Source organism: Urocampus carinirostris, chromosome 3 (genome assembly GCF_059441175.1).
Source record: "Urocampus carinirostris isolate Australia breed hairy pipefish chromosome 3, RoL_Ucar_1.0, whole genome shotgun sequence".
In the NCBI taxonomy this organism is placed as follows: Eukaryota; Metazoa; Chordata; class Actinopteri; order Syngnathiformes; family Syngnathidae; genus Urocampus; species Urocampus carinirostris.
The window spans coordinates 57483413-57627591 of record NC_142351.1 but is presented as its reverse complement, the minus strand read 5'-3'; the positions used below and the strand labels follow the sequence as shown (position 1 = coordinate 57627591).

At 39.6% G+C, this 144179-nt stretch overlaps 7 protein-coding genes and 1 pseudogene across 32 annotated transcripts in view; all 8 read right to left on the bottom strand.

Moving 5' to 3' along the window:
* The window catches only part of LOC148370244 (plakophilin-4-like), a 65086-nt gene extending 46051 nt beyond the window's left edge, over nt 1–19035 (bottom strand). Inside the window, exons 1-5 of one of the 3 annotated variants that reach the window (XM_088332701.1) lie at nt 18695–19035; nt 15709–15854; nt 4380–4492; nt 2972–3006; nt 1544–1654 (exon numbers count right to left, since the gene is read on the bottom strand). In XM_088332701.1, the coding sequence (XP_088188827.1) occupies nt 1544–1654; nt 2972–3006; nt 4380–4492; nt 15709–15816 (367 nt within the window). In that variant the 5' untranslated portion in view covers nt 15817–15854; nt 18695–19035. The remainder of the gene's footprint in view (nt 1–1543; nt 1655–2971; nt 3007–4379; nt 4493–15708; nt 15855–18694) is intronic. The other 2 variants (XM_088332699.1, XM_088332700.1) reach the window with 2 other exon arrangements.
* Nucleotides 19036–23424: 4389 nt separating this feature from the next.
* Nucleotides 23425–30911, bottom strand: c3h7orf57 (chromosome 3 C7orf57 homolog). 2 transcript variants are annotated; one of them, XM_088332696.1, is made up of 8 exons: nt 30791–30911; nt 29656–29710; nt 28844–29017; nt 28674–28761; nt 27640–27769; nt 27325–27389; nt 27151–27251; nt 23425–24406 (listed from the first exon to the last, which is right to left on the bottom strand). In XM_088332696.1, the coding sequence occupies exons 2-8, from the start codon at nt 29696–29698 to the stop codon at nt 24348–24350; spliced, it is 660 nt and encodes a 219-aa protein (XP_088188822.1). In that variant the 5' UTR covers nt 29699–29710; nt 30791–30911; the 3' UTR covers nt 23425–24347. The 2 variants fall into 2 exon arrangements, with proteins under 2 accessions (XP_088188822.1, XP_088188824.1); XM_088332698.1 differs by lacking the exon at nt 30791–30911 and adding an exon at nt 30670–30690.
* A 5561-nt stretch (nt 30912–36472) lies between these two features.
* Nucleotides 36473–39856, bottom strand: LOC148370242 (four and a half LIM domains protein 2-like). Its single transcript, XM_088330086.1, has 6 exons — nt 39798–39856; nt 39562–39717; nt 37663–37837; nt 37421–37590; nt 36842–37028; nt 36473–36661 (listed from the first exon to the last, which is right to left on the bottom strand). The coding sequence occupies exons 2-6, from the start codon at nt 39715–39717 to the stop codon at nt 36510–36512; spliced, it is 840 nt and encodes a 279-aa protein (XP_088186212.1). The 5' UTR covers nt 39798–39856; the 3' UTR covers nt 36473–36509.
* Nucleotides 39857–42082: 2226 nt separating this feature from the next.
* Nucleotides 42083–96531, bottom strand: LOC148370240 (collagen alpha-1(XVIII) chain-like). Of its 5 annotated transcripts, none has more exons than XM_088332677.1 (41): nt 96290–96531; nt 66597–67138; nt 64202–64282; nt 64079–64138; nt 63910–63985; nt 62465–62586; nt 62367–62384; nt 62107–62286; nt 62009–62035; nt 61871–61933; nt 61719–61802; nt 61608–61658; nt 61353–61493; nt 61198–61251; nt 61080–61124; nt 59451–59573; nt 59269–59316; nt 59161–59187; nt 58172–58270; nt 58053–58088; nt 57905–57988; nt 57760–57789; nt 57636–57671; nt 57509–57568; nt 57318–57395; nt 57200–57235; nt 57060–57113; nt 56385–56459; nt 56260–56313; nt 56108–56138; nt 55711–55764; nt 55609–55643; nt 55415–55540; nt 55043–55193; nt 53690–53754; nt 53049–53177; nt 52935–52967; nt 50828–51187; nt 50561–50758; nt 48434–48543; nt 42083–44760 (listed from the first exon to the last, which is right to left on the bottom strand). In XM_088332677.1, the coding sequence occupies exons 1-41, from the start codon at nt 96387–96389 to the stop codon at nt 44547–44549; spliced, it is 3990 nt and encodes a 1329-aa protein (XP_088188803.1). In that variant the 5' UTR covers nt 96390–96531; the 3' UTR covers nt 42083–44546. The 5 variants fall into 5 exon arrangements, with proteins under 5 accessions (XP_088188803.1, XP_088188799.1, XP_088188800.1 ...); XM_088332673.1 differs by lacking the exon at nt 96290–96531 and adding an exon at nt 78758–79634; XM_088332674.1 differs by lacking the exon at nt 96290–96531 and adding an exon at nt 78758–79634 and having other exon boundaries at nt 56260–56310.
* LOC148370241 (U6 spliceosomal RNA) lies at nt 70098–70214 on the bottom strand (annotated as a pseudogene).
* Nucleotides 96532–99262: 2731 nt separating the features above from the next.
* On the bottom strand, nt 99263–121596 carry abi2b (abl interactor 2b). Of its 17 annotated transcripts, none has more exons than XM_088332678.1 (12): nt 121408–121596; nt 114320–114487; nt 113886–114062; nt 113582–113599; nt 112931–113040; nt 112008–112154; nt 110175–110311; nt 108039–108230; nt 107487–107651; nt 105779–105862; nt 103749–103934; nt 99263–100853 (listed from the first exon to the last, which is right to left on the bottom strand). In XM_088332678.1, the coding sequence occupies exons 1-12, from the start codon at nt 121522–121524 to the stop codon at nt 100678–100680; spliced, it is 1677 nt and encodes a 558-aa protein (XP_088188804.1). In that variant the 5' UTR covers nt 121525–121596; the 3' UTR covers nt 99263–100677. The 17 variants fall into 17 exon arrangements, with proteins under 17 accessions (XP_088188804.1, XP_088188805.1, XP_088188810.1 ...); XM_088332679.1 differs by having other exon boundaries at nt 110175–110308; XM_088332684.1 differs by lacking the exon at nt 112008–112154.
* Nucleotides 121597–124245: 2649 nt separating this feature from the next.
* On the bottom strand, nt 124246–135897 carry cyp20a1 (cytochrome P450, family 20, subfamily A, polypeptide 1). The gene is made up of 13 exons (XM_088330085.1): nt 135712–135897; nt 133139–133188; nt 130934–131100; nt 130712–130851; nt 130475–130642; nt 130329–130407; nt 128476–128588; nt 128336–128390; nt 128140–128260; nt 127937–128048; nt 126163–126227; nt 124807–124896; nt 124246–124727 (listed from the first exon to the last, which is right to left on the bottom strand). Exons 1-13 carry the CDS (start codon nt 135781–135783, stop codon nt 124571–124573), a joined length of 1389 nt encoding a protein of 462 aa, XP_088186211.1. The 5' UTR covers nt 135784–135897; the 3' UTR covers nt 124246–124570.
* A 1912-nt stretch (nt 135898–137809) lies between these two features.
* Nucleotides 137810–144179, bottom strand: part of LOC148370237 (transmembrane protein 237B-like) — a 16010-nt gene continuing 9640 nt past the window's right edge. For 2 of the 3 annotated variants that reach the window (XM_088332670.1, XM_088332671.1), the window contains 6 exons: nt 141158–141290; nt 139434–139625; nt 139278–139351; nt 139100–139187; nt 138021–138142; nt 137810–137956 (listed from right to left, as the gene is read on the bottom strand). In XM_088332670.1, coding sequence (XP_088188796.1) covers nt 137892–137956; nt 138021–138142; nt 139100–139187; nt 139278–139351; nt 139434–139625; nt 141158–141290 — 674 coding nt within the window. In that variant the 3' untranslated portion in view covers nt 137810–137891. Of the gene's footprint in view, nt 137957–138020; nt 138143–139099; nt 139192–139277; nt 139352–139433; nt 139626–141157; nt 141291–144179 lie in introns of those variants that run through there. The other variant, XM_088332672.1, reaches the window with a different exon arrangement.

Genomic DNA, 144179 nt, shown 5'->3' with positions numbered 1-144179 from the left:
CCGCTCTTTCTTCTACTTAACATTTAGCAATGGTACAATGTTTAGTAAATGAAAAGAGATCCAATAAAATATCAATTGTTTTTAACATCAACACAACATAACATATAGGTCAGGGTGGGGGTAACCAATGGGTCGCAAGCCTAATATATATTTTTTCATGAGTATTCATGAGACCAAATTAAGAACATGCAACGTTGTAAAACTTGTGAAGCCGTAACAACAGTCTTCCTCATCGGTACGGTTTAGGACATTTAGAGCACATTTTTTACTTCAGTTTACAGTCAAAGTGTCACACAAACAGACCCAGTTTTGGCTGTACGTCACTAAGGAATCCTTTAATATGGAAGCTCATTGAATAATTTTTGTTCAGTGTTGAGACACTTTATGGCCAAAACCCATACAAAAAACTGTAATCACCGAAAAACACAATCAAAGGACCCAGAGCAATTAAATTGGGTGAGTGGTAGGGGTGGGCAGAGCTATGCACAGAGCGCAATTACTCCTTTCTCCAACCCAGTGCTGTCTGCACCGAAGGTAAACATCCTAATATGCAGAATTTTGTAAAAAAATTTACAAAACAACGTTGCTAGCACCATGTAACCATTATTTCTAACAAAAATGACAGCCAAAAGGAACCATAACTGCGGGAGCGAGACAAATTTCAAGAGGTTTATATGGGACACAGGCTCTGTTATTATTAGCCAATTATTTCATAGAGTTTATCAAATCATCAATAGTCACACAAAGAAATAAAATGTGCTGAAGAGTAAGCTTTATCAGTTTTGTTAAATCTTGTCTTAAAATACTTTAAGAGGTGTGGCTAACCCCCCAAAAAATAGATCAAAATATTTTGTTTTTACGCTAAAAAGTTTCCCAAACCCTGATTTAGGTAAGAGTTTTACTGCAAAGTTGTCTTAAAATATTGCTCATTTAAGGTATTATTTAAAAATGTATTTTTAAGTAAAAGAAGTATGTTAGACTTAAAATGAGTAAGATTATGACTAAAATGTTTTTTATTACTGGATAAAGGTTTGTTTTACCACTAGGAGGCGCTGAATATTACATATTGTTTCTTTAATTCGATTTTTACGTATCACTCTACTGAGCATCAGCAGATGCAAAGTGAGGCAAGCAAGTTGAGGTTGGCAGAGTGCAAGTTGATTGCCTCATGGCAGAGGGCGATGAAGAGAATCAAAACATTCAGTATTTTTTATTTTTTTTATCAGTGCACCAAATTTTTTTCATGGAGGATATTTTATCTATTAATGCTTTACTTTGAAAGAAGCAAATTGTAAGATATTAATGTGCTAAATGTCTGTAAATTGAAATCATAGTAAAACATATTATTAAAATAAGTGTGTCATGTCAACAATGTTAAGCTCTTTAGCTAGTATGTCTCTGAAAACTTACTCGAGTTCAAAATAACCTAAGATTCTTCACTCCTAACTCAAGTTATTGATCAATTTTTGTGAGTAACAAAATCCTTCAGATGCCTGGGTTGTGGTTTCACTACTAGCGTGATGGTATGGGGAGAGCGACAGACCCTCACTGTCATGCAGGGACGCTCGATCAGCTTCAGGCGGGAAGAGGCCTTGCTCTGCTTCCGTGACACGACCTTGACACGCCGATGCCGCTAAGCCCTGCGAGTCTCCTCCTGCAGAAGCGTGCAACAGATACTTTGTACAGGAACATCTCGGTGTGAAAATGTCATGTGTTGCCTGTATCTTTATCAAATACGTACTTATGAAACATCAACATTAAAACGATTGGATTGTGTTTTATGGAAGCTACTTTGCACTTCTTACTTTGCAACATTACTGCATCACAGGTTGAAAAATATTCCGCCATCCAATATCCCCAATTGCATATTGCTGCGAGCGGAGACCAGCATTGCACACGTTTGTCAGGCGTGGAAGCTGTCTTTTTACCTTTATTTCCACCTCATTGCATTCCTACAGCTGCAATCCATTTTCCCCAATTTCATATTGCTACGAGCAGGGAGCAGCAGTAGGCACTTTTGTCGGAAAGCATGCCATATGGCCCGTCAAAAATTAAATGCACGGTTGTGGATAACTTCCGTTATCCCCAGTGGACTATTGCTGAAAGCAGGTGTTGAAAGAGCGAAAAAAAAAAAAATCATTTGGGCAATGGCCAGTCTAACACGAATTACACAGCTGTGGCTGCATTCCTTTATCCTCAGTGGACTAATGATGAGAGCAGGAGCCAAGAGAGAAAATTTGTGTCATGCGCAGCAAGTTTTTTTTCTGTTTTGTCCACCCAAAAGTAAACTTTGCTCATGCGGACACTATCCATTATCCCTAACCTATACTGCAGCGAGCAGAGGACAAGCCGAAGGCAATTGTATCAGGAGCTGTGCCACTCTGGCCTGCTTAAAATAAAATCCACAGTTCTGGATGCAACCCATTATCCCCAGTTTACTTTTGCTGAGAGCAAGAGAAAACAGAGCACATTTTTATCAGGGCGGGCTGCTGAAGGATGCCATCATGGCTGCATTGTTTTGGCCACAATCCCAAGTTGACTATTACTGAGAGCGAGAGGCGAGAGCAAATTGGTTTCATGCGTTGCAGCAGCTTTTTACCCGTTCTTTCTGCTTAAAATATAAAGCACTCGTGCGGCAGCGAACCGTTTTCCCCTGGTCGACTATTTCTGAGAGCAGGGGCTACAGGCTAATGAAGCATGCCAAAGTGGCTCTTTTAAATTGAACTGCATTGTTTTGCCCCTGATCTACTATCCCCGGTTCACTATTACTGAGTCCAGAGGACAAAAGAGCAAATGTGTGTCAACTATTGCTCAGAGCTGGGGTTGGCAGAGTGCAGGTAAGAAATGCGGGTGGGGCAGGCTACTTCACAAATTTTTGCATTTCGCGGGGGTTTTGGACCTAATTATTTGCGATGAATAATAAATTGAAGTACAACAATAAATATGTAACACAGAAAGAAAGAATTCATACCGGCAGATCTCCAAGCAAACGACTTCTCAGATGAGCTACAGAAAAAAGACGGAAAGTTTTTAGTTTATATCAAAGCACATAATTCAGTTTAAATTTTAATTTGTATAATGAAGATAAAAAATGTAATGTTTGGGAAAAACTGGACTTCAAAGACTTCCAATATTGTAAAAATTCCAATTAGGAAAGGGTGGTAAAATAAGTCTTATTAATTTAATGTTCTCATTATGAAAATTAAGAAAAATGATAAAATATAAACACGATACTTATCCTTCCCATTTTACTGTAAAAATATGTATCTAGTACACAAAAAATTATGAGGGTTAAGTTTATCTGCCGACAGAAATACATTTCTGAACTATTAGTTTACCAGTTTACAGTAATACTGGAACCGTTTTTTGGCCTGCTGTTGTTTTTATGTGACGTGAACAGAAAAGCAAAGAAAAGCACTGTGATTAAAATATTCCAAAATAACACACACACCATAGATACATAGATACAGTATATCAGAATTATAAATAAATGCAATTCTATAGAAATATAAAAAAAATCCCTCAAGAGAAACCCAAGTTCCCAAATTGTAATATATAAAATGATTAATAATACCAAAATAAAGATGTCATAAATTAAATACATATTTATTAATTAAACACTGATTTAAGTAGTTACATAATATATTGTACTATAATATAATATAAAAATGAACCATTAAATTGCCTAACTATATAATTTTCTATTAAACAAAAAGAAAATGGGTTACTTAAAATTTATTTCTATATATACAAAAAGTAAGGTAATTACTGGTACATATTATCATACATTTTATCTAATGGTAAAAAAATATAGTCAAGCCTGAGAGTTTCAATTCAATTATTCTTATCATCCGGGAGCAAAGCCAGGGTTGCCTTTCGCTTTTGTGTGTCTGTATACCCATGAACAGGGGAAAAGAGATTAGATATGATCACCGTCTTTGACAGGCACTCAGGTCGGTTACTCTAGATGTGAAAAAGGCCAGAAAAGCTGGCCCAGGCAATTTTGGTTTTGTTGACTCGCAATTTTTCATCATAAAAGAGTAAGAGGATGACTGAACAGCTGCTTTTCAAATTCCAGTCTCGTTTTCTTTTCTGTTCTCCTTGAATTCTATGTATCTTGAAGTTAATCTTTCCGAAAATATATTTATGTAGACAATTACATATTTGGGCTGTTCGTACCCCCATTTCAGGTTTTTATTCGCCATCTGGGTTCAGTTTTACTCTTTGGGTTTTCTATTTTCATGTGCCATCGACACTGCCAAAAATGGAAAATGCCCGCCAAAATTGTTTTTGTGTCTCAACACGGGTGATGCTCTAATGGTACACAACCATTTTAGGTTATATTTTTTGGGATTTGGCAAAAGGAACTGAGGATTTACCTGCTGCTGTCTGCCACTGGCGACTCGGCTCCCAGCATGCACCTCTCCAGCTGGCTGGCCACAATCTGGCGCTCCTCCTCCAACTCACGCGTCAGACGCTCAAACTGCAACTCCTGTGGGCAAACCGCCACAGCTGTGACATGCACCTGCAGCTATTTATTCTGAAGAAAAAAATAAACTTTTCTTGTTTTTTTCGGCGTCTTGGGGGGGAAGCGGTGTGCCATTGACACTGTGTATAGAGGCGATGGGGCGCTGCTGACCTGGACCCGGGACGTTGTGAATCGGTGGGCAGAATACTTTGAAGACCTCCTCAATCCCACCGATACGTCTTGTTCTGGGGAAGTAGAGCCGGAGGACTCTGAGTTGGGCTCTCGTATTTCTGGCGATGAAGTCACCGAGGTGGTCAAAAAGGTCCTCGGTGGCAGGGCCCTGGGGGTCGATAAGTTCCGCCCGGAGTTCATTAAGGCTCTGGATGTTGTGGGCGTGTCATGGTTGACACACCTCTGCAACATCGCATGGACATCGGGGTCAGTGCCTTTGGACTGGCAGACTGGGGTGGTGGTTCCCCCTCTTTAAGAAGGGGGACCCGAGAGTGTCTTCCAACGACAGGGGAATCATACTTCTCAGCCTCCCTGGTAACGTCTATTCAGGGGTACTGGAGAGGATGGTCCACCAGGAGATCGAATCTCGGATTCAGGAGGAACAGTGTGGTTTTCGTCCTCGCCGTGGAACACTGGACCAGCTCTACACACTTTGCAGGGTCCTTCAGGGTGCATGGGAGTTTGCCTGTCTGGTCTACATGTGTTTTGTGGACTTGGAGAAGGCATTCGACCGTGTTCCTCGGGTGGCCCTGTGGGGGGTGCTTCGGGAGTATGGGGTACCGCACAGTCTTATCCGGGCTGTGCGGTCTCTGTATGCACGGTGCCAGAGTCTGGTCCGCATTGCCGGCTGTAAGTCTGATTCGTTCCCGGTGAGGGTTGGACTCCGCCAGGGCTGACCTTTGTCACCGATTCTGTTCATAACCTTTATGGACAGAATTTCTAGGTGCAGCATTGTTGGGGATGGAGTCCGGTTTGGGGGCCTCAGCATTGGGTCATTACTTTTTGCCGATTACATGGTGCTGTTGGCCTCAGCCCGTGATCTTCAGCTCTCGCTGGAGCAATTCGCAGCCGAGTGTGAAGCGGCCGGGATGAGGATCAGCACCTCTAAGTCCGAGACCATGGTACTCAGCCGGAAAAGGGTGGCATGCTCCCTCCGGGTTGGGGATGAGATCTGGCCCCAAGTGGAGGCGTTCAAGTATTTTGGGGTCTTGTTCACGAGTGTGGGTAGGTTGGTGCAGCGTCTGCTGGCATTCAGACCCTGTACCGGTCCGTCGTGGTGAAGAGGGAGCTGAGCCGAAAGACAAAGCTCTCGATCTACCGGTCGATCTACGTTCTTACCCTCACCTATGGTCATGAACTTTGGGTTATGACCGAAAGAACACGCTCCCGGATACAAGTGGCCGAAATGAGTTTCCTACGCAGGGTGTCTGGGCTTTCCCTTAGAGATAAGGTGAGGAGCTCGGTCATCCGGGAGCGACTCTGTGTAGAGCGACTACTCCTCCACATTGCGACTACTCCTCCACATTAAGAGGAACCAGTTGAGGTGGCCCGGGCATCTGATAAGGATGCCTTCTGGACGTCTCCCTCGGGAGGTATTCTGGGCATGTCCCACCGGCAGGAGGCCCAGGGGCGACCCAGGACACGCTGGAGAGACTATGTCTCTCGGCTGGCTTGGGAATGCCTCGGGATCCCATCGGATGAGCTGGAGGAGGTGGCTGGGGATAGGGACGTCTGGGCTTCCCTTTTAAGGCTGCTGCCCCCGCGACCCGACCCTGGATAAGCGGAAGATAATGGATGGATGAATGGATGGATGTTTTTTTTATTATAAACATATTAATAACAAATGCAAAATAATCTGCCAAAATTGTGTTCACAAAAAGAAATCATGATTTTAAGATTATTTTTAAGTAACATAAGAAGAATAAAACAACATAACAGAAATAAATGAAATAACAATGCAAATTTCCGCTTTTTTTTATGATATACAAATAAACATGACTTGACATGAACTACATTTTAACCTGCTTTGTCTTTCAAGTAAAGGAATCTTAGATATTTTAAAATTGTTTTTCTTATTTTACTATTTTATTCGCTATTTTGGTAAAAAAATAGAAAATTAATACTTTAACTAAGCAAAACCATATTTATTTTACTCAATTTACATTAGCTTTACTGTGTTTTGAACATTTATTGTGAAATAAGTAAAACAGTACTTCAATTGGGCAAAATTCCATGACTGGAAATGAAAAAGTCATGTTTATTTGTTGAGCCCTTAATCACAAAAAGTGAAAAAATCATTTTAGTAAAAACCTTTTACTTTACTCATTTTAGGTGACCAGTTATATTTTCATCATTTTAAGATAAGATTTCTTGAAATATATTTTTAATATAGGATAAAATAATGTTTACAATAAGCCAAATTATCTGCCAGTGTGATAAATTTATGGTGTAATAGACACTCAAAATAAAGAAAGAAAACCTTAATGAATTTTGAGATTACAGGAGAGGACCTGACAAAACCCCCAAGATTTAAAATTACAACTTGTTCTAAAGGTCCTCCACAGAGCCTTGTTTTTGTTAAGATCGCCAAGGTTACAAAAACCAGATCAACCCTATAGGGAGTGGAAATCAAATAACCGAAACATGATTGGAAAACAGTCACAACTATACAATAAGAAAATCAATAAAACTCAAAATAATCCTGCCCTGGCATCATAAGCAATATTCTTTGCAAGTGTCCAATAGTCAAAATGGAAAACAACAATGCACAAGCACTCAATAATAGTCAAACTAACCCAACCCTGCCATTATAAGCAATCTTCTTTGCAAGTCTTCAATAGTCAAAATAGAAAACAACAATGCACAAGTGCTCAATAATAGTCAAACTAACCCAACCCTGGCAATATAACCAATCTTCTATGCAAATGTTCAAGAGTCAAAATTATGAAACAACAATGCACAAGCGTTAAATAATAGTCAAACTAACCCAAACCTGGCATTACAAGCAATCTTCTTTGCAAGTCTTCAATAGTTAAAATTAGGAAACAACAATGCACAAGCGCTCAATAATAGTCAAACTAACCCAACCCTGGCATTCTAAACAAACCTTTTTGCAAGTGTTCAATAGTCAAAGTAGAAAACTAAAATGCACATGCACTCAATAATAGTCAAACAAACCTAACCCTGGCACTACAAGCCATATTATTTGCAAGTGTTCAATAGTGCAAATAGAACTCTTCATTGCAACACTTATTATGAATAAACATTAAATCTCTTTCTTATCATAAGAATATTTTGCTTGAAAAAAGACACTTAATTTACTTCATACAATGAAATAAAAAATAATTAATCCTTTGGGTGATTTCTCTTTTGAGTACTTTTACTTAATAATCAAGCCAGTCATTTTTTTTCCTTGCATTTAATATTGTACCCCACTAAAAAAGGAGTAATGTTTGAGGTCATAGGTTTTTAACCCTTTAATGTTCCTGTAAAATTCGCCTAAAATCCCAATCCAAGACGTACCCAAAGTAAATTGAATGCTGTTCTTGAACCAATTGAAGGATATGGTCTCTTTTGAAATCTAATACCCTTAGGTTTATGTAGGGTCAATTAAACTATAAATGTTTGTCTTTTTATATTATCAATTCAGATTTGCTGAGGGTGATGTGATCTTACATTCAACCCATAAGAACAATGTATGGTCTCACTGCACTTCTGCTGATAAAACCCAAATATATCTTGCAATCTTTAATTGATATTGATATTGATTTGATTGATATTCTTGTTAAGTTTCCTCAAGATAGCAAAACAGCATCCGGCCATCTGTGCTTGAATTTAAATGAGCTGGGTTATCCTGATGATGAAATTGTCTGAGAGAAGCTGGTTTCCTTTCAAGTCATATCCTGTTTCTCAATCTGTGTGAAGGTCACCATTGTTCATTGTGTTGCTCACGATTCAGCTGTCTTCAATGATTGATTTTTTAGTTAAAGTTTCAAGTCATATTCTGTTTTGCACTCTCACAACTGGAACTGCATAAAAAGGCGGAACAAGCGGTGACTAGGACACACTCGGTCGGTTTCCTTTTGCAAGAAGCTAAATAAGTGTTACTCTGATCCGAACTCAGACTTTTGTCTTTTTATTTCACATTTGGGCGGACTGAACCAATCTAATAGAGGTTTGGATCCCACAGTTTTGTCCCAGACTGAAACAATCACTGCAAGTGCTCCTAACATTGAGTAATCAGGGTTGGAACACAGAGAAATGCAAGGTTTTTATTCTCGCCTAAATGTTTTTTTTTTTTTAATTTTTTTTTTTGCATTCAAATACCTGCAGATGAGTGTAGAATGGGCACTTTTGCTAGGGAACAGGCGAGACAATAGCTTCAATCCCCACCTGGTAACCTGTCAAATTTGATCATGATCTGAAAAAACTAAACATGGTATTTTACACATTTTTCTAAGGGTGGGTTTAGGCATTTCCAAAAGTAACCATTCGGAGACGACAACACTAAAACCTTTGCAAATGTGTATTTAACTTTAGCCATTTTTTTTTTTACATTTTGAATGAGTTGTATATGTTTGACTTCTCATTCAAGAAGTCAATCAACAATTTTGCACACTTGCACGTAATAATGGTCCGTAAAAATGGATCCCGAATTTCATTTGCGCACCTTTGTTTTCGTCTCTGGTACACAAAAATTGTATATATGCATGTTGAGAAATTAATTGGCTAACCAATGTGTCCATCATCATTCCGGTTACTACTGGCTAAAGATGGCATTTTTTTTAATCAATACAAAGGCTAATGCAGGCTGTGGACTGTGAAAAAAGCCAAGTATTGGCTAAAAGTGGTGTCAATCAAAAGCACAGACGCTGAAGGCCATATTGGGAATGATTTTAGGAGTCTGTTTATTTGTAAACGGAAATTATGTGGCGAAAGTAAGGAATCACGACAAGGAATGTCCCGACAAAGCAGAAATGCTTTTAGGCTGATTTTTTTTAATCCGTTGGAATTATGGAGTGTTTCGGAGCAAATATTTTACACAGTGGTATTCACTGGACAGTTCTGGATGTGACCACTCCATGATTGTAGAATAGCAACTCATCAGCTGACTACCCAAGGGACTTATTGGTCAGCTATGCCGGCTTTGTAGTAGGTATTATCTCATCTCATCTCATCAGCTGCACCGCTTATCCTCAGTAGGGTCGCGGGGATGCTGGAGCCCATCCCAGCAATCATCGGGCAGTGGGCAGGGGACACCCTGGACTGGTTGCCAGCCAATCGCAGGGCACACGGGGACAGACAACTCACTCGCTCAGTCACACCTAGGGACAATTTGGACCGGCCAATTCACCTGAAATGCATGTTTTTGGAATGTGGGAGGAAACCGGAGTGCCCGGAGGAAACCCACGCAAGCACGGGGAGAACATACAAACTCCGCACAGTAAGGCCGGGAGCTGGATTTGAACCCACTCAGGAGGTTCCCACGACCTCAGAACTGTGCCGCACACGCGCTAACCACTGCGCCGCCGTGCTGCCCAGTAGGTATTATTAGGTATTTTATTTCAGGCTAATGGTGATATTTCTGTCATGAGTATATTTTGACGTATTTCAGTGACTGGTGACATCGTACTGACACATTTGTTTATATCAATAATCTGGGGTTAAGGCTTAAAGCCTGGACCCAAAAAACCTTTTGTAGTTCTTGGGGATGTGTTCGTCATAAAAAAATAACAAAGCAGCCCACATTTTCCTTGATGGAGACAAATACACACTGTGGTCTGTGCAGCCCTTTAAGACTCTTTGTGTTTAAGGGCTGTACAAATAAAGATGACTTGACTCGACTTGACTTCCGATTTGCCGACTATTCCCTCGTAATACAAAACAACAGGTACTCATCTCCACATGTTCAAGTAGAGATGGGACGAGTTGACGAAAACATTTTCATGTCCCAGAGAAATGTTTATGACTCAACAGTTTAACTTTCCTTGAGCTAAAGAAACCCCGTTACATTTTATTTCCAGATAAGAAAGAGTAAGAATTAGAATTAAAATTGTCATTGATAACAATGTAGTAAAACATTGTTTATGGCAGTCCAGAATAAGCATGTATTAAAGATTTAAAGGGACAGTGTGTATTAGTGTCAAAAACTTCATGCATTAAAAAAAATTACTGATTGAATACTGAGTAAAAATACATTAACTATCATACCAATGTTAATTTTTAATTAAAAAAAAATCAGAGGTCAAGAAAATTGTATTTATTTTACATATTAGAACCCCTACTTAAATGTTGCCGCCATGTTTGTCTGGCATCTTTCTGCAACGCTGTGTTCTTGGCACTGGTTTTTCAGTGCCATCCAGAGGTCAAATATTACACAAGGGGCCTTTAAAGATTTGCAAGTGTATCAGAACAATTATACAATGACAAGTAGTGCAATGACATTAAGCAGCAATAGATATTCAAAATGAGTCAAAAAATAAGGTATGAAGTCAATTTTCTATTTATAGGCAAGACATATATTTTTTTCACTTTTTCCGTGTGTGCTTGTTTAGGTTAGTGATGGCTTGGGGCTAGAACTGTCTCTCAGCCTCTTAGTCTATACTCACCAACACTACCACTCTGCGCGTTGGACTACCACTCTTTTTCCCTTAAACACCTACTGATTATCATTTGGGGGAAATTTTCGTTTTTTTGGGGGGTTTGTTTTTTTAAACAACAACAAAAATCTTGACTGGAGACCGGTATTTTACTTTATTTTCATGCAAGTCGTTGTACAGGAATAATCCACTCCAACGATTGCATTAGATTTTAGTTTGACAAATCCGATTTTAGGGCCCGGTCACACAGCCGTTTGCGTCTGTATCGAGGCTGAATCACGGCCAGAAATTACTGCCTGTGAAGCGGACGCTATTGAACGCTTTGAGATCGCCATATAGACGAGATACAGCAGTGCTTTACTCGCGGTCGGAAATTCACATGCAGTTGGCCGTGCGAAAAAGTTTTGCGCTGCTCAAAACTTTAGACCACGTGTTAACCGCGGGCGGCACACCTGGTACACACGAGGTAATGACGATGTACAGACGCGGAACGACGTGCTGTGGCCGCGGCAAGGGCGTGGTTACACGTGGGTAGGACGCGAAATTTCAGCGGGTAATCGTGGGTGGAGCACGGTCATAGCATGTTCTGCGCCTGTATCGCGGTGTTATTACGTGAAATTAGCATGTTACGCGTGTGACGGTCAAACGCCTTTCTCCGCGTATATACAGCGCGATTTGCCGAGCACACGTCAGTTGTGCTCGAAACGTCAAGGGGTGAACATGGATCCCTGTCACCGTAGTGACCTCGTCTTAATCCATTTTTATTTCTTGACATTTGTTTTCATTTCATAACAAGATAATAAAATAAAAATGAAAACTATTACAATAATAACATATTGGCTTCTTCTGTGCCATAGCTTGAAATCTTGATCTTCACGGGACTGTGTCTTGAGCGGTTATGATTTCTACAGCCCGGTGTTATGCCGAGAAATGCATCCCTGCCGAGATTTGCAACCCCTCGCTACTACAACCACTTTTACCTCATTTTATCTCACTTTTATATCACTTTTAGGGAATGTAATGGCGAACATATAACCAAATCCACTTCGTCTTGCATATGTTGGGAATGTAATACAACTTAAACCATTCCGCCTTTGTTTTTGTTGTGAACGTAATCGAACGGTAATGCACACCGTATATAAATCACTTTTGAGAACTGTTATGCACTCTACCGTAAAGCTTATTATGCAGAAATAAGCTTTATGGTAGAGTACATAACAGTTTCAATACGAGCGATTTGAATAGAAAAAGGCAAAATAAACATGTTACCTGCTCAAAAGTAGCAGATCAAAGGAGTGGGGGCCGGTTTGAGAGAAATCCTTTATAATGTGGCAGTATCGCAAGCTGGCAATGTTCTCTAGACTGGGCAGAGATCAGCTGATGATTTTATTGGCCTGTATAGATGACTCCTGTTAAGTTTTTCTGTCTGCAGCTGTGCTTCCAGCATACCACACCATGACACCACGTACTGTACCAGTACGGTATGCTCTGCCTTGTAGCTCTGTGAAAGGACACCAGGAGTTTCTGTTCCAGGTTGTTTTCCCTGAGCACTTTCAGGAAGTGGAATCGCTGCTGGTCCTTCTCTACCACAGCTGTGATGTTGGCAGACCAGGAGAACTCATTGAAGATTTGCACACCCAGGGGTTTGAAAGAGTGGACTCTCTCTCTACACAGTCCTCGATGTTGATGAGTGGAGCTGGGTGCACACTCTCATGTGTTTAAAATCATCGGGACATTCTCGATTTCGATTCCTACTCGTGCCGAGGCTCAGCAACTTCAACTCAGCAGCAAGCTGTCATTTGCAATCTGATGTCTGAGCCAATCGGACGTCTGAGCTAGAGCAAGGTCAAGGATCTGTCCCTGATCTATTGAACCCTCTTAAAAGGTTTTGCTGAGCCTGCATGTTGTTGTTTTGTTTTTTACATTGGAACCATGCATCATCTTCAAGATCTGGTCTTCAACTCAACCATCTGGTAAGGCTGCTTTTTGTTTTATTCCCATCACAGATTTTTGCATTTAGCTTATCCGAGCAGAGTGCAATATTGATTTTGGAGAAGATGATGGAGGCATTATGGCTTCATTATACTTCCCTGGCCGCAATCCACAAAAGTGAGATAAACATAGAAACGTCTGGTACTTAGTGGTATTAAAATACATAATATGTTCTTCTTCCTTGAAGGACAGAGGTCACAATCTAATGGATTTCCTATATAATTTGGAGGGTGAATATGTTAAAAGACAGTTCAATTGAACATCAGCAAAGTGTAAACATCAGGGTTTTTTTCTTCGGGAATTCATTTTGACATAGGAACTCAAATATCCTAAAATTTATGCCATACTCTTAAATTGTTAACATTATGACCCCAGTAGTTTGGATTTTTAGTGCACTTTTTCCCAATTATGAAGTTTTTTTAACAAAAAATAATAAGTTGGAATTGTTTCTAACAAACAATTCCCAATTTGTGTTGCATTCTTGATACAGAACCACCTGATTTGTACTTCTACGCAATATATGTTAAATTCAATGTCGTTTTAACTTACCAAGTTTTCATACATGCCAACCATTTTACATTGAAAAACAGTAGATTTTAGAGCGCATTCTATTTTTACCAAAACGTAAATCTTATCATAGAGCTGTTTGTTCACACACAAAGACTTAGTCTCCCTTCAAAATAAAGTTGCTGTGTACTAAAATAATAGTCTCACGTAAAGATTTTTTTTGTTTGAATTTTATAGATCAGTAGATTTATACTTTTCATATTGGTCAATGTTTTTATGAGGAGAAAGCAGTAAGTGATTGGTGAGTGAGTGTTGTTGTCATTATTGCTGATTCAGGGCACCTGTGACTACCCAATTGGCGCCAACAGCCCTGAGCACTGATTGGTCCAGAGACTCTTTTTAAACCCCCTGGCTTCCAAGAGGAGGCCGTCCAACCGTTTGCGAACCTATGCTCCCAGCTAGGCAAGCTCATACCTTCCGACATTTTCCTGCCCTGTTTTCTCCTGCCTGATACCTGTTTCTGGACCCGTTTCTGCACTGATCCGCCATCCCGACCACCGACCTGTTTTGCCCTGTTTCCCGCCTGATACCTGTTGCCGACCTCTTTTCTGAACTCGATACCGCCCTTGCTCTCGGCTAGTGACCAGTATCCCTGCTGCCTACGATTATCCTCGCTCGACACGACACGGAAGTGCCACTTCCGCATTCCAGCCACCTGCTACCCGTGTCTGTTGATCATCGGATTGTAGAAGCAAGCACTGCTCTCCCTCTTTATCAATAAAACTGAGTAAAACGAACGCTACTGGGTCCTGTCTCCGTTTCTGGCTTGTGACAGTTTTAGAATATGACTCTTTTTTTTGTGATGTTTTCAATAAAAAAATAATATGATGACAGAGAGAATACTTGGTCCATTCCATTCAAAATAACTCTTGCACACATTATCCAGTTTGGAATAGTCAAGTCCATTGGGTCACAAAATGGTACATAAGTGAGGCTAAGACAGACTTCTTCAGGATCATTCTGAAAAAGTTGTCACGGTTGCGTATTTGATCTTTCTGGCATCCAGTAAATAGTTCATTAAGAATGCAGTATATCACAAAAGTGAGTGCACCCCTCACTTATCTGCAGAGAGTTCATCATAATGTTTAATTGAGCGACACTGAAGAAATGACGCTTTGACAGAAAGGTGCTCTGTGTAAAGCTTATATACAAGTGTACATTTATTTTTCCCCACAAAAAAAAATCTAAATAAAGCCATTAGTAGCTAAACCCCTGGTAACAAAAGTGAGTACACCCTAAAGTAAAAGTTCCTGAAGTTCAATAATTGATTTTCCAGAATCACATTAATCCTCCAGGCCATGGATTTCACCAGAACCTCACAAATTGTCACTGGAATGCTCTGCCACGCCTCCATGACAACATGACAAAGCTAGGGGATATTTAGACCTTGTGCTTCTTCACCTTCCGATGATCTTTGAGTATGACCCAAAGATGTTGTATTGGGTTTAGATCTGAGACATGCTCTCCTTTACTCTTAGTGACTTTAGAAAGGTTTTGGTCATCTTAGAGGTGTATTTGGGATAATGTTCAGCCTGGAACATTGCTCTGTGACCCTGTTTCTGGAGGGAGGGGGTCATTCCCTGCTCCAGTACTTTACAGTACATTTTTGAGTTTGTTTAATGAAATGCAACTCCCCAGTTCCAGTTGCATGCATGCATCCCATAACCATAACATTCCCAAGACCGTGCTTGACTTGAGACATGACACAAACATGTTTGTACTACTCGCCGGGTTGCCACCACACACTCATCACACCATCAGAGCCATATATATTAATCTTTGTCTCATCAGACCAGTGGATATCTTACCAGTAAGCCATGGCCTTTATTGACATACTTCTTTTCTTTGTGTCAAAGCGATGTTTCTTCAGTGACGTTCTATTCCACATTATAATATAATCTCTACAGTGAGTGCATGTGAGGTGTGCACTCACTTTTGTTACATAGAGTATATCTCCTGGTTCTCCTTTCTAGTATACTAAGCAATTAAGATTAAGGTTCAGGCTGAACTTTTCACTCCCCAAGGGAACTTAGGAAGTCAAGCCCAACAAGGCCCGTGTCGCCATCTCACCTGTTCTTTGACAGAAGCCAGCAAGTTGGTGGTGGTGTTGGCGCCACAGGTGCCCCCGGGGTCTGTGCCCGCCATCGCCACTTTTCCCTGCGAGTCCGCTTCCTCCATGCCAGTCACCTGGTCACAGTAAGGTCCAGAAGTGGCGTCTATGACAAGAAAAATATATTTAGACTCTGGTGCACAGTATTTCTAACCTCAGTGGAACTGTTTAAATCTAGGCTTAAAACACACTCATATTCTACAGCTTATGAATGACCTATATTTGATGTTGACAAAGTCTGTGTCTTGTTTGTTGATTCCCTTGCAACACCCATTACAGCCTGGTCATCCTGGGAGGGGATTACCTCATTTGAGGCCCATTCTCAAGGTTTCTTAATTTTCATCATGCTGAAGTCTTGTACGTAGGTTTTGGATAGTAGTAGTCTGTAGTTTGTAATAGTCTGTGCTCTGTGCAGCCATTTGAGACGTCTTGAGATTAAGTGCTATACAAATAAACATGACTTGACTTTACTGTTTGCTACGGATCATTTTGTGATTGCAAGACTGGAGCAAATATTTCGGACCACATTGGTGGCCGAAAATGTGTTGAATGATTGACAGTGTTGGGACTGGCATGTTACAAAAGAACATGATCCTGGAACACAATTACTTTTCTCAATAACAAGTACTATAATGCATTATTAATACAATTTTGTAACTCAATTGTTACAACCTAGTGTGTTTCCCGGCTACTTATCATAAGCAGACCACGGATCACAATGTCCTCTAAGTACTCTCTTTTCCTACTTTGCTCACCATATAAAAACTGACATTTATCCCGCTATGGTTAAACAGTTACAGTAGCACTGTCTCAAGCACAGTGTACGAGGCCGCTTAATTTCTCTTCTTGACGATATTCTCCCTAGCATGTATGTACTATACCTGCATCCATGGCGTTTTTACAACTATAAAATAAAATACTGAAATTGGGGTCAGTTATTCTGCTCATATTTGGTTGTATGTCACCATGTGGCGAATGGTAGGCTAGGGTAGGGATAGAGGGGGAGTGTGGTTTATATGGGAGCAACAAAATCAATGGGGCAAATGTGAGCAATGAATTTAAAGTAAAAGTGAGCTAAATTGTGGTCTTTTTGATTTGAAAAATGCTTCACACCATGCCTGGACAGTACCTGGAAATGGAGAAGGAAATATTTGAATGTTTTTTCAAGCCAAGAGACTGAAATGAATGTGGAGTGTTTCTGCTAAGTGTACATTTACAAGCCCTCAAGATTGCACAAGCCCAACTATGAAGGGTACTGCTTTCACTGGTGAGGGTACGCGTTTTTTTATTTTTCTCTGATTATGTGGCTATTTTGAGTAGTTTCGGGGAGCACTCATTTATGCAAGTACACACGGTAATGTGTACTTGTAACTGTTACTTTTAGAGTAACTCATTATTTTTGGGTGACAGTAATCTGTCGGGAAACGGAATCACCGTATTTTCCGCACTATAAGGCGCACCGGGTTATAGGGCGCACCCTGAAAAAATAGTTTTTGGTCCTATTTTTGACATACCTAAGACGCACCGGATTATAAGGCGCTACAATGGGAACGTGGACAAAACAGTCAGATAGTTCAGTCCAACTTATTACCCCCTTAATATTCCCAAAGCTTGCAAAGACGCAAATACGTGTCGAGAACACGTGCGGATGCGGTGTCCGTACGATGTCACTCAAATGCATCGTTCCATCATTCGGAAGGTTAAAGTCTTGGGATTCAAGAAATGCCAACCATTCCTTAGTTTCTATTTTTTTTTTTCGCTCGCAACTTTACTGTGCATATGACAATAAACACTTGGAATTGAGTTTAATTTAAAAATAGACACTCCATTCCATCCATTATCTGCACCGCTTATCACAGAAACATCGAGTTCAGTCTGAAACAAGATATATAGCTGGAGTAGCTCACCAGAGTCGTTGTGTTCATAATAATGTGCAGCCGTGGTCCTCTTATATCCGTGAGTGTAGTAAATCCAGGAGAATAAAATATTTACAAATACAGTATAGTAAAAAATGCTTTCTGTATGCCGTCAGCCACGTGCTATACACATTCATCTTTTTCGGCCAATTGCAGGCTTTGTTTTGCCGTTTAAGCCAATGCCAGCCTGTAAATGATAAAAAGGATCCGCCTCTTGACCTCCAAATAACTTTAGCCAATAGTGATCGATTCAACTGATGATTGACACATCTTTTTTGGCCAATTGCAGGCTTTGTTTTGCCGTTTAAGCCAATGCCAGCCAAACTCAGTTTGGCTGTAGCGCCCAGACTTTCTGTTCTCAGACGGGCTCGATCAGTAAAATAATGTCAACTCCAAAGCCTTATCTTTGTTTTTCATTATTAGGCGTTATCATTCAGCCTGTATTAGTACCTTACCCAACATATTATAGACAAGTGTGACTATAATGACATGCATTTTTTCCAAACACAACAGTTTTTCACAAACAATAGGGGAAAGATGTTCACGTTTGGCATTCAATGTGTGAACAGGTTAATTTTAACAGTTGAGTGAATGCAGTTTTACACCTGAACCAACTCACCATCCTTTATAAATGCAACACTGCCCTCTAGTGACCAGAGGGATCATTTGGTTGGCATTTATTTACTAAATCATAACTTTTGACACAAACGACCTAGAGACTCGTTTCTTGTCTGACATACTCAGGAATTGATGTTTGACATGTCTGATATTCAGAAACCTCGGTACCACGTCAGAAAATGTTGTCTCCCCTACTACAAAAACCTGATTTTTCTTTCAATGTAGCAATGGTGTATTTTCAACCCTCCAGTACTAAGTCAACAAGCCTAAACTGACAGAATGAAAAGCCAGCGTGTGCACCAGTGCAAGCGCATTGCACAGAGGGCATTTTGCTCTCGTTGAACTCGACGCGAAGAAAGCAGCTGCAGTGCAAACGAGTCTGCAGACCAAAGGGGTTGTCGGTGCAACTCACCGGCCAGATGTTGCTGTGGGAAGCAGGCCACACCTGGCACGCTCCGTCCAGTTAGGCATCCATCCTCCCGATCATCCTCTGCAGGCGTGACGGCGATTACTTTTCCAAATCCAACAACAATCAATCAATAAAATGTCTGCAAGAAGGTAATATCCACGCGTGTGCAAGCTGCAGTGGTGCCTTCACGATGTGTTGTAGATTTGAGATGCAAAGCCCGAGTCCGTGCATGCACGGCTTTTTATAAGCAATAATGATGATGATGCACTTGAAGCTGTGGCGGGGGTCCGCGCGGAAATCTGCCGCCCGCCCACCAACCGCCGAGCCAGTGTTACCGATCAGCGGCGTGACGTCACCATGCGGCGATGGATTGCTTTCTGATCGAGCGCCGATTCACATTTCCATTAGTGAGAAATATGTTGATCATTTGCGTTAACAAATAAAAAACGAAAGATAAGTTATAAAGGGTCATGTTCAAAATATATGTACATTACCATATATTACCATCTGGTAATGTATGCATAAACTGAGAGCTACTTTTTACCACTAATTAACGCAAAGGGCACCCAATTTGATAGGAATGTCTAAAATAACAACGTATCATGATATTACTAAGTGGTTACTATGCTATTACAAAACTAGTCTTTGGAAGTGGGGTTAAATAGACTCAGTCAACCACTAAAAGTGTAATGTTACTGGAAAAAAACAATGAACCAGCACTCGTGAGCTATTTGTACAATAGGTTCACAGCCGCCTCGCTGTCCTTAGGGGGGCACCACGTTGAAGACCCCTAAAATACTGTGTGTACATATAGGACAATACATTGGGCTATCCTTGCCTATTTGATGAATCGTCTTCTCTTCCGTTTGAATTTGTCATTGATATTTAAAGGGGATTACTGTGTCACTTTAAATTCTGATACAGAAATCGATTAAGGCTAATTCTAAAATCATGTTCGTGTCACAGCGAGACAGGACACGGTAGAGTTCGTTTACTCAGTTTTATTAATAAGAGGGAGAGGAGGGCTTGCTTCCACGATCCGAGGATCGACGGACACGGGTAGCAGGTGGCGGGAAACGCGGAAGTGGCACTTCCATGTCGAGCAAGGATTGTCATAGATTTGCAGGAATACTAGTCGTTCGCCGGGACGGGAGAGCAAGGGCGGTATCAAGTTCGGAAACAAGGTCGGCAACAGGTGTCAGGCAGGTAGCGGAGCAAAACAGGTCGGATATCGGGAAGGCAGGACAGGGCAGAGTCGGGGCCAGAAACAGGTTGGCAACGGGTACCAGGCAGAGAAAAACAAGGCAGGAAAAGTGTCTGAACGTGAGAGCTTACCGAGCTGGGAGCATCGGTACGCAACGATCTGACAGGGTTCTCTTGAATGCCGGGGGTTTTAAAAGAGTCTATTAACCAATCAGCTCTCAGGGCTGTTGGCGCCAAATGGGCAGTCACAGGTGCCTTGAATCGGTAATCATGACAGTGGGTGCTCATAAAAGTAAAATTTAAACTTTTTTAACTCATAAACGAAAAAGTGGGTGTGCAAAATTATTCATCCCCTTTACTTTTTGTGCAGCAAACTGTCCAGAAGTTCAGTGAGGATCTCTGAATGATTCAATGTTGATCTAAATGACTAACAATCATAAATGCAATCCATCTGTGTGTAATAAAGTCTCTGTATAAATTCACTTGTACTGTAATAGTCTCAGAGGTCTGTTTGAAGCGCAGAGGGCATCATGAAGAACGAGGAACATAACAGACAGGTCCAAGATACTGTGGTGGAGTAGTTTTAAGCTGGAGTTGGATACGAAAAGATTTCCCAAGCTTTAAACATCCCAAGAAGCACTGTGCAAGCAATAATAGTGAAATGGAAGGAGTATCAGACCACTGCAAATCTACCAATATCGGGCCGTCCCCCTAAACTTTCAGCTCATACAAGGAGAAAACTGATCAGATGCAGCCAAGAGGCCCATGATCACTCTGGATTAACTGCAGAGGTCTACAGCTGAGGTGGGAGAATCTGTCCAGAGGACAACAATCAGTCGTATACTGCACAAATCTGGCCTTTATGGAAAAGTGGCAAGAAGGAAGCCATTTCTAAAAGGTATGCATAATAAGTGTTGTTTAAAGTTTGCCACAAGCCACCTGGGAGACACACCAAACATGCGGAAGGATGTGCTCTGGTCAGATGAGACCAAAATCAAACTTTTTTGGCAACAATGCAAGACGTTATGTTTGGCATAAAAGCAGCACAGCTCATTACCCTCAACACACCATCCCCAAAGTGAGACATGGTAGTGGCAGCATCATGGTTCTGGCCTGCTATTCTTCAGCAGGGACAGGGAAGATGGTTAAAATTGATGGGAAGATGGATGGAGCCAAATACAGGACCATTGTGGAAGAAAACTTGGAGTCCGCAAAAGACCTGAGACTGGGACGAAGATTTGTCTTCGAACAAGACAATGATCCAAAACAAAAAGCGAAAGCTACAATGGAGTGGTTCACCAAAAAACATATTGAGGTTTTTGAATGGCCAAGTCAAAGTCCAGACCTCAATCCAATTGGGAATTTGTGGAATGAACTGAAAACAGCTGTATCGGTTTCTTGATGTGCAAAACTGATACATACCCCAAGCGACTTGCAGCTGTAATCGCAGCAAAAGGTGACGCTACAAAGTATTACCTCAATGGGGATGAATACATTTGCACATCCACTTTTTCGTTTTTTATTTGTTAAAAGTTTAAAATTTCCAATAAAGTTAAGTGTGTTCCACTTCATGATTGTGTCCCACTTCTTGTTGATGCTTCACAAGAGATTAAAGTTTTATATCTTTATGATATAATGTATGTATGTATTAATACACGCACACATTTTTTGACAAGGTGTATTTTGTTTTATATATATGTAACGGGTGTAATAATAACTTTTATTTTATTGAAATTCCTGCTAAAATATGTGTATAGTTTTTGGTAAATGTCCTGCAATGCTGAGTCCAACAGTGCCATCTGCTGGTATGGGGTGGGGTTTGGTTTTGGCTTCTAACATGTGACCAGGAGGCGGGGTTTTGTCAGTTTAACCAGAGTACTACAAAGGTAAGACATATCTTTTGGTGCTCCACAAAATAAGTTAATTTTAAACTTTATAACCCCAGCTGACAAATCTCTCACCATGCATAGTAATGTGATTGATATTGTCAAGCTGTTTAGGTTTATTTTCGTTTTGTTTCTGTTTTACTAAATCTTAATTCCCCTTGTAGAGATCAAAGAGATCAGACCCAGCAGAAAAAGCTAATGTTGTGACTCATCCATTTGCAGGTAAATTGTACCCATTTTTATACTCATTATTGTTTTTATTCCTATTTTTCATATACATTAAAAAAAAGGATGATGTTGGTTAAAATTCAGAGTAAAGAAAAACATGTTGAATTCATTGTAAACGTTAAAAATCCACTATACGATCTCTTGTTAAAAGTATCTTGTTAAAATGCAAAGATTTATAAATGTATTGTGATATTCTAAAATGTATTTTCTGTAAAGTGAAAAGACAGCTCTTTGATATGCTTTGTTGTCAGTTTAACCAGAGTACTACAAAGAGATCAAAGAGATCAGACCCAGCAGAAAAAGCTAATGTTGTGACTCATCCATTTGCAGAACTGTAATAATAAAAACCTCATCATCCAGTCCAGCGTGAATGTGGATCTTTGGTGGGACACGTATAGCGCGGTTACATATATATATATATATATATATATATATATATATATATATATATATATATATATATATATATATATATACATATATACAGGGTTGGGTAGGGTTACTTTAACTTGATTACTTTCAATTACTTTTGGATTACTGCAATACCAAATATGCTAATAAAAGACAAAAGAAACTAAATATGAATACAATTACTAAATTTTGTGCAGGCTTGGGGAGTAACAGAATACATGGAACGGCAAAAATGTTGGCAAGCTGTTTGGATTTATTTTCATTTTGTTTCTGTCGAATTTTATGTTAGTTTTGCCAGAGATCAAAGCCAGGAGAGAAAGCTTACCACGTGTTGTGAGTCATAATTGTATTCATATTTAGTTTATTTAGTCTTTTATTAGCACATTTGGTGTTGGAGTAATCAAAAAAAAAATTGAAAGTAATCAAGTTAAAGTAACTCTACCCAACCCTGTATATATACACAATACCTAAAAGTAGACATCAAAGATTAAGCCCCATGCAATAGTCTGGTGTGAAAAAAATGAAACATTTTTGGATCCAAATTACGTTCATGTTGGGTTTTTTTTTTTGTGTGAAAATAAATTAAAGAATAGAAAAAATGAAGGGCAACAAGATGTTTAGAGTGCCAGGTCTTTCTGTTATCTACAGTCGTTGATTTAGACCAGAGGTCCATTTTTAAAAATGTATTTATATGTGGCATATTGAAATGGGCTTCATGTTAGATTCAGAGATGTTTTGGTTCGTTTCCCCCCTAAAGTATTACTGTATTTCCCTCCATAGCAATATAATGCCCTCTCCACCAGGTTGCGCCCTGGGAAAAAGAGGGATTGTGTCATTTGATTTACTGTATTTTGGTTTTGCAGTTAGTGGTATTGGTATTGCAATTTGTTAATATTTCATATTAACAAAGATAATCAAATTCAGCCAACTGAATGATATACAATGTCTTAGTTAATTGTTGAAATATTTGTGTCCGATGGGCAACCACAAAAAAGACAAAAGCAGAACATGCACATGCACCATTTATTGAAATGAAAGTGTGAGTGTAATCACATTTAGACCTTGTAAACCTCCCTTTGGCCAGTATTCTGTTGACAAAAACAAATAATAGACCAGCTGCTCACAAAGCCACACAAACTTCCTGCCTCGGTCAGTGCCAATCTGTAAAAAGTTCAACCCGCAATAAACATGAACAACAAAAGTCAAACATTTGGAAGTGTTTTGGGATGCTCTATTTATGGATTCAATGAAAAGACAAATATGGGGATATGTTGAGTTTGTTATGAAATCCAAATGAACTCGGGTTCATCCACTAGGATAATGTTTTTAGAAGAGAATTTCAGGACTCAATTGTGGAAGTTCAAAGTTTAGCTTATTGGACTACAAGATAAGCCACAGAAAGTTATATTATTACATTTAATAAATAACACGTCGCCCCCCGAACACTTGGCACAGGCACATCTAAAACTGAAGTTTGGCTCATTTTTACTCCTATTACAGGCAAAAAAATGAAACCTCATAAGACAGTATCGAACAAATAATAAGCACAGATTCGGAATCGAATCACCACGTATTAAGAGCGGCTTTGCAGTCACACGTTTCATTTCACTGCACAAACGCAAATAAATTAGCACAAACACAACATGAACTGAGTTGCTCAATGAATCAAACGGGCAACATGAGCAACTTAAAAGCACACTTGAAGATGGAAAGGTTCCACAAAAAAACAAAATAATTACTATTCCCCAAGGCTTGATTGTTATTTGTCAAATCGAGAAAATGCCTTAAAAAAACAAAACATCGTCGAGGCCGAATTAATCGATTACTGCAAATTGATTCATCACTTAAAGCAAGCCTACGGAGAGGCTCTTCCATCCGCATAAATATGGGCAAGTCAGAGGATGAGTAAGTGAATGTGAGAGCAGCCACTAATTAAGGTCGTCCGCATCCTCTGTGGCGACGGTGCTGGTCTGCTCCGAGGTCACGCCTGCAGAGAAAACACATTTTTCTGAGCAAGGAGAAAACACATTTTAATCAACACTCAGCATCATTTTAAAGCCTTTTGTGCACGAAGGCTTGGGGTGTGACAACGTTGACAAAAAATAGACAAAAGAAAATGTTCAGTTTAATAAATGTTACAAATAAACCTACAAAATAGCCATTGCTATAAAGGTTGAAAGCCAGAAAAATCAGTATGTCTTCAGTATCAAGATTGAATGCTGCTTTGTAACAGGTGATGGTGTTCCCACCTATGGTAGTGCCTTGCTAGCTAGCTGTTAGGAGCTGCTTGGCTCAACAGTCACCGGTCCGGTGCTTGTTGAATAACTGCTAGCACTGGTTTGGGACTCAATTGTTTTTCCTCCAGTGTAATCTAGCAGGCGATACAGTTTTAAATGGCGGAATACGTTTGTCGTGATGCGCTCCTTGGTTAGCACATGATGTCAGCAAAGTTTGAGGTGCAGGTCACTGCGCCTTCTTTTTTTTATGCAGGGTTGGAAATAACGCCGATATGAATAACACAGTAACGTAATGCCGTTATTTTTTCAGTATCTGGGTAATGTAATTAATTATTTCCCGCGTAACAAAGCCGTTACCGTTTCAGAGTGTCCAAACCAGTGAGTTACTTTGGCAGCAGAATAGCAACGGTAGCGTGCCCCCGCAAATCTGAAACTTTTTTTTAGCGGCGCGATTTTGTTCTCCTCAGAGTTGTTTACATCACTTTTTGGATCATGTCACGATTCGAAATACCGACTACCTTGTAGTTCGATAGCAATAACAGATAGTGTTTACTAATGTGCCGAAAAAAAAAACAAAGGCAAATGAGGGCTGCGTCGCTGAAAATGTAAGACCAGATATTTAAAAGCGCCGGTGCGTCTTGTCATTCTGCCATCATAAATGCCGCCGGGAAAAGATTTGTGTCATTCTCGAACAAAATGTCTCTTGAAAACGAACAAAAGGAGACTCCCACCAATCAATAGCGGGTTCCCTGCGAAACAGCTTTTTCTCCTTGTGATTGGTTATTATGCATTTTTGGGGATTCTGCATTGTTGACTTAAAAATTGTTGAGAATAAAAAAAGAATATATAATATATAAATATGCACCACAGCGGCGCAATGGTTAGGGCGTGTGCGGCACAGAGGTCAAACCTTCCTGTGTTGAGTTTGCATGCTCTCCCCATACTCGCGTGGATTTCCTCCAGGCAGTCCCGGTTTCCTCCCACATTCCAAAAACATACATGTCAGGTTAAATGGCCGGTCCAAATTGTCCCCAAGTGTAAATGAACGAGTGAGTTGTCCGTCTCTGTCTGCCCTGCGACTGGCTGGCAACCAGTTCAGGGTGTACCCTGCCCACTGCCCGCAGATTGCTGGGATGGGCTCCCGCACTCACGTGACCCTACTGAGGATAAGCGGTGCAGATAATGGATGGATATACAGTGGAACCTCGGTTTTCGAAAACCTCTCAGTTTGAACAAATTGGTTCTCGACCAAAAATTTCGAGAAATTCTTGCTTCGCTTTTCGTTCAAAAAAATCGGAGTTCGAACGCCGGTACGCTGGGTGCGATGCTGAGCGGCGTACGGGTGTAGATTGCCCCCACCCCTCGTGAAGAACTGTTAAGATGTGCGCGAGCACTTCTTTTCACTTTTAATATCGGTGAACGGAGTGTTTTAGCCCCTAAATATGCCTCCGAAGAAGGTCGGTGCAAGCAGCAAAGTTGCTACAGGTGAAAAAAGAAGAGTAGTGCATACAACTATTGCATTTAAGAAAGAAATAATAGCAAAATGAAGAAGGTGTGCGAGTTTCTCTTCTTTCGAGGGAATAGAGCATGGCTTCTGCAGACCACCACAAAGGTAAGAAATCCTATTCATAATTCTTTTCTTTATCGTTTAACCGCTCACCACTTTTTGTGGAGACCCGGGTGCTAAATGACGTGTAAACGACCTGAATTTTTTATTTTTACACGTTGATGTTAGCGTAATCTTTCGTACGGAAGAGTACGCTAACGCGATCGTATGACTAGCCTGGGTTAGCTTCATGTTTACGTTCATGGTAAACATTCAGGGTGTTGGAACGGATTAAAACGATTTTACATTACTTTTAATGGAAAAAACGATTTTCGGTGATGGAACAAATTGGTTTTCGAACAGGGTTCTGGAACGGATTATGGTCGAGAACCGAGGTTCCACTGTATTACTTTAAGGCACTGTCCAGGCCATTACATTTTGCTACTCTCTGGTGCCATCTCCTGGCTTTAAGTTATGATCACAGCCTCAGTCAGCTCATTCCTAAAGTACTAACCAACTCTTCGTTTTGCATCTTTTTGGGGGGTTGTGACTGTATTTGAAACAGGGACTTTTTTTTACTTTTATCTTTTTCAGGTTACACTGAAAAAAGGGAGAGTGGGGGGTGGGCAGTGTCGATCATAAAATCAGTCACCCGGCCTCTCCAGCTTTCGGATGTGTCCTGAAATAATGGTGATAAAAATAAGAGTAAAGCAGATAAACGCAGTGGATTATCATTATTTTTATCAAGGCTCTTGAAATTCAGTTGGGCATTGTTAACATACTTCTTAATAGAGAAAATATTATACTTTCTACATTTTAAGGACACCTCAAACGCACCCCCACTTCCCCTTAAATATGGTCAAAAATCTCAAAGGTTTTTACGTGGTGGGTTCTGGTCCCCACTAACCGCAATAAATGAGGGATCATAGTAATTTGATAATGTCGTACTTGAGGCATCGTCATCATTGGGCGACTTCTTTTTGTCCTCCATGTAGCCGTGACTCAGCAGCATGGACATGCTGACCGGAGCCGCTTGCTTAATGTGAGACCTACGGAGACAACAGAGACCGTTAACATTCTGAAGAAGCTTCACGAAGACATCGCCAGCCATGCCGCACTCACGTTCTCTTGTATTTGTTGCTCACGACCAAGCCCTCCATCTTAGCGGCTGTCTCGTCAGGAGACATCTGAAGGAAAAAGTTGAGACGGCTTATCATGCTGTTTCACTGATGTGCGTGATTGGGAAAACAACTAAAATATAGCGTCGGACCAGGTATGATGATGAAAGAACTACAAATCATAAAATAATACACAAAATCTAGGATGAAACCATAAAAATGGAGCAGGCATTTTTAAGAGAGAAAAACGGAAGGCGAAGGGGTATGGCGGCAAACCATACAAAACACACACAAAAAGTGACTCTTTTGATGTCTTCACCTTATCTTTATTTTGAGTTATTATATCAGTCTCTCTTTCCCAGGACGAACTGTTATCAGTGCCAAACGGTGCAAGCAAGGGCTGCCTGCCGCCCTTGGCCTGGCTGTCGGGAGACGTTGCTTTGCTGCTGCTGGAAGTACAAAACCACCGTGACATGCCATCATCCGCGTTTTGCGTTCCGCCGCTTTCATATGTCAAAAACCAGAAGACCTCGTTGGATTTTCTACATGTTGAAAAGTCTTTTGTCTTTATCTTGAGCTAACTGCACCCTAAAAATAACACAAATTGGTCAAACATGGACCAACCCTATAATCCAACAGCATGTGTACTTTTTGGAAAAAAAAAAAAAAAAAACGCCAAAAAAATGTTGTAATGTTTTAGTTTTTCATGTATTAAACAATTCGGCAATAATGGATATTTTTGTTTAAAATAACCACTCCCCCCCATTAATCATCAGTTCATGTTATACTAAAGTCAGGGTTATTTTGTCTGAAACATTGGTCCTCAACTGATCCGACTTGAGGACCTACTAATCCAGCCCATTTACAAGCCACGACCCAAAAAACAAGTTCCACTCAAAATTATTGAATTAAAGGATTGTGGAATTTAAACCAGAGATAGAAGAATATATTGATCAAAAAATGACCAGCAAAACCAAAATAACTAAATAGTTATAATAGTAAACATTTCCCTTAAATACACAAATAGCTGGATTTTCAATTAGATGCAAAACGCTTGACTTTTGTGATTTTGTTTTCGAGATAATAAAATCCATCTTTTTTTCTAGCAGAAAGCGTGGGAAAAAATGAAAGAAAAACGGTGTGGTTTGGTCACTTCTTAGTTTTCATGACACAAAACAGCGTCATCTAGTGGTCACATATCAAACACTGTCACTATAAGTAGATTCAAGTAGTTATTTTTTGTGCCTGTATTATTAATTATATTTAAAGAAGGAGTACTTCCTCAACGACCACCACTTTTATCTATTATCAATCTATATTGTGTTGAAGAGACAGCTGCATGTGATCATTTACCTGTTAGAGTCATCACCTGAAAACCAGTTGTTGGGAGTGATGGCTACTTTGGGTTTGTCATCTACATCAGCGTCATGGCTCAATAGCCCTGCGGCACACAAGTAACCACATTTTAAAATATCCCCGCCACAGCAGGTAGGAATTCCCATTCACCGTTCTAATATCATTACCTTTGTGCCCCCCTTGCTTTGCAAGCTTGACATAGTCGGAATCAGACTCGAAGATGCCGACTCGCCGGCCGCTGATCCTCTCCACGCCTGTGCTTTCGTCGGCAGTCTGAGAAAGACCGGGGATTTGGGATGTCGGTCCAGTCACGCCGCTGGATCCTGCTCCTGGCTTTATGCCTGCAATCCATAGACCATTATTATTGAATCAAAGCTGAAACATGGATGTCAGCTTGAAATCCTAATTACCACCAGATCAGGAATATATGGACACCGCCCAGAATCCGCAAGACAATTCACAACGTATTTTTGCGTCGACGACACGTGTACGGAGATCTGCACTGGGAGGAGGGTGTCACAAGACCACGTGTCCTATGTGTGCATGTAGTTTACAGTGTTGATAGCTCTGGGTTAAAAGCTATAAGTCGTTGGCCTGATGGTAACGGTTCAAAAAAAGAAGTTGTTGGGGTTTTGGGAGTCCTTCAAGATGTGTTTAGCTTTGCTAAGTTAGTGAGAGTTGGCAGTGGTCTCGATGATAGGCAGGGGGAAGCTGATGATCTTTTGGTCCATTTTTACAATCCTCTGTTGGGATATACTTTCCCATTTGGGGTCTGACTTCCTGCCTGTCACGTGTGATTTATTTAGCTTCATAATAGTTTGCGTTCGGTGTCTAGAAGAAATTGAAAGCTTGCAAAAAGCTTTCGGAGGACCAGAGTAGAGCTGCAACGGACTACAGTTCACATTAAAGCGCTGATAATAATGCTTCATAATGTGTGAATTAGCTGTAAAATGGAAGTTGGTATTATTTGTATTCTTACCTCCTGGCTTGGTCCTTCGATGGTTGGGTACAACAGCACTCATTGTGAAATAAATCTGAAGAGAAAAGTGGGCATTTAGTGATTGAAATTGCTTCTAAACTTGAACTTTTAACAATACTCCTTGTCCACTAATGATGTGAATAGCTCAGACCATGAATAGTTCCCTTTTTCACTCCACTGTTATCTGAATAATTATGGCACGACTAGTCTAACACATAACAATTTAGATGAGAAGTATTTGCAATTATTTTATGTTTACAAAATGTAGATCGTATCGGCGAGTAACAATGCAAAGACAAATATTCATAGAAAGATGTTCCTGACTTACTTAGGGGAACAGTGTTTGTACTATTGGGTATTATTAAAAAAACTATATTGATTTAAATAATGTATAAAAAATACATAAACACACATATTAATGTGCACTTTAAAATACTTGTATATCGAGAACATTTTATTTCTAGTAGTCAAGTAATATATATTCCCAGTTTAAACAAAATGGAGAGCAACATAGTTACAATAGTTTCTTCTAAGAATTTATAGATTTGATTTTATTACACTTTCAATAGGTAGCCTCATAATGTTTTACCATCCCATCAAGTTTAAGATTACGCAATGTTGAAGACGCAGGCCGCTCATCCGCGGTGTACCAAACCGAACCAGGAGGGCGTCGCTCGACGATGAATCGATGAATGGATACATTTTGGAAGCGGGTTATTTGGTGGACACAAGACAAATAATAATATTAAAATAAAACAAGTATATTTTGAGCATTAGCACACTAAGGCATAATGACACCGTCATTGCTTATGGTTCATTTAATAAATACCGAAAGAAACGATCAAACGCTTCCCTGCAAAGTGCATTCGGAAAAGCACATTAAAACCAACAAAAATGCAGTGTAGACGCTGTGGCGAAAACATGAACGTGCGACAAACTTTAGTTATAAACGTATTACAGTACTACGTGTAACAATGCCTTGCTAATGCGTTTAGCCGCCTTGCAAATTGTCACAGAAGCTGGATCGTCAGCGCACAAACAACGCAGTCAGACAGTTGCAAAAAATAGGAAATCAATTGCACAATCGCTTGAGACAATCTTCCGTTTTGCAGATCTATTATTGGGAGAAATTTACCGTCTGTTTCTTGTTGCTCTGTAAATGAAAGGGACGAACGATAATCGGTTCAGCCACTTCCTGTCACTTCGGGAATCACTTCCTTTCTGAGTCAAAGATCGCTCAATGCAAGAAGATGTCTTTGGTCATTCAGGATGGTGTTCGTAAAATGCGGGTGGATTTCGACAAAGGGCGATAGGTTTTTCTTAGTGTAATGAGATAATCATATACTTTTTGCATACTTAAAAGTCTTTATATTATATTATTTCCGTTTTTTTTGCTTTGATTATTATTATTTTTTTTAAATATTATTATTAAACATTTTGGGTTGTGATGTGTTGGGTTGTGGCTGCAGTTGGTGGAATAGAGGTATTGCACAGAGTGAATCAAGGAAGCAAGGTTTTGGGTGCTCTGAGGAGAGTGGTGAACAACAAGAGTGTGAGTATGGATGTTAAGAGGGGACTGTATGAGAGTGTGATTGTGCCGACTGTGTTGTTTGGTGCAGAGACTTGGAGCCTGAACGCAGATTTAAGAAGGAAATTAAATGTTTTTGAGATGAAGTGTTTGAGGAGTGTGTTAAGAGTGACAAGATTGCATAGATTGAGAAATAAAATTGCAAGAGACAGAACTGGAGTAGTCGGGGAACTGAGCAAGCGTGTAGGAAAGAGAGTACTCGGTTGGTTTGGAGACATGGAGAGGATAGATGAGGAGCGAATGTTGAAGAGGATCTACACAGCAGAAGTAAATGGAAGGAGACCACAAGGAAGACCGCGTTTGACGTGGATGGATGGTGTTATGAGTGCACTGCAGGACAGAGGTCTAAATATAGTGGAAGCTAGAGCTCTTGTTGGGGATAGGAATGAGTGGAGAGATGTTGTGAAAAGACAGTGGGATGTTTATACATGTTCTAAGGGATGAGCAGGGCACCTGTATGATGCAGCAGGTGTACACCAGTGAAAGCTGTCGGGCCCTGCTGTTGAACATACGAGTGTGTTGTGTCACCTTGACCCGAGTGACATGGCCACTCTTGTGTCCCGTTTCATCTGGAGAGACAAAAGCATGACCAACTTAGGTGCCGAGGTGCCTAACTTGTTTGGGTGTTTGGGCATTTGGGTTGGGCATGGTCCAAAAATGTTTGTGTGTGTTTTTTTTTTGCTATTTTTTCCCTTTAATTTTCTTTGTTATTGTATGTGTTTGTCTTGCAGTCGGTCACCCCTCTTGAGGGTTATGACCAAGGTAGGTAGGTAGGTAGGTATTAAACATGTGCCATATGTCATGAGGAAACTAAGAATCCTTTCATCTTCTGCGCCGCGGAAGCTCATACCAGCCATTTTCTGGCAGTGGACACCCTAAAGTGGTTGCCAGCCAGGCACAGGGCACAGAGAAATAGACAATTCACTCACATTTAGGGACATGTTGGACCGCCCAATTAACCTGACATGCATGCTCTTGGAACGTGGAAGGAAACCAGTTTGCCCGGAGGTAACCAACACAAGCACAGGGAAAGCAGCTGGCAGTACCTGGAATTAAACCCAGGACCTCCGCACAGTGGATCTGCACTCTAACCACCCAGGCGTGCCAGCTGGAAATAACAATACAGTACACCCACATCGGACATTCAGTGGTGGTTTTAGGCACAGGCGAAGCGGGCAGCCGCCGGGTGCCATTTTTCCCATGTCCCAGTTCAAAATTGGGCTCTAAGGGGACACACAGAAACACTATTCATTAATCAAATGGGAATTTTCTCAGAGGTGGAACTCATGGCCATGTTTGACCCCATTATAAAATATCACCTTGATCATGTTGTAAGAGGAATAGCAAGTCACACGGGCAGAGCGAGCTGATTGATTTGTTGAGTGACAAAATCATATCTGCTCGAGTGGAAGACATAAAAAAGGCAAAAAAAAAAACAATAATTCTGGACTGCACCTCAGATATAAGCCACACAGAGTTGTCAGTGGTCATTAGAGTGGTCTAACTGACGGAGAAGCCCAATATCAAGGAACAATTTATGGAATTTTTGGAGACAGAGGAGTCCACGGGCCAGCACTAGTGTTGAGCAAGTTAGATACCAGGGAACTGCCGTGAGAGATGCTTTATTCGAGGTGAGAGACAACACCAAAGACCCTGTTATAAGGACTGAAGCCCAGACTTGGTCTGAGGAAGTCGGGTCGTACCGCTTTAACCTCAGCACGGTTGTTTGGTATGACACTCTACAACAATGCGAGGCACTATGCACCACACAGTCCTATGAAGCACGGTCAAATTTAGACAGTAAACAGCTTGTGTAGGGAATCAAGAGCTTCCCTGACCAACCAGCAAAATCAAGACCTTTATACAAGATATGGATCTTTCAGAAATCCACCCCAACCTTTGGACTGCCCTCAGAATTGCACTCACTCTGCCAGCTACGGTGGTTCAAGCAGAGAGGAGCTTTTCAAAATTGAAGTTGAGAAAGTCGTACCTGAGGTCAACCGTGTCTCAGAAACGGCTCACTGGCCTTGCTGATATCAGCATTAATCACGAAGTGGGGGAGCAGATTGCTTATATGATGATGTTGTTATTGATATAGCATTTAAAAGGTTTATAAAACACGGAGCTTAACGTTCTTAAGGATGGGCTGGGCACCCGTATGATGCGGCAGGGGTAAACCAGCGAAAGCTGTCAGGCCCTGCTGTTGAACAAAAGAGTGTGTTGTGTCACCCTGACCCGAGTGACATGGCCGCTTTCTGGTGTCACGTTTCATCTGGAGGCACGAAAGGATGACCAACTTAGGTGCCGAGGTGCCTAACTTGTTTGGGTGTTTGGGCAATTGGGTTGGCCGTGGTCCCAAAAATTTTTTTGTGTGGTTTTTTTTTTGCTATTTTTTTCCCCTTTTATTTTCCTTGTTATTGTATGTGTTTGTCTTGCTATCGGTCACCCCTCTTGAGGGATATGACCAAGGTAGATAGATAGATAGATGAATTTGTGTAAAATAAGATATTTAAAATACAAAACCTACATTTAATATTGTTTTAAAATAAAGAATATACAATAGTAAAATAAAATTAATATCTAATTAAAACAATACCTTTTTTATACTTTTATTAAAATATTATTTTTATAAAATCATAAAGAGTTTATAATAATTATAATATTTGTATAGAATAATACATAATTTGTAATAATTATAATTTGTTATGGACATTATATGAAATAATATAGTATGTATAATATTAAAAGTAATAAATAATCAAAATAATTAATTTCTTATTTATTTTCGTAGTAATAACAAAAATTAATAATATATTATTTTATAAAATATAAATAATTAATAATGATAAAAATAATTAACAATAATAAAAATAATAATTAAAACATGAAATAATATTGAATTTATAATAATAGAAATAAGGACTAACAAATAAGAACACAAAAGCTAAAAATTTTTGAATTTTTTTTATAAAATGATATCAAATTTATAGTACCTCATTTGCAGTCCCTTATCAAGGTTTCTTCATATTCCTCATGTTGAGGTTTTTGAGTTTTTCCTTTGCCTCATGTAGCTTTAAGATCAGGGGATGGTGTAATAATCGTCTGTGGTTTGCAATAATCTGTGCAGCCCTTTGAGACTCCTTGTGATTAAGGGTTTCACAAATAAACATGACTTGACTTGATGATTTTGCATCATAAAAGGCAGAAAGGTCCAGTTTTAGTTTGGGTTTTCTTTTCATTGTAAAACTACATTTTCTTCAGTGCGCTTTTAAATATGTGTGATCTGCTGTATAAGAATTCAAGTGTAATTCATTATTTTATACTATTGTTTTCTTTTTGATAAGCCTTTGCCATTTTCATTCATAAAGTGTATTTGTATTCATTATTTAAGCATTTTTTGATACATATTTTCCATTTTTATCCATACTGTGTATTTATATTTATTTATATAATTTGTCTTTTTTTATCATTTCTATTTTTATGTATATAGTGTATTTTTATTTAGTATTTAAGCATTTTCTTTTAATAAATACTTGCCATTTTATGTATTTATTGTGTTTATATTTTTTTTATTTAAGCGTTTCTGCAATTGACAAATATATCTACTTCTTTTATTCGTGTTAAACATGTTTATTGGCAATTTTTAGGTTGGGGGGTGGGGCTTGGGGGCGCTTGTTGGGGACATTTTATATATTTTAGAATTTAAAAAGTCCAACGAGGGATGAATGTTGCAAATTAGCAATTGCTTAGCATTGGCAACAAACCTCACGTTTGTATAATGTTTGTATCATTGCATTGTACCTGACGATTAAACAAATACATTAAATGAAATGAATTTAGGCTCTAAAATTTAGAGTCTTAAGTTTTACACATAAGAGCTTGTGAACATAACTATGCGTTGTAATTTATAGCTTTGATGTTTTATGTTAAATTCATTTTTTTCTATTACTTTGTTATCATCCCGTCAATTATGTTTGTAACATGGTGGGCAAACTAGGGCCCACCAGCAACGTGCGGCCCTCAGGCTTCTTGATCCGGCCCGTCAAATGAAAATGGTAAAAATATGACGATAAAAATAATAGTACATAGAGTACTTGTAATAATAAAGATATCTGTTTCAACTTTGTCCCCACTCTCCCTACGAAACACAACTACAATGACACAAAAATATCACAGAAACACTATAAAAATACCACAAAATTATAACAAAATTAAATATCAAATTAAAAGCTTACAAACAGGGACCTAATATATTCTTTTACTTTGGTTCTGAGAAAAAAAAATACTACAGAAATCTACAAAAATAATGCTACAGAAATACTCCAAAAATACTTCATAAATCGTGTTTTTGAAAATACAACAATAAAAATATAACGACAAAAATACCACTAGAGAAATATTACAAAATAATAACTACAATTATACGACAAAAATACTACATAAATCGCGCTACAAAAATGCAACAGAAATATGACAAAAATATTACTACAAAAATTCTACAAAAATACTGCTACATAAATACAACAAAAATATAACTACAGTTATACTACAAAAACAGTACAGCAATACTAAAACATGCTACTATGGAAATACTACAAAAATAAACCAACAACGATATAACAGAAATATTACAGAAATAGTACAAAACTGAACATCAATGTAAGTGCTTAAAACAAAGAGCTAACATATTGTTTTGCTTTAATTCTGAGTGTTTTTAAAATCAATTTAAAGAGAGTAATCTATTTAAAAACAAATACAAAAATACATATAACATTTTCATGTATCTTTGTTGTAAATACAAATGTGTAAAATTAGATTGTTCTCCAGGCCTGCGCCCCTCGTCCAAATTTTCAAAACCAATATGGTCTGCGGCCCTAAATGTTTGCCCACTTCAGCTTCAGAATTCCAATTAGAATTGTCTTTATTGTCACTGACAACGAGAATAGCCATAACACTCCAGGATAAACACATACGAAATACTTAAAAGGGAAATATAAGATAAAAGAATATACTGTTATGTTGATCTTTTAGGGTGAATATTATTGTGAATAATGAAACACGAATGTCCTTATAGTCTTTAATAATTACACAAATACAAAACAACAATGATATCATATTAGTTCATATTTGGGTTCTAATTTCAAAGCACAAATAGAAACTATTGTGTGTGCATGCGGAACAAGCAATTGAAAGCTAAATTAAAGCTGAAGCAAATGTAGGAATAGAATTGATTAGATTTGGTTTGGGTTGGCTTCCTTTTGATGCGTCAGATGCTTTTGCTGCAGTCAGGGCAGAAAACGTTATCGTTGAACATAAGGAAGTCTCTGCCCACCAGGGACCCGAAGCACTTTTTGCAATTAAAGCAGTCGTTGTGCCATTGGCGCTCCATGAACGAGATGTATTTGTTGCCCCCGAGACCTGGAATGCAAATACTCTTATAAGGGGGTACAATCGGGAAATCTCGTGAACGGAAAAATGCAATAACGCTGTAATTCTGCATAACAAATCAATCATGTGGAATGTCATTGCAAGTCAGTTAAACTTCAGTTCACATACACCGTAGATAAATGACAACAGAACAATTGAGAAATGGTTCACCGCTGATAGGGGTGGTGCAGGAAGCGCATTTCTTAGAAAAGCGGTTGGAGAAACATTCGAAGCAGAAGGCCAAATCGTTCTGAGAAGTGAAACGCTGGCCCGCAAGTTGCTGCTTGCATCCGGTGCAAACAAAGCATTCCTTGTGCCAGGGCCGGTCATGGTACCTAACCCCTCCCAAGGTGATAGGCTGAAACCGAAGCAGAAACAACGGACACGTGATCATGTGATCTTCATTCAATTAAATCCACTTTTACAATTGCTCCACCACTCACACACACACACACACACACACACACACACACACACACACACACACACACACACACACACACACACACACACGCATGCACGCACGCACGCACGCACGCACACACACACACACACACACAAAAACATAAACAATGACTGCAAAATCGATTGCACTCCGCCAGCTCCGGCACACAGCAATAGATGACCAGGGATAATAGGTTGTGGCCACACAAGTGCTGTTCATCTTAGGGCAAAAGAACAGGGAAAAAAAGGGTTGCCATGCATGACACAAATATGCTTTCAGCAATGGTCGCCAAAACTGTGTCCTACCTTCTTACATTGGACGCATTGCTGAGCAAAGAGCTCCTGAAAGCAGCCCGTACAGTAGTTGTTGGCGTCTTTCTGGAAGAAGCAACTGGTGCCGATGGGCTGCTGGCAGTTTTTGCATAGAAAGCAGCGCTCGTGCCAACTGATGCCTTTGTGCTCAATCTTCTTGGAGCCTTTAGCGACACGGGAAAAATTGAAATTTATCATATGTTTGTATTTGCTTTAAAAACAAGCATTTTTTTAACCTGGCTTTATAATCATCAGGCATTGGCCACACTTGGTGGCAAACTCAATGCTGTAGCACGCCGTGCACAGTAGCTGGTCATCCCTGGTGGCAAAAGCTTGATCCAGAAGGGAATGGCTGCACATGCTACAAAGGAAACATTCACCGTGCCAGTGGTGGCCCTTGAATGACACGTCCTGGCAGAGGGGAAAGAGGTCAGTTCCGTTGTCGAATCAAGTCAACTCAAATCGAATCAAATCAATAAAAACAAAAGTTGTAAAGCACTTTTCAGCCAATTATTGCCACTGAAAGTGCTGTAAACGTACAATGAGAAAATAAAATCCTTCCCTTGTACCCCACCCAACAACCTGGAACACCAAATACACAGACCCACATCATGGTTAAAATAAGATAAAAATATAATAATAATAATAATACAAATACATGTGATGGACAAATCACTCTAGGGCAGGGCATTGACAAACCATGTGAGGAAACGGACTTGAAGGTGGCTCATCCACACTGATAAGGATAGCAGCAAATTGCCCCAGCAAAGGATTTTCAGCCATCGAACCTCACTCTTCCAGTGTTAAGTAGTAGCTGCTAGCTGGCAATATTATTTTTGGGAAGGCCAGAGAGCAGGGCATTACAAAAAAACATGTATGCTAATCATTTGACATATAGTGGTACATTTTATCGCACACTTTATTTTTACTTGCAAAATACATTCTGGTTCCATCCATTATCTGCACCATTTAACCTCAGTAGGGTCACCGGGGTGCTGGAGCCCATCCCAGTTTTCTTTGGGCAGTGGGCAGGGGAGACCCTGAACTGGTTGCCAGCCAGTCGCAGGGCATACAAAGACAGACAACTCACTTACACATTCACACCCAGGGACAATTTGGATTGTCCAATTAACCTAAATGCATGTTTTTGGAATGCGGGAGAAAATCGCAGTGCCTGGAGCAGACACACACAAACGCAAGGAGAACATGCAAACATCTCACAGGAAAGCTGGTGGTCCAAGAACTGTGCTGCAGACGCGCTAACCACTGGCTCAAGAAGATTTTTTTTAAAGCAGTAGGCATTTTAAGGGGAAAAAAGCAGTAGCCTGACGCGTAAAGCGGTAGTGTTGACAAGTATGCAAATATTTAAACGAGCATGCATTAGCACTTCCGTGTTTGCCTGAATGAGAAATTGACTCTGGTTATATTCTTCAGATAAGTTTTATTTTTTATGTGGAATAAAATTTTTCTCAGAGCCAAAAATAACACACTATTTTAACACAATTTGTAGGTGTAAACTCTTGTAGTTTTGGTAAGAAATTCTCTCTCTGACTTTTAGGACTGATGACTAAGACATCTGTTTTGTCGCGATTGAGTTGTACAAGATCCTCTGTAATTCAAGACTTAATATCTGAAATGCAATTTAAAAGGGTATCTATAGGACTTGTGTCATCAGAGGACACTGCAATGTACAGCTGGATGTCATCTGCTTAAAAAAGGATACTAGTCCAAGGGAAAGCATATATAGATTAAAAAACACAGGGCCTCACATTGAATCTTGGGGGATCCCATTTTTAACTTGCATCCCTACCTACAAGGAAATGTTCATCTGTTAAATAGGATCAAAAACAGTACAAAAGATGCCCTGCAGGTTTCTGAGTGTATTTAATAGAATGGGGTGATCTACTGTATCAAGAGCAGCACTGAAATTCAGTAGCAGTTAAGCGGTAAGTTTATTCAAATCCATATTGTACCTGATATCAGTTAAAATCTTCAAAAAAAATATTCACTGTATTGTGGTTGTTGCTAAAACTGACTGACATTTCTCTAAATAAGAATACAGCTCAATAAAAAGCAGTTCCTTTAAAATCACGCTTAACAAAGTCATGGATGAGGCATCGCAGCCCGGGCCTCACCTTGCTGGTGCAGCTGATGAGCTGAAGACAAGCGCTGCAGTTGCTGCACCACAACATCTCATAGCATTTCAGACAGTGCGGGTTCTTTTCCTTCAGGATGAACTTTTTCCCAAAAAGGGACGCTTTACACTCGATGCAGTTGTTAAGTGTAGACATCTGCATCAAGATGGTTACAGACGTGCTTGGATGAGATCGTCGTAGTCTACCTAATTGATTATTCGTTCTTATGTCCTCACCTACTTCCTCGAAATGGAAATGGTTAGAAATGAAGAGTGGAGATGCAGATGGAGTTGAAGCGTCAACCAAAATGAGTTCTCATTTCATGTATCCATTCCTTTTAAGGCCAGTGCTTGACAAACATGCCTTAATTCAAGTCAAGTGGTTTGTCAGATGAATAAGAGAGCAGGCATTATTGTGTTATTATAATTTCTATCAAATTAGACTTAACTAAGTAATAATACCAAGAATTCTGTTTGATAGGAAGAATATTTATATCACAAATCAGCAACAAATTGGTTGTCTGCATTTTTCCGCCTGATCTAGGTTGAATCTGATATCCTGAATCTAGAAATCACAATGGTTGTGCTTATCCAGATCACATTTTTTAATAAAATGAAGTCACTTTTATTTTTACTACTCCTCTTGTGTTGTGTGTGTTTTAGGTAACACTCCCCATGTTAGCAGATTGTAGGTTGTAGTAGTCGTAACTTACATCAGCTGTGAAATACACTAAAAACGATTATTCAGTCATGTCAAACTCAGTTTGGCTCAGGGGCCGGATCCAGACATTAGGTTCTCGGGCGGGCGGGATTAATAAAGAAATGTCAACGCCAAATATTCAGCTTTGTTATTTAGAATTATGTTTTATCATTCAGCCTAGATTTGTGTGGGGGAAATTATATATTTTATTTATACAGTATGTTCATACATGTTTGATGATGTTGTCTTCTTAGTTGAAATTTAAAACATAGCACTTTTCTGTTGGTTTAGCAAAGTTTATGGTCATATAGTCATGTTTTGTAGTCAGGCACCTGGAGCAGCTGTGGGGGTCCTGAGAGTAAGGACACCTGTGCATGTGTGTGGCTTGAATGACACTGCATAGAGAGGGGGGAAGAGAGAGAGAGAGAGAGAGAGAGAGAGAGAGAGAGAGAGACAGAGAGAGAGAGTGAGAGAGAGAGAGAGCGAACGGACGAGGAGAATGGAATCAAAACGAATACGAACACGGGAAAGAATAAAAAGAGTTTAAACTAACGCACACCAGACATCAATATTGTCCACGGAATTTTGCAATATAAATATGACTATAAATAAAATCGTAATCTTGCAAAGTGATCCTATTTTTTTACAAAATATACTTGTAATTTGTACAATTGCCATTATTATTATTTTTGTATTCTTTTTACGTATCATGCAAGTGTGATTCAAAAGACATTCCACTCTTTGTCATTGCTAGTCCATATGTTTTTTCATCCTAGCCAAACAGTAACTGTCAGTCTGTTGTGCGGCACAGTTCAAGTCATGGGAACCTCCTGCGTGGGTTCAAATACAGCTCCAGACTTCCTGTGCGGAGTTTGTATGTTCTCCCCGTGCTTGCGTGGGTTTCCTCCGGGCACTCCGGTTTCCTCCCACATTCCAAAAAAACATGCCTTTCAGGTGAATCGGGCGGTCCAAATCGTCCCTATGTGTGAATGAGCGAGTGAGTTGTCTGTCCCTGTGTGCCCTGCGATTGGCTGGCAACCAGTTAAGGGTGTCCCCTGCCCACTGCCCGATGATTGCTGGGATGAGCTCCAGCACCCCCGCGACCCTACTGAGGATAAGCGGTGCAGCTAACGAGATGAGATGAGATGATGAGAATACATGTACCAAAAATTACACTTAATTTAGTATCTTTTTTCATTTTCTCATCACTCCAATCCATAGCTTGAATTTGTGAAATTCACAGGTTTGTTTTTATGTTTTTGTTTCGCAGTAAAAGGAGTTGTGTTACACTGCAAAAGATTTGTACCCCGTGGACAGAAAAATATTATTTTACGTTATTTCATACTTGTCTTTCTGGCAAGTTGAATACATGTTACCCGATTGCCAGAAATTGGGTACTGTATTTTAACTTTAATTGTCCTTTAATATTTACTTATTTTTATGGTCAAATAAGAAAAGTCAAACTTCAAATCAGCTAAATTGTCCATAAGGGCAGATAGCATGCCATTTTCCTTATTTTAGGTAGTTATTTTGCTATCCTTTGTGAGAAAAATAAACTGGGGAAAAATATGTATCCTATGTATGCCGTGTTATTTAAATTGTAATAGCATAATATGGTGATAATATCTAAAAATATTGATGAAAGAATATTTAAAACGAGTAAAAAAATTCTGCTGATGCTTTGAAAATGTCTTTTGCTGTTTAAAACTCTACGTTTGTAGTTTGTTAGTGGGGTGCTCAGTACTGAAGTAGCGAGCTAAAGCAATCAACGATGAGAATGGATGTTTCAGGAAAGAACAGTCTTCAACAAGTCAAGGACGCATAGAGTAAGTAGATTAGGTTTAATGGCCATTTTACAAACAGTCCCAGTTTGAAACACCCTATTTAACATCGATAACACTAATGAACAACAATTTCTTGTTTATATGCTGTACTTAAGATAGTCAAATCACAAATAGTTTTTAGCTTAAGTCAAGTCAAGTCATGTCTATTTGTATAGCCCTTAATCACAAAGAGTCTCAAAGGGCTGCACAGACCACAGATTATTGCAAACCACAGATTTTATTTTATGTTGACACAATCTGTTTATTATTTGTTACTGCAACATCCATTGCTGGAAGGGGGATTACCTGATGTGTGGTCCCTTCTCAAGGTTCCTTCATTTTTCTTATGGTGAGGTTTTTGAGTTTTTCCTTGCCCTTATGCAAGTTTTTGATATGGGGTGGTGTAATAATAGTCGGTGGTTTGCAATAATCTGGAGAAAGAGCTGTTCATACTGACATTTATTTTCTTTTATTGAAGAAGTTACAATGGTGTGTCTACTTGTACTTTAAAAAAGCCAGAGCGTTTTATAAATGATTTTATTTTCCTTTCCCCTTTTCAGTTTTTATGATGTGATGTTTGATGACAGCCAAGCATGAATGTGATCCTGCAATACTTCACACAGTTAGTGACAAACGCTTAAAAAAGATATATACCATACGCTAAACAACACACACAGTCCTTTATTGACATGTCTTTACATGTTTCTGTGTCATTTTTATTATCTGTGATAAGTTTATTCTTTGATTTTTGTTCATTTTTGACACATGCAAAGGATATTTTCATAGGATGTCAGTTATTAGGACTATTATTGAGCATTGACGATTATTACATCATTGTCACTGTCGGCCAATCATGTTGCTGTTCTTTGATTTTCACACCCTCTGGAGCGGATCTGCTATTGTATCCAAAATGTAATAAGCTAAAAGGGCACAGGAGAGGGGGCTTTAAGAACAGGTTGGGCTTTCTTATCTGAAGGCTTCTCTCCCTGTCCTCCAATCAACAGTCATGTCTTCTCTCCTTATTTTAAGGATCTACTTAACTTTAATCTTATCATTTAGCCAGGCTAATATTTGAAATTGGATACATTTGGGATCACTTGTCAAAAAAAGAAGTCATATTCAGCGTGTTCTCCAATTTTTTTAACTAGGACCAAAAAGAGGAATAAGACAAAGGATCCAAATTGCAGAAGAAAAATACAGAAATTGTCACACAATACATCTTTATCAACTTTCCCAATCTTCTCATTTTCACCCAATAAGACAACCAAAAGGAAGGATGTGAAGTTTGGGAATGATGTTTGTAATTTAAAATTTAAATGTTGTCAGTCTCATGATGCAAACATATTTTCCTGGAGATGTAAGTGACATTTACATATTCTTACAACCATATGAAACTACTGTTTCACATATCTTGTTTAGCACCATTACATTTACCGTATTTTCTGGACTATAGAGCACATTTAACACCCCAAATTTGCAGTGCGCCTTATATGTGGATATAATTTTGATTGCATTCGGTATTTTTAAGCGATACTACGCAAGGCTTTATGGTAAACCATCATATTTGTGCAATGATTTATCAATTGAAAAACTTTGCTGACTTAAATCATAAAACATTGGATGCAGCAGCAATTGAACCAAGGTAGCAGTGGTAAAAGCACCAAAACCTAACCAACTAGACCATGAGTGATACAGGTAATAGACATACTCACACAGCCAGAAATAAATATTGGAGAAGCCTCTTCTCAAGGTTTATTTTTTCCTCACGCTGAGGTTTTGAGTTTTTCCTTGCCCGCATGTTAGTTAAAGATCAGGGGTTGGTGTCATTGTAATCCTGTGCAGTCCTTTGAGACATTTTTGTGATTAAGGGCTATACAAATAAATGTGACTTGAAAGGGACCGTCGTCCTGAAAGACATAAGTAAACGTAAGTTCAGATTTAGCATTAGATACACTATAAAGTTATTTCCCTCGTAGTGCTTTTTTGGGTTATCCTATATCTTTCAGAGTGACTTTCTGTTTTTAACATTTCTTTCTGGCACAATGAGTAAAAATAATATGATAATGAGATTAAATATAATGCCTTGTAGCGTGATCACTGATGATCTAGTGGTTAGGTTTTGACGTTCTTACTGCCGCAACCCAAGTTCGAATCCCGTTGCATTTAAAGTTCTGCGATCTTATTCAACTGATCAATCATTGCATTAATACATACAGTTATTCACAAATAACTAGCTGTTAATGTAGTAACAATTCCATGCGCCTTATAGACCATTGAGCCTTAAATATAAAAAAAAGGTATGACACAAGTCTATTTTTTGAAGGTGCTCCTAAAAGCCCAAGTGCCCTATGATGCGGAAAACACGGTACTTACAATGAGATAAAAAAAAATCATATTTGCAAGGAAAAAAAGAAACAGCATTTAGTCCGAAGCAGGTTTGTCTTTGTAGAACGTGTATTTATCTTATCGCCTGCTATGGCCGATGTAGCTGTTCTCCACGCAAAGCACGATGTAGGAGCTGGAACAACTGCTGGAGGTTTGCTGCAGCAGACTGCCGCTCTGCAAGGGCGACGCCCTGCCGGTAAGCACGTGGCCATCCATGCGCCACGACTCGCAGAAAGTGTCCACTTGCCGCTGACCGCTGGTGGCAGAGCCGTGCCACACCATCTTCTCCGGCCTGAAGAAAACACATAGTTCACGGTCGACCTCGTTAGATTAAATGGAATTTAGGCCCCGATAAGCAACAGGCAAGTACAGTAATCCCTTGCTGTATCGTGGTTTCTCTACTTCACGGATTTGCATCGGTATTGTGTTCCGCTACCCGATTGGCTAAACAGTCCCCGTACCTCTTTTCTGTGTGTGCATCAATAACATGGCGGTCCAAGATATACACATACACAGGATTGTTACCTTAAAAATGTAATCTGATACAGTTACTAGATACCTGTTGAAAAATGTAATCAGGAACATAATCCAAGTACTATAATACTGCAAAAATGCAGTGGATTTCAAACAGCTGGCAGGCCCGCCTGGAGGGTTGCGCGTTTGAACTCGGGGAGCTTTTTTTTTTTAAACTTTCCCAGAATAAAGTGCAACCGCACCTTCATTACACCAGGGCGCAGTAGGGCTCTCAAAGTGTTTCGTTTACATTTTACCTCCAAGCAGTGCATTAAGCAAAAAGTAGAAGCATTGAGTATGAAGTGTAGACACGAAGTGTAGCAAACCTTTAAGCGACCCCATAAAAAAATATTTCCCACGGATGCGGGGACAAAGAGAGTTGGAGAAAAGAGAAAAACAAAAGTCTCCTCTCGAAAGCTAAGACGCGGAGGTTTGTCAAAACGGATGTAAGCACTTGACTGCGACCGCGGAGGGGGATGAGCAAAGACCAGTCTGCTTGCTATGTTAAAACTGTTGGCAGCGGACAGCACTAGGACAAATAAATTAGGCTGTAACTTATGACAACCCATTAACGCTGTGATGAGACACTCGAGTTCTTTTTTTTCTTTCTTTCTTTTTTCTTTTCTTGTGAAAATGTGCCGAAAGGCGTAGATTTGGCATGGACCGATGGAACGTGTTACCACAGATATTGAGCAATCGTTGTTTTGTCCTCACCAAGATCACTAAAAAGAAAAAAGAAATGTTTTTATGGATGAGGAGCGCGAGAGAATGTCTTCTTCTGAGGGAAGGTGTGACAGAGAATAATTGAGAGGCACAACAGTAATGTAACTAGATAACGTTCAATTACTTTTGGATTACTCTAATAATAAATATGCTGATAAAATACAAAATAAACTAAGTATATATTAAATTGCTTAATTTTGTGTCGGATAAATGAACAACGTAACCTCGAAAAGAACCAAGATCAGGTAGTTGTTTGTAGTCCAAAAAGGTGCTCCAGTTTTTGTATGGTGTAATTGAGAAATAATAAAATGTCCTCTTTCTCATGCCTGATTAGATTTGCTCTGTTTTAGTTTACAATAAAAGCAAACTAGAAACCCAATATTGTTGAAACAACACCAAGTATTCACTTTTTCAATTTCCAACAAACTCTGGGATGTCTTGTCACCTCTGTGTCTTTCATGACTAAGGGGGTACATATTTCAAGTGTCAATGTGGTTGATGTTGCCTTATCTTATCATTTCTGTGTCTTCTTTACACTGCCAGTAATTCCCAAACCAACAGCTCGACCTGCAGCTGTTCGGAGCAGACACATTAATGACAGCACAGGTATGCTGTTTATGGAAGGTTTGAAAACGCCTCCTGTTTTAATGTTGATGATCTGTTGAACTCATACTCTTCTTGTGTTCTAAATGTTCTGGACACCATTGCTCCTGTTAAGGTCAAAAAGGTTAGAAATAGGCAGAAGACGCCGAGGAGAAATGATGACTCGGTCAGGGCACAGAAGATGGAGTGTCAGAGAGCCGCAAGTCTAAGCTTCAGATTCATTATGAGATTTACAAAGAACAGTTGTGTGTGTTCAACCAGATTTTAGGTAGAGCAAGAGAGAGGTATTTTTCAGAAATGATTGCAAAGTGCAGTCACAACTCTCGTGTCCTCTTTGCGACAGTTAACAGGTTAACAAACCCTCTTGTTCCATTACCATCAGAACTAGTTTACACATCTAAGTGCAATGAGTTTGCAATATTCTTTAATGACAAAATTCAGGGCATTAAACATTCAATAAATCCCAAAACGCAGTTACCACGGCAGCCCTCCACACACCTAGAGCTGACACATTTCACACCTGTTGTCATGGTCGCCGTGGCGACCGGTCTGCCCCACCCCCTGGGCACCAGCTAAAGCTAATCAGCTAATAGCGTGGGTGCTATTTAAGGTTGGGTTGTGGGTATTGCGGTTGTTGGCTCATAACACCTTTTCCGTTCTGTTATGCCCTGTCCTGTTTAGTTTGAGTCAGAGGAAACCTGTACCTGACCATTCTGAGTGTAAGAATGTTTTTGTTCTGTTTTGTCCCGGAGTTTTTGGACAACTTTTATTTTGGTAAATAAAAGTTTTGATCGTCACGCAATTGAGTTCTCCCTTCCTGCCTCCGTTCTGGTCCGGTCCCACCTCGTGACACCTGTCACTAAAAAACAGTCCAAGAGAGCGTCTCCAGTCTGAGTTCAGCCACATGTTGCCTCAATGAGTTGCCCACTAAATTTCTAAAATCTGTGCTGAGCAGTTTGTTACCACAACTCACTCATTTAGTGAACATTTCACTCCAGGCTGGAACATTTCCAAGGGCCTTGAAAACTGCTGTCAATAGGCCTCCTCTAAACAAGAGTAGTCTGGATGCCACAGTACTGAATAACTATCGGCCCATATCAAATCTGGCGTTTTTAGGGAAAGTCCTTGAGAGAGTTGTTTACCAACAGCTCAGTGATTTTTTTTGTAATAAGGAACTGCTTTGATGATTTCCAGTCAGGCTTCAGGCCCCATCACAGCACTGAGACCGCTCTGATCAAGGTGACAAACTACATCCGTCTGAACACTGATGCAGATAAAGTCTCAGTCTTAGTCCTGCTGGATCTGAGTGCTGCATTTGACAGTCGATCATGTGATCTTGTTGCAGAGGTTAGAGGACTGGGTAGACATCTCTGGTCCTGCCCTCAAATGGTTCCAGTCCTACCTTAAGGATAGGAGGTATTTTGTTCAGATCGAAGACTATATGTCAGACCAATTGGCAGTGACCTGTGGAGTCCCCCAGGGGTCCATCCTGGGACCCCTCTTGTTCAATCTTTACATGCTGCCCCTGGGCCAGTTAATACGCAGTAATAACGTGTCCTACCATAACTATGCAGATGACACTCAGATTTACATCTCACTGACAGCAAGTGAACATGGGCCCGTGAACTCACTCTGTCACTGCCTCCAACAGATCACTGTGTGGATGCAAAACAATTCTCTCCAACTAAACTCAGACAAGACTGAAGTCATTGTCTTTGGCCCACAAAAATCCAGAGAAAGTGTCATCAGTCATCTGGAATCACTTAGTTTAAAAGCTAAAAATCAGGTTAGAAATCTCGGGGTAATAATGGACTCATACCTAAACTTTAACAGCCACAATAAATCCATAACATCACCGGCCCCTTATTGACATGTCGTTACATGTTTCTGTGTCATTTTTATCATCAGTGATAAGTTTATTCTTTGATTTTTGTTCAATTTTGACTCATGCAAAAGATATTTCCAGGATATCTGTCAACTTTGCAAGAAGCTTGTCATATTGTCCCTTGCACACACAAATCCCTTTTGAAATCCTGACTTTTTAGAACTGAGGTAAACCACTGTAATCCAAAACATTTGTGATCACAGTTATGATTAATAATAAGTGGCAATGTTGTTGACTGTACCATGTGTTGTCACGGAGAACATCTTTCCCGTCAAAAGAGTAGATCGGGACATTCTCCTTGACAGTTGCGCCGCTAAATATGGAATCCCAGTTGTCAAACAAAACCTCGTCCTGTTGAAACAAACATATATGTTGAGCCTTGTGGATGACTGTAAACGTTTAAAAGAGGACAAACTTAAACAATGAACACATATTGAAATACTGTAAATTCCAAATTACAGAGCGCAAATTTAAGGACGCAAGTCAACTTTGTTTTTGTACAAGCCATCTTATTTTAAGACACAGAATTAAACGCCCATGAACTCAAGGGGAAATGTCTAGTACAGAAAAGTAACAAATTTCACTGCGATTAAGAATTCTTTGTGCACACTGTGTCCGCAGCTGTCAATCTTTATCAACTAGCAGCAAGCATTATTATTTAAAATGGCATTAACGTAGACACAGGCATGCGACAAAAATAATTGCACATAAACGCCTTGAATCTTTTTAACAAGTAGTGTGGCAGCATGTGACTATCTATTGGGTATATTTTTCCTATACTGACGTCATATTGGGCTGTGATCAGTCAAATAACTGTCAGCACGATAATTTTTGTGTGCCGCTTATAAGTTGGTAACTAGTGTCAGCTTCTATAATGATTTTTAATATAGTACAGTGGAACCTCGGTTCTCGACCATAATCCGTTCCAGAACCCTGTTCGAAAACCGATTTGTTCGATCACCGAAATCATTTTTTCCCATTAAAAATAATGTAAATCGTTTTAATCCATTCCAACACCCTGAATATTTACCTTGAATGTTTAACGTAAACATGAAGCTAACCCAGGGTAATCGTACGTTTGCGTTATCGTAATCTCCCGTACGAAAGATTCCCCTAACATAAACGTGTAAAAATAAAAGAATCAGGTCGTTTACAAGTCATTTAGCACCCGGGTCTCCACAACAAGTGGTGAGCGGTTCATTGGAAAGGGGGCTCCGTTCCAACACCCTCAATGTTGGGCTCCGTTCCAACACCCTGAATGTTTAACGTAAACTTAAAGCTAACCCAGGCTAATCGTACGTTCGCGTTATCGTAATCTTATGAATAGGATTTCTTACCTTTGTGGTGGTCAGCAGAAGGCGCTCGCACAGCTACTTCATGTTTGGCTATTATTTATTTCTTAAATGCAATAGTTGTACGCACTACTTTGCTGCTTGCACTGACTTTCTTCGGAGACATAATAAGGGGCTAAAACACCCGTACGGCGCTCAGCAAAAGGTATCCCGTGATTGTGAAAATCACGGTAGATCATCATTAACTTCCTCTACATAACTATCGCCATCAAGGGCGTCTTCCTCATTATCGGTAAGTACCTTTGTTTCACAGACAATGTATGCATAAACTTAGAGGTTGCAGTCTTTCTCGGCACACATATTCTACTGGTCTTAATCTTACCTTTTATACTCCAGCGGCCGTTACAAAAATTACATAAATTGGCCACTTCCACTTATTGAAACATGAATATTTTGTTTGTTTGTACATGATTCAATTGTTTGTTTGTTTGTACATGATTCAAATTGAATCTTTTCTTCCGGCGCCGTCACGAATGGCAGCCACTCCAGCAGCTCCCGTGTTATTTTCGATTGTTCTCAGCTCAGGGATGCTGCTGGAAATGTGAATTTCCCTTCGGGGATGAACAAAGTATCTATCTATCTATCTATCTATCTATCTATCACGTTTGTTACCACTAAACTAGTTGACTGACATCAACAGCTGTGGACAGAGTTTGCTGCATAATGTGTTACTTTTCAGTAGTAAACATTTCCCTGCTGATTCTGCCAAGTTTAGGATTTTACCCAATAGAGACAGTAGATATCGCGACATTCAGAGCACTTGGCAGAAATCACATCACGTCATCACCCGCTGCATGCCCTTGCAATGTTTTGCTTTAATTAAACAGTCCACAACAGTTATAAGCGAACTGTTTCTGGCTGAGGCAATCCAATGGGCACAGCAGCTGGGGAGATTTGCAGAAAGTCCTAAGGCGCATCGTATAGTGAGCCACAGTGTTTGAAATCGAGAAAAAAAAGTAGTGGCTTGTTGTCTGGAATTTACAGCAAATGCATCAAAGTTATTGTATTTGATATACCTTCAAGTTAACAATCGGCATGTGGTCTCTGTCAGCTCTGCGGACAATGCTGTGAATGTCTTGGAGTTTTGAGGACAAGAAAGCACGGAACGTTCCCTTCATTCCGATACTTTGAGCCTGCGTAAAGCACAGGAAGTCGGCCCCCCGGATGCCACGCATAGATCCGGTCTGGGGCTGGTTCAAGGCGATAAGATGGAGCTAGAGGAAAACAAAATTGTATTATTATGCTTCCAATTTGAGCAGCCTAAAAAGCATAATTTTTCATACCGCTGGGGATGATGTGTGACGGTGGGTGGGATTCTGCGCCACAGGAGGGGCGGGCCTTCGCTGTGGGGTCACAGCATGATACGGCGGGTGTTCGTGGGCAGGGTGGACAGCGTAACGGCCATCTTGGTTATTCACACGGTCGGTGTAGCTGGGGTAGCGGGGGTCTGTCGGGGCCGGGTATCGCGGATCCGGTTGAGCTGTGTGTCGAGTGTCAGGGTGGTATCTATCATTGGGAGGGTTTTGCTCTCTGCCGTCAGTGTTTGTGTGGTAAGGATAGTGACGGGGATCATGCTGACTGTGGGAGTCGTTGCTGTGTGGGGGATTCGGGACAACTGGCTCTACCGCTGCCACCTCGTAACCCTGAAATCAATAGGGCATAAGATAAAGACCCTGAAATCAAGGGAGCAGGTTACCTCTAGGTGGTAAAAGGCAAGCAAGCTCCTTTGCAAAAAGTATACCTGCCAACACTTTCACTTTACGCATTGGACTACTGGTTTATTGACCATAAAATTGCTTATTGCTTTTTCAAATTTAAACAACAACATTCAAGACTTGTATTTTAGACTGTGGTTGCCTCATTTTGAAGCGAGGTTAAGTGTGAACATACAGCTCCAACAATCACATTTAATTTCTGTTTGAGTAAAAGTTTGCAAATCCTGTTTTAAACAAGTACATCTTTTTTGTTTCATTATATGGAGACGGATTGTGTTTCGCATGTAAAAATAGAGTGTCCGATAAAATATACCACTTTTCATTGTCAAAAGGTAAGAAAAAAAAATTCTTAGAAAAATGTAGTTAAAACATGAAAAAATACAAATAATAAATCTTTTGAAATAACATTGTTTTCTTTTCCTTTGGCTAGATCACATTGGTCATTTAAAAAACAACAACATTACTTTACTTTAAGAAGAGTAATTCCTAAAATTAGCTTCACTATCTGATTTGGCAGACAATTAGGTTCATTTTTTTAAATTATTTCTCTTTTAGCAAGGTAAGAGACATTTTTTAAATTGAGCCAAATTTTCTTATTGGGCACATCATTTTGGTTTTTAATTTAACCATCTATTTTACGTTTAGTAAGGTTAAAAAAAAGTAGTATTGTCTTTAAAGGGACTGTGAGTATCATTTGGCCACTAGATGTTGCGGTATTGTGTCATACAACCAATAACGTGTGATAAAAATTCCAAGGAAACTACAGAGACTCAAAGCGACCGATACGCACCATTTTTCTTCTCATTTCCTTGCCCAGCCTTTCCCTATGTTTTGGGGTCTTTGGGTACCCGTAGCAGCAAAATGGCGGATTATAATGTCAGCTCCATTTAGGTGAGGCTCATGTAATGTAAAATACATGCACATTTCTCAACCTAAGAGTATTTAAAAAAATGCATGTTCATAGTAAAGTTGGGGTGCCTATTTTAAGGTGTTCTTAAAAAGTTTAAAATTAAATATTTTCTCTATTATGTATGTGTTAAGCCCAACTGAGTTCAAATAGCCTTTATTTGATTTTTCCACTGCACCTATCTGCTTTTATATTACCCTGGGTTTTTACCCGGCCACTGAGCGCATTTGCTGGAGGAAAGGAGGCAGGGGGAATGGGGGGAGAGTGATTTTATGTTTCAAGTACAGTCCAAATACCAACCCAACCCACCAAAAAGATGAAAAATGAAGAATTTATTTGTTTATTCTCAGCAAGTGGAATATTTTAAAGACACAGACACCACTTTTAATGTTCACGATTTTTTGCTTTTTATTAAGTCAATGTAAAAATTTAAGAAGTATCTTTTTTACCAGTAGGAGGTGCAGCATAATACTCACTGTCCCTTTAATTAAATAAGAAATAGTGAAAAAGAACATTTTAAAAAATACATCACTAAAAAATAAACAAAAATATCTGCTACCAAAATATTTTCGTGAGCTGACATGAGACTGCCACAGTTGGCCCAAAGCAGAACTGCAGCTAATATTCAGGTTTAAGAGTCAGACCACAGATTATGCCAAATATTTGTTCAGAGTAATTCAGGAAAATCACCAAGTGACTTTATTCTATTTGTGAGGATTTTTTGCTACCTGGAAATATGTGTGACATCAAAACAAGCAGGACACTCACCTGTTCATTTGGTAATGGGATGTAGCCGCCAAGCTGAAAAAGTGAAAGGAAAAAAAAATGTTGTTAAAAGAGTTGTTCATTTGATTCTTTCTAAAAACAAGTGTGACTTCCTACTTGGACTTGCCGCACCCCGTCTCTGACCCGTAGGTACAAATCAGTCCGGTCTAAGAGGTACACCAGAGACCCCTCAGGTTGTCTTCTAGCAGTGGCTGTCATTACATCGTAGGACTGCAGAACTGTCACCTGCATGTCAACAAAATAAAAAAAATGTTCTTAAGGTCGCAATAAAAACTACATACTATTGCATGACACTGTGGGAAAAGAAAAAAAAAATGAATAAATATATCTACAATATATATATATATATATATATATATATATATATATATATATATATATATATACACCTTGTAAATTATAAATGTTATTGCACTTATCTTCAGTGCATTTTTATTATGATAAATTGGGCCAATTTTTCTAAGCACTACGTTGTAATTATCATTTTTTGGGCCTATTCACCCTGATAGTCTTTCATCTCCTTACTCTTCAAAGTCTTTATTACATGTTTTACCCTGGAGTTCCATGTCTAATCTCATTGCATGCAATGTTTCACAACGTTGATAACAATGACAACAGAGAGAGTTCTAATTCTAATTTGGGTGTAGAAAAAATAAAATGATGGAAGTTATTTGTAACTATAAAATATGGAAAAAAATATTCCATGAATAAAAACCCCAAAGATCTCATTTTCTCACCCCGGAAGAGTGTCCAGGTGTTCCAGGTGTTCCAGGTGGGCCAGGTGGACCAGGAATACTGATAGCTGTTATTTAAGAGACATAAAAATGATCATTTTGTATTAAACAAAACAAACTACAGTCAGTGACATGCAGTCAGGACAGCCTCACCTGTTGTCCTAAAAAAATTCAAATTAAAATATGTTAAATGGTTATATATATTCAGTATTAAAGTTCTTTCTCAATTTACTTCACAATTTCTGGATTTTCATTTTCAAAATAAAGGAATTTTCAGACTATATTATGAATATTATCAATAAAATTAGTATGCAACGTATTACGGTGCTGGGCGTCTGCAAATGCAGAGTGAAGCGCACTACTCAACAATAGAATTAGTAAAAGTATTAGAAACCTAAAACCAAGTCAAGTCCTCCAGTATATTTTTTCTCTTTGAATTGACTTTTTTTTTCATAATGGTGAATAAAATATTTACTGATGCTTTTATTTAAAAATATTGTGTGACGTATTATTGGTCTGAGCATCCGCAGATGCAAGGTGAGGCCCGCATTCCTCTTGCCTCATGGCAGGGCTCATAGTGAGACCAATGATTCTGATTTGGCGCACACCTCATCCCCAACCAATCTAATTAGTAATAGTATTAGCAAGATAACAGTAAGTCAAGCCATCCAGTAATCTGTTTCTTATTGCATAGATTTTTTTTTCAAAATGGTGGATTACCAACAGCATTTAATTATGTTTTATTCAAAAGAAGCAGTGCATAGACTTCATTGATAAATCAAAATAAAATAATAAAATAATAATTTTTCCATGCTACAGGTTTTAGATTGTTTTCTTGCTCTTCCAGTCCATCAATCCATAACATTTCTGCACCCCTTATCACTAGGATCGCGGGTGCTCTTCCAGTCAAATGATGAATAAGTTGTAAGTTAATTTATTTGTAAATAAGCAAAATGGCCAGGCGTTGCTGAACCGATATTAGATTGGATTGGGCTGCTTGGAGTGGTTGTTGGTCGAGAACTGTAATAGCCTATTGGGCCGCCAAAGCGCGTTAGAGACCCCACAAAAAGACCACACGAAAACAGATGTTTATCGATTTGTTGTTATATGTTGTGGGTGCTTTAAGACGAAACCTAGCTAGAGACGCTCACCAAGGCCTAAAGTACAACTGTGTGATTTTTCATGCAAATCAGTTCAGCTGTTTTGGAGCCTCTGAGTCACATTCAAACACCCCCACAACCACCCGCACACAAAATGGGATTCATAAAGTAGTTTAGCTTTAGATCTGACTCACTAGACGCGAACCTCACTCTACGTCACTGATTACAGTGCAACATTATTTGTCATCCAACTTACTGTGTGTGCCCCTGTGAGGTCCAGGGAAAGAAGGTACACCAGGTGGTCCAGGTGGCCCTGGTAGTCCAGGGCGGCCATCGTAGCCTCTTCCCGGAGGACCAGGTGGCCCTTGGGGACCCGGTGGCCCGGGAATAGACTCTCCTCTTGGACCCTGTTGGATGAAAGATTGTACCGTAAGTTTATGAACTCTTGTAAAGTTAAAAGACAAATTCTTCATAGCGTAATTCAAATGCTGTTTGATGTCTGTAGTCGTTATGATAAAACTGATGTCAAAGTCCTAATTTTAAAAAAAGGGGACATGTTTTATCGGACCTTGTCAGGAAATCCATGTACACACGTTATAAATTAAAACTTCAATCAAAATAATCTTACTGGAGGTCCAGGCACTCCCGGCACTCCGACTCCAGTTCCTCCGTATTGGGAGTCGTAATATCCTCCGCCCGGTTCTCCTTTCTCTCCTTTTAAACCTGGATTTCCTGTTTCACCCTTCAACTCATTCTAGACAAACAGTAATTGTCAAAAGTCAATTAGGGGGGATTGTTTTATTATTAACAGATGAGATTTACCTTGAAGGAGTAGATGTCAAAGTTTGACCCTCCACCTGAATTATGAGCAAAGTGTTTGTTTTACAATACAAGAACAAGTTAGGACAGTTTAAGATGTGTTACCTGGAAAACCGGGAATTCCTGGACTCCCAGGGTCACCTTTCTCTCCTTTAGTAACTACGATAGAAAAATATGAGAAAGTTTGGGGACACCTGATTATTTGAAAGATTTTCCATTATAAATCAATGGTTGTCCGGATCGGGAATTACAGTTGAATCTTTCACATAGCAGACAAACACGGTGATATGTGAGAAGTGAAATGACTTTTACATTATAGTATAGAATATAAATAATAAATTATGCAATTATTATTTTAACATAAATAGGCATGTGCATACATTCACCCACCCCAATAAAAAGATTACATGAAGCTTGTCTTCCCCTAAAGCAGAGGTGAGCAAACTACAGCCCGAACCATCTGTTTATTGCGCGTGAACGACCAGAATTGTCATGGACCCACCTTGATAATACCTGGAATAGTCGTCATATGCCTGGAATGAAAAAGAGAGAGCATTTAGAGGGGTCTGAAAATCCCACCTCATTCTATTTCTTGCACCTGATGATGACAATGAGGGTCTGAAAAAATGCTTCCACTTTTCAATCTGAACTTACTGTGGATGCTGGTCCTGGAGGTCCAGGTGGGCCGGGTGGTCCTGGAGGTCCCTGCTTCAAAACAAATGTTTTCATTTCAGTTGATAAAGCTCCTTTCTTTTCTCAACTTTTTAGGATGGACTCACATAGTAAGAGGATTGGGATCCGCCACTAGCCGGCTCTCCCTTTTGTCCTTGAACTCCGTTCAATCCCGGTCGGCCCTAAAAAATAAAACATATTCCACAGAGACAACTGGCATGAAATCACGATCTGCGGCTGAGTCGTTTTTCACATTTTTGTAAAAATCCCCTTACTTTTTTAATAATATTTGATAATAAACATTAAAATCTTTATTTTCATTAAAATATGGCATATTTTGAATTTCCAACGTCCAAACGAGCATTTACAGGTGGGACCAACAACAATGATCTAATGAGGATTAGCGGTGCAGAAAATATATGGTTGGATGGATAGATTTTCAGTCTTAAAACAATTGGACCAAAATATTTATAATATTTTTTTATAGAGGGTTTGAAATAAACCCACCAAATTTTGGGGTTTGTTTTTAACAAGTAACTTATTCTGGGGGGGGCTTTAAACCAACACAATTAAATTTTTTTCTTATAAATAAATTTTGTTTTGTCTGTCCAAGATGACTACAAACAAAGAAAGAACAAACAAACAAACCAACAAAAAATGGGTGGTTATACGTAACAACCCAAAAGTTATACGTAACAACCCAAAAGTTGAGTCCGATGTTTTTTTTTTTACCCAAACAGGTGATGAGTGAAAAATAAAAAATAAAAAAAGGGAGCACTCACTGGTCGACCTGGAAACCCAATTTCTCCTTTTTGGCCTGGTGGCCCATAAGGGCCCTGCAGAAAATAAATATACCATTATACAAATTCTGGCTACTGAGCAATCAGTGATAATAATGTGTACAAAAATAAATGTAACATACTGGAGGTCCAATTGGGCCCTGGGGTCCGATATCACCCTAGTGACAGAACGCACATTTACATTATGTAACCCTCAGTCAATGTGTTAGTAGTAATTGTAAAAGAGGATGTTCTCATTACCTGTTTTCCCGCCAGGGCCCCCAGGTACAAAGGTCGCCCATCTGGACCCATGATGACACCGGGTTCTCCTTTCTCACCCTAAACAAATCATATTGGGTGTATTATTATAGACTACATTTTCCATTTAAAAAGGTTATCTTGCCTTTTAATTTTATCCTAAATTTGTATCCAAAAGCCTGGGGTTATCTTACCTTGGGGGCATAACCTGGCGGACCCGAGTCCCCTTTGTCCCCCTTTAGCCCCCTGGGCCCCTAAAAGAAATCAAGTTATGAGACATGGATCCAACTCTTATCCTGCTCTGATTGCATGTTAACTCACAGGAAATCCAGCCTGGCCCGGGATTCCTGCTCCCGTCTGATAGAGAGACAATGAAGAAAAAGAAAAAAGAAACGCATATTAACTTTGTAATATTGTTTCCTTGACAACAGCTTTGTGCACTCACCTCTAACCCTTCACTCCAAAAGTTGTCATACTACAGCAGGACATAGTTGGGTTAGTGAGTGAACATACAAGGCGAAGGTGTGGTGGTTAGTGATGAGTTGAGGGACGGGTAGGATTAAAAAGGTTAATGATGTGCTCCAACTCACGTCACCGTTGGGGTAAATGATCCGACCCGGAGGTCCGGGAGGTCCTGGAGGTCCGGGTTGTCCACCGTCTCGCCCTGGCAGACCCTGATGTGAATCAGCATTTTATTTCTTTCTGATTTTGTTTCAAAGGATTTCTCTCATGACTTACTTGTTCACCTCTGTCCCCTCTATCTCCCTTTGGACCCTGGAAATATATAATTTTAATCACCAGGTGTACCATTACTGATGAATCCATCACAAAAACTTTGACTGTATGATTCAGCTTACCGAGAGTCCGGGAAAACCATCCAGACCTGCAATTCCAGGTGGACCCCTTGGTCCCTCCGCTCCCTTGTCACCATTGGTGCCTGGTAAACCTGGTCTTCCCTGGAAAACCAGATCGTTGAATTTTATATCGTAGAACTTACATTTTTGTAAAGCTTTTTTACTTATTAGCTGCCATTAGACGGCTATTGACGTCAACAATTTTTAGATAGGATGCCATGGAATAAAATACAATGTAGCTGTGTTTCTCGACCTTTTTTGAGCTAAAACTAATTTTTTTTTCATTAAAAATCTTAAGGCCCTGGGTTGCTGCAAAGGTGTGCAGGGAGAAGATTCACTGTATAACTTAACATAAAATAATAAGTTGGCGGGTTCTGTCTTCCAAAAACGCACATTATTCATTACTTTAAAAATACAGGCCAATTGCTGCACATTTTTTTGAACTGTGTGAAATGGATAAAAAAAATAAAACCAAGTATAAAAATAAATATACTAATTTACAAATAAAAACTATTATATTAAAACTAATAGCAAACTGATATTTCCCGTTTTAAGCACACAATTTGATCATTAGCGTTACTTCAGAAGCATTTTATTTCATGCTTGGATGACATTCATTGGACATATTACCTTCATATGACCTGCAGGTCATTGTTTGACAAGATGCGACTCACTTTTTTATGCTTCTCTCAAGATAGAATCTGTTGGTGGGCCTCATACGGCCATAATATGTTGACCCCTATTTAGAAAGATAAAATTGGGCTATTTCCCGTGGCACACTAGTGAAGGTCCAGCAGCAAACTAGTGTGCCCCCGGTTGAAAACACTAGCATAGAGTAGAATTGTCTTTATTGTCATTTATTTCAACACAGTGTACATTTTTTGCTACAAAAATAGACCAGGAAAACATGTAGTTAAATACTCAAGTCAAACATGCATTTTAATGAAGAAGTTATTGAGTTGCAAGAGAAGAAAGATTACAACATGGCTTACCGGCAGACCTGCAATACCTGGAGGACCCTGGAGAAAAAAACACAATAAATATTTTAACAAAAGGCAGTCTGAAAAAGGGGGATTGGAAGGTGGGGCATGATGCAATACCTGCGGCCCTGGTAGGCCATCATATGTCGCCAAAGAGTCCCGGTCATCCTAAATGGGTATGAAATCACTTTTTTGAGAGCACTCCAAAATATGTTATAACTTGTTTTTCAAAAATGAAATACACAAATTTCTCATCTCAATGATGTATCAACGAGAGATAGATTATAAATGTCTATACTGACAGCGCCAAATGGTTTGGACGGGCCTGGTGGGCCTGGTCTTCCTGGAGGTCCGGGTGGGCCTATGGGACCTGGAAGCCCTGCAAGCCCAGCTTGTCCTGGCAGGCCTGGCTCACCTCGGGAACCCTGGGGCAAACAGGCATTACTTACAAACAGGTAGATATCAGATATCATTGCAAACAGTTCTTATCTGGTAAGAAATTCTGCCTGAAGAAAGTGTTCACAAATTATGAAATCACAACCCCAGTTGCTATGTTTGTACAGCTTTAAGAATGCCAATTCTGATTGGAGTAGCTGTCTGATAGGTTTATGGTTTAATGGACACTCTAGGCAAGAAGAGAAGGCAACAATGACATCATAAGCTTAACAGGAGAGGACCGCACAAAACCCTTAAGATTAAAAATCCAACCTGATCTTGAAGAACTTCTCTGAAGATTTTAATTAAAATATCCTAGGTTAAAATAAGCAGATCAACCCTAAAGGTTGTGAAATCAAAGAACAGTCTAATACATTGTTGCAAACGGTGCATAGGCGCTCAATAATAGTCAAACTGAAGAAAAGTGCACAGTACTAGTCAAAATAACCCAACCCTGGCATCATAAATATTTTTCTTTCCATGGGTTCAATAGTCAGAAACGAAATGGTCAGCAAGAAAAATTAAAAACAAAAGTAACACACATTTGGAATAAAAAATAAATTAATTTCTTATCTTTGTCCAATCGTTAACAGCAAAACCAAACAGACTACTCGCCGTCCATTCAAAATCAGACCAGATGATTATTTTGTCCATTTATGTATAAAATATGTTTTGTTATTTGCCAGCCAGTTTCATAGATACTGTCAAATTAAAACAACAAACGACTACCTACTTGCAGTCAGATGCTTAGAACAAGACAATTTAAGTCCATCCGGAAAGATTTAGTGAATGGGTGTCCAAATATTTAAGATTTCTTGACCTATAAGTATTTACCAAAATGTAATTATATGATCGTTCATGTATTTTGGCTTATCATTTGGGCACATCTGTTTTTTCTTATTGAATGCAGTGTTTTCACCACTAGGGGGCTGCTAAATAATACACAACACACCATTAAGTTCATACTAGCTCAATTTTATAATTTTAATTTGTAATTATTTGAGAGAGCCTAAAACCATTTTACAATAGCTTCTTCTCTGTGTACTCTTAATAAGTAAATGGTTGTCAGGTTCATCATCAAGTCTTTTTCATCAAAAATTCAAATGTCAGAAACCTTTTTGACATCTGAAGCAAACACTTAATTTATGATGAAATGTAAAGAGGAATGCTGCTGCTATTCTAGCTGTAATTAATCTTTGTTCATAATTAATGATGGCAGTTGTCAGGTGCATAAAAAGAACTCCACCCCGTTTTTTTCATACCAAACGGGTTGCAAGCAAAGTCATTTTTAACATTTTTTCGTCAAGCCATAAATAAGCCTCTTGGCTGTCGTTTGTACACTGATATTTTAGCACATTCTTAAATTCTACCCACATCCCTCACTGTGTTATCCAGCCAGTGAGTTAGAAAATTGAAAGAGAAGTAAGTCCTCGAACCAGTTATGTTCATAATTTTGTCTTTTGAGCAACAGAAAAGTAGATATTTTCATGACTCACCTTCTGGCCAGCTCCTCCAAGTGAGTTAAGCTCTCCACAGTCACCCTGTTGAGCATATTTAGATTAAATTAAATCTAAAATACTAAAATTGGGCATGTTGTGTCAATTTGAATCACACCTTCTCTCCTCTAGGCCCAGGTTGACCTGGGAGACCGCGAAGACCAGGGGAACCCTGAAACAGCACACTGAAATTATTTATTTGGAGGAAAAAAGTAAAAGTACAAACATAGTTTGCCGTGGTAACCTAAATTGATTGAGTGAGTAAGCACATACAGGTAAACCGGGATCTCCGTGCCTTCCTGGTGGTCCAGGAGGTCCGAAGGCGACTGGGCCATTGGATCCAAGTGCAACGGATGTACCAGGGATCCCTGGTGGTCCGGGAGGGCCTGGGGGCCCTCGAGGACCAACAAAAGCCTAAAAAATCACATTATTATGTATTGTTCACTTACAGTAGTCCACTCATAGAATAATATAGGGCATGTTTCCAAGTAGTTAATGTGAGTGCAACCTGAGTTTGACAATGCATACCCGCATCTTCTCCAATTCTGAAAATCCCGAACCCTCCATGTCCACAAACGTCTGTGGAAGATCACAATCATTGTTGTCAGGGTAAAAATCAGCAAGGAGAAATTTTCCTACCGGATGATTTCCAGCTCCTGGTCCTGGAGGTCCTGGAAGTCCTGGAGGACCTCGAGGTCCAGGTTGTCCTTCGCCCCGGTCACCCTAAGGTTTAGGGATTGAAAAGTCATCATTGTGATTTAAAAAGAAAGTGACTATAATTCAAACAGAACCTTTTCCCCTTTGTTGCCAGAAGTTCCTGGCGTCCCTGGAAAACCTTGAGGCCCTGGAGGCCCCTAAAAATAGAATGTGAAGCACAATTAGATTGACCGTCGATGCGGTAAACGTTTTAATTTATTGCATTCACTTACACTTCCTCCATCCTTTCCCGGGTCTCCCTGAAAATTATTTAAAATTGATAACATGATGCGATCAAAAAAGGTCAAAAAAATTTGAGAAAACCTCTCACAGGCTCTCCGTCAGCACCCGGTGGACCGGGCAGTCCGTTTCGACCCGGCGGTCCCGGTAGTCCTGGCACACTCTGTGCCACAGACCCGTCCACAGTACGGATTACCTCGGTAGGATTGCCGGCGGGGCCTTGCAGCCCTGGTTCTCCAGGCTCTCCTTTACTTCCATAAACTGTACTACCCTGGTCAACATGAGAGTACTGACATTTTAGAGGAATTTGATTACTATTTAAGAAAAATGAGTGTATAAAAATTCACAGACCTTATCTCCCTTTTCTCCCTACGGATGACACATTGTTTAAAGAAGTTAATGAAAATGAGTGTAAAATAATTAACATGCATATTGTTACACGATTCCACCTTCTGTCCGCCGCCTCCAGCTTGTGAGGAGAATCCTGACCCGGAATCGCCCTTGGGCCCTGCCTGTCCGCGGCTGCCTTTCTCTCCCCTCTCTCCTTTCTGTCCAGTGGGCCCACTTGAACCTGAAAGAGAAAAGACAGTAAAATAAAAAAATAATCATTTTCACAAAAGCAAATGATGTAATTGCATTGCCACAAAGTTTGTTTTTTTAAGAAAAAATATGAAAGCCACAAGTGATGCAAAGCGCATTGTACAATGTGAGACTCAAAATTTCGGAACATAATAGTTTGTCCCCAGTGTTTTCGATCTATTATCATGTTGAGTTTGTCAATCTCTGACGCTTTACACCTATAAGTAACAGTGCTGATAAAGGTGCTGTATCTGAGTCAGCTCAGGAAGCTTTTACTGGTAACCATGGAGACCAGTACTGTGTTATGTGGGGGAACAAACACAGACACTATTTGGTCTATTATCCACTGAATTACTGTCAAGATGTTTCAAGAACAATATATTTGCATATACAGTACATACAAAAAATATTAAAGCAATGATAAAATGTATTTTCCTCAACACAAACCATCTAGCAAGATCTTTATGTACTTTTTGTTAAATAGGTTCTGTTTAATTTCTAGGTGCCTGAATTACTTTTACCATGCTTTAAACTCCTCACCAAAATGGTTTAAGTGTTGCCATTTCTTTCTACTTTACAGACAAAAGTGTATGTGAGTGCGGTCAACCGAGACGTGAATGACGTTTGAGTTTTATTGGTAAGATCTTTGGTATTGAAATTTGGCATTATTATTAGCCATTTTTTTATAATTTGTATTTCTATTTTAAATCTTATATATTTTTATATTATTATTCTTTATTTATTCTTTTAAATGATTCTCACTGCTGGTGAGGTGCCTCCAGCACTTAGCTCTTATTGTGAATTATTTTGCACTTTTTAATTTCATTGTGAAGGCACTTTTTAATTTCATTGTGAATTTGACATGTTGCAGCGCAGTGACTAGCGCGTGTGCGGCACAGTTCTGAGGTCATGAGATTGAACCTTCCTGTGTGGAGTTTGCATGTTCTCCCCGTGCTTGCGTGGGTTTCCTCTGGACACTCCAGTTTTCTCCCACATTCCAAAAACATGCATGTCAGGTTAATTGGTCGGTCCAAATTGTCCCTAGGTGTGAATGAGTGAGTGAGTCCTCTGTCTCTGTGTGCCCTGCAACTGGCTGGCAACCCGAAGATAACTGGGATGGGCTCCAGCACCCCCGCAACCCAACTGAGGATAAACGGTGCAGATGATGGATGGATGGATGGATGGATGGATTTGACATATTTCAATAAATTCTGTTCAATTTTATTCTTAAACAAGGGAAGCCGTGTAGCCATGTCAACAGGGGGCATTATTAAATCTAATTTTTTTGTAAAAACAACCATTCAATTCAGGTTACCTGTTTCTCTTTGTATGCTTCCTTTTGAGGCAATGATTGGTGGCTCAGGGACTGGCCTGAGTGATGCAGGAGTGGTCTGGAAGTAGGATAGAATGCATTGAAAACTTTTCTTGCACTACATTGCCTCAAATGATCCAAGTGGATCTTCTGAATCGCCAGACTGGCTAACCTTGACCATGCCTGCTGTCGGCCTGCTGCCATCCTCACCGCTGCCAAAGTCCCCAGAGGCCTGAGGGAGGAGCGATAATGTGAGCGTTCTGGCATTTCGCCGAAAAACGTGCAGATTACTCACGGCGTCTGAGTCGTCTATGTCGTCGCATAAGCGCTCGGCTGCCCGATAGTCGCCGACTAGCGTCAGCTCGGCTATATCACCCTAAAACAATGGTTCTCAATTATTTTATGTCACGTTCCCCTTCAGAAGAAGAAACCCTCTCATGACACCCCAAAGCAGTATGATTTTTGGCAATTCAAGCGCCAAGTACGTAGGTATGCATTTGTGGGGGGCAAATCTTTAAAAAAAAAACGCAAGTCTCACATGAAATATCTTATCTTACTCTTGAAAACAACTTCAACGTCAAAATCAATTCAATGTCAGTTGGTTTGACCCTATTTACTGTTTTTTGCATTTACTTTATTTTTTGCAGAAACAAAACCGCGAAATTGAATTGTTTGGTTGAAAACGGAGCAACATAGTGTTTGACATAATGTAACAAAAAAGGATTTGTTTAAATTAACTCACATTGTTGAGTCATTTTATAGAAAACAACACTTTTGCTGTCAAATAGCTAAAAAAAATGTTTAAAGGTACAGTGTGCATTCTTTGACCACTCGATCTTGTGGTACTGTAGTGCAATCAAAAAGGTCTACTAAAAAGCACAGCAATTAAAACAAACTACGGAGACCTGAAGTGACCAGACCTCACCACTTTCTTATTTTCATGCCCAGCCTTTTAAGTGTTTTTTGGGGTGGTACACTTGGTGCAAAATGGCAGCCAATAATCTCAGCTTCCTCTGGGTGAGGCCCATGTTATGTAAAATAAATGCAAACGTATTGACCTAAAAGTATCATAGTTCACGTATTTTCCCTATTTTATCAATCACTATTGTCAGTTTGCATTTTGAGTAATACACACTGTCCCTTTAAAAGAATAAAAAAATGAATAGTTTCAAATAAAATCCTTATAAAAAATATCCATCAAAATATGTTAAAAATGAATAGGTTTAAAACAATGAATAGATTCGGGTTGTTTCAATAAAAATAAAAAATAAATGCCCAAAAACATTTTGTTTGAAATTGCTGAAAATATAATATTTCAAAAAAAAACAACAAAAACATTTGTTTCAACAACATTTTTATGGGAAAAATAAACTATACAAAATTATAAGATAAATCTTTAGTATATAAAATTATCTTACCAAAACCCATTCATTTTCTTTGAAACAACGGGAAAAAAGGGTGACATTTATAATTTATGCAAAAATGTGATTAATAAAAACAAAAAACACTGAAAAATAAATTAATTTTAGTAAAACATAAAAATAAAAAAATCCTCAAACTCATTTGGTTTGTTGAAAAAGCTCCCATAAAAAGTCAAGGAGTTTCGTTTTAATTTACAGATCCTGCCCAAAAACATCCTACCATTGTATTGGAAGCAATCCAAAAATTGGGCTTTTATCATATCAAAAAATCCCCAAAACTGTTGTATTTAATCAAACACAACCCTCAAAATTGGTCATACAATTGTGTGCGTTCCAGATAAAAATACCCTCAAAATAATTCAGCCAGTTCACACAGAATAATCCATAAATTAATAACAAACTAAGCATTATATGTGACAAATGTTAAATACGAGTGGCCAAGATTAAAACCATTTCTTGACAACGTAACCATTAAACATAATACCAAACACATTTTATAATGTATTTGTTCTTCAAAGTCTGATTCATTATCAGATACAGCAAAAAGTTGTTTCCCTTTTTGTTCTTTTTTGCATTTATTCATATCTCTCCTGACAATTTTCCGTTTTCTCACACATTAATTTCCAATATAGAGAATGAAAATAGTGTGATGTGTTTTTATCTGTCATCTACTGTATGTCAATAGTGGTCTATTGAAAAAGATTCAGCCGCCGCGACCCAGGTTTGATTCCCGTTACATCCAGTGCTTTGCGATTGTGGTCAGTGATGTTTTTCAACTGATCTTAATCATTGGACAGATAAGGTCATATACTATCGCAAAACCTTGTGTATAAAACTTTGAGGTAAGATCATAAGCCCAAACCCGAGCCTGACCCGGATTTCGGCCCGGTTCCCACTCATTACATTCGGGTCTCTTTGTTTAAAAATGATTCTTTGTCTCTCTGCCTTCCAATTTGGATGGTGGATGTGACAAATACATTGTAACCTCTGCAGACTTTTTTAACTTAGATTTTGTTACAAAAGACAAAAATCACCCTCCCGAAACCCTCACAAATAAAATGTGAAATTCCGGGTTTGATTCGGGCTCGGTCTTGCAGATCAAGCTAATTGTTTCGGTTTGTGTTGGGTCGGGCTTCAATACCTGCTTTTAAAACCCCCTGGGTTGGCTTGAACAAGATTTACTTAGGCCCGATCCTACCTCTGCAGGGGCACCGAGTTGGAGGCCACTGTTATAGAGCAGATTAGAAACAAGAAGTGTGTCCCACTAACCTCGAACTTGTCCGGGTCTGCTCCACCGGCCTGGCCAACAAAGATGCCGGCCCCCCCGTCGAGCTCCATGGGGTCCGGGGTCCTCTCAAAACCCCCCACCCGCGGGTGCGACCGGCAGTCATGGTAAAAAAACACTTCGTCTTTGTAGACGGCCAGCGAGAATCGGGACCACCTGCCCACCATGCTCGGCACTTCGAAGCTGGCGGCCTCGAACGTTTCTTCCGAGTCGTGTTCGGTGTAAAAAAACTGCACCAACTGGAGACCCGAACGAACGGCGCTAAGCTTGACGCCCACGTACATGATGGTCTGTGGCCCGTCAGTGATGGCGAAGAGAACAGAGGGGGACGAAGTGGACGGCCTGATGTGGAAGAAGAGGGAAAAGTGGGGGTAGAAGGGGTTGGGCACATGGGCCAGAGCAGGCTGGCCCGCCGCCGCCGTTGAGGTGAATGTGTAGGCCGGGGCCCCGTCGGGCCCGACGATGCGGCCGATCTCATCGGGGGGCGGGTCTCCGATGAGCTGGATCAGAGATACACTGCTCTGCTCTGTGGGGAAAAGAGACAAAGACGTCTTTGGGAATAATACTCAACAAAACTGTTCTGAATTCGGAACTATTTTACTCTCTGACGCCATCTCCTGGCCTGTGGCATATTGCAGCCTTAATCGTCTCGTGCATGATGCGCATGCAAGTACACGCATTTCCTAAACGCACTCAAATAAACTCTGCTTTTTCAGTTTATTGGGATTTGGGTTGACATTTGGACTATTTAAAATGGTTCAGTCCATTTGATCCCTAGCACCGCTCTCGCCCCCCTTCTGCTTCCCTTTGGCTCATCTAGTTTCACTTGCGGTCTAGCCGTGGTCTGTGGAGGCTCCGGTGTATTACTGTGAGAGTACTGTTTGTTATTAAGCCCAAGATTGCCGTAATTTAATTAATAAAGGAGCATACAATTGATAAAAACAGCTTTTTCAAATAAAAAGCCTTTAGCAAAACATTCTCGTTTAAACATTCTCATAATTTAATTTAACATGATACATCATGTTAGGTGAAATAGAAAAAGCTTTTTAACCAGCAAACTGCCAGACATTCTGGGTGCTCAGAACCCTTAAAATCTCCCCTGGCTAAAAGTGAGATAAAAGCAGATAAGCGCGGTGGAAAATAAAGCATAGGGGCTCTTTGCACTAGGCATTGTTAACACATACTTAAAGTCCTCATGTGTAATATTTGACCACTAGATGGCACTGTGTTTTCTGGTAAGAGCGGGGGCCAGTGATACACGGTACAGCGTGCTGGCAGGATGGCGGAAAAACATGGCACCGATCTAAGAGGGGAATCCACGGTGTAAGAGAAATACAAATGTCTCGACTTATGATTTTATTTTTAATAATTGACATTGGTATGATAGTTCATTTAATTTTGCCTAATATTAAAATCAAGGTTTTTTTTACTGGATGAAAGTTTTTTGTACCACTAGGATGTCCTAAATATAAGACATTGTCCCTTTAATAAAGAAAATACTTAACTTTCAACATTTTAGGGACACTACAAACGATACACCCCGCCTTGTTGAACCACACTGTCCCTGTGTGTTTTGTTTGACCCCTAAATGTTGCTGTATTGTGTCGTGGTAAACGAAAACTAGTGCTACAAAGCACAGGTTAAATATAAACTACGGGGACTCAAAGTGACTAAACCGCACCATTGTTATTAATGTTTTTTGCCAGGCTTTGACAATATAAATATACATCATTTTCACCAACAAATATTTAAAAAAATGCACCTTTATATGATAATTCATATATTTTTGCTTATTACTGAAATAGGAAGTGATAAATAATAGGGAATGTCCCTCTAATTTTTATTATACCAGATACCGATAGCACATTATAATGCCTCCTCTAACCCCTCAAATTAATTATATTTTAAAGAAAGAGCACACAGAAAAATCCCAATATTAGTTTAATACCTAAGGGCCTGGTGGCTCTTTTTTTTCCCATCATTTCTGGCTACAATGAACTGCAGTCATCCAAGATCCCCAATCACATATTGCTGCAAGCAGTAGAAGGCACTTTTGTCAGTAGGCATGCCATTCTGGCCCACCTAAAATGAAATGCACAGTTGTTTCTGTGATCCATTACGTGGGCAGGGGAGACCCTGAACTGGTTGCCAGCCAATCGCAGGGCACACGGGGACAGACATCTCACTCGCTCATTCACACCTAGGGACAATTTGCCTGGCCAATTCACCTGAAATGCATGTTTTTGGAATGTGGGAGGAAACCAGAGTGCCCGGAGGAAACCCACGCAAGCACGGGGAGAACATACAAACTCCGCACAGGAAGTCTGGAGCTGGATTTGAACCCACGCAGGAGGTTCCCAAGACATGAACTGTGCCGCACATGCGCTAACCACTGCCCCGCCGTGCTGCCCATATTGTACATGTGTTTCGTTATATCATATATATTGTTAATTAACATTTTGTTGTGAGGCAGCACGGCGGCGCAGTGGTTAGCGCTTGTGCGGCACAGTTCATGTCATGGGAACCTGTTGTGGGTTCAAATCCAGCTCCAGACTTCCTGTGCGGAGTTTGTATGCTCTCCCCGTGCTTGCGTGGGTTTCCTCCGGGCACTCCGCTTTCCTCCCACGTTCCAAAAACATGCATTTCAGGTGAATTGGCCGGTCCAAATTGTCCCTAGGTGTGAATGAGCGAATGAGATGTCTGTCCCCGTGTGCCCTGCGATTGGCTGGCAACCAGTTCAGGGTGTCCCCTGCCCACTGCCCGGATATGGCTGGGATGGGCTCCAGCCCCCCCGCGACCCTAATAAGGATAAGCGGTACGGCTAATGAGATGAGATGAGATTTTGTTGTGAGATACTGAGTTGCTCGACATGAATGAGGTTTATTATTAAAAAAGTTCAAATATTAAGTAGCTTGGACGTTCACCGTAGAAGGAAAAAATAAATGCAAATATAATTAAGTAGAATCTTCTTATTCAAATTATTATTTTATTTTCTGCATTAAATAATTGTTGGCAATGTACAGATTAAAGGGATAACCACAAACCTGTCTTTTTTCACTTTCTCCTTTTATACTTCTTTTTTTTTTTACTTCTTTAAACAACATAATAATTCGTAATATAATAATTCGTAATATAATGCATCAATGCATGTTTGAGAGCCGGCTCTCTTTAATGAGTTGAGCCGAAAAAGCTGGTTCTCTAAAAAAAGACAGACTTCCTTTCACTACACAACTACCACGGAATGATGCATGATGGGAAATCCCCAGGCGGCAGACACATGCGCACAATAGCATCAAACCGCTCGCTTCGTTTGCAACGTAAAAGACGATACCGAGATAGAGGCTAACGCGGCGAACTCATTTGACTTGATTGATGTGCCGTTTCGTCATAGTCGGTGAATACCGGATTGTACTATAATTGAAAAATTTGCGTTTTTACGTACAGATTTCTTGTACATTGTACACGTCTTAAAATGCATAATAAACATACTTTTTTTTTTTTTTTTTTTTTTGCGTGTCATCCTTGCGCAGGGGCCATGCTAATCTTCTCTGTTTTGTTTTTTTTGGTTTGAACAAATTTATTGACACTAAAACAGAAAACAATCATGACAATCTCAACAGCAATTAAGCACATTCACAATATTATATTCCAATATTACGTTTTTAACAGCAAACACAAAGTGAGGTTTGAACAAACCTTCTCGAAAATCAAACATATTCACAATTTCATTATATAACATCTTTGTTAGTGTCAATAGATCCGTCCAGGCCAAAGTCGATTGTCCTCGGTCTGAACAAATCCACTGACACCAACAGCAGCAAAACACAGCCATCAAGCATATTCACAATTTTACTTTGTACGGCAAAAACATACAGGTTGACAGGTATGTATAAGATTCTAGTTCCTGATTGCAGATGTTTAGTCACAGTACAAAACCTGGTAAAGAAAACTTTTGGTAGTATTTTTTGCTCATTTTTGGTAATATCGTTACTGGTATCAAAACTCGCCAGTCTCTGGCTATAATACTGGTAAAGAGCTGACATTTCAGTTCCCACAGAGGAAATGATCTTGAGGCAGACATGGGGACTTGAGACTTAGTGACTTGGACTCGAGTCGACTCGAGTCGCTGTTTTTATGACTTGTGACTTGACTTGGACTTGGCAATCTAAGACTCGGGACTTGACTTGTGACTTGACTTGCCCAAGAAAAAAATACTTAGGACTTACTTGGGACTTGAAGGTGAAGACTTGAGACTTACTTGAGACTTGCACATGTGTGACTTGGTCCCATGTCTGTCTTGAGGCCAGCAAGTCAAGCTCCCACATGGGAAAAAATGTTTTCTTCCCATTGGGGGAGGTGAAACAGCCGTTTCAGCATATTCAGGAGAGAGAAAAATGAATTCTGTGCATTAAAGGGACAAAGAGGTCAGCTGTTTCCAAGCGATATCCCAGCCTCGAGTGTGGAGTCATAGGGGACTCGTGACATTTTCACGAGTAAACAGCATAAAAAGAGCGGAGCATCAACTGCTGCTCAGACGAGCGTTGAGCATGGATCAGGTTTTCACACCGACATGGCATCTCTTGTTGTCCAATTGGATGTGGGACAACGTGCACAGAGTGGTCCCGTCACACTAGGCAGCACCTGCCTTCGGGTTTCCCGTGGTGCCGACGGCGCTTTTGCAGCTGCCGTGAGAGCGGATGTGAAGGAACGAACGTTTGAATTCCGCTTCAACAGGGTGGCAAAAGTTTCATGGGATCTCATATCTGGAATCGGTCACTCCTGGGGTAACCATTTCCTCATAGGCCCTTAGTGTGGGGGGCAGGCATGTTTTAAATTATGAGGGATGATTATAACCCGCAAGCAAAACAAGGGTGGTGATAATGTCTGTTTGTGTGTCTGTCCACCCAAGAAAAGGACCAAGGAGTTAATATAAACACCAACTTTCACAGGCAGTCAGGTAGGTTACGCTAAATGTGAAAAAAGCCCTGCAACTAACGATCTTTTTAATAATCAAGTCAATTTTGGGTGGGATCACATTTTTAACAAACACATTTTTAATTTCCTCCTCTATTCAAATGTTGAAATTTAAAACGAAAAAAGAAAAATGGAGCACAAAACAACAAATATTCTATAGTATAAAGTAAGAAAAAAAATCAAGCGTTTGTCGAATAACTAATAAATAAAAAAACATATAAATGAATGCTATACACCTGCAAGTGTGGTTGATACTCTTTTACTACAATCTAATCCAAAGATTATAGAGTATTACTTTTGGTTTTATCATACGAAACAAAAACAACGAAAGAGCAATATTTCGTTTTCCATGAAGAAAAACTTTGATCCGCCAAAAAATATGAAATTTTGTCAAAGAATTTGATGTTTGGCCAAAATCTTTGAATATAAAAAACATTATGAATTTGCAAATGGTATATAATATACTTAAGAAGTTTTTACTCATTTGTTTTATTATTTTTTTTTCAGATTTTTTCTCTCTCTTTATTTCTGCAGCACATTCTTTTCCCTTTTATAAAAGCGGTTTCATGCACTTATTTGCATTCATTTAATTTTTAGTGGTTTATAAATCGAGCGACACAACAAATCGATGAAGAGATTAGTGGCCAAAACTTTAAATAATCATTTCATCAATTTGTTGTTGCAGTCCTGGAAAAATGCCCCCCAAAAAATATTTAGGTTTTGTTGACTATTTCTTTTTCCAAAAAGACATTTCACTATCCCAGACCAGAACGACATTAAATATCAACACCACATTTTACAAACAGCCAGGTATGTTACCTCATATGTGAATGATGCCTAAAAAAGCTGACTTGGCATTTTGGGTTTTGCTGACTCAGCAACCTTCTACTGTTATTTCCGGACTACAAGTCAGTCAAGTTTTTTTCATAGTATTGCTGGGGGTGCGAGTTATACTCCGGTGACATAATTGACATTATTGAAATAATTCTATCGTTGAGTTTTACATTATTATTAGCGGGATTGTATATAACTTTGCATGTTATTTTCATACTAAACCACAGGAGGGCGCTCTAGGCCTTTGTTGATCATTTCAATTTTGACCGCGACATAAAAGCAGACGGAGGAAGCCGGTGCATCATCTAACTCTGGAATCAAGCGGGAGTTGTTAACCGGTAAAAGTCACACCAAGGATGAACCTCTGATTGTATTCAGTGATTTTTCGTGAAGATGGTGGTTTGGTAAGCATGTTCTTTATATTAGTTATCTGAATAACTTTTAATGTGTCACGTTGTTGCTGACAAGCGTGTCCAAGAGATTTGCACGTAAGTGTAATGTTAGTATACCGTGTTCTGTATTTTTTGGATTTTATCAAATTTTATCAAATAAATTTCATACCTGTCACCCTGCACAGTTTTCTGTACAAAGTACGTTTTTTATGCATTTTAAGACGAGTACGACATACAAGTAAATCTGTACGGAAAAACGCAAATTTGTCAATCGCATGCGTCTCCTGGGGATTTCCCACCATGCATCACTCCGGGAAAAAAAAAGAATATGGTCTACGATTATTTTGTATTTTGTACGGGAAAATACGACGGTGTGTACGGGCATGGAGCCGTGGAGGTTGACAGGTATGAAATTTCCCTCAATAAAGCGACTTTACTCCAAAAGCAACTTATACATGTTTTTACATTGTCAATTATGCAATTTTTGGCTGGTGCGATTTATACTCCCGAGAGACTATACGGAAAATACGGTACTCTATTATGCCAAAAAAGTTTTGACCAGGATCACTATCTTTCACAAGTAATTAGGTAGGTCACTTTAGATTTGAAAATGCCACCTCAAAAGGTGACTCAGCACTTTAGGTTTTGCTCACTCAGCTGTTTTTCGAGAATGACGTTCAACACGAGTGAAGCCCTAGTGGCGCACAGCCATTCCAGTTTATTCATGTATTCATTTATTTTTTTAATGTATTGATATGAGCTATGTTGATATCTCTATGTCCTGGGATCAGTAACATGCTCCCACCAGAGAGATATTGTGTAAATACTGGGGCATTTTTTTTTACTTTGAAGGAGACTGTGTAATATTTGTCAAGTAGATGTCATTGTATTTTGTAGTAAACCCAAAAACGAGTGCCAAAATAAAAATGCAAACCACAACATTTTTTTCCCTATTTTTTTGGCCAAGTGTTTTATGGGGGTATCATTCAATTAGGTTATTTTTTTATAATGATTTATTTTATTTTTACCACTAGGAGGTGCTAAATAATAAACAGTGTCTTTTGAAAAAATACATAATAATAATAATAATAATAATTTCCTTGTATTGTCATTCTGTGTAACAATGTACACAGAACGAAATGTCGATTGCACCTGACCCGTTGTAGCGAGCCGATGCAGCCGCAGCCAACAGAGGGCGCCGCCGACCACTTTTTAAGTCTTAGGAATGACTCGGCCGGGGCGCGAATCACCGACCTCCCAGTCTCAAGGCGGGCGCCTTACCATCTAGGCTACTGAGCTGGTGTCTCTCGATACTAGTATCTGCTGTCATTGCACTAGGGTCGGGCAATGCAATCAGAAACAAAAGGCATTTATAGGCAGTCATCCGTCAATATTTTTTTTCAAATTCACCATAGCGATTAATGTCTTATGTAATCAACTTATAAGAATTTGATACAATCTAATGGGGCAGTCTTTATTCTTTTGAGGCGGAGTGAGGGTCTATGCGTATCAGAAGATAAGACAGTGTTAAACTATTGATTAGTACTAATTTGAGTCAAAAATAACAGAAATTGGGTCAAAAGAACACAATAAAAATTGTTGCTATATTTTCCTGTATTCACTGAATTAAAATGATCAAGGTGTTCTGTTTTTGTTGTTATGTTGTGGAGTCTCTTTTAGGTAATTATAGAGGGTAAATAAAAATCATTTATATCCAATATTTCCCTTTTTTTAAATACAAACCCTTTTTTTGCGCGCTGACTTCTTGGGGACGCTTCAAAAGTAACAGGTCAATTATTTATCTACTAAAAACAACCCAGTAAGCTAGGTAAACAAAAAACAAAAACAAAACAAACAAAAAAAATTCAAACCATTTTGAGTGGATAGTTACTGCGAAATAGAAGTACGGTGGATTGAACTGATTTTTATTCTGGTCCGCTGTAGACCCAAATAAGGTCACTTTTGACCCCCCTGTGTAGAGGGTGGCGTCTTTTCTTCTTCGCGTCACAAGTTTCTTAATTTTTAACTCAGTTTTGAAACCCGTGCCTATTAAAATTGATTTAAGAGAACCTATATGATAGTTTGAAGCTTGTTGGAAACCATGGCAACATACTCTGTTGTTCCCTGTTGTCTCTGAGCCCTGAAACAACAGGATGGTGTATTTTTCCCAGCCCACTGTGTGACCTCATGTTACTTTAGATTCCTTGAGGAGTATTTTGACTGATTCTGTGCTGTTGGAGCAACTGGCAGCAGCTCTGGGAGATAGAAGAATGGATGGGAAGATGGAGGAAATGTTTGGCAGATGTTCATGGGAAAGCAGAGGCGCCCAGTAACCAACATGGCTCAGAGTGAAACTAATTTGTTGGAGCGGGGCAAAGGAAACAAACCCAGACAAATGTTTTATAACAACCCTGCAAACACAAGTCTCTTATCAACTCCCCCCGCAACCTTGTAGACAAAAAGACAATAAATCCAAAGTTCTTTTGCAACCTTAAGCAGCTGCAGGAACTAAACCGACTGGACTTGGATCAAATAATCATCCATGTTTTAAAAACTTGAAATAATGCTAAGAGTGAGAATTAGTGAGCTCAGATTGAAAGAGTTGTTTGAAAGGGTTACTACTCACTTATCAAAACTTCATAACAAAGAAACCTCAGATGATTTTAGGTGGTTGTCCCGATGTCTGTCAAATATTCAAATAGCCTCAGAGATTAGGTCACTGAAAAGGCCTGAAAGACCAGAGCATACATTTACATGCAGGCTACTTTTTGCAGTATTCCAGTTACGTAAAACCATGCAAACACAAAGTTCTGATTCCAACTGCAGGTATTCCGACTGAAACGGTTAATTTAGTCCTTTCATTTTCTAATAACTTGTGCATGTGTGAGGCACAGTTCCTTCATCTTAAATATTTATTAAATATTTATTTTGCCGAAAGGCACTCCAGGATAGTTTGATGTTTCAGGAACAATTCTGTTTCATTTTCTGCCCTCACTTAAAAAATGTTTCAATTCATATATAGAATGGATTCCACAGTTGTATCCATCCATATATAGCGTATGTATCAGCCAGTGATGTGCAGCCAGGGGAGGCTTTGCCTTACGTATCATAATGAAAATATGAAATTAAGAATATATTATATTGTTATACTTATTCAGTGTAAAGGTTATTCATCATTTAACTTCACAATTGTTGTGTTTCCAAAAGAGTAAATCTTTATTGAATAATTATTAATGTAATTAATCTTAATACTGTGCTGATCGTCGGCGTATGCAGAGTGAGACACGCAGTTCTCTTGCCTTATGGCAGAGGGCAATAGTGAGACCAAGGATTCTGATATGCTGTACACCTCAGCCCCAAGAAATAGGATTAGTGATAGCATTAGTAAGCTAACAGCAAGTCAAGGCATCCAGAATTTTTTTTGTCATATTAGTATTACTTATCTATCGATGCTTTTATTCAAAAAGAGCAGCGCATGGACTTCATTTGTAAGTTTTAGACAATAAAACACATTTTATATGTTACAGTTTTTATACTGCTTTTTTTCTCTGCAAATCAAATGACGAAAAAGATGTAGGTACCTTTCTTTGTAAATCTGACTGTGCCTCACCAGACATGAACCTGACGGCACTGGTCTGCTTTTTGGAAGCTATATACGAGCACACCTTGTAAACACAAACAGGAATGTAGCTCACTTCTGGAGCGATGAGGCGAAAAAATCACGGTACTTTGTTGAATTTGGTAAATCATTCTATCATTGATGTCAAAAATTAAATGCGTAAACTTTGCCATAGTTATCCGAATACTTGCAATCGCCATCTAGAAGAGGCTATTCGTTTGTCTCTAGACAAAAGTTTGACTTCGGATTCCAGTCAGACTATTCCCTGCATGCGAAAGTAGTCTATGTGCCAAATTTAGGGAAATATCACATAGTCTGACAACGAGGGTGATTCCCGAGCAGCATAAAAGTGTCTTTCACACTATCTGCTTGTGGTTTGGCAGCACTGTCAAAAAGCCATGATCTTGGCACCTCTGGAACACCCTTTCAAAGGCACGGTCTTGTCCCCGCCACAAAGATCCCTTGTTACAGGCCGCCATGCTGTCACTCTTCCTCCCACACATTGGACACATTTCCACACCCACAAATGCCATCCGCTGCCACAGATGCCCTTATTGTCCCCTTTCTTTTAGGGCAACAAAAATCTGCAGATCTTGAAACATCCACACAAAGTGAATCTGCTGCAGGTTTTTGATTATCATTATTATTGATGTATTGTAATTTTGAAAATGATACAAATAAAAGGCAAAGCAACTTAAAATAAATCAAAAGCAGGTTAGTGTGCATACAAAAACTGACAACTGCAAGCAGCAGCAATGAGACACAAAGCTGTGAATGCACTGTTCTCAGCAATAGTCGTTCAGGGATGATTGATCGCGGCCATAACCGTACTTTTAATTTTAAATGGGCCAAAATGACACGCCTCTCGGCAAAAGGGCCTTCTGCTGGTTCTCGCCCGCAGCAATGTGGGATTGAATTAATGGATTGCGGCCGCAGAATCGCAGTTTATTTTAGGCAGGCCTGAACAGCACACCTCCGGACTGAGGTGCCTTAGGCATTTCATTCTAGGTGGAAATACAGTAAAAGAAGAGTCACTAGGCCCAACAACAGTGCATTCTGATGGTGCTCGCTCACAGCAATACGCGATTGGGGCTAATGAATCGCAAAGTATCCTTTAACCCGTAATGCACGAAGTGTTGCACAAAGTGCCAAGTAGCGAGGGATTACAGTACCACAATCATGTAAAATCCACTCGCCCTACTGAAATGTCCCGGAACAATATCATTTTGTTAAAATGTATAGTATTGATGACTTTTTAATCCGTGTTAAATGTATTTTCCAAATTTTAAAACCAACACTAGAGGGAAGCCTGCAGTAGTATTGGCCACCACTGCGAGTACCGATATCGATAGAGTATCTACCAATCCCTATTTTTTATATTAAGGTAAAATGGAATTTTGTTGAATATACAGTATTCATATGAATCCGTATTGGATTAAACTACATAAATTTAATAAATCGGGCAGGGAAAAAAAGTGTACAATCAAAATACAGTTTTGCTGGCAACCAGTTTAATGTGTCCCCATGCCCACTGCCTGAAGATAGCTGGGATAAGCTCCAGGACCCCCACGACCCTACTGAGGATAAGCGGTGCAGAATATGGATGGATGAATCGAGATTTAATTGATTAAAACGAGTATTGATACGCAGCCATACTTAACATCACTCCCAGGTTGCCCCAGGAAAAAGAAAACTTGTGCAGACAAATCGGCAGTATTGAATCAATACTAAAAAGTGCTTATACAAGTCATATGAATTACATTCTAACAACATTTTTTAAACTTTTCTCACACTAAACTTTTAGGTATTTAAAAAAAAAATAAAAAAAAATCCGAGGCACCGCCATATAGTTAATTACACTTAAGAAAGTGTTATTATTTTGGCACTAGCAAATGCAGGTTTTTAACCACCATTCTTTGTTGGAGCGACACTATATAGTGTTATAAAACAATCATAAGTGGCCCACATCCAAAGACTTTTCTAGTGTTCAACTAACACTTGCAGTTTTGCCATGACTGATTAAAACAACAAAAAATTACGGATAGACACATTACAGGCTCATCCTCAACTTTCACCAACAGCTTTTTCTGAGTAGTGTTCTTCAGCTTATTCTGCTATCAATGAAAAAACTCTGAGATATCAATATCAATAAGCCTTAATTAAGGTGACCTTGCAACCTGTGACATCATCAAGGTGCCAAACACTTTAGCAGTTGCATCATCAGAGCAGCTCACAACATGCAAAGCCATGTTTGAAGCATCGTTTGAATCTGCGCTCAAGCGGCGTGATCAAAACAGCACAAAGGATGTCTTTGATTCGCAGTTACCTTCCGCAGAACTAAGAGACACGCATGCCCTCTCGGGCAGAAGGCCGCAGTCCACTGGCCGCTTTGCGCTGTTCAGCGAGGGCCAGCAGCTGTCCTGCACCTGGTGGCAAAAACTGCGGCACGGTAGAGGCGGGGGTGCCGAGTCGGATTGGGGGCACGCGGGCGCCAACAGCAGGCACAGGAACCAGTCTAGGCGCCTGTGGCAACCCGCTCGAGTGAGCCCCGCCCACTTCCGTATGGCTGCTTTCACCTGCTCCTTCGAAGTGTGGTTGAAAAAATTAGGCAGCATGAAAAAGCTCTGGCGCTGCCCGGAGCACATGGACCGCCCGAGTGACTTAGGGAGACACTGTCGATCGAAACCACCGCCCACAGTCACATAGTCTGCTTCAGTGAAGTTACGTGGAAGAACGGTGGACTTGACCGTAGAGCCCGGGTTTTTCGTCGACCCTGATCCTGATCCAGATGTATCGCCCTCCCAAGCTCCAGAGTCTTCCCCCCTTGATCCCTGTCTCAACCCATCAATATTCGCCGTGGCGTTTTGATCCAACCTCAGGGGGGGTTGAGTGGTCCGAGGACTGGCGGTTTCATCCCAAGTCTTGACCAAGTCCCGAATCCCTGTGGCCACATTGATGATTTCTTCTCCTACTCCAGACAGATCCTCATCCTCCTTTTTCGTTCGACCATCGAGATCAGTGAGGGCTTCTGCTGTGGGTGGCGTGGTGGGCTCCGGGTCACTGCGCCAGAACCAGGCCTGCAAGCCACCGACGCAAAGAGCAAGGAGCAAAATCCTCAACATGGTGCTCGACGCTTTTTCCGTCAGGTTGGGTTGGAACAAAGACATAAAAAGTGATTTTGCTAAAAGATCTTCCCACTGGAAGGGCACACCCCGCCGCAGAAATATCACAAAACATGGGTGGGGGGGACACGGATGAGGAGGTTGGCTTGGGCGTGGTCACTCAAATGGTCCTTAAGCCCCTCCTTATCATCATCATCTTCTACTGATGCCTCAATGAGTGCTTGCAGTGAATTAATTTAAAGTTCAACAAACTCTGAAATATTTCTCAATGCATGACACTCAATCAGTTTTCAAAATAGCAAGAGGTCCAAAAAAATGAGCATGCTTTACTGCTTACATGCTTAACATTGTTAAAATGGATGGATATAATCTATGTTTTAAATGTAGTGATTTTTCAAATGTGAAACTTTGCAAAAAATTTTCAATATGCTGAAAAAAGTCCACTTAGAAAATCAATATCAAGCACTTAGAAAATATAATCATCTTGAAGTAACTAAGTAACCTTTGAAGTTAACCAGGAAAATCTTGAACTCAGAATTGAAAGTTAGAAACCTCAACTCTTGTAAAACTTACAGCTTCAAACCTGCTTTTGCTGTAGAGTTAACTCTTTAGTTATGTTAAAGAAGTATTAAAGCAAGATTTAAGCATTAACTCTTGAAGTAATGCAGGTTTAAAGCTGAACTGAGTAAAGCTTCACCGAAGAGTTAAAGTTTCGAACAAGCTCAAGAGTTAACTCGAGTTACAATATATCCAAGACATTTGAAGCAAGTTGGAAGCCTTAACCCTTGAGGTACAGGACTCAGAGTTAAAGATTCATACCTGCTTTACTTCAAAAGTTAAAGCTCAGATGTGTTTCATCTCAAAGACTTAATTCCCAAATGATGTGTTGAACTGGTTTAAAATAAGTTTGAAGCCTCTTGAGTTAACTCGCAAGGTTTGAGTTTAGTGACCGTATGTCCAAGTTGTTTGAGGCAAGTTTTAAACCTTAACCATTGAGAAAAAGCAGGTTTAAAGCTTGACTGAGCAAAGCTATATTCAAAATGAAGCTTTATCTTTATAGTTCCCAATAGTTAACTACCGTGTTTAAGCAAGAGTGAAGCCTTAACTCTTAAGGAGAAGCAGGTTTAAAGCTTAACCAAGCAAATCTTTAACGCAATGTTGAAGCTTCAAACCGGCTCTATTTCAAGTTAATCTGAGTTGGAATTAGTTGGAAGCCTCAATCCAAGGTAAATAACTCTGAGTTAGAGCTTCAAACATGCTTTGATCTCAAAAGTTAACTCTCTAGTATTGTTCAAGCAAGTATGAAGCCTCAGCTATTTTAGTAAGCAGGTTAAAGCCTAACCAAGTAATGCTTTAATACAGAGATCACGGTTCGAACCTGCTTTAAGTCAAAAGTTAAGAGAGCTTGCTTTAACGTGAATTGCACTACAGTAATGAAAAAATGTTGGTGTCGACTTACAAATTGCCCGGTAACCAATGATTGCTATAAAAGTCAGACTGCAAAGGGGGAAGGAGCAGAAAGGGAGCATTCGTGCACTGGACTGAGCTTGGTGGGGGGTAAGGAGGGTGGGAGAGTCTGAGAACAAGAGGTGGAAGCCCCTTGGGATGCTCTCATAATCCACTCCCCCGCGCCCATGTTAGCTCATTGCAGAAAATCCCCAGAATGGTTTCCATTTTCAAGTTCTCACAGAGGACCAATAAGGGAAGGAGGGAAGCCCCATCACCCCACCCGCAAACATCCCCCAGTGCCCCCATCAAGCCGCCTCATCTGCCAAGTTAGGAGATCCAGCTGTTGCGCATTCCAGCCCTCATGTCTCCCACGCTGCAACACATTCGGACACATTTTTCTAAAGTGCGCCTCGTAAAGTCCGATTATCCAATGACAACATGAGCCACCTGCGCTGTGTCAAGCAGGAACGTGCGGTCAGGGGTGGCAGGCGCGGCTTTGCCTCACCTGTTGTCATGGAAATATGAAGTTAAGAAGACATGGTTATATTGGTTATCTTTATTTAAGCATGTTCAAAAAACGTATTGAGATTGATAAAAATGCTTACAAACATCTGCAGCCCATAACAGACCCTGATCAAAAACAATTTGAATTCTAATCATCATGCTTGTGTACGAAAAACAAAAATCACCATAAAAAACACAAGTTAGGTGGGGAGGTTATAGAGAGAAGGAGGGATATAATAAAGCAGTGACATGCAGTCGGGGGAGGCAGGTGAGGCACAGCCTCATCCGTTATCATGGACATGGTCTGTTGGTTGGATCCCTTAAGCAATAAAGTTGTAGGGGCACCATTTCCTGTGGTGTGTCTATAGGGCATGTACAGTGTGGTGGCGCCCATCCCTCTGCAGGCTACTTGGATATTTTTAATTTGTGGTTCAGTTCTTTCTTATCTAAATTAATCTTTTTTTAAATTTTCTTTTTCTAAATTGCAACATTTTCACATTCTTTTTAAATATCACCAACTCATACAGTGCCATAATGCAATATGATTTCAGAAGCATTGAGTGCCAAATATTAAAATGTATTTTGTTTTGTTTTTTATTAAAATAAAACATTCCACTGAATTTGGCACTGCTGAACAGTAAGTATCAAGCCTTTGTCAATGATTTCAGTAAGATAAATCACCACTGGATGGCACTTTAGATGATAAGATCTTTGTCCAAACATCGAGGAAGACCCACTTCTTCGCGTTGCTTTGTTTCCTCTATCCAGCGATTGAGAGTGTGTGGGCGGCCCGTGATTGACCAAAAATGTGTGATCATATCACAGGAAACACCGGACACAGAAAAGTTATTTAAAAGTTCATGCATCGCTTACGCATAGGTTCAGTGTTCTTGCAATGAAATTGTTATTTTGCAAGCAAAGGGCCCGAGTGTTTATGGAAAAAATTGTTTAGATATTAGAGGTATCACAAATGCCAAAAAAGCATCAAAGTGAAAGTTTTGCTTTCACTTTGATGCTTTTTTGTCTCTACAATAAGCTATTTTTCTCAGATGTTTTCTTGAAAACAAGTATTTTCAAGAAACTTAGCAATATTCAACTGTTGTTTACTAAATAGTGGTAAACGATAGAAAAGTGATTCTTTTAAATGAAAGATGAGAGTTAAAGCTTTCTTTTGATATGTCCTATCCCTATATAGAACAAAATTTTCTGTAGGCTTTCAAAAATGAGTCAAAATGGCAAAAATTGACTGGCACCCACACTTCCCTATTTGAGAGAAACATCTGACATTGAATGATTTAATACAATTATTATGTATCACTGTGCCGATTGCCTGCAGATGCAGAGTGAGGCACACCATTCATTTGCCTAATGGTGAAATCAAGGATTCTGATTTGGCAAACACCTCAGCCCAAGACAATAAAATAAGTGATAGTATTAGCAGGCTAAAGGAAAGTCAAGCCATCCAGTATTTTCCCCTTATCAGTTGGACGGTTTTTTTTTTTTAAATAATGGAGGAGTTAGGATGCGGCGCCAAACAGGGAGCATGACGCACCTGTGCCAGTTTTCCACATACCTGTCCCTTATTATCCTCGGCCTTTATATTGACTGCTCAGACAGTACCCCAGGGTTGTGTCATTTGCATTTATGCAGCCACGCCAGGTTAGTAGGTTATTATTGTTTTTGTTTCTGGTTTCTTGTTTGGACAGTTTGTTAGTAGTTGTGTGAACCTTTCTTTGTTTGTTACTTTGTTCCTTGCGACCTTTTCAATTGTTACTCTGTTGATGACTAAGATGTAGGTTCATTTATTTGTAATTCTAACAGTGCCTGACAAGACATGAACCTCACCCCTTATCATTGGTGTCAAGAGTTGCCACGTGCTCATCACAAACACCGCCAGGCGTACAGTTACAGTAAAAGCTGAATTTCAGCTGAGGTTCACATCTTGCAGCTGCACATTCATAAAAATTAAAGCTCAAATCATATTGTGGCCTTGCCCTTAGCTTAAAATTTATCCATTTATATGAATAAAGGCACAACATAATCAGATCTTTTTTTTTTTAAATTGTTTGTCACGGGCAGGTTTGTTGTAAAATGCTGTCTAACTGTGAGATCTGGAAGCAATTTTTTTTTTAATTTTGGTAATTTTGTTGACAGGTGTTGCCGTGAATAATTGAATGTGTCAGACTTGCTTGCCGGCCAACGGAAATTGCTGTTCCAACTGAAAAACATTATCCAAATGTTGTATTGCAAGTTGAATAATCCGATTTTAAATTAGGTTTCATGTTCTGCTCATTTCAAGTACTGTACTATTTTCTTTCTATTTTCCCAAAAGTAATTCCAAATACCTTTTCAAAACTGACATTTAATTGTATTCTAATTTTCCTTATTTCAACCCAAAAAACTATTTCTAGTATAAATTGTAAAAGCTTCTACTATTTTTTGAAAAGATAATAAAAAAAAAAAGTAATTCTAAGAATAAATCAGTTTTTTTAAAAATCAGTTTTAGAGTACAGTGGAACCTCGGTTTTCGAACGCCTCTCAGTTCGAACAAATCGGTTCTCGACCAAAAATTTCGAGAAATTCTTGCTTCGCTTTTCGTTCAAAACATAGGAGTTCGGACGCCGGTACGCTAGGGGCGATGCTGAGCGGCGTACGAGTGTAGATTGCCCCCGCCCCTCGTGAAGAACCGTTTTCACGGCAACGCGCACTCCTTCTCTGCTTTCGTTTTTCAAAAGCGGTGAAGGGAGTGTTTTAACTCCTAATTATGCCTCGGAAGAAGGTTGGTGCAAGCAGCAAAGTTGCTACAGGTGAAAAAAGAGGAGTGCCTACAAATATTGCATTTAAGAAAGAAATAATAGCAAAATATGAAGAAGGTGTGCGAGTTTCCCTTCTTTCAGGAATACAGCATGGCTTCTGCAGACAACCGCCAAGGTAAGAAATCCTACTCATAATTCTTTTCTTTATCCTTTAGCTGCTCACCACTTGTTGTGGAGACCTGGGTGCTAAATGACGTGTAAACGACCTGAATTTTTTATTTTTACACGTTGATGTTAGCGTAATCTTCCGTACGGAAGATTACGCTAACGCGCTCGTATGACTAGCCTGGGTTAGCTTCATGTTTACTTTCGTGGTAAACATTTAGGGTGTTGGAACGGATTAAAACAATTTTACATTACTTTTAATGGGAAAAAAGGAATTCGGTGATCGAACAAATCGGTTTTCGTACAAAGAAATGGAACGGATTATGGTCGAGAACCGAGGTTCCACTGTATTATGTTTCTCGTTGTACTAAAAAAATCTCCTAAAATAAATTGTAAAAGTAGTGAATACAATTTTTATTTCAAATATAAAAAATATAAAAAAATCATGTAACTATAATTATTTTTCATGAGTATTATGTTTATTTTGATAAAACATAATCCCCAAAAATTGCAGAAATACAAGATCAATTTATTTTTAACTAATATTTTTGTATGAAAAGTTATCATTAAAATAAGTCATAAGCTTTTTAAAAATCGTATGTATTATGTTATTTCAGAGAAATAATTCCTAAAACAAATTCAAAAAATATTTCAATATTTTTATTTTTGGTAAATGGTAAATGGTCTGCATTTATATAGCGCTTTTCGAGTCAATGAACACCTCCCAAAGTACTTTACAGTGTGCTTCACACTTATTTTTGGCAATATTTGTGTAAAAATAACTCAAAAAATGAATACGTTTTTTTTTTAAAATATTTTAAGTATTGTTTCTCCCCCCCCCCCAAAAAAAACAAAATTGGTAAAAACAAATTTTAAGTTTCAAATATCAGTTTAGTTTTAATATTTTTTTTAATAAAAAGTAATTCTGAAAATGAATCATAAACTAGTTGAAATCCCTTCTCAAGGTTTCTTCATTTTCCTCATGTTGAGGTTTTTGAGATTTTCCTTGACCTCATGTAGGTTTTAGATCAGGGAAAGGTGTAATAATAGTATGTGGTCTGTGGTCTGTGCAACCCTTAAGAGCTATACAAATAGACATCCTTCCATCCATTATCTTCACCGCTTATCCTCAGTAGGGTCGTGGGGGTGCTGAAGCCCATCCCAGCTGTCTTCGGGCAGTGAGCAGGGAACACCCTGAACTGGTTGCCAGCAAGTCGCAGGGCACACAGGGACAGACAATTCGCTCGCTCATTGACATCTAAGGACAATTTGGACCGGTCAATTAACTAATAATGTGGGAGGAAACCGGAGTGCCCGGAGGAAACCCACGCAAGCATAGGGAGAACATGCAAACCCCACACAGGAGGTTCGATCTCATGACCTCAGAACTGTGCCGCACACGCGCCAACCACTGCGCCGCTGAGCTGCCTACAAATAAACATGACGAGAGTAATTTTCAAAAAATACAATTCCAAAACTATAAGAACTATTTTCACCTTAAGTATTTTTTCACAAAAGGTAATTCTGAAAATAAATCAACAAACTTTTCTTAAATGCTTTTTTAATTTTTATGTATCTTGTTTTACTAAACATATTTTCTAACTATTTTATAAATATTTTAAATAATATTTACTTTTTTAATGTACTGTATTTTTAGAGAAGTAAATCTGAAAAACAAACAAACACGAACATCTTTTAAATTCTTTCAGTGTGATTTTTTTTTAATTTGACTCAAAATAATTATTAAATTAAACCTAAGACATATCTTACACATTCTTATCATCATCATCATCATTATTATTGTTTAAAATAAAAAAATCACACTTTAAATAAGCAAAATCATCTGCTATATAAGGAAGTTTTGCTTGTTGTCTGTATTATGCTTCATCTTTTTTTTTTTTTTAAAAAAGGAAAAAAAAAGAAAATTAAACAAAAATTTAGTGAAATACAAACGACTCACAGCTGACCACACCCAGTGTAAAAAGTATTTTCAAAATTTACATTTTATTTTTTCTCCATCTCCACTCTTGTCAGTGATGGCCAGTGAGAGATTATAGAACTCCGTTCTTACTGCATTCGTGCTGCAGCCGTTCAATGGAAAAGTGTTGCAGTATATAAACACTCCCAAATTTGGACTGTGGATCAACGATTGTTAGATCACAAGAAAGAGCAGAAAGATAAAAGCATGTTTTAGAGGGTGTGTTCTGCACATGGCTACGCCATATTCAAGCGCGTTAATGTTGTATATTGTTATGCCAGACAAGCGTTTGTTTCCACGGACTGAAGAAATGCTGTTGCCAAGGTGATGAATTGAGTCTGCAGGATCTCAGATTTACAGACTGTCCTTCTGGTAATTTAGTAAAGATCTCTCCAGTTTAACATTTCCAGGGACTTTCTCAATGTACTGCTTGAGAAACATCCTGATGATATTATAGTGGAAAACTTACAATTCTTGTTTTTACTCAGTCCTTGACTGACGACGCACCCCTTTGATTTAGACAGCAATATACCGTTTGCCACTAGAGGACAGCAGTGCAATATCCAACTTATATTCAACCATTAACAAACGACGGCATACTTCTTTTTGTGCCCTGTCTTTAGTTGTCAACTAGTCATTGTTCAATAAAATTGATTCCAGAAAAAATACTATGCTCTTTATTCACAAAACTAGGATATTAAGCGGGTTGATAAACATTTTCACACTTTTATACAGGTAATTAAAATACTCGTGTCACACAGTTAGCAGATTTCTTATTAGATATTATAAGTAAGATCTGAAGTGACGTGTGAGGTTATTTTCTTGTGAGGCTTTTTTAAATTCACAAATCAATTAACTTGCATCTTTTTTATCATTTGATTGGCAGTGCAAGAAAGCAATATAAATATTGTAGCATAAAAATGTTTTATGTCCTACTTATAAATGAAGCTTATGTGCTGCTCCTTTTGAATACAAGTATCAATACTTTATCCTACATTACTAAAAATCTCCGTGCAAAGAGAATGAAAAATACTGGATTGGCTTGCTGTAAACTGTCACTAAATCTATTGTTTGGGGTTGAGGTGTTGCGTCAATAGTCTCTCTATTGCCCTCTGCCATGAGGCAAGAGAATTGCATGCTTCACTTTGCATCTACAGATGCTCAGAAAAATAATATGTTACATACTAACTGTATCAATAATATTCATTCAATAATGTGAACATTCAGCAATTCCCCCCGAAATGTGTTAAATTAGAAAGAACCGAAACAATAAATACATATATTCATTCATTAATTAGCTGCACCGCTTATCCTCAGTAGGCCCGCGGGGGTGCTGGAGCCCATCCCAGCTATCTTCGGGCAGTGGGCAGGGGACACCCTGAACTGGTTGCCAGCCAGTTGCAGGGCACACAGGGACAGACAATTCGCTCGCTCATTGACATCTAGGGACAATTTGGACCGGCCAATTAACCTGACATGCATGTTTTTTGGAATGTGGGAGGAAACTGGAGTCCCGGAGGAAACCCAGGCAAGCACGTGGAGAACATGCGAACTCCACACAGGAAGGTTCGATCTCATGACCTGCTGCCCTGAATAAATATAACGTATTTTACATTTTAAATTACCATGACGACAGGTGAGGCACCCGCCTCCCCTGGCTGCAAATCACTGCTCTAAGTGTTCACCACATTGTAAAAAAAAAAAGACAAATCTAACATGAAATAAAAATTGTATGCATTTGGGAATATGATCTTATTGTCATCTACTTGTATAAAATACAATAAAATCATATAAATTGAAAAGTATGAAAAGTTCACAAAAAGTCAGTCATACTTTATAATTTTATTCTGATTACCCACAAAAGGCATAGTTTTAAACAGTCAAGAGAGGCAAGAGGATTGCATTCCTCACTTTGGATCTGTAGACACTCAGCACAGTTATACGTTTTAGACTAATTATATCAATAATAATGAATACAGTTCATTTCTGTTTGGGCACAGCACGAAAATAAAAAAAAAAGCATCAACCACTAATTAATAAAATGGAAAACAAATATTTAAAAAAACAAAAACTGTTTTATAACTGAACAGCTGAATAGTAAAGGGTCTGCATTTTGCTTTTCAAGTCAATATAGACCTCCCAAAGAACTTTAGAATGTGCTTCACACTTACCCATTCACACTCATTCACATACCGATAGCAGCGTCAGCCATGCAAGGCAACTACAGTACCTGCATTAGGGATTCAGTGTCTTGCCCAGGGACGCTTCGATATGTAATACGGACCATATAGCCTGGAATCAAACCTGCTACCTCCTGATCCCAAGACAAGCTCTTTACCTCCTGAGTTACTGCCACCCCAATAGAGTAATATTATACATAAACATGTCCCCAAAGGGAGTAGGCTGGAGCAATGGCTTTCAAGTCTCAAAATTCATCCCTCATCTCATCTCATCAGCTACACCGCTTATCCTCAGTAGGGTCACGGGGGTGCTGGAGCCCATCCCAGCAATCATCGGGCAGTGGGCAGGGGACATCCTGAACTGGTTCCCAGCCAATCGCAGGGCACACGAGGACAGACAACTCACTCGCTCATTCAAACCTAGGGACAATTTGGACCGGCCAATTCACCTGAAAATGCATGTTTTTGGAATGTGGGAGGAAACCGGAGTGCCCGGAGGAAACCCACGCAAGCACGGGGAGATCATACAAATTCCGCACAGGAAGTCTGGAGCTGGATTTGAACCCACGCAGGAGGTTCCCAAGACATGAACTGTGCCACACATGCCATGTCTCAAAATTCAGCAATCTTTAAAAAGATATTCCAGAAAAGGTCAAGTTGAATGTGAAACATCCTTAACACAAAAGACAATCATTTAATATAGTTTTAATTTTATATTTACATGATGACAGTGAGGCACTTCCTCCCCTGCCTCCCCTGACTACACTAGCATATGAAACAATAACTCGTACACCGACATGTATTGTTTTTAATTAAGGTACTGGCACTCATAGTAACTAATACCATCATGGGCACCGTTTTACAAGTATTACAAATGAGAAGAAAAAAATATCCATTTCATCTGAAAATTTCCAAAAGAGAATAAAGAATGACCCTTGATAAGTAACTTGAGAAGAAAAGGATATCTATAAACCAAACATCAAGAAGTGTCCAGAACCGACCACAAGAATGAGGGTGCGCTCAAAGATATAATGGGCAATATGTGAGTAAGCCCAGTCCAAATGAGGTGAGCGAATGAAGGCATCGGCTATCTTTTCCTTCCTTGCGGTGCAGCTGGAAAACAAAATATGGCCGAACCCACGCAACACTTTGTGAGCAGACCGTCAAGATGGCAGATGTGGTAAGAACGAATGCAAGATGGAGAACAAAACATCTTTTCAACCACAAGTGTGAGATCATCACTCGGCTTCCTCCCGCTCACTGGATGTCATGCCCAAATTACAGAGAACGCTGCCGCTTCCTCGTGACCGAGGTTTGGGAGTAACTGAATGAATGTAACGGCGTTACGTTGTTAGGATACCAGAAACATGTTATGTTATTCTGTTACAGTTGCAAAAAAAAAATCGTAAAAAAGACAAATTTCAGGTATACTTAGGTAAAACAAGATTTACTTTTCAGGATTACAATTTTATTTAAAACTATACTTACATTTTTATAATGGGCTGATTGACTAATTGTGTGTATTTTAATGTCAAAAACTGACACACGAGAGACAAAGATGTGGTGTGCGTGTCCTGGTAACGTCCTAATCTTTACAGCAGATTGAACAGACAGCCAACTCAAACACTCATACTCTTTTTTTGTCTGTATTTTATTGCTCCTTCAATGTAGCACTTGTTTCGTTGAATTGGTGTGAGCCTGCAGTTTTGTGAGGAAAACACAGTTGTGCACTATGGATATGTTCAGGGACATTTAGCAAATATGATTGTCTTTTTTTGTAATTTGCAGTTACTGTAATTGGTGTTTAAAATCACCATGCGATGACTGCACTGTTATATTGTGATATGTTTTACTTATGGGCATCCCGTTTCAAACAAGAACTCGGACAGAAAACATTTCAGTTTGTGGGAAAATTAGAAAGTGAGAAAGGTAAAATGTAAGAACTTTTTTGTAGGACAATTTGCAACTACTTGGCCTAGGTTTTCTACAATTCTTTTTCAAGGTTACAGTGTTCATTTATCTTAAATGTCATGATTGCCGATTAAGCGCAGCTGCGGCGGCTTGATTGGCGCCCACAGCCCGGGCAGCTGATTGGCTGTCACTCTCTTTTTAAACCCCCGGCTTCCTCTTGGAAGCCGTCAGATCGTTGTGCGAACTGTTGCCTTCAGCTCAGTAAGCCTTTTCAGGCGACTCCGTTTTTGCCCTGCTTTTTTCTGCCTGATCTTTGTTGCCAACCTGTTTCCGGACCTGACGCCCCCCGTTCTGCCTGTTACCTGACCTGTTTTGCCCCGTTACCTGCCTGCCTCCTGCTACCGACTTCGCTTACGAACTCGACACCGCCTTTGATCTCCAGTCCCGGCCAACGACTTGCTATTCCCGCCTGTCTCCGATCCTCCTCGCCAGACACAGAAGTGCCACTTCCGCACCACTCGCTCCTTTTGTCTGTCAGCCATTGGATCGTGGAAGCAAGCCCTGCTCTCCCTCTTTTTCAATAAAAACTAAGAAAACGAGCGCTATTGGGTCCTTTGTCCGTTTCTGGTCCGTGACATTAAACTAAGTTCAGTAATTTTATATTATGATTAGTTTGTATTTAATAGGCACATTTGTCATTGGAGTAATTTAAAGTAATCGAGTTACTTTACTGCAGTATTATGGTATTCGGATTAAATGATTCATTTTTTTAACAGGTAACTACTAACTGTATCTGATTACAATTACTAGAATAAACCTCCCAACACTGCTCATTGCCAATACACAGTCTTTTTGGGGTGTTTTTTTTTCTGCTAAAACATTCCTGTACACGGCATACCTGTCAACCTCAGCCAATTGCTCCCCTTATGAATGATTGGAATTTCCCTTTATCAAGTGATAATAAACCATGCCTACACAACATGACACATATTGACTCACAGCAAGACAGACTATGTAGAATAAAAACAAAGATAACAAGTTTAGTTTATTTTTCAAATTAAACAACACAAACGAGTCTTTAAGCATATTTCTTATTTATTTCCCCACTTGCAGTAGATTTAGTGTTGCTTATTTATAGGATAACATTTGCTAGTGTATCACAAAGGTATTAGCAATATAGTCTCCTGCTGGTGACAGACGGTCCAGAATAGAGCCGAAATGTGCAGAATTAAATTAGTCTTCATTTATTTAAGTATTTATTTTTCCTGTACAAAAAAATTATACAGCAAACACACTTTGAAATGATCAGAAAACATAATAAACAGGGAAAATGTACACGTTGACCTTGTTTTCCTAAGGGCCCGGTCACACAGCCTGTCACGGGCGTATCGAGGCTGAATCACGGCCAGAAATTTCTGCCCGTGAAGCAGACACTGTTGGACGCTTTGAGATCGTCATATAGACGAGATACAGCAGTGCTTTACTCGCCGTCGGAAATTCACACGCAGTTGGCCGGGGGAAAAAGTTTTGCGCTGCTCAAAACTTTAGACCACGTGTTAACCGCAGGCGGCACACGAGGTAATGACGCGGAACGATGTGCTCTGGCTGCGGCCAGGGCTTGGTTACACATGGGTAGGACGCGAAATTTCAGCAGGTAATCGTGGGTGGAGCACGGTCATAGCATGTTCTGCACCTGTATCGCGGTGTTATTACGTGAAATTAGCGTGTTACGCGTGTGACGGTCAAACGCCGTTCTCCGCGTATATACAGCGGGATTTTCCGAGCACACGTCAGTTGTGCTCGAGACGTCAAGGGGTGGACATGGATCCCCGTAACCGTAGTGACCTCGTCTTAATCCATTTTTATTTCTTGACATTTCTTTTCATTTCATAACAAGATAATAAAAGAAAAATGAAAAACTATTACAATAATAACATATTGGCTTCTTCGGTGCCATAGCTTGAAATCTTGATCTTCACGGGACTGTGTCTTGAGCGGTTATGATTTCTACAGCCCGGTCTTATGCCGAGAAATGCATCCCTGCTATAATCACTTTTATCTCGTTTTATCTCACTTTTAAGGAATGTAATGGCGAACATATAACCAAATCCACTTCGTCTTGCATTTGTTGGGAATGTAATACAACATAAACCATTCAGTCTTTGTTTTTGTTGTGAACGTAATCGAACGGTAATGCACACCGTATATAAATCACTTTTGAGAACTGTTATGCACTCTACCGCAAAGCTTATTATGCAGAAATAAGCTTTATGGTAGAGTGCATAACAGTTTCAATACGAGCGATTTGAATAGAAAAAGGCAAAATAAACATGTTACCTGCTCAAAAGTGATTTGTATCCGGCGTGCATTACCGTTCGATTACATTCACAACAAATACAAAGACGGAATGGTTTAAGTTGTATTACATTCCCAACAAATGCAAGACGAAGTTTGGTTATATGTTCGCCATTAAATTCCCTAAAAGTGATATAAAAGTTCGATAAAACGAGGTAAAAGTGGTTGTAGTAGCGAGGGGATGCAAATCTCGGCAAGGATGCATTTCTCGGCATAACGCCGGCTCGGCAGCTTTTATACCCGTGGTCCACACGAGAAAATGACGCGATGAGGAAGCGGAACAGTCGCCGGCGTCTGTTTTGCGGGCATACCACCGATGAACAGCGGGTTGGCCAATTTTGCGCATTTTCCATCGCGGGCAACCACGGGCAAAAAAAACCCGCAAAATTTTACCCGCGATACAGACGCAAACGGCTGTGTGACCGGGCCCTTACCCATGTGAAGAATGTGAATTTTTCAGAGTGAAAAAACACTGGCGAGCGCAAATTTCCAATGATTGCACGAAAAGTGCAAACGGCACCATGTCATGTCCTGCACGGTTGTCATAGCGCCCAGCTGGCCCCGCCCTTTGACACCGGCTGAGACGCATTGGATTGATTGCTCTTGGAGTACTTAAACGCGCTCCTTTGTACTGTGCGTTGCTGGAACGTTTGTTAAACCTGGTTAAACTCAGCGAGATTTCTGTTAAAACCTGTAAAATACCTAGTTCTGTGAATCTGCCCGTATTTGATCCTGTTTTGTTTTTGGTCTGATCCATTTGCCTGTTTTTGACAACTTTTCTTTTGTTTGGATTTCTAACCACCCTCCTCATCCTTCCCCCGATAAATTGAGACTATGTCTACGCGAATGGGTCCTTTTTTCCTGTTTCCCGCTCCGCTCCGTGACGGAACGTTCCAGCCAGTTTTGGCCCCAGCAGATGCTCACACCAGCGCATATTGGGGACACTTCTTCGGCCGCGCCGTCACCTCTCTTGCCCACTCGAACCACGGCCCCGCCCGCTGTGGCCATTGCTGTGCCTCGAATGGGGTTTCCGGGAAGATTTGGCGCCGAGCTGTCCTTAGTCCCTTTCAGCCTAAACGCCGCGCCTGTCGGCTTCAACGCCGCGCCTGTCGGCTGACCTTCCGTACCCAAATGTTGGTCTGACTCCCCTGCTTGCCTGTCTGACTCCCCTGCTTGCCTGTCTGACTGTATTTTTTTTTCTTCTTAATTGACTTGTTTTTCATAGTAGAGGATTAAGTAGTTATTGATGTTTGTATTCAAAAGGAAGTAACTGTGCTGAGCATCTGCAGATGCAGAGTGAGGCACGCAGTTCTCTTGCCTTATGAAGGAGGGCGATAGTGAGACCAAGGATTTTGAGTAGGTGCAATCTTCAGCCAAAATAATACAATTGGTGACATTATTAGCAAGCTAAAAGGAAGTCAAGCAATCCAGTGTTTTCTGTCTAATTTCATGGACTTTTTTTGCAATGAAATATTGCATATGTATTGATGCTTTTATTACAAAAGGAGCAGCACAGAGACTTAATCTAAAAGACAACAGAACATATTTTAATGCAACACTTTATATTTTCCTTTCTTGTTCTACTACACAAACAATAAGATGCAGGTGCATTTATTTTTAAATCAGACTGTGCCTCACCAGACACAAACCTCACTTCAACTCACTGCTACCTTTTCTGAATTATCGCAGTTTGGAGCGTAGGTTGCTACTTACACGACATGAGAAACCAACAATTTTGTCAAAGGCTCCCATTGTAATTATTTTATTATGCCTGATGTAAACCCGATGTGAAGAAAAAACACATATTAAAATAGCGTGTGCAAATGAGTACACGATAAAACTGTTTATTTTTATGTGAAATGAAGGAAATATGCGAAAAAGCCCCTGTTTCCTCCCCCTCTGGTCACACCACTAGTGTAAATATATAAATTATAAAGATTGCATGTCACGCAACTTCATTGTGAAATTGATGGAAGCTGGTACCACAAAGCAAAACGAGGTATCAATTGAAAAGAAGAAAAAAACAAAACGCGTGTCCCCCACGTCGGCCTCAAATTTACCCGTCAGGCTCCCACACGTCCCAGGATGTCTTTGAAAGACAAAGTAAACACGCGTGTGTGCATGTGCGTCTGAGAAGAACCGACAAGCCCCGGAGAGGTGAAAATGTAAGCAGTCCGCAGATCCCAACCTGCAAAGCCCCTTTTGGCGCCTTGCAGCTGTACGGGATCTTTGACTGAAATCCTAAGCGATGATGCAGCGATGAGCATCTGGAACAAGAACAGGCACACACAAACTCGAGCACGCAGGTACTAAAGCATTGCAGATGAGTGGCCGATTACATGAGGATCCTGTTTGGATTGCGTTTGAGCAATGGAAAGGTCGTTCAGCTCTTTAAATATTGCTTGAGTGGTTCAATTCTCATTTGGGAGACTCAAAGCTGGTTTTACAAAAAGCAAATTCCTATTAAATCTGGATTACTAAATGGACAGTGTGTGTCATAAATGAAAACAATACTGATTTCAAGAACAAGCAAAAATACATGAACTGGTGCGTAGACGTGCATCTTTTAAAATACAATTAGGTCAAGAGATTTGCAGTTATTTTATATGGCATGAGCCTCGCTTTGAGGGAGCTGTAATAAAGCCCCCCAAAACACAACGCTTGCAAAAGGCTGGGCAAAAAAAATGAGAATGGTCAAGTATACACACTGTCCCTTTAAAACAATTTGTTTATTTGTCATTAGTTTTACATTTGTTGTAGATTATGATCAATAAAATAAGGATAAAAAATGTACAATGAAAAAACTATTATTCTATGCGGTTGCTGTGCCTCTGTAGACAATCGAGTACTGTGCAAAAAAAAAAGTCTACTATTCCTTAGAGCTGCTTAGTTTTTCTGAGTTAAATGTTAAAGTCAGAAGTTAACAGAGCTTTAAAACTTTAATTTAAGGGTTAAACCCATTTTCAAGCTTCATTTGTTTTGAGTTAACACTAACACTTTACTTTTGAAAGCATTAATTATCCCTGCTCATAGGAAACGATTATTTAGGTACCCATTTATTGAGATAAAATTATTTTCTTTATGGTTTTCCTGTTTTTCTTTATAATTCATTGTAATTCCCCGCCAACAACAACAAAAACAAACAGAAAAAGAAAAACAAAAGTAAAACAGAAGTTCTACGCCATTTCTAAAACATCAACTTTTTTCAAATTCAGTAAAAATAAAACGGTTAACTTTAAACATTTTATAAGTCATAAATGTAAAAAACAATTAGCCACACTTCTGGAAAAGGTAACGCAAATTGAATTGTAATAGTAGTTGAATTGTAATTTAAAAACACACTTTTCCACCCTAAAAAGCCATGAAAATGTATATAGGCTTAAATGACCGTGATAGAATTTCTTTGTGGAAGAAAAAGGTTTTAAAATTGAAGCTTACCTGTATACTGCGTTTGTGTCTCCTGGAGCCCCAAAAGCAGGATGACGAAGATGCTTGTGAAACAGGTCTGAAGGGTCAAACACCTGCTGCGTCCACACATTATTGAAGTCGCTCCAGTTTGTCTCCCCCCAAAAAAAAAAATTAAAAAAAAAAGAAGAATCCCTCTGTCAGAGAACTTGGGGAGGAAAGTCGATCATTCCTGACTGATAGTTGAGGATTTTCTGCCGGGGAAATAAATTACAGAGCGAGGACAGTTTTTTTCCCCGACCCAGCTTTCACAAGTTAAGTTCTCGTAGACACACTGTAGTGTCAAGCCCCCGAATGACAACTTCCTCTGGAGTGTTTTTTATTTTCAAAGTAAAGGTCGAAATGCCAGCGTCTGATGCAACAAATGCCCCTCGCTAACATATAGAATAAGAGGTTTAAAATGCCTGTGATCTTTCTTGTATTCTGAATGATTGATTTAGAATGCAGCGGGTGATAACAGCCATTTTATCTACACGCGTGCTTCTACAAAGGGTTCGAATGTTCTTTGTTTTAAAAAAATGCACTCCATTATAGAGGAACAGCACTTCAGAGTTTCACTATGCTCATTCATCAGTTATTAAATTTAATGTAAATGGTCTGCATTCATATAGCACTTTTTTAAAGTCAATGAAGACCAGCCAAAACGCTTTACAATGTGCTTCACACTTACCCATTCACTCACACACACACTCACACCGATAGAGTCAGCCATGTAATGCGCCGACCTGCTTATTGGGGGCATTAGGGATTCAGTGTCTTGCCCAAGAACACTTCGACATATAACACGGAGGAGACGGGAATCGAACCTGCGTTCTTAGCTATTATTAGTTTTTAGTAATGTTATAAATGACCAATAGCAGATGATTTGGCTAAAATGACTTATTTTGCATGGCGGTGCAGTGGTTAGCGTGTGTGCGGCACAGTTCTGAGGTCGTGGGAACCTCCTGCGTGGGTTCAAATCCAGCTCCCGGCCTTACTGTGCGGAGTTTGTATGTTCTCCCCGTGCTTGCGTGGGTTTCCTCCGGGCACTCCGGTTTCCTCCCACATTCCAAAGACATGCATTTCAGGTGAATTGGCCGGTCTAAATTGTCCCTAGGTGTGACTGAGCGAGTGACTTGTCTGTCCCTGTGTGCCCTGCGATTGGCTGGCAACCAGTTCAGGGTGTCCCCTGCCCACTGCCCAATGATTGCTGGGATGGGCTCCAGCACCCCGCGACCCTACTGAGGACAAGCGGTGCGATGAGAGATGAGACTTATTTTGCGTCGAAAATGAAGACAATTTAAACAAAGTCAAATTACCTGCCTGATTAATAAGTAATTAAAAAACAACAGGAAAAATTATACTTCTCCTTCCGTTTAACTACATTTTTGCAGTGAAAGCAGTCTTCGTGTTTTTTTTTTAACAGAACAAAATAGTTGTCATCCAAATGCTTTATTCGTAATATTTTGGGACATTTTTAACGTGGATTATTCCCAGTAAGAATCCTGCAACATCAGACTAAAAAATATATTTTATAAACATATAAAACAACAAATGCAGTAATATTGTTTAAAAACATTTACGCAGGTATTCAATTTTAGTAATAATTCTGCAAAATAAACTAGAAATATTGTTTATACACATCCATCCAGTTACTGGTACGTTTATATTAATTTGTTCTGCAAGAGTCCTGCAATACGAAACAAAACATGTTTCATAAAAATTCGTCCAGTTACTGGTTCATTCAATATAATTCGTTTTATTTTATTTTTCACTAAAGTCCTGCATTGACACATATTTTTATATTCACCCTGTTACTTATAATAATAATAATAATAAAATAAATAATAAAAATCTGTCACTTTAATCCAGTAACTGGAAAATGCATGAGAATTTGTTCTCATATTTAGCAACTCTCCTGCAGTTAAAAACAAAATATATATATTTTTTATTAATATTCATCCAGTTAGTGATAAATTTGATATGAAATTTTTTTCATTTTTAGCAAGACTCCTGCAATATAAAACAAAAAATATTGTTTACTCACGTTCATCCAGTTAGTGGTACATTTAACGTTTTATTTTATTCTTCACTAAAAATCCTGCACTATAAGACATATATATTTTTAGCAACATTCATCCAGTTATTGGAACATTATTTTTGTTTTGTTTTTAGCAATAATCCCACAATACAAATTAATAACTATTGTTTGCAAACATTTATCTGGTTATGAAGCCCTTCAAATGGGCACAAACTACAACTACAATGAAACAATTGAAAAAGAAAACAAACACATTGAAGAAATAGTTCAATTCTCAACTCCAAGTATCATTTGTAATTTATGGAGCTAATTCCTTTTTTCATCTTATTTTAACTGTTCAGACATGCCTTGAAGTTCAGCACCTGTCTAAGGTGCATAGTATGTCCGCATTCTTTCCATAAACAGAAAAATCACGAAACACAACTTGAGAAAACATACTGACAAATTCTTTGTCCCAGTTCCTGCAAAAAACGGGCAGATTAAGCAGGCAGAGGATGTGAAGGAAAAAAATTAACAGTTCAAGTTAATTCACGTTTTCTTTTCCTTGGAAGTCATCATGTATCATCTTTTTAATTGAGTTTCAGGCAAAAGGCACACAGCGGTCAGAGACAGTTGTCGAAACATGTCCTCTCCAAAAGCCAAAGAACACAAGAATCCCCTTTGAGACGGCTCCCGGTCTTCGCTGTCAGTGCCCTGTCTGCACACGTTAAACCAACGTTTCATTGCTGTCACTTTGCACCTCGGGGCATTGGGTGCAAAATTTAGGATTTCAATCCCGTCTCTCTTCTCGTTGCCAGAGAGCTTCGCAGGCGCAGTTTCCGAATGAGTTGTGTATGCATTCCTGCAGTCTTAGCTTGCAGCGCCGGACTTGAGTGTTTGAAAAACAAACCTTCGTTTGTAATCAGACTTAATGAGAGCCAGTGCAATGACTTCCTTTATAACTTTATTGTCTTTTTCTCTGAATTTTACAAACAAGACTCTTGCAAATCAACTCCAAATGTGCAACACAATGGCATGATGGACTATTGGTGTGTCAAGTCCTCGGATGTGATCGCCAAGGGGAAGTTTTTGGATGAGGTGGGTGGGCCACAACTGCTTTTTTTTTGTTCATTTTCCTAGCATTCCTCATCTTGCCATGTGGGTTTGAGGGAACGCACCAAAAACAATGGCATGCAAGACACATACAAACCCACTTTTATCTGCTTTCTTTTTTGTAGAAAATAAAGTTTCTGGATTAAATACTGAGGCTTCGCTTTTTGTGGACACTGCCAAGCGCATTTAACTGCATTTTCGACACATGTGCCATCTTTTCATATACGATAACTTGTTTGAAGGACCTATGTCACCTTTAGATGATCTCTTATAGGTGGTTTCACTACAAAAGCATGTTCTTTTGGTCAAAACGAGGCATGGGGGCTTGGGGACCACCTCTCACTTGATTCAACTGCAAAACACATCTCAATATGGCACAAGTGACTTCAAAATTACCTTAATGCATCACCACTGGTGGAAGGAAAGAAAATAAGTCACACCATACCCAAAAATATTAAGACATAAATCTTCACAAAAGAGCCATTTTTTTTTCCCACGAATAAAAACGTGACAGGCTGTCACTCTTTCTTAAAATCATCGACAAAAAAATAAACAAATAATCCCATCTGCCTAACACTGCAATTGATCATCTTCTGAGCTGATAAAACTTCTGTAATCCATGAGAGACGCTACACATCGTGCAACCCGGGATTTGACTCCATATTTCTTTGGAGGTCTTCGTGACTGTCCAATAGCGTGAACTTAAAATGAGTTAAACCTTCTCTTCATTCTTTGACCTACCCGCCTCAGTGTAGTCATGTGTTACAAAAGGACACTGGATGTGCTTGAGACTTTTTTCCCCGCCCATGTATAAACGCTTGTTGCATGTTTAGTCTAAGGGAAATTGGCACCCTTGCCAAATGGTTCTGGCATTCCCCTAGGCCCTTTTGTCCATTCCATGACATTAAAATCTCTCACTGGCCCAGGTCACCAATGCGCAAGAATCCAAATCAGTATTCCACTAAAGGACAATTTGGGTGCTGCGTTGTAACGCATCTTTCCAAATCTCAACCCGCAGGCCAGAAAGAAACATAAAGGGGAAAAAAAGTAGTGGTTGTTAACACGGAGATGATGATTGGGCGTTGGCTCTCGTCTGCATCCCCATCCCAGAGGTGATCATCATGCTCCGTCGGTTCAAAGTCTGTGACATTTAACCCCTCAAGTCTCCCCGTGTTCCCTCCTCTATCCTGCTGACTGCTTTTGCTCTCACTTGTAGCACGTGAACGGGGAGGACGGGGCGGCATGTTCCTCAATCAGCGTAGTGCATGATGGATTCGACGTAGTTGCCTGGGAAGAGGCCGGTGGTTCCGTTCATCACACCCTCGTACCAGCCGTCATCATTTTTCTTGATGACGTAGATGATGGCACCCTCCTGGAAGGACAACTCGTCTTCTTTGTCCCGACAGTAGTCGTAGATGGCCACCACTGGGGGACAGTATGAGGTGGAGAGTCAGCTTCAAGTCTACAGTTTACATTAGCAGATAATAAAGATGAGGATTAACAAGTTTCACGGATCCCTTAACTGGCCAATCTCTACTTGCGCCTTTCTGGGACAGAATTTCATTTTTGGAATGAGGATGTGGTTGGTAGCATTGGCAGCTAGCGGCGCTGTTGAGGAACCTAGCGTTTGAAGGTACACTGCTGATGCACAACCTAGGGTAGTGGTGTCAAACTCATATTTGCTCATGAGATGATAAGATGAGATGAGATGAGACATAAAAAGTATTGAAAAAATAGAGAAAACAAAATACAAAGAAATTGTGAAAAGTACCTAAAGATACAAAAAAATATTGAAATGTACAAAAATTAATGTTAAGTATGAAAAAGTATTGATCAGTATAAAAAGTACTAAAAAAAAGCATTTTTTTTTATTAAATTACGTAAAAAAAAATGGAAACTGTACTGCAAAGCACAAAAAAGTACTGGCGGGTGTAGAAAAATTTTAAAACGTAGTGAAAAGTATGAAAAGTACCAATTAAGAAAAGTACTGAGAAATTTCCTCATGTTGAGGTTTTTGAGTTTTTCCCTCACCCTCATGTATGTTTTGGATCAGGGGATGGTGTAACAATAGTCTGTGGTTTGCAATAATCTGTGGTCTGTGCAGCCCTTTGACACGCCTTGTGATCAAGGGCTATACAAATAAACATTACTTGACTAGAAGTATGAAAAGGTGCAGCAAAGTATTAACTCATGAAATGCAATGAAAAAAAACTAACGGAATTTTTTTTTTTTTAAATATTGGAAAGTATAATAAATAGATAACATAATAGTGAGAAGTATGAAAAGTACTGAGATGTAAGAAAAAAGACTGAGAATCATGAAAAAGACTAAAGTGTGATGTAATGTATGAAAAAAGAAGCGATTATTACTAAACCGTGAAACGTTTATTGAGAAGAAACAAAAAGTTCTAAAAGTTAACTCATTGAATAGTATAAATAAGTGCTAAATTCTATGAAAAAGTAGTAATTAGACAATGAGTGTTGGAAAGTACTTGAAAGCCTCGGAATTGAGGGTGTGAAAACTTTTGCGACATCCGGTGGACATTATTAAAACTGCAGGTCATTTTTTGAGATATGCGCCTCATTTTTACATGAGCTGCTCTCAGAGTTGTCTGACGGGACTGATTAAATCCGTTGGCGGTCGTGATCCGGCACGCTGGCCGTGCGTTTGATACGGTTTTTCTTCGGTTTTTCTTATCAGTTTCAAATTTGACCAACTTACAGTTTTTATAGAGTCAAGTTTTAGTAAACTTTAAGGCAAACATTTTAGTCTCATCTTTAGTTCTTGACTTTTTTTTTAATCTAATTGGAGTAGAAAAAAAGACAAGACATTGTGTTTAACCTTGGATCGACAATTTTATGCATTGGAATAAGTATGTGTGGCATTTTCATCTTATTGGAGGTAAATCAGTTGATTAAAAACAGCCATTTAGTCATTGTGGTAGATTAGAAGACCAGATTTAACAATTTTTTTGAATCGTAATTATTCTTCCATAGATTTTAGTTTAGTTCTCATCTTGGGAAATGGCTCTCTCCTTTATCTGAAAATAAATAAATAAAATAAATCATACTGATTCCTTTGTTAGATTATTATGTGTCCCAGGTTTCCGTAGTGTTTATGCTCACAATTAGGTTTGACCAAAATTAACTAGGCCATCATATATGAATACAGTGGAACCTCGGTTTTCGAACGCCTCTCAGTTCGAAAAAATCCGACCAAAAAGTCCGACCAAAAATTGAGAAATTCTTGCTTCGCTGTTCGGTCAAAAAAATCGGGAGTTCGAACGCCGGTAATGAGTGAGTGCGTACGCTAGGGTGCGATGCTGAGCGGCGTACGGGTGTTTTAGCCCCTAATTATGCCTCTGAAGAAAGTCAGTAAAAGCAGCAAAGTTGCTACAGGTAAAAAAAAAAAAGGAGTGCATACAACTATTGCATTTAAGAAAGAAATAATAGCAAAATATGAAGGATCTTGCTAGGGAATACAGCATAGCTAAATCTACGATCAGTACGATACTAAAGAATAAGGACGCTGTGAAATCTAGTGATGTGGCTAAGGGAGTGAGTGCTATAAGCAAGCAACGGCTGTCCACCTGCGCCTTCTGCTGACCACCATAATGGTAAGAAATCCTATCCATAATTATTTCCTTTATCCTTTTTTTTATTTTTACACATTCATGTTAGCGTAATCTTTCGCACAGAAGATTACGATAACGCGGACGTACGATTAGCCTGGGTTTGCATTATGTTTACGTTGAACATTCAGGTAAACATTCATCGGTGTTGGAACGGAGCCCAACATTGATGGTGTTGAAACTGAGCCCCCTTTCCAATGAACCGCTTCACCACTTATTGTGGAGACTCGGGCACTAATGACTTGTAAACGACCTGATTTTTTTTATTTTTACACGTTCATGTTAGCGTAATCTTTCGTTCACCAGGAACATCGGGCGCTTAAAACTTATTAAAAAGCTCATACATAAATTCAGTGTTTTGCAATAAAATTTTATTTTGGAAATAAATCTTTTTCTAATGAAAAATTGGGTTTAAGAGGGTTCAAGCCTTCTTTTGATATGTCCTATGCACATATGGCTACAGAACTGAATTATCTGTAAAGCTTCAAAAATGAATCCAAATGGCAAAAAAAAAATTAAAAAGCACTTCCCATTTGAGAGAAACGTTTGGCATTGTGATGAGTTGATACTAGAAAGTTAAAAAAAATCCTGGGGGGATAGTAAATAATTTATCAACTTTAGCTAAACAGGATTCATTTCCAAATGTATTACGCCAGGTAGTTATTTTAATTTGCAAAAAAAAAGCAGACCTTTCTCCAGATAGCTGCATGGTGCCCAGGGCGGGTCCTCCTCGGCATATGGATCGCTATACTCCACCACAGCAGAGTCTTCTTCTTCCTCTTCATCATCGTAGTCCTCGGGCGGCGGTGGAGGCGGTGTAGGGTCTTCGAAGACCGGCTCGTCCGCAAGGGGGGGCGGTGGAGGCACATCTGAGACTAAAAAAAATAAAAAATATATTTTACTAACCAAATATAAAATATAATTTGGACCGTGAAAAGTAAACTTCCCATGCATTGGATGAAAGGATGACCACATGCTTTTTGGGGTGAAAGACATGCATAGGGAAAGAGGTAATATCCTTATTTTGATAAATAAAAAAAAATAAACTTTTTTTTTTTTTTTTAAACTTTCTCAAAATGGGTACAGACGCTTCCCTACTCACGACTATTCGACTTATGATAAACGGTAGACACGGAAAAAAAATTCGGGATGTGAAAAAATATCCTGACATTGCTGTACGTTAGATTTGTATTGTGTGCACATTTTTCCGAAGAACAGGACAGGACTGTAGTGCTTCTTTCTGCCGCTACCGGCATGTGGTGGCGCTGTGAGAGGGGACCCAGCATCCATGCAGAAGAAAAAAATCTGCTTCCTCTTCCTAGTTCGTGTGTAAACATTTTATACTGTCTATACTATGTCTATACGATCTCTAGCGCGCTAAAAACTTTCTACATTTTTAGTGTTTATTATCAAGTGCAACCATTCAACATGGTTGGTGTAAAGTATTGAGAGGCAAGTGGTTTCTTTTGAAATGAAAGCGGAATAAGAAAGCTTGATGCGGTTGAGAAAATAGTCAGAATGCTTTTTTTCAGCCACATTTGAAGCACATCTCCCATAAGTAAGTTAAACTCAACTTTATAGAGCATATTATTTTGTGAAATGTTTATTTCTTAGTACAAAATAATACATGTTACGTATACGAGTCTTAAACATACTTATATAAACCTTGAACAAACATTCCATACAAAATATTGCACTGAATCAAACGTACTAATGATCGTCCGGAACCGTTCGTAAGTAGGGCGGCGTCCGTACATTACTTTACTACCGTCGGTACCAAACTGTTGTTTTTTTGTGTAAAACAACCTAGAAAAATTTATCGAAATGACCCCAGTGTTGGGTTGGTCCCATCTTTGTGTTTCTAGAGCAGGGGTGGGCAAACTACTGCCCGCGGGCCACACGCTCATGTGGCCTAGGTCCGGCTTTTTAATTGTAATAATATAAAGATGGCATTCAATGCTACAACCCAGGTAGTGTCATACTGCACTCAGTAACCACTGTATATACTGTCTCTGCAACAAGTGGCGCCATTGTAATTGTTTTATGAACCTGTTGGTCGGAGCCAATCCTGGTCCAAGATATGATGTCATCTAAACACACACAACAAATGTAGCAAAATAAATTTTGTACTTTGAAGACCATTTTCTAAAACAATAATTTTGCTAATCTAAAAATTTCCTACAGTCAGCTCTTAGGCCATATAATTAAATAAAAATGTAAATGCATAATTATATATTAAAAAAAATAAAAAATAAAAAAAATCCGCCAATTTGACTTTTTTTTTTTTCAACTGATGCTCAGAACGTGTTTAAGCCTAGCACTAGTAATGCTATTGCATTATTTAATGTATAACGTTTTACATGTGCATTAGAAAAATCACAATTAACAGGATAATCCATAAATCACAATATTGTGAATCTAACAATACCATAAACTGACAAAGGAAATGTATCTGTGACAAGGTAGTTGTGGATTAGGGGTTACAAGACAAAAAAAAAGCAAGTCGCCACAGATAAAACATCCTGACCATGCCGATTTTAACCAAGTCTGAACAGACAAGTTGTTGTAAGATACCCAAAACAAACCCATTAAGTCACAACACCTTCTAGAGTTTGTGATACAAAAAAGTTCTTTCAAGATCAGATTCCCCACAATGGGAGATGATGACCGCGTGTAAAGATGGAGGTCATGCAGAGGGTCACTAGAACCATCAACTTACTGGTCTCCTGAACTCGGGCCACAAAGCCCATCAGAGGCAGCTGAGGGGTGATCTGCATGGAGGGGGGAGGGGGAGCGAGTGTCCCTGCAATTGCCAAAACAGCATTCAAATACAGAGAAGCCGAAGACGGAACCGGAACCTTACCAGGTCGTGTGCATATTCCTCAATGTGAAGCAAAGATGTTAAATGTTTGTCCACATTTTAGGAATCACTACTTTTAGAATCACGTAGGCAACTTTCATTTGGATTGATGCTAGTTCAGCTGTTTTTTGTTCTTTTTTTGCTGTGTAACCATGTTGAATTGCCACTTTGTCATTGTGGCAATTGTAAAACCTTTATATAATATATATATACATATAGATTGATGACGTCACTTTACTTATTCTCCAAAAATATTGAACGGGACACACTGTAATATTTGACCACTTGTATTGTCTAGTGCAGGGGGGGTCACTAACCTCTTAGCACTGAGAGCTACTTTTTGTTACTGATTGTCACGAGGGGCTACCAATTTGATTTGCTTTACTGAAGTTATTGTTATGTTCTTACTATTTTACAATGTTATTATTCGAAGCGTAGCTAAAATTCTCAGTTAACCACCAAAACATCATGCCATTTACAATTTAAATTCAGTAGGAAAGTCACAACTCGTGAGCAATGTTCCCTCTAATTTTCCACGGGTCTGAGCGTTCACACAAAGTCGGTGAGCAACGCTTGAAACAACAGTGAGCAACCATAATCCCAAGTGTGGCAAGATAATTAATTATCAAACATGTCCAAAACTTGACATCAAGTTACATTTTGCTGAGTTTCCGGCAATGCAAAATCATTTTTCTCTTTTGAATGAATTGACTCGTGTACTATTGCAAAGGTTGTACGGCCTACAAACGTCGTTTGTTCTCACAATTCTTTCACAAGATATCCATTTCTTTTTATTTCCTGATATATTTTGTCGCATAATATTAACATTTTTGGGGGCTTGTTTAGTCGGTTGTAAGATACAGAACTGTACTTAATCACATTTTTTGTGGAAGTACAATGTTGGCAACAAGATTCACTTGATATAATTGCGTAATACAAAGGCTCTTTGAACTCAGTTGGGCATTGATAGCACATACCTCAAAGAGAGAATATTCTACCTTCAACGTTTTAAGGACACCACAAACAACCTAAAAAATGCATGTTCAGGGATCAGAATGGAGATTTTCATTTTCAGCTGAAATAGCCAGGGTCCAGGAATAAAGCAGGGCGGAGCCCCCCCCCATTTTTAGAAGATTAAAATAATTTGCCCACATAACTGATTTTTTTGTAAATACTGCAAGATAAATTCAAATGCAGTTCAGTCCCTGCAGCTTGAGCAACAATGCGGCCAATTTTTCTAACGGCCGCCAGGGTGCGCCAGAGCAATAAAGGAAAGAGTGAGACAGTCGGATTTTGAATTTGTTTGCTACGCAAGAGAAAAAGTGAAAGTCGGAATGCCTTTGGGGTTCAAAAACAGCGGAAATCCGCGGATCCGCGGAAAATTCTGATCCCTGCATGTTTAAAGGATAGTTCATGTCCTTTTGTTTGCTATTCAAATCAGTAGGAGGCGCTAAAAATTACACAGTGTCCCTTTAAACTTTGTACCATTTTATAGGTACCGTACAAAATGTATTTAAAAGGGCTGCCAAGTTTGCAATCCACTTAAATGCTAAATTCTAATTTGTACCTTGATTCTGGGCAAAGTGTGGTCCACCGTTGAGCTGATTCTGATTGGGAGCAGAGTTGGGCTGGCTGGTGACAGACGATGGGCGCCGGTAGGGCAGCGATCCTCCTGCATGAGCATTCTGGATTGGCTGCACTGGGCGATTCATGCTGTAGAACTGGGGAGCACCTGAAAGGACGGCGACATATTTATTATTTAGAATGCATTTGTCTTCTCTCTTGTGAGAGATTTGAAAAAAAAAAAAAGGCACAATGTTAGTAGTGGCACAACTACAGAAAAACAGAAATCATACAACACCAAGGCCAAATAGATAAAATGAAAATATGAGAGTGGGGGGGATGGTGAAAAAGGGAGGCAGCATGAACCACTCACACAATTCAATTTCCAACATACGCATCTTCGGGTGCTCCACAGAGCTTCTACAAATACTCCTTCAGGATATGTGAACTCCCTGAGCATATTCCGAGCTCCACAAGTCTTCATATGGATCATGAAGTCGGAGCTGGGATGATGATGTGGGGGCTGGGTGGGGTTCGCACATTGCCTTCTACTCACCTTGCGCAGTGTTTCCATACGTAGCCTGTCCTGTGCCAGCGGGGGCTGCTGATGTGGGGAGCTGGGGCGGCGGTGGGGGCACATGCGGGATCTCAACAGGTGGGTTAGGGGGACCATCGAGAACAGGGGGTATGGGACCGGGGGAGGTGGCAGTGTTGGTTATGGGTTTAGTTGTGTTGGAAGGGGTGGGGGCTGAAGAAGTGTCATTAAAATAAGTGAGAGAAAGGAAGAAGAGAAAACAAGGGTCAGGGAGGAGGAGGAACGTCCAACAAGTCGGGATCATACACATTCTCGCCTAAAGCCTCGAGAGCAGTGGTGTCCAAACTTTGAAACAGGGGGGCATTTGAAGCCCACGATCCGTTGTTAAACTGTGTTTACTAAAATAAAATGAAATCAATTTTCGTTTTAATTTAAAAAGGGACAGTGTTATATAGCGGTTAAACAACTTGAATAGAGAAAAAAAAATGCATGAAATATCAGATAAAGATTTTTTTTTTTTAATACTCATAGGTCAAGAATAGACTTTTTTGGACATGAGCTTTACCGAAAGGGAACTGTCCGCTATCTTCCTGCTATGGGTACCTGCAAGTTTCAAAAAGGCTAGGCGAAAAAAACAAACCAAAAAACAATTGTTTGTCCTCAATTTGAGCCTCCCTAGGTTGTATTCTTACATGTGCCTCTCAGCACTCATTTCCAGGTACACTACACCATACAGCAACTAATGGTCGATCCCTTTAAGAGGAATTCATCGGGTACCAATAAAACAACCATTTGATGCAACAAATGTTTCACAAAAACAAACAGACCAGATGAATTTTGAGATTTACAGGTCTGAATCTATGAAAAAATAAAAATCTCATCTCATTAGCTGCACTGCTTATCCTCAGTAGGGTCGCGGGGGTGCTGGAGCCCATCCCAGCAATCATCGGGCAGTAGTAAAAAAAAATCTATAAAACTTTGTGCGGCTACCCCAAAAAAGGATAATCGAAATTTATGTGCAATGAAATTTGTTTATATTGTACCGTATGTGTCACTAGGGCCCGGATCCAACCCTTACGCGCAAGCTGTACCGCCGTCACGCTCAGTATACCCTACGCTTGGGCGGCCATTACCCCGCTTCCCAGGTTATATCCGGCCCCCATGAACCACGCCAGAGAAAGGTCCCCCTCGTCCTTACGCGCAAGCTGTACCGTCGTCACGCACAGGTTGCCCCTACGTTAGACGGCCATTACCTCGTTTCCCGGATTCGGGTAGACCCCCCCTGAGCCGCGCCACAGACGGTGAGCACGCCACCACCCCGGTTACAAATTCACCGAGCGTATTTCGGCGAGAGTATCCTGCGGCCGTCGCAGTGTTTGGAGGTGGATGCATACAACCTATCTAACGGGGTCTTAATGACCCCTTCTATGTGCTTGCGATGTGCCAATTTCCACTTCGTATAGATATCAAAATATTGCACCACTGTTAAAAAAATCCAGTGTGTAATATATGATCACTACATTGCACTGCTGTCAAATGAAAAAAACGGTGCCACAGCAAGCAACAAAACTGCAGAAAAACATGACAGCCACATTAGTAGGGATTTCACTGTGTGAAGGAAATAAAAAAATTTTCGACCTGCAATTTTTCACAAAAATCCTCATCGGTATATAGTCCATGTATTTTGCCTAGTCTTCAAATCAATGTTAGTTTGTTTTTACTGAATGAAAGTTTTTGTACCACTAAGCACTAAATATTACTCACCGCCCTTATTTACTTTTGCTGAAATGTCAAGTCAAGTCAAGTCATTTTTATTTGTATAGCCCTAAATCACGAAGAGTCTCAAAGGGCTTCATGGATGTCTTTAAAAGAATTAAAATTTCCAAATACCAAAAAATAAAGAAGGTTAAGATGAATTAAATATATTTATCCGAGTATAACACACATTCACACCAATTTCCTTATTAGGTAAAGAAAAATGCGCGCTATACAATAATATGGAAAATAAAATGCCTGAATTGCAAGAGTTCAAAAAAGGCCTCTATTTCTTTTTTTTTGCATAAACTTAAATGAATAAGTTTGGACCACCCCTGATCAAGAGTGTGTTCTAGTCGATGTAGACACAAAAACCTTCGAGCACATAAACATGGGTAGTACCTGGGAAGGCATTGGGTGGGGCCGGAGTGGGCACGGCGATGGGCATGGCGATGGGCACACCCACGCTGCCGCTTCCGCTGTTCTCCCGACTGCTGCTACGACTGCTGCTGGGGTGGCTGCCGCCGCTGCTCCCGCTGCTGACGGTGGGCCGCAAAATACATCAAGACACTCTCCATCACAACAGCGGCATTTGGATTTGAGCTCAAGTCGCTAAGCTAAAGGGTTGTTTGCTATAGCACTGACAATCAGGAAGATAAACACTCCAAGATGTCATAGATAAGTTTAGACAGCCTGGCCAAAGACACATGGCAACATCAGCACACAAAAAACAAGACACGACGCACTGGCAGAGTAGGAAGCAGAACTGCGGTGAGATGAGGATGGATGAAGCTGATAATAGTGAAAACCTTTCGTATTTTACTTGATAGGCATTGATCTTACACTACTCTGCAACAGATGGAGATTTTTTTTTAATGTATTCTACAGCAAATTTCGTCCTGACTAAGGATTATCATGGGGAAATTGTGTTAAAAAGGCCTTATTGTACTGCTGCTCTGCTTTTTGATTTGGTCTTCATACCTGTACAGGCTAGGGGCCATGTGTGGAGAAAATAGTGACATGGGGAGTAAAGTCAGGACTCAAAACAAGGATAATTCACTAATCTAGGTTGACGTGTAGGAAAGGAGACAAATACAGCAGACCCCGGGTTAAGGCTTCCTTAGCTAATGAGATTTTAATGTTACGATGTAGAGTTTGATGTGAATTTTAGGCCCTTGTTACAGCATTTTCGCCGCCATACATTAATTTGTGAGACCAAAAACATACAATTTTTTTTCTCTACTATGTGCATGCGTGCAAATGAGTAGAGTACCTCACATTTCTCTAAGTGGTCAGTCTACCACGTATTGACATTATTACATTATGTAGATACTGCTAGTGTTTCTGTAATGCAGTGGTAAGCACATTTGCCTCACGCGCGAAAGATCCCCGGTTCGAGCCCGGGTGGAAACATTTGTTGGCCCGCAGAGGGCTGGGCGCCACCAGGCTGTGCTTGCCCTAGAAACACCACAGGATATGGTGCCCCTAAGACCCTAGTGGCCAAAGGATCCACCTAGATTCTGCTGATATTAGCCTAACTCCAAGGCACAAGGCTCCAGATCTCTCTCTGTTCAGTTCAGAGTCTTGTGCAAAGAAACTTAATTTTTTTAGTTATGGTCCCAAGACATGCACTGATGGGAATGGGTAAAGCAAAAAGATGATAACAATGGAAACAAAGCTTAAGATAATAAAGAAATATTAAAGGCACACACGCATTGTTATCATTGATAAGGATATGGGCATAACTGAGTATTGGGGCAATCATTACGAATAATGAGGCGGTTAAAGCAACAAAGTATTGTGAGGGCATACAAAAAAAAACTAGCAAGTTGAAAAAATGTTTTTTTTATTTTAATCCGCCATCGCTTCCCCACAGTGCATCCTCCCATGAGCTTCACTGTACCAACCAACGTCACACCACATCAAATCTAAACAAAGATTCATTTTTGCCTTTTCAAGTACATTTATGTGTTATGTTATTTAACCATACACATGTATATTTAGATGTAAGTAGAAAATACTACATATTATTTTGTTACCATGACCTCAGCACTGTTATCTATATTTTTATATTTCTACCTGTGGTACTGGGCGTTTCGATGTATTAGCCAATTATCATAGGTTTCAAAAGCGGATTCATGTAAAATCCTGGGGGTCTGCTGTATAAGGGCAGGGCCGGTGTTATATACATATACTGAGGCATGCTGGGAAAGCAAGGGAGGGTTTGGGGGATACCTGTACGTGCGATTCCTCTGATTAACGGATGCATTGCGTGCTGGGCTCTGCAGGGGGTGAGCCATGTTGCGCGTCGGGCTCGAGACGTAGTCGTTAGGGACAACGGGAGGACGCACCGGTTCGAGCGTCCGATATGGCGAGTGTCGCCTGTGAGAGGAGTTGTGGGGTGGGTTGGGTTGGTGGAGGGCGGTCCACAGAGAATTGTAGGAGAGGGGAAAGGAGGGGGAGAGCGGAAAACACAAGTGCAAACTTAAAGATAATGGGGAACAGAAGGAACATTGGGGCTGGCTGGGGTGAGTCCACAAGTAGCAACAGCTGGGTGGAACCGATGGAGCGCTATGCACGCCGCTTTAAACGGATTTGGTCTAAAGCTGCCAGGCTGAGAAAATGATTCTGTTTTGAAAAAAATAATAAGACGTTACAATTGCAAAATTACTATGAAATGCATATGCGAGTCAGGATTGTCCAGCCAAACAAGTACAAAAAAACCCAGCAAAAAATAGGATAAAATGTCTGTCTTTAGCCAAAGACTGCAGCATTGGATCCATCATGGAGGTGGAGCTGCGATGAAATATGATGAACATCAATACCACACGTGGGAGAGTCGCTGAGCGGATGGGACGCACTTGCAAATTCTCACTATCAACCACACGCGCAAACATGGACAAGACAGTGTCTGAGACATCAGGGAATCCGTCAAAGTGACGAGAAAACAGACTTTCGGCTGCATGAGCAAACATGAGACATTCAACACGCGACATAATCGAGCAAGAGGCTGAACCCATGAGTTACATTTTTCCTTCCCTTTATGACTAGATGACAGTGGCTGAGGGAAGAAGTGTTGACTTCCTGTCATCTGTGTTTGACTTCGTATTTTATGGGCAAAAACATTGAAGACATATTGAATATGAAGGAATACGTACCCGAGAGTCCCTTTCCCACTCATAGGTGGGCTAGGCGGCTTTTGTGTTGGGGGGTTCGAGCGAGGAAGTCCACCCCCGCCACCTCCGGCTTTCATGCTCTGAGCACTGGCCTTCACAGAGATGCAAATGTTAGGTACAAAAAGACAGAACAAAAATTTTTTTAAGGAGTAATTTGAAATTTAAAGCTCGCAAAATCACCATTTGATGTTTCTCTCAGTACTGTAATCCCTCGTTTCAATAGGTTAATGGGGAACAGAACCTCCCGCGATATACCAATATCCACAAACAAGCCTCCCTTTTAAAATGCCCCAGGGATAATGGATAGTCAGCAGTCCAAACAGAAAAAAAATGAGCCCCAGGATGGTAGTATACAGGCAGTGTGTAATGTTTTTAAAATTTGAACATAACTATTTTTTTATCCCACAATGTACTGAGGCCGCAAAATATGAAGCACAATGTTGTGAGGGATTGCAGTATACAAGAATTTACATATCCTGTTCAGTGGATGGTAATTTTTCACAATTTAGAACTACATACTCCTTAAAAAACATTCAAATTCCTTCCACAGCAATTTGCAACAACAACAGCAAAAGTGGCATTCAGGAATACAAGTGTCTTCCTATTTTAAGGTGCTAGCTTTAAAAATCTTACCTTAAACCTCTGCAACCACTAGGGTTTTTTACAAAAATAAATAAGGTGAGCAGAGAGAAAGAGAGAGAACAACAATTAACGGATTATTGTGCAAAGGAAGAGGGAAAAAAACAGACCAAGAATCATACAACATTTTCACCTCCGATATGAGAAACATATTGGACCCTTATGCATTGTCGATACGATTAACATTCAATATCATATAGTACATGCGTTCATATTCTTAGGTCATTTTATTTGTCAAGCCAAAATAAGCCAAAGAATAATTTCATTTTGGATGACTGTTCCTGTATAATTTCTTTACCTTGACTCCATGGCCCATGTCATCCAACAGACCATAGTCGATAGGCTTGCGGATGTAGCGCACTGGCCGCTCCGGATTGGCCGGGGCGATAATTTTGTGCGTGCGGGACGTGTTCTTGTTGGTAGTGAGGATTCCAATTTCCCGCCTGGCCACCTTCTCTTTGTGAATGTCCACCGTCTGAGTACATTTATTGATGCTGTTACTAACAGAAATGCATAATTGACTTTTTATTTTTTGAAAGATTTATCCTAGCAGTTCCCAAAAAATGACTACTGTAGTTAAACTGTTTTTGTTTTTAAACTCATTCAAGCTCTACGATTTGAAAGACAACCAATGAGTAAATAGCCACTAGCTGCTGTCTCAGAGGATTTTGACCTTTCTCTAAAGATATTATCTGAATTAGCCAAATTTGATGTCAGCAACCAACGGCCCACCTGAGAAATGTGGTTGATGGATGACTCCATGCGTCGAAGCTGTGAGGCTTGGATGTCCAGCATTTGCAGGACATTATTGGCCAGGGTGTTGATCAAATAGGCCACACTAGCCAGCGACTGAGTTGTGTAGTTCTTTGTCTCCTCCAGCGCTCGCTGTTTATCTGGAGACTTTAAAGCAAAAGGATTTTTAAAATGTGAAAAAAAAATATACACATAATAAATATTTTGATTTTCGCCGTTTATTATACTGCTTTTACCATACAGAATCGTCTTTCTTGTCATTGACAACAAGATTAGATGTGGCACTCCAGGATAAACATAATAAAAAAAATATGTAAATGAGAAAATCAGGATTAATAAAGATTGCGAGGACAATAATGCAAATATTTACAAGCGACTGGCCCATTTTGTAAGCATATTAAAATAGATCAGTTAAATCAGCAGAAACATATTTCCAAAATAAGAGCTGAGAAATCAAATCTAAAATATTGTTTTTTCTATACAAGAGATTTATTTACTTTTTCCACAGTCCTGTGTGCTTGTTTTAAGTGGTGATGGCCCTAGGGAACAAATTGTCTCATACATGAAGGGCGCTCAATCAACGACTAGAGCAGGGGTGGCGAACACGGTCCTCAAGAGCCGCGTGTCCTGCCTGTTTTTGGAGTTTCTCTGCTCATTACTGGGTCATTATCAAGCTCCCACACCGCTTTCTGAAAAACTTTACATTTGCATCACCTGAGTTGGGGAAGAGAAACCAAGAAAACATGCAGGACATGCAGCTCCTGAGGACTGGGTTGGCCACCAATGGACTAGAGGATATAATCACAAATTCAACAAGCTACTACCTCAGGAAGGTTTGAGCAATTATCAGGATAACTGATTAATCGGATTCAACAGAAATCGTATATACTCGCATATACCGTAAAATTCTGGCTATAAGCCGCAACCTTTTTTCCCAAGCTTTCAACCCTGCGGCTTAGGCAATGATGCGGCTAATGAATGCATGTTTTCTAGCGGCTGCCTGGGGCTTCCGAGCAGTTAAGCTAAGAGTGAGATAAATGGAATATATGTGTCAAGGAAGACACAAGTTTATGTGACTGTGCTTTGAGCATGAATAAAAACTAGCATTAACAGACCCTCATCATGAAAAAGGTGTCAATATAAAGGGGAGCGCTAACTACCATATTGGGAATAATTTTACGAGTCTCTTTATTTGTAAAATGAAATAATGTGGCGAAACAAACTGATTACAAGAAGCAACATCAAACAAATTCCTATTTATTGGTCGGCTGTTATAGTGTGTTTTGGAGTAAATATTTCACACAGTTGGAGTATATTTTTTTATAGCTGGAATATTATGCACTTATAAGCCGCCCCTCTTGTTGCAGCATTGTTTTTCATAGTTCTAAATTTAGTTTATCCGTGAACATATACGGAAAGAAAAACATCCCGCCCTCCAAAACGCCTAACACTTGACAGAAGAAGATAACTATCAAAGAATTGACCCAACATGGATAGATGGAATGTTTGCTTACATCAGTTCTGCGCATGAACATGGCCGAGACGTCAAGAGAGGCAACATTTCCACTTCTTTACGGATATGGCGACAAGAAGTGAGATGTGAAACTGTCACCTTATGTTAATGCTTTTAAAGTCATTACTAAATTAAACAGAACCATTTTTTCAGTAAGGAAAGTTCTCTGCATTCTGGGCAATCTCGGCATAATTAAAGCCGTGAGAAACAATCAGCGTGTGAGAAATGCCGTTTTGTGGCTAGTTATCTGATGTGAAAAAGACCATTTGTCTCGGATACCATAATTCATTGTTGGGTTAGCGCGTGTGCGGCACAGTTCTAAGCTCTTGGGAACCTCCTGTGTGGGTTCTAATCCAGCTACCGGACTTACTGTGCGGAGTTTGTATGTTCTCCCCGTGCTTCTGTGGGTTTCCTCCGGGCACTCCGGTTTCCTCCCACATTCCAAAGACATGCATTTCAGGTGGATTGGCCGGTTCAAATTGTCCCTGGGTGTGAATGAGGGAGCGAGTTGTCTGTCCCTGTGTGCCCTGCGATTGGCTGGCAACCAGTTAAAGGTGTCCCCTGCCCACTGCCCGATGATTGCTGGGATTGTTGTTGTTGTTGAGTCACTCAAGGCGCCTAAGGTAATCCTTAGTAGCGCTAGACTCGCTCGTGGGAGGCTCCGTAGTTCTCCGAAGGAGAGGGGGCTGCGACTGTCCTGTGCCGCCAGGCCTGACGGGGTGTGACCCAAGCAAGCTAAGCATACGAAGCCTCTGAAGTCTTAAGTACGTTCGGACAGGCCGGTGCATGATTTATACAAGCCCCGTGGGCAGGTAGTACAGGTGATTGGGGTGTGGTCGCAGCGAACGGTTTGAAAGCACCACTAGCATTTGGACTGGGGGCCAGGGTTGCTCTCGATGTCGCCCGCCCTGAGAAGAACAGAGAGAGGAGAAAAAGAGAGGGACAGATAGAAAGAGAGAGAGAGACAGACAGAGTAAAACACAAAAAGGGGGAAAAGAGAGAGAGAGGTGGGGAGAGAGTAGGAAAGAGAGGGATAGAGAAAATGAGAGACAAGAGTGTAAAGGGGAAGAGAGAAAAGGAGAGACAAAGAAGGAGAGAGGAACAACAAAGAAAGAGAGAGCGAGTCTGAGTGGATCGAGTAGGATTCGTAAGGCTCCCCCGGGAGAGAGCCCTTCGCAGGACACCACGGGAAGGTTCCTAGTCTTTGTCCTGCGATTGCTGGGATGGGCTCCAGCACCCCCGGGACCCTACTGGGCAGCTGATGAGATCAGATTTAGCATTTAACTGGAATGTTATTAGTTAGAGCCGAGTGAGTAGGTCACTCCATTTAAGTCTTTGCAATTTGCAGGGCTGCAACAACGAATCGATAAAATTGATTATTAAAAGTGTTAGCAACTTATTTCATCAGTTCGTTGCGTTGTGCAATATATGACCACCTAAGCTTGTTAAATCCATGCAAATAGGTGTCATGGATCACATTTTAAGGTGGTAGGATTGTAATAGAACTTAGGTCCGCTTTTATAAAAGTATCTTACTTTTTTTTTGGAACATTGCTTCATTACAAACCAAATTGGCATGGAACGGTCAAACACTACAAAATGAACAATTCTCAAGGGAACAGAAAGTGCTGCTTAAATACAGATAAAAAATAAAAAAATTCACTAACAGAAAACATATGTTGGCCTGGAGAGGGATAGACACAATCAGGATGTACTTGCCCAAAACACACCACAGGAAATAGTGCCCCTATGACCCTGGTGGTTAAGGGATCCAACCAACCACCCATAAAATAAAAAAGGAAAAAAATGATGACATGTTAATCTTAAGGACGGCACGGTGGATGAGTGGTTAGCGTTGCGCAGCACTGTGCTGAGGTCATGGGATCAAATCCAGCTGCCAGCCTTCCGGTGCGCGGTTTGCATGTTCTGCCTGTGCTTGCGTGGGTCTCCTCTGGACACTCCAGATTTCTCCCACATACCAAAAACATGCATGGCAGGTTAATTGGCCGGTCCAAATCGTCCCTATGTGTGAATGAGCGAGTGAGTTGTCTGTCTCTGTGCCCTGCGACTGGCTAGCAACCAGTTCAGGGTTTCCCCTGCCCGATGATGGCCGGGATGGGCTCTAGAACGCCCGCGACCCTACTGAGGATAAGCGGTGCAGATGGATGGATGTCTAACACAAGGGCCAGATTCTTAATTATTATCATATATATTATTTGCACATTGGAACCATTTATCATATTCAAAGATTCAACCAGGGCAGCACGGCGGCGCAGTGGTTAGCGCTTGTGCGGCACAGTTCATGTCATGGGAACCTGTCGTGGGTTCAAATCCAGCTCCAGACTTTCTGTGCGGAGTTTGTATGTTCTTCCCGTGCTTGCGTGGGTTTCCTCCGGGCACTCCGGTTTCCTCCCACATTCCAAAAACATGCATTTTCAGGTGAATTGGCCGGTCCAAATTGTCCCTAGGTGTGAATGAGCGAATGAGTTGTCTGTCCCCGTGTGCCCTGCGATTGGCTGGCAACCAGTTCAGGGTGTCCCCTGCCCACTGCCCGAAGATGGCTGGGATGGGCTCCAGCCCCCCCGCGACCCTAATGAGGATAAGCGGTACGGCTAATGAGATGAGATGAGAAGATTCAACCAAGGAAACAAATTCATTGACAAAGTTTTGAAAAGTCTGTTTAAAATTTTGATATTTTTGGTGGATACAAATGTTGCTACACGTACAATTTTATTTATTGCTCTTTCTATGTTTTTCTGGTTTGTATAACTACTTTTTGGATAAGGTCATAGGAAAGGAATATCTTACACATTTGTAGGTGTATTGCATCATTTGTATGTGTTTTTGTTTATTGTTAAGTAACTTGACAGACAAGATTTTTTTTATTGATTTGTATGATCAAATATTCAGTTGTTTTGTGAGCTATTTTTCTATCCGTCCTAAACTTATATATTTGAATATAGAAGAAATTTAAAAGGTGTTTTTAAAAAAAAAAATCAATTTAATCGGCTCAACAAAAGAATAAATCGACCGATTCGTCATTTACTGACAAAATTGTTATTTGAAGCCCTAGCGATTTGCCTTATTTCATTTACTTTTGGGTTCTATTCCTTCTGATACTGATGTTTCACCTTATTTATATCAAAACAATGGCTATATTTTATACATCATATAACTTTAATTGGCAAATTAAACATTAAGAACTGTAGATGAGAAAGACAAAAAACTATAGGGCTGGCGCGCATAGATATTACTTTGATTAAAAAAAAAAAAAAGTGCGTCGGCTCAGAAAAAGTGAGAAACACCAGTCTAAGAAGGAGATGAATGTCAAGAGGGAGTGATTGGGAAGTTAAACATCCTAAAGGCACTGATACTTGTCCCAGGGTGGGGGGGAAGAATCACAGTAGCACTAGTTAGAATACCATCTTGTCAGACTTGTTTACCGGGATTAAAAAAAGATTTAATATCGTATTTTCAAAATTGTACTTTAAGTCACACAATCCTTCTTACAAAACACACTATTAAGTGCCAAGTACATTCTAATTTAGATTACAAGGAGAGAAATAAAATACTTCTTCTAAATGATTACAAATTTTCACATGTCTGTGAGGGTAAAAAAAAACATTAAGCAGCAGGGGTCAGCAACCGTCTAGAAGTTGATACTTTTTTCTACGGATTAGCACAAGAGGTGATCAGTTTCATAAGCATTTCTAAAACAAAAAATTATCATGTTAATATTATGTCATTACTATTTCATTGGTATCTTGGTAGCTTTTCACCTATTTGTTAATGGACGACTGCACCAATCCACAGCAAAGCCTTTCTTCATCACGAGTGGAGGAAAAGCACAGGCAACTGGCCACTTTCTAATTTAAATAGCATTTTGTTGTGACAAAATAAAAACTGAAATAAATACATTGCAAAATAACTGCGGCAGGATGAGTCCTCCATAGGAATTATTGTGAGTAAGGTTCAACTACTAAATCCTCATGCCAAGTACAAACATGCCAAACTTTTGACATTAAAAAAAAACGTAAACTTTAAAAGTGCACTCCATTTTTAAGTGCAAAACACTATCTGTCTTTGGCGTCTCAGACTTCCGTAATCTAACGAGAAAGGACGCTGCTCTCACTTACTCCGGAATTTTCCCTTCTCGCCTTAGTGCTATAGCTTTGGATTTTTTTTCCCTCACAAACCTAAATTTCAACTAAAAATGTAAAACCTCCATAGCAAGGAGAGTCGACGAGGTGGACTTGATAAAATCAGCTATTGAAGAATCGCAAGAGAGATCGCTAAATAAAAGAAGAGAAACAAGGAGTGACATTAAAGAAGGACTACAAAAGACTACATAATGGAGAAAATTGTGAACAAAATAATAGAAACAAAAAAAATGAGCTGGAAGATGTGCCGAAAGAAAATGATGGGACTTAATGCAGTGAAAATTGAGAAAGTATGAGAAATTCAAAAAGGAAATCTAATTTACAGATTATAAGAAATGAAATCCTACAACAAAAGGGATGATTTTGAGCAATGTTCTCATTTCAATGATTTAATAATTACAGAAGTAAAACTAAAGCCATGCGCAAGAAATGCCAACCCGATGGGTCATACACTTTTTTCATGGCCAAAATTAAGCACTTTTTACACAGTTTCAAAGCCATTTTTTCCAATTTCTCCAGCACTATTCAAGTCAGATTTATTTGTATAGCCCTTAGTAATAAAATGTCGCAAATGACTGCCCAGGTTACAATGAAACCAATAATAATAATAACCATATAATAATGTTTTTATTATTATTAACAACATTGAAATATTAATTGTTGTCATCAATATCATTATTATACAACCCCCCAACACAAAAAGTAGCCCAATCTAAAGTCAATATCTTCTGTATTTTAAATCAGTGGGTGTTTATAAGGGGAGAAAGGCAGTAGTCCAACACGCAAAGCAGTAGTGTTTGCGAGTATGCACATAGAAATCAAATGTCCTACGGACAAATGTCCGCGGACTACTCAGATGCTCTTAAGGGGTTACCTAGAGCCCGCGGGTATCACTTTGGTAACCCTGTGAAAATTGTCCGTTTGACAAGCCCAGAAACGAGTCGCAGTGTTTATACACAAGATCGTAAATCAGCAGAATGTCACCGCTGAGACAATACACGAACCGCTGATGAATTTGCTTTCCCTCGCTAGATTCGCTTTGTCGAGCGAGAGGCAGCCAGTGGTTGTTGGACAAATTCCAGAGAATCAGTTGACGATCCACGCTTATTTCACCGGGGTTGATGGGCAGCTGCAAGCTATCTGGCTAAGGCGATAGCCCACGGGGATTCTCAAACACACAAGGCGTTTGCGCGGTGAAAATGACAACCATTTTCCGTTTGTTTGTGTTTAACGCGCGTCAGAACGTAAAAAGACAGTTTCAAAACAAAAAGGTTCGTGTTTTTTGTAGCTTTTGCCCGGGCTTGGCTAACACCGCATCTCGTCGAAAGGACTAGCAACAGCTCCCCAAGTAGCGAGGGGGTATGCCGGTGAAAACACACTAAAAATAAAGCACACCTGGACATAGTTGCTCTCGCAGTACTCGGCGACTCTTTCCAAATTTGTGAAACTATCCAGAAGAGCGCTGCGACCTGCTGGAATTTCTTCTTCCAGAAGCATTTGTAGCTCCGCCATTTTTACATCTTTAGCGGGGTAGCGTGTGCTCACTGACGCCGCCGCGGTTGCGTGCGGTAGTGCAAGCAGGACCGTTTGATGCTGTGTGGGCGTGTGTAAGGGGGCGGGACCGAGGGGTAATTCAACCTTTTTTCGGTATTACGCGACCAATAATACTTTATTTTTCCGGCCAAATTGTGTCACTCAAACACGTTAAATCAATAGAATGAACCAAATTAATGTTTTTTTTGTTTTGTTTTTTTACTACTGGCTGATTATTTCAATCACTTTCCTTTATTCCCCTATTCTTTTCATTTATTTTTCGAGTACAATAAAATGCTCATTTTAAAGGAACTTTTTACCTCACGCCCCAAATCTGTGGCTTGCGTCATCATTGCTCTTCTGTCTCATCTTTCGCCGGCATTTGCACTTTACTTGAAGAAGGCCTCTTCATGCTTTCACCGTGTAAATGCCACACTAATGGATAGAAGCAAACAAACCAAAAAACGCAGGGACGAGCCAGACGTGACTCTCTAGTCCTTGTCCCCCCATTCCTTTTGGTAACTAGAAGTTTTGCTAAAATAAGACAACAGCAGATAGGTGCGTTGGAAAAATAAGCATAATGGCTCTTTAAACTTAGTTCCGCATTGTTAACACATACTTATACGGAATTTGGAACTGCTTTACTACCTCCCTGCTTGTGTCATCATTGAAGCCCCCTTCTTAGATGCGCTCCTACAAAAGTCAATTCCATTGAAGTTGGGAAAAAGTTTAAAATGTCAGTAAAATTAGAATAGAATGACTTGCAAACCTTTTCTAACCCATATTTAAATGAATACACCACAAAGACAAGATTATCCATGTTCAAACTCATAAACTTTATTTCCATAAGCAAATAATGATAAACTTAGAATTTTATAATTGCAACAAGTGCCAAAGTAGTTGGGAAAGGGGCTTCTTCACCATTGTGTTACATCACCTTTCCTTTTAATAACACTCAATAAACGTTTAGGAAGTGAGGAGACTAGTTGTTGAATCGTTGATAGTGGAATCCTTTCCCATTCTTGCTTTATGTACAGCTTCAGCTGTTCAACAGTCCGGGGTCTCCTTTGTCTTATTCTGCGCTTTATAATGCGCCACACATTTTCAATGGGAGACAGGTCAGGACTGCAGGCAGGCCAGTCAAGCACCCGCACCCTCTTACTACGAAGCCACGCTGTCGTGAGACGTGCAGTGTGTGGCTTGGCATTATCCTGCTGGAAGAAGCAAGGGCGCCCATGGTAAAGATTCTGTTTGGATGGCAACATACTTTGTTCCAAAACCTGAATGTACTTTTCTGCATTAATGGTGCCTTCACAGATGTGCAGGTTACCCATTCCTTGGCCACTCATGCACCCCCATACCATCACAGATGCTGGCTTTTGCACTTTGCGTGCATAACAGTCTGGGTGGTTCTGTTCTTCTTTGGACCGGAGGACACGACGTCCACAATTTCCAAACACAATTTGGAAAACTGACTCATCAGACCACAGAACACTTTTCCACTTTGTATCAGTCCATTTTAGATGGGCTCGGGCCCAGAGAACCCTGCGGCGTTTCTGGATGTTGTTGATGAATGGCTTACGCTTTGCAACATAAAGTTTTAACCCACACTTACGGATATAGCGTCGAACTGTATTGACTGACAGTGGTTTTCCAAAGTGTTCCTGAGCCCATGTGGTGATGTCCTTTACACATTGATGTCGGTTCTTAATGCAGTACCGCTTGAGGGCTCGGAGGTCACGGGCATTCAATAATGGTTTACGGCCATGCCGTTTACGCACAGTGATTTCTCCAGATTCCCTGAACCTTTTCACAATATTATGGACTGTAGATGATGATATCCCTAAATTCCTTGCAATTGTACTTTGAGGAATGTTGTTTTTAAACTGTTCAACAATTTGCTCACGCAGTTGTTCACAAAGAGGTGAACCTCGCCCCATCCTTGCATGTGAATGACTTAGCTTGTTCGGGTCTCCCTTTTTTATACCCAGTAACAACTCTCACCTGTTGCTAATTCATCTGTTCACCTGCAAATAGTTGGTTGATTTCCATTCATCCACTTTCTGAGTAGTTATTGACACCTGTCCCAACTATTTTGGCACGTGTTGCTGTCATCAAATTACAGAGTTGATGATTTTCTCCCAAAACAATAAAGTTTATGAGTGAAGACAATAAATATGTTGTCTTTGCTGTGCATTCATTTAAATATGGGTTGAAAAGAATTTGCAATTTACTTGGATCAATTTTTATTTGCAATTAACACACTTTCCCAACTTCATTGGAATTGAGTTTTGTATAAACTGTTCTTTTTTCCTCTATTTTGGGGTTTGTGTAGGTGTGGACTATACTTGAAAAAGGCCTCTTCTTACTTTCAGCACTTTCATGCTACACTAACAAATATAAACAAAAAAATGTGGAGGCGAGCATGAAGTGACTCTCCACCCTACTTGAAGCTCCCATTTCTCCTACCCAATGTGTTCCGCCTTGAACACTTTTGGTAAAACTAAGTTAAAAACAGATAGGCGCAGTGTGAATAAAGTATAAAGGCTCCTTGAACTGAATTAGGTGTTGTTAACATACACATAAGAGAAAATATTCTACTTTCATCTTTTTTTCAGAACACCACAAATGATGCACCCCACCTTTAAGTTTAAAGTGTTTTTTTGACATTAATAATAAACCACACACCAAACCAACTACTATATGTGATTTTCGTAGTTTAACATAAAATGCATAATTTGTCATTTGCATAAACTGGCATAGTAAACTACAGATGATTTTTAGTACAGTATTTGGTAAACTGTTTAACTTATTTTTAATCAGACAACATGGCGAGGAAAAGTCAAAACCATCAGGTTAGCAACTTCTAAAAAGGACAAACAGGGACAGAAGCAGGAGAACACAAATTTATAATTAATGTCAGATGTTATTTGTGGATGAATAGAAAATGTCTATATATATACTGTTACACCGTTTTGCTGTTCAACAAAATAAAAACCGTGACAAATTAAAACTTCACATAGTACTAATCTGAATTTCTCCTGCTGACGGTAATCCACGTTTCATCCTTTGGTGTGGAAACCAGCTCGGACTTGACCTCAAGAACTTGACCTTCCAAACGGTGAAGCCTCAGCTGCCTCACCAACGTGCTGAGCAAGACGGTAGCTATCGTGTATGCAAACCTGGACGTAAAATGTGTTAATAAAACAAAGTTCAAGAGCTTTATCTTTTGTGCCTCTGTGTTTTCCTGGCGATCGTCACCTGAGCTCTGGGCAGGTTTGATTCCCGGAGAAACCGAGCAAAGAAAAACTCTTTTTGCTGGATTCGTCCTCAAAGCGATCCGGGTCAAACCTGCGAGTTTGAGCACAAATGACATTTTAATCAAATTGTTTTAAACTGAACTTGTTTTTTAATAGCTGTTTTTTGTCTGTATTTTCTAGGAAATCGGTTTAAAAATATAATAAGTTGAATTATTTGCCTTTTGCTTAAAATAACAAACAAAAGGCTCTGCGAAGATTTAATGCAATTCAGTCATTTTGTATTAGGATGTGTTGCTAACTTTTAACAAACACAAAAACATTTTTTTAATTTGCTGTGCTTTTTCTTTATAATATATATATATTTCTTTTTTTTACTTTCTTAAAAATATTTTACTTGTTTACATTTACACTTCATAACATCGAGTCAGAAATTTAAAGAAGAATGTAGCAGAAAAATACATTTACTACATTACGCACATATACTTATACTATTCATAATATTATCACATTTAAATTGAGTACAAATTGCCACATTAGACAACATAGTTTTCCCGGTATTGTATTCCCTATGTTACTATTAAATTATTTCAAGATTTTAGAAAATGTATCTAAGAAAATCAAAATGAAATAAAATTGGAAAAATTATACTTTAAAAAAAAGATCCACTAACAGAACATTTTTTGCTGTGTGACATATCACACAACATCAGAAAAAAAAACCTAAATAGGAGGAAAATAGGGGCTAAAATGTATCATTTCAAGGTTTTATTTTTAATTGAATAAAGTATTAGAAATCATATTTAAAATAACCAGCCAAAAAAGAATGTTTTGCTTTATTCAAGTTTTAAGCCACAGAAATGTGGCAAATGTAGTCAAATAGGAAATACATTGAATGTTTAATTTATATATATTTGAACGTTTGGCCTGGAGAGGAATGGGCACCAGGCTATACTTGCTCAAGACACCCCACAGGAAATGGTGCCCCTACTACCCTAGTGGTTAAGGGATACAACCAACAATATATTTAAACATACATGATCAATAAATAAAACTAATAATGTATTTATTATTTTCTTATTTCAGTGTATTTTCTTTCTTTCGTTTTTTCACATTTAAAGTTTTTTTTCTTATTTACATGGTTTTTGTAAATAAGAAAAAATAATACTGAAAATTAGCCAAATTACCACGATACTTCTACTATATTTTTTAATTTAAATATATTTGTTCCTATTTTACAAGAAAAACAAGTAAAATGTAATCTAATAAGACAATTAGTACATAAAATGAGCAAAATGATTTGCCAACAAATCAATATATTTTTATGCAGTGTGGACTATCCAGAAAAAGGGCAAACAGACCTGGCAGCTGAGCTCCAGGTGTTGGAATCTTGCAGCACGACACCCAAAGCATAAATCACAAGTGTCTGAAAAATAGAATAATATTAGTATCACTTTTCCTCCTGGTTTTTTTTTTTTTGGCCACCTGTTAAAAATTGACTCAAAAAGCATGGTGGACCGTTGTCGAGTTTGAAGCCATAATAAAGTGACAGTGTGTAATAATTCACCATTAGAGGCCGATTTATCACAGAACAGAGTAAAAGTGTGTGCATTTATAGAAGACAATTACAGAAGCCCGAAGAATACTACTTAGCAAAATTTGTCAGCCTTCTTCCATAATATCTTGAGCAGGATGGATTTCAGCCAGGGACCGAACATAAAATCTGGTATAAATCTCCGCAAAAACAAAACAAAAAAGAAAAGCGAGCCAGATATACTAGGAGCGGCTGAAGAAAATAAATAGCTGGAGTTGGCTCACTGGATTATAAAGTGCTCCATCCAAAACAGTATTTTTACCACTTGTGAGGCCCCTTCTCAAGGTTTCTTATTTTCCCCGTTCTGAGGTTTTTAATTTTTCCTTGCCCGCATGTTGGTTTAAGATCAGGCGATGGTGTCATGGTAATCCTGTGCAGTCTTTTGAGACATTTTTTTGATTAAAGGCTATACAGATAAATGTGAATTGACTTGAATTTTGCGAGATATCGTTCATATAAGGTCACTGGTCTATAAGGCACATAAAATGGAAACTACTGCAGGAGCTAATTTGCACAAAAAAACATCAGAAAAAAACTTACATCCTAGATCGTAATTATTATAAAATCTGGTATCGTCATATCAGTAAATGAATTGGCGTAGAAATTAATTTAATTAATTTTGAATTTCCAATTTTTTAAACCATATATTTCCAGTCTATAAGGCACACTGTAGTATAAGCCACACTTTGGAATTTCTGACAGTTTTTTTTTTTTACATGTCCCTCATAGTCTGGAAATTAGTTATTACAAATGTCTCAAGGCTCACGGATCCCTCAACTGCGGTGGTCGTAGGGGCACCACTTCCTGGACAAGTATGGCGCCCATCCTTCCACAGGTGGTTTTATTTGGGGTATGTGTTTGCTCCCCCCATGACACGGATAGTACTGGTTTCCATGATTGGACCCAGATACAGAACCTTCATCATCTCGTTCGCCATTGTTTTTAGGTGTAAAGTGATATCCCGCTCTTCAGCAATGATGGCAAGTGGCGTTTGTGTGACAATACTGATACTAGATCCTAAATCACTGGGGAATATTCTATGTCTTTAAATAAATCACGTTTACGAGATACTACATCTGTTTTAGGATATAATTTGAATCAAAAGTTGCTAAGCTTTTTAGACCTGAGAGCTACTTTGTTGTTACTGATTAGCGTAAAAAGCTACTAGTTAAAAATGCATTTCTAAAATATCAACTTATGTTATGACCAAGTTGTTGCAATGTTATTATGTCATAACCAGGCTGTAATTATTAGAAAGTATGTTGAAAAAAGAGAGAGTCAAACATTAAAACATTGTTTTTACAGTCACTGATCATGTTAATTATTCCACATGTCAGTTAGAAATCCAATTTCCTAGAGAAACACGATGACAAATCACTGGTGAGCTATTTTAAGAACAAGTCCGTGGGCTTCTCAGGTGCTCTTAAGGGGCTACCAGGTTCTCGCGGGCACAACGTTGGAGACTACTAAACTTGTGCTTTAAACAACATGCTTTACAAATCCCTTTTTGTTGTCTGTATAATGAGCAAGTGATCCCGTACCTCTTTGGGGATGACATGCTGATCAACTTTTCCATCCAAGCCTTGAAGTCTAGCAGCAACGGGAGTCAACTTGGCAGTTCTCACGGTCTCATTCAGGACCTGCTGGCAGTACCTGCCCGAAGCCAGAAACACAGCCGTGTCCATTCGGGACGCAAAATTGGAGGCCTAACTTTTAATTGGTTTCAAATAATCGCAGCGCCTACTTGAGCTGTGGGATCTTGTCCAAAGAAATGGCATCTGAACCCAAAACATCTTGTAACTCTTGATGCAACTTCTCCTGGACTTCCTCTGAGGTGGACAGGAAATGAAGAACCCAGATACACACTGTCAAAGAATTTTGACTTCACTTTAGACAGATGAAATGTGACTTTTTTATTTGCAAGGAATAGTAGCACCCACAATTGGCAGTGATGACACATCCAGCCAAGGTGAACACCATACAGTCCTCCATGATCTGAAACAAACAGCAAATACATTCACTAATTCTGTGTGCTTTGTTGTTAATAATAATAATAATAAATCCTCTGATAAACACTCGCCTGTCCCTTTGTGAAAGAGGACTTAAGCAGCATGTCCGCAAACACCATCTGCTTTTGATTGGCTTTTCTCTCCTCTACCACAGACAGCAACATAGCTTCCATCTCGGACAGAGCTAAAAACATATATCTACTGTAATTACACATGGTGGCACATGCATTCACCCAGCTTATGCTATTCAAAGTCTCTCAGTTGCCATTAAGTTTTGTCATATGACGATAGGTGTTGAAGAATTTAATTTGATTCCATCTTGAAAACTAAACTGAAGTCAGTTATGATTGAGAATAAGCTGCATAAAAAAGCTTAATGACAGAAGCGAGTGAATCAACTCAAGTTTCCAACAACACAACAGAAAGACTCCCTGGGAGGACATTGTAGATATTAAACCCCTCCAGTTGGAAAAAGGTATTAAAAACCAGTTATAATTGAGACTTGATTGATTTGCCGTTTCGTCATAGTCGGTGTATACCGGATGGTACCCATAATTGACAAATTTGTGTTTTTCTGTACAAATTTTCTAGTACGTCGTACACGTCTTAAAATGCATATTAAACGTACAGGTTGACAGGTATGCAATTATGTCAGGGGGTGTGCTGTTTTGGCCAGCCTGAAATGAAATGCACGGTTATGGTTGCAATCCATTACCCCTGAGTGCATTTTCTTTTGGTCTGGCAACTGAAGTGTGCCATTATGACCATCCTTAAATTAACTGCACTGTTAACACCACAATCGGTTTTGGACTGTTGACAATTCCTGAGGGCGGGGACTGAGATACCAAATTTTTGTCTTGCAAGGCGGCTCTTTTTTTTCCCCTTATATATGCTTAAAATGGAAAACCCCCTAAACATGTGTATGTTGGGCAGATTTTCACATTACTCCAGGGGTCCTGGTCCCCATCAACTGTGATTAACAATGGATTACTATATATAATGAAGCATTTTTCTATCGTACTACATTTCAAAATTGCTTTCGGAGTAAACTTGTAAATTTGGTCATAAGTAATATTTTCTTCATACCAAAATTACCATGGTACTTCTAAACTGTATTTTAACACTATTCACTTTTTCTTAATCTACTGCATAGCCAAGTTCAAAATAGAATAAAATAAGAAAACAACGTGACTTAAAAAGAAAACAATTACCATGGTACGTATTAACTAGATAAAGCAATCAGTCCACACGTACCAAAGTAAGAAATGAATACACCAAAATCAAAATTCGGTGTTCTATTTTTCTAATTGAGAATTGGAATTGTCTTCATTGTCATTGATAAATACGTAGTAAACATTGTTTACAACAAGTTTAGATGTGGCACTCCAGGATTAACATGTAATTAAACATTTAAAAGAGATAAATAACAATTAAAAAAAAAGAGTGTTAGGATAAAAATATTTACAAGTGCATCAGAATAGTGTGATGAATATAGTGCATTGACATTACAGCAACATATTTTTAAAAATAAGGTTAAAATATACAATATGAATATTCATTATTCTATACATAGTCAAGATACATAGATATATTTATTTTTTTGTTGTGCGCTTGTAGATGGCCCTAATAATTTTTTTTATCATTTACAGTATTTACTACAAAAAAGTTTTTCCATTAAATGCTTTTTCCCTGCAAATAAAATCAATCTATACTTTCTTTACTAAGGTCTTTAGTATTGTGTTATAAATATATGCTGTGGTTCTAATAAACATGGCCTAAAACATTCAAACATGCAAAACAGTTAAACTTTTTTAAATCCACATTATAACAACCAAAACTAAGTAAACATTTCCATGGAACATTACTTCTAAGAAAATTAAAACTGAGCCCTGTAGAGGCAACAACAGTAGTTGAATGATATTCACCTGTCTTATAAGGTGTCTTCTTGTTCGAGCTCTTCTCCTGGGAGCCATCCAGGTAGCCTTTGCCAATTTCTGACCATATCTGCGGGGATTAAAAAAATTTGAAGGAAGCTGTCCCCCAAAACATTTAAACCAGATGCATTTCTTACCGAGTCATGATTCTTGTGGAAGAATATGACTTCGGCATCCTGACTAAAGCGCTCGCCAAGGGCAAGCTGGGTGACGGTCTTCATGGAGAGACCAGAGAGGTGTGCACACAGTGGTATGTGCTGAGACTCTGGATATGACACCCACTTTCCAACAAGCTCCTCGACTAACTAGCAATGTGCAGAATTGGTGTTGAAAGACAAAAAAGAAGTCATTTTGAGCCTGTTTTGAAATCTCACCTTAAGGACCAAAGAGAAGTTTTTCTTGAGGGTTTCATCGATAGCCTTGTCATACACCTTTTTTCTCATGACGGCTTCACTGACTTCTTCGCCCGATTGATAACCGAGTAACGACTTCAGCATTGTTTCAAACGAGTCTGCTGCAGAAAGAAAACCATACCCAAAAATGAGGGGGGGGACCTCAAAAACACGTTTTTTTCCCCCTAATATTTCTTGGCTTACTTGTGTGGTTTGGATTGATGTGTTGCCGCAGCTGGTCCACAGAGCCCAGACTTACCACAAGCCGCCGACCGAACCAAAACGATGCCACAGGGCCAAACTCCTCATGCAGCGTCACCAAGAACTCATGAAGACCGCCTTTGTTTACAATGTCTTGCAAGTTGCCATCTCTAGAAAAAAGCACACATTTAATTGTTTCAGTAGTATTTGCATATTTGATTTTCTAAACAGTGTTGTGAACTACACGTTACAAATGAACACGTTCCAGGAACCCAATTACCCAGTTCCTTTCTTAGGATTGAGTATTGCAACGTTTTAATGGGTAATAAAATTTGGTAAATTTTCTTTCGTTATTACATGGTGCATTAGTGAGAATTCGCACAACTCAAAAAACACAAATCACAGATGGATTACAGTGTCCTCTGATTGCTGAATACTCCTGCATCACTCATGTTATCACATACAAACTTTGACCAATGTTTATATTTACCTACAAAGTACAACTGAATACAGTTATGGCAGCTCCGTCTCTAGCAGAGTGGAAGTACGCTGAATTTCTCCTCATGGAGATATTCTCCCTTCTGTGTATACAGAGACCCCTCGCTACTTTGTGCTCCGGTTATTGCTGGTTCACTTCTTCGCGGGTTTTTAACAAAATTGTCTTTATTGTCATTGATATCAACGTAGTCTATTGTGCTCCGAGAGTGCACAGAGTAAGTGCTGCGCGGGGCAGATTGTGTGCACGTGTATTGGGTGGGCGTGACTGTTTGCGTACGCCACTGTAAAAGGCTTGTGTATACTGTCAGTCAAACATTCAGGGTGGGTAATGCGCAGTCTACTTCTATAAATTAAAAAAACCATGGTGCACTGCTACAGCTACAGCTAGCTTTTAGCGACTCAATATACATTAAAAAAATATTGATCAAAAATCAGACTTTAAGGAAAGTCAAGAGAGTGCAAAGAAACCACCGGGTGCTCCATAGATTGTTATCGGGTCCAAAAATCGACTAATGTGGCTTTGGGAGAGAAAGCAATAGCAAGCTGCAGGTCCCGCTTCTGCTACGGCTAAGCTAACAACCAGCACAAGCTATTCCTGCAGATCCACTATTTCAGTAATGCCAGATCCATTAAAATCATCTGGCGCTACAACTCGTGGGAAACTGCTACATTTCAGACTCTTTAATTTTAATCATCGCGGAGACTTGGCTCAAATCGAGGACATTCGATGCTAGCACGCAGCTTGCCAGCCACTCTCTAAATAGCTTATTAATCAGAAAGGATAAGCTCTCCAATTTTGTTTTACTTTTTTATGAAGACAATAAACCAATCCATTCAACTGCAATTATGTGTTGTGTGTTATTATTTTTAGATCTATACAGGTTATTTTGTTACAGTCGTATACTCCAAGTCGGTAATGACTTCAACTCGAGGTAAGTTTAACGCTTTGGGGGCTTTTATGAAGGTGAAACGGTACTTTGCAGATTTGTACTTTTCGCGGGTGGTTCTGGTCACGATAAACCTCGAAAATCGAGGGATCTCTACATTCACATCTAAGATGAATTTGCCACCATAACATATTGAAATCAGGGAGTCAGCTTATATACGCATATTTGGTCGTGTGTCACCAGTAGCAAATGGAGGCAGCGTTTAGGGAGGGGTGCGTGGCTTATACAGGAACAACAGACCACCAAGAAATGGGGAAAACGTGAGCACAGAGTACATGGTGAATTTTTGTCATTTTATTTGTAAAATTATTTTGTAATACATCATGCCTGGAGAAAAAAAAAAAAACGTCTTAGACAGTGGCCAGAAACAGAGCAGGAGACTGAGTGGTTTGAAGCCCAGAGACAAAATTGATACTGAGTGTCTTGGGCCAGTGTTCATTTGAAAGTTCTCAAGATTGCACAAGCCAAGAAATATGAGCAGTTCACCGATTCCATAGATCGATATACTGTACACGTTGTTTTCTATTACTTTTATTATGTGGCTATTTGAGAGCAGTTTTAGGGAGTTGGTTTCTATGAGGTCACTTGTAACTAGTTACTTTTAGAGTAACGTGCTACTTTTTGGTAACAGTCATCTGGAGGTAACTGAATTACTATCTAAATAAGGTAACTAGTAACTGTAATTAAATACTGTTCTTCAGTAGCACAGTTTCTAATTACCGTTGAGCATTAGAATGACAGAATAACAATGCAAGTTGCTTACTTTTCATCAGTGGGATTCAGACCAGGGATGTCAGATGTTTTACTGGATAACTGAAAAGAGTAAACCCAAAATTATCACACATCACATCAGCACTTTATACGCTCCCAACTGTTTCTGTTAGCATGAAAACGCAACATTATTTTGATGCCTTCGTAATTGAGTTTAACTTCTGTGAATGCATCATAGAGGTTTTTCTTACTGAACGATGAGCAGGATGGCATTTGATTAAGTTTTTAAAACATTTTAGCTACTTTTAAAGGAAATTTCAAGGTTACGCTGACTTTGGTGTTTTGTTTTCAATCAAACGTTAAAACGAGAGAATGTATTATTGGACGATTAGATTTCACTGTATTAATAGATCCAACAGCGCTGTTTTCAGCCAATCAGAAGGCGAGGTAGACGACAACCCTGCCCCTTCTGTATCACACACAATGCATGACATGCTAGCGGCTTCACCATCTCAGTGTGCATAGGGTCGATGGGAACCGAAACAAAGTTGTTTGTGCTACAGTAAGTGTTACTTTTATTACACTGATGTTGTGTCGGTTAGTTGTCAGTGAGAGAAGTGTGCAAGTTACAGTGGCCGCTTTACTTGCAATTTCTTTGAGTATTGTCACTGTGCCCTTGTCAGCATGTGACAAAAACAAATACAAGCAAAGGGGGCGTTTTGTAATTAAAGTAAAATTTAGGAAATTAGTATAACCTCTATATACAATTATCTCTTTGTAGCGTATTATGATTTGGCTGATAACGGATAATGGATAATTGATAAAGAATATAGAACAATAAACCTTACAAAATGCAAACAAAGCGAGCGGTTTGATGCTACTGTGTGCATGCGTCTGCCGCCTGGGGATTTCCCATCATGCATCATTCCGATCACACGTGAACAAAGCGAAACCAGAGCACTGTGCCTACATTACAACATAGTTTTGAATTTTCTTTGGATACAATCAAGTCGCAATGGCCGAACCTGAATTATAACGCCATAAGTCATTCTGATCTGAAAACAACAGGCGGGGTTGATTGAGTAAATTTGATTTCATTTGGTAGTTGTGTAGTGAAAGGAAGTTCGTCTCTTTTTAGAGAACCGGCTTTTTCGGCTCAACTCATTAAAGAGAGCCGGCTCTCAAACGGCTCACTTGCTTTGATGCATTATAATATGAATTATTATGTTGTATAAAGAAGTTAAGAAAAAAAGGAAGTATAAAAGGAGAAAATGAAAAAAGACAGGTTTGTGGTTATCCCTTTAATCAGTATATTAACTAACAATAATTTAATGCAGAAAATGAATTAATATTTTGAATAAGAAAATTTATTATTTTACTTACCGGTAATTATATTTGCATGTATTTTTTCCTCCTACAGTGAACGTCCAAGCTACTTAATTTTTAAACTTTTTAATATTAAACCTCATTCATCGAGCAAATCAGTATCTCACAACAAAATGTTAATTAACAGTATATATGATATAAGGAAACACATGAACAATATAACATGTTAAACTACATATATAAACACGTTTGAAAATAAATATAGTGTAGTTATTTTGTATTTTGTGAGGGAAAATGCGACAGTTTGTAAGGGCGGGGAGCCGTGGAGGTTGACAGGTACGCAATAGAGACTGTTTTCTACTGTCTTTTGAGATACGTTTGCATATTAAGGGAGAAATTATACGGCTATGCTTTCAGCAATAGCCACTAAAGAGTTATTCGCTGTTGTTTCGGCTGATCTATTTGCTCCGCGTGTGATAAATGGGTATCGTAACTATGGTGGGCGTGGCTTAGCGCTCTCTGTCGGATCTTGTTGAGTCCTGCAACCAAAAACAAGGGCTAAAATCACAAACTCAGGAGAGCAATGTGACCAGAACGAACCATTTTTTCCTTGTATGTTGTTTTATATAGTAATCATAAACAGCAAGGTGACCAACAGTGATGTTAGATCCATCTAGGTAGGCTCATGTTGCATTGTTTGACATCCAAACGTTTAAAACAAAATGCACGTTTAGGCTATATGATGTATTATTGCTCAATGCTCTTTAATTCAAACAAGCAAAACAGAATTACGGTTTACTACCTCTGGGAGGCACTAAAAATACACATTGTCATTTTAAAACAATAAGCAGCACAAAAGTTACGTTTTAACTTTACAAAATCATATGTTTGGCGTTGTATCTTGACTCCCTCGGTGGCTAATGAAAGAATACTGGGTTGTATTTATTTTAATTTGCAATATGGTCACACAAATAACGGTCATAACTTTATTAAATTATTACTTATACTTACTCCAAAATGATTGAAAAGCACCGGATTAACATTTATGTAGTTTCGTAAATAAATTGCAGAAAAAAAGAAATCAGCGAGCTAAAGTTCTACATGCAGGACTCACGTTTTACAGCATGACTGAGTCAAGCTGATTAAGCAGTTTATCAAGGTACGTAATGCAATTCAAGTTGGGAAAACGTTGATAACTATTTTTTCTAGTTTAGCGTTATGGCAAAATGTTTGCATGCAACAGATTCTCCAAGTACACTCCCATCATTCAAGCAACATGCAAACGTGGAGCGAACTTACCGGGTACAAATACACAATTGCACCAACCAAAACGACAATAAACGTCACTGCAAATATGGCAAAATCCAGCATGATTGCTTCTTTCTGTAAACAGTTTCAGGCAGTGACACTGACTTGCCTAAAATTGGACTCCACGTCAACACAGAGCGTCGGGGTCTCTCTGTGTTCGATTGCACAAGGGAGAGAACCCCATGTCCAGGCAAAAGTAATCAATATCTAAGAGAATCGATGGGTTGAGGACCTTCGGTATCAGCAGGAATAAACATGCCAACATTTTAAATTTAAGCTAACAATAAAATAAGGAAAGGTCAATAAACGTATATAAAAATGAATACAAAAACATAATTTCACGATGAATATAACATAAAGGTGGGAAAAAATATAAATATCGAAATTTGCTATCATTCCAAACTACAATATTCTGCACTTTCGTGAGTTGGCTGCAGATGCTATCAGCATGAACTGCGGCATTGCATGTTTTTCGAAAGCATATTTTGAGTGAAAGGGAGAGTTAGTATTATTTAGTGCATTCTGGTGGTAAAATGACACGTTGTTTAGAATACTTGTCTGTTGAGAAATTTGCATTTATCTGACATGAGTCGGCCTTTTTGTTTCTACAAGTACCCAAAAATCCCTTTCCCCTCTTCTGCTTTATTTTTTCTTCTCTTTATTACTTTCCACCCTTATTTGCAGAAAAAAAAGAAAAACATTGTGCTTTGTTCACTTTTGAGTCTCCGTAGTTAATTCTGTCTTGTGTTTTTAGCACTCGTTTTAACACAGTGACATGTAGTTGTCAACTAATACACACTTTCCCCTTGACCCTCGTGTTGTCCTCATTTTAAGGACCATCTTTATACAGCCTACATGGAAATGTGAATAAGGACATATGGGAAAATACAAAATTTAAAGTTAAATAACGTATGATAAAGGTTTTTTTTTCCGTTTTATTAACAACACAGTGTTGGGTTATTTTGAACCAAAGACAACAGGATGGTCAAATGGTAAATGGTCTGCATTTATATAGCACGTGTAAAGTCAATGAACACCTCCCAAAGCGCTTTACAATCTGCTTCACACTTACCCATTTCCACACACACTCACACACCAATAGCGGCAATGCAGCCATGCAAGGCGCCTACCTGCTTATTGGGGGCATTAGGGATTCAGTATCTTGCCCAAGGACACTTCGACATCAAGACTAGGTAGGTTAATCTTGAAACTGCCTAAATGCTCAACAGTGTGGTAAAATAGGACAATTCAAAATAATAGGTGTTTGCAGTACACATACCACCTTTTCAGATAAGCCACTCGACCCCATTTAGTGTACAGTATGTTACAAAAGTGAGTACACCCCTCACATTTCTGCAGATATTTTATTATTGTGTCAGTAGAACAACACTTAAGAAACAATGCTTAGACACAAAGAAAGGTAGTCAATGTAATGCTTTTATAGCAGTGTATGGTCTGAGTACTTCCAGGCTGACAAACCCCCCCCTCTTCAATCTCTGCAGCAATGCTGGCAGCATTCCTGCGGCTTTCATTCTTTGATAGCATTTGGATGCGACACTGTTCACTCAACTTCTTTGGTCATCCAACACGAATCCTGTTAAGATTGCGTTATTTTTCTTTTTTTCCAGGTCCCCAGAGATTTCCTTGCCATGATTCAGTTATCAGTATGACAATTTACCACAAATTGAACACACCTGCTCCCTATTTATACCTGACGCCTAGAAGGAGGAAAGAATCCCAAGGTATTTTGAAGGGAAGATCACAAGAAGGTCTTTGTCTGGACATATAAGGGTGTAGTGTCTTTGGGGTGTACTCATTTTTGTTGCCACAGGGGTTTAGTCATTGATGGCTATATTTTTAGTTTTGTTTTTAAGGGGAAAATAAATTTACTCCGCGATACAAGTGTTACAGACTTCTTTTCATTGTGTCAAAGCAATTATTCTTGAATGTTGTTCCATTAAACATCATAATGGAATCTCGGCAGAAATGTGAGGTGTACTTACTTTTATGACATAATGTATATAGCCATAATAGGAAAGCCTCACGGTTTGTAACATGCTCAAAAGACAAATACATACAAACAAAGAAATATGAAAACAAATTTATTTGTATGAATACAGATTAGAAAAATGTGCAAAAACATCAGAAATTGGAGAATCAGTCTGTAACAGTCAGGCGTTCATTTCAGATTTGTCATCAACCTTGGGGGACTCAATTTGCATGGCATTCAGGTAATCTGAAGAAAAGAAACAGTATGAGACAAATCCAAATTCTGACTTCACCGGACCTCATTTTCCTACTTTCAGTGTAGTCTGTCTCGGATCGAACGGAAATGAAGAGCCAAGCCAGGCCTGACAAAAGCGCCACCACGAGGTTCACCGTCACCCAAGAGTGGAGAATTTGCTGCTCGGATCCAGATAGCCTTGATAGGAAGGAAATGAAATTATTGGTCAACCTTCAGTTCTAAAATAGATGTTTTAAATGCACTATATATTGCCTGTACATTACAGACAACAGAGTGCACCTGATTAAAAGCAGCATGCTCAAATTTAAGAATGAAAGTAAAGTTTGACTTTGTAAGATTTTAAACCAAAGGCTTAAACAGCTATAAAAATGAACTCATTCATGCCCATTTCTTACATTTTAAGCCTGGTGCACACCCAGCGTCCAAATCTTTGGCTGCAGAATGCACCACCGCTGTACCCCCAACCCCCACACACACGTGACGCTGTTTTTAGCTGTTGTTTTCTGTTCTACTCAAGAGTTTTCAAGTGACCTTTCAAGATGGCGTTTACAAATTACATATTTACAACTGCGCCGAAAGAAACTGCGAATGAGGGCCAAGTCGCATAAAATGTGAGCCCTATATTTCTAAGACGACAGCACCACGGGAACCATACTGTGGAGAATAGTGCCATAGTGCTTTTTTATATTGTCATTAGTGGTTTCCGCAGTAATAGACCAAATTGCATTCGTTTGTTATCATTCCTAGAGGATTAAAGGACATTTCAGCGACCTGACATTGATGCCGATGATACATTAAGAGAAGTCCAGCGTTAGATAACTTCTACTGCTATTAGACTCAGATGTATAAATTGAGGACTTGATTCGTGGGTGAAAAAAAATCTTAATATTGTGAGTAGATGGGGACAAAAAATTGAATAAGGTACAGACAAACCTTGATTTTTTTACCCGGTATATCACCGCAGTAAAATGTTTTTGGAGCACATGCGTTGTGAAAAGGAGCAGCTCGGCATATTCCTTAGTGATGCCGCAAAAAAAGAATAAGCTGCTCTATGTGTAAAGTGGCAGTGTTTGAAATGTAGCAAAAAGTAGTCCAGAATGTGCGGTACTCAATTTGCAGCCTAAGCTACTTTACCATAATGTGCTGTTGTTGTCAGGGTAGAGGTTGATGCGATCACTTGTCATTTGTTGGCTTAAGGAGAGCACCAATGCTGAGAAATATACTGCCTTGTTGAATGGAGTCAAAGAAGTAGTTAAGTAGAAGAACAACAATTAAAAGTAAAACAGCAATTGAGGATTAAACGAATACTCACACAACGAAGCAAGAGCTACGGGGTCCAGTGTGACCAGCTCCTGCAGTGCCACCGAACACTTTGCAAGGTTTACTCTGGAATAAAATCCTTACGGTAAAAAAACAAAACAAAAAAAAACCTTAGAATCGACGAGAGAAGCGAAACGGGCCTTGGTACCTGTCGAAAGCCGCCACCGTACTGATGGCCAGCAGCATGTACAGAAGAGACTGCGAAGGGTAAGCCAAGCCGTGGTACTGCTCCAGCAGGTTGGACAGAGCTGTGAGCTGCTGCCCGGCTAACATGTAAACCACAATTATGTTCCACACCGCAAATCCTGCCAGGAAACCGCTACAGTATAGAGCAAAAATCCTGAAAACAACGCAAAATAAAAAATACTTCTTGGAGGGATGCAACATCTTAAGCAACAACATGTTAAGAATATGACATTTCAGGGGGAAAATGGTTCACAAGTACAAAATGAAATAATTTAGAAAAAACATCATAAGTAAAAATCTGAGTATACAGAGTATGACGATGTTCAGCCAATGAACATTTAAGTGGGTAGTTTGAGCGCCCAGCCCGAGACTGGGAGGTGACAGGTTTGATCCTTGGACGAGTCATAACCGAGACTTACAATAGACTGGAGATAACGAATTGCGGCCACATGGGTGCTGTTCAATTAAGGAAAAAAACCAAAAGAGCCGCCAGGCATGACGCATGACACAAATTTTCTCTCCCTGTCCCTGCTCTTCGCAATGGTAAGCTGGGGATAACAGATCGCAGGCAAAACAGTGCAGTTCAATTTGAGCGAGCCAAAATGGCATGCTTCAGGGGCCTGAGCCAAAGAAAAAAGAAAATCTTTACGCCTGCCCCTGCTCTTTAGCAATAGTCAAACGGGAATAATTGATCATGGCTGCAACCGTGCATTTCATTTTAAGCAGGTCAGAATGGCACACCTCCCACCGAAAGTTCCTTCTTGTCGTCCCCACTGGCAGCAACATGGATTAATAATGGATTGCAGCCGCATGAGTGCAGTTGATCTTAGGCAAAATACACTAATGGCAAAAAAAGGGTTGCCAGACCAGACAAAAGTGTGCTCTAAAAGCCATATGATCTCAGGGATAATAGATCATGTGGCACAGTTGCAGTTCACTTTTTGAAGGACAGAGTGGCAAAGAAAAGCCACCACGCCTCCCCAAAATACACTCCGGTGACCCCCACTCGCAGCAATATGCAAACAGTGATAATGAATCGTGGAATATTTTCAACCCACAATGCACTGAGGCCGCGAATCAGCAAGTCGCAAGGGATTACAGAGCCATATTTTTCAGGCTATAAATCGCAGTTTTTTTGAAAAATGGCATCAAAAAGAAAATATTTTTCTGCAGATTACAAGATAGAAATATATTTTTAAAAAAATAGCCGAGGGGATGGTGAGTCTGACAAAAGCGACGTCGAACCGAAAGACAGAAACGACGGATTGTTTATCATCACAGTAACAGAGGATGAAAATTCAATTGGATTTAATTATTTGGAGTGAAAATTATAGTTTGTTAAGCATGTTATTTAACGAAGAGTTATTTGAATAACTCTTAATATATCATATCAGAAATTAACAGGCATGTCAATCAAGTAACATTTTTATACCATACAAACATATTTTTTATTTTGAAATTCCTTTCAAGAAGATATGTTTGCGTTTGGTGTTGGGTTGAATCAGATAAATGTCCTTGCAAAATGCGACTTATACTCTGGTGGGACTTATACATGGTTTTTCTGTGTTAACTATGCATTTTTGGGCTGGTGCGACTTGTACTTTGGAGCGACTTATAGTCTGAAAAATACAGTAGTGAAAAAAACTCGTTATCAATTGACAGACGTTGAATATAATTTAACGAGACCTGAAATTCTTGTGCACCCTGATAGAAATATCTTTTGTGGTCAAGCGATGCTCCATGGACTGGAAGTCGTTGAGGTTTTCCATCTGGTCGCTAGTCTTCCTCCAGTCTGATCGCTCGGCAGCCTGAAAACGCTCTGGGTGGTAACAGATGAACAATCAGCTGTGGCAGCAGATGACAGTCAAGAATAGTTTATTCAATCAATAGATCCGACAGCGCTGTTTTCAGCCAATCAGAAGGCGAGGTAGACGACAACCCTGCCCTTTTTGTATCACACACAATGCATGACATGCTAGAGACTTCACCATCTCAGTGCGCATAGGGTCGATGGGAACCGAAACAAAGTTGTTTGTTCTACTGTAAGTGTTATTTTTATTACGCTGATGTTGTGTCGGTTAGTTGTCAGTGAGAGAAGATTTTAAAATACTGCGGCCGCTTTACTTGCACTTTCTTTGAGTATTGTCACTGTGCCCTTGTCAGCATGTGACAAAAACAAATACAAGCAAAGGGGGCGTTTTGTAATTAAAGTAAATCTTGTAAATGAATATATCCTCTATGTGCCATGATCTCTTATAAATCTATTTCTATGTGTAGTTGGTACGGAGCTGACGACTTCCTCACAGATCACCATCATTTTTCATCCACTCCTACAAGGTTATTGACGTCTTTGGACACCCTGATGCCATGGATATAACTAGGTTGGCCTGGAGAGGGATGGGCACCACCAGGCTGTACTTGCCCAAGACACCCCACAAGAAATGGTGCCCCTATGACCCAAGTGGTTAAGGGATCCATCTTGATGCCATGAATATAACTGTATATAATTATTGGGACCCTTTTCTACTGTCTTTTGAGATAGGTTTGCATAATAAAGGAGAACTATACGGCTATGCTATCAGGAATAAGAACAAAAGAGTCGCTCGCTCTTGTTTCAGCTGCCCTATTTGCTCTGCGTGTAATACATGGATACCGTAACCATGGTAGGCTTAGCGCTCTGCCGGATCTATTAATTGTGTTCAGACGACATGTTTCCTGCCAGCCATCCATTTTAAGCAGCCTGCTACATGTGATAAATTATGTCATCGGCCACCAAGAATGTTTTAAAGACTAATGCACTTCTTTATATGCAAATTATCACCCATGTTATGGTTTATTCAAGTAAAATCCATGATTGGCAAGATAGCTGCTCTTTTTGTCTGTGTACAGCGGCTGTGTCAAATTCAAATACCACCACATCATTTTATGTGGCCTGCGAAGCCATGCTGAGAGAATCACAAAAGAAACAAGAGCTGCTTCGCGTCAATGACTTGCAGAATCAAATATGTCCACTGGATGTTGCCAAAGCCAGGCGCCACTAGCAAAGCATCCAATGTAGCTGTATTTGCTGACTGCCATTTATCAATCAAAGAACATTGAGGAAACACAATTGGATGCTATTTTTATCTAAAATAAAAGATTCAGATTCAGATCTACTTTATTGTCATTCTAGTACACGTGTAGACAGAACGAAATGTCGATACATCTGACCCGCACAGTTTCCTTGAATGTACAGATATAAATAAAATGTTGTATTGAGGTAGAGCATTGAAGTACTAATAATATGATAAATAATTATGCTATGTATAGTATTATACAATAGTGCAAAGAGTGCAAGAGTAGCAGCTAACCAGATGTGCAAAATGGGCAGTCAGGTAAACAAGTCACTGTACAGTAACAATAACACTGTAGTGCGATAGTGCTGAGGAGAACAGATGTGCAAAGGAGTGGCTAGGTATATAAAGAACTCCAAGTAGTGCAAAAAAAAAACAACAACAGACAAACAGATGTACAGATTAGCAGGAGTGTAGACTTACTATGTGTGTGATTGACCATTTAACAGTCTAATGGCCAGGGGGACAAAACTATTGCAGAACCTGGTGGTCCTGCACCGCACACTGCAGTACCTCTTCCCAGAGGCTAGCAGAGTGAACAGTCCATGATGGGGGTGAGAGGGGTCCCTAATGATGTTCTTGGCTCGGGATAGGCAGCGCTTCTGGCCAATGTCCTGAATGGAGGGGAGAGAAGTCCCAATGATTTTCTCTGCTGTCCTCATCACCCTCCTCACACTACCCCAGTCCGAGGCACTACAGCCTCCACACCACACAGAGATACAGCTGGTCAGGATGCTCTCTATGGTGCCCCTGTAGAATGTGATGAGGGTGGGTGGGGGCAGGTGGGCTCTCCTCATCCTTCGCAGGAAGTACAGGCGCTGCTGTGCCCTCTTCACCAGTGATGCAGTGTTCACGGTCCAGGTGAGTTTGTTTGTGATGTGCACCCCTAGGAACTTGGTGCTGCTGACAACCTCCACAGCCTTGTTGTTGATGAAAAGTGGGGCATGGTTGGGCTGTTTTTTCCTGAAGTCAATGATGATCTCTTTAGTTTTGTCAACATTCAGGACCAGGCTGTTGTCTCTGCACCAGCCCACCAACTGCTCCACCTCCTCTCTGTAGGCCAGGTCGTCGTCTTCCCTGATGAGGCCCACCACTGTTGTGTCGTCCGCAAACTTCACGATGTGGTTTGTGGCTGACCTGGGGACGCAGTCGTGTGTCAACAAGGTGAACAGCAGGGGGCTCAGGACACAGCCTTGGGGGGAGCCCGTGCTGAGGGTAATGACATCAGAGATGTTCTGACCAATCTGCACTGACTGGGGTCTGTCGGTGAGGAAGTCCAGCAGCCAGTTCCGCAGGGGTGTGTTAGAGCCCAGGAGTCTCAGTTTGTCTACCAGGTGTTGTGGGATGATGGTGTTGAATGCTTAACTGAAGTCCAGGAACAGCATCCGCACATGGGTGTTATCCTCCTCTAGGTGTGTCAGGTTCAGGTGAAGCGCAGAGGAGATGGCATCCCCGGAGGAGCGGTTTGTCCGGTAGGCAAAATGAAAGGGGTCGAGTGAGGAGGAGACTGGAGGTGATGTGCTCTTTAACCAGTCTCTCAAAGCACTTCATTATGATGGGAATCAGTGCAACGGGGGGCCAGTAATCGTTCAATG

Coding starts and splice junctions, on each gene's coding strand:
- cyp20a1 (XM_088330085.1), bottom strand. CDS start 135,783: ATGCTGGATTTTGCCATATTTGCAGTGACGTTTATTGTCGTTTTGGTT. Junction 130,643..130,711: donor ACTTCTCTTTGGTCCTTAAG/GTGAGATTTCAA, acceptor GCACATTGCTAG/TTAGTCGAGGAGCTTGTTGG. Junction 124,728..124,806: donor CAAACCTGCCCAGAGCTCAG/GTGACGATCGCC, acceptor TTTTACGTCCAG/GTTTGCATACACGATAGCTA.
- c3h7orf57 (XM_088332696.1), bottom strand. CDS start 29,698: ATGAGTGCTGTTGTACCCAACCATCGAAGGACCAAGCCAGGAG. Junction 27,770..28,673: donor TCAGGTGATGACTCTAACAG/GTAAATGATCAC, acceptor TTGTACTTCCAG/CAGCAGCAAAGCAACGTCTC. Junction 27,252..27,324: donor AGCAACAAATACAAGAGAAC/GTGAGTGCGGCA, acceptor TTGTCTCCGTAG/GTCTCACATTAAGCAAGCGG.
- abi2b (XM_088332678.1), bottom strand. CDS start 121,524: ATGGCGGAGCTACAAATGCTTCTGGAAGAAGAAATTCCAGCAGGTCGC. Junction 114,488..121,407: donor GCGAGAGCAACTATGTCCAG/GTGTGCTTTATT, acceptor TTTGCTTTAAAG/TCTCCAGATAAACAGCGAGC. Junction 108,231..110,174: donor CCCACCCAATGCCTTCCCAG/GTACTACCCATG, acceptor ACACTTCTTCAG/CCCCCACCCCTTCCAACACA.
- LOC148370242 (XM_088330086.1), bottom strand. CDS start 39,717: ATGTCTACACTTAACAACTGCATCGAGTGTAAAGCGTCCCTTTTTGGG. Junction 37,591..37,662: donor CCTGATGATTATAAAGCCAG/GTTAAAAAAATG, acceptor GTGTCGCTAAAG/GCTCCAAGAAGATTGAGCAC. Junction 37,029..37,420: donor AATGCGTCCAATGTAAGAAG/GTAGGACACAGT, acceptor CTTCGGTTTCAG/CCTATCACCTTGGGAGGGGT.
- LOC148370240 (XM_088332673.1), bottom strand. CDS start 79,598: ATGTCTTTGTTCCAACCCAACCTGACGGAAAAAGCGTCGAGCACCATG. Junction 59,574..61,079: donor TTGGAGGAGCTGGCCAGAAG/GTGAGTCATGAA, acceptor TGTTTGCCCCAG/GGTTCCCGAGGTGAGCCAGG. Junction 57,114..57,199: donor AGGGCCCAATTGGACCTCCA/GTATGTTACATT, acceptor TATTTTCTGCAG/GGCCCTTATGGGCCACCAGG.